Raw genomic sequence first — 144,179 nt, forward strand, 5'->3', positions numbered from 1 at the left:
TTCCCTTCATCTTCCTTTTCTCTGTGTTCTCCCTCCTCTTCTTCTGAGTCCACTCCAGGATCTGTGTCCTTTACCTCTGTCTCTTCTGGTTTTCTTGTTGGGTTGTTTGTTTTATTTTGTTGGGTATTTTTGGTCTTCTTATTTTTATTAGAAGTGTCTTGATGTTGGTCTTCTTCCTCTGGGTTGGTCATCTGTTGTTTCTTTGATTTCTTATTTTTATTCTCTTCCTTCTTGTTCTCATTATTTTCTATGTTTTCCTCTTGCTGTTGTGTTGTAGTTGTCATTTTCAGCTGTGGAGATCGACTCCTCAGCTGGTCCCCCCTCCTGTCAGTGTTATTTTTGTCTTGCGCATCGCGCATGCGTGAGGATTCGCGCATACGTGGTTGCGCACTTTTGTTTGGCTCCGTGAGCCATCTTTGTAGTCCTGAGTTCGGGGTTTCCACTGACCTCAGGGAGCAGGCTTCTCTCTCCATGGCGGGCTTCCTCGTACCGGTAAGGCCTTCACCTTCCTCTTCCAACGTCCTTCCTTCTTTTCTTCCCGTTGTTTTTGATTTTTCTTTCTTTGCTGCCATTTTCTCCACACTTTCACTTTCAATTTGTTATGGTTTCTGTGTTAGTAACTTTGTTTTTTCTCTACCTTTTTTTTAACTTTTCTGGAGAGGGCTGGTATTTTCTTACCGGTCACTACTCCATCACGTGACTTCCTCCTGTCTGAGCCCCTATTCAAGGAATAACCAGAAGCTGAAAATCTCAGAATTCAGAGAGTGGTTGGCTGAGGGAGGAATCCAGACCAACAATGAATTGTTAATTGGATATAAAATTTAATACTTTTGTTGCTGGGGACTCCTTCCCCCAGCCTGCAGTGTCTGAATTCTGAGCCTTTCTGAGATTTCCTGCTTCATTCCACTTATTCCTTGGAGAAGGGCTCAGGCCCTTTATGGACGCTGAAAAGAATGGCTGAGCATTTCGGTGTGTTTTTACGGGAGGTGGGGTAGACGGGGAGAGGTACTTCATCCCTGGTTTTTGCTCTTCAACCAGATCCAGCTGTGCCTTGCAGGTGAAGCTAACATTGGGTTTGGGGGTACTGTTGGTTTCACAGTTGATTTATTTATCAGAATCAGAATTTATCGTCATGGACAAGTCATGAAATGTGTTGTTTTGAGGAAACATCTTCATAGTGCAAACATTCACGTCATAACCATCATATGACATTACTGTAAAAAATAACAGTGCATGAAAAGTAAGGCAGGTTCTTTGGTTCATTGAGCATTCAGAAATTTGATGGCGGTGGGGAAAAAGCTGACCTTGTGCCATTGAGTACACATCTTTAGGCTCCTGTACCTTTTCCCTGATGGTAGCAGAGTGAAGAAGGTGGTGGGGGGGTCTTTGAGGATAGAGGCTGCTCTCTTAAGACACGGCCTCGTGTCGATGTTCTCAATGGAGTCTGGTGGCCATGATATTGCAGGCCGAGTTAACAACCCTCTGGAGTTTATTCTTGCCCTGAGCGTCACCACCTCTGTACCAGACAGTGATGCAACCTGCCAGAATGCTGTCCACGGTACACTTGTAGAAGTTATTGAGAGTCTTTGGTAACGTACCGAATCTCCTCAAACACCTCACGAAGTATACCCACTGGTGAGCCTTCTTCGTGATTGCATCGACATGGAAAACAAACACCATAATGAAATCTTGCTCCTTCTGGAGTCTTACCCGAGGTTAACAGTACAGGGAAAGGTAAAAAGAGGTTAGGACTTTATTCCCTGGAGCATAGAAGAATGAGAGATTTGATAGAGGTTTACAAAATTAGGAGGGGGATAGACAGAGTATATGTTGGTAGGCTTTTTCCACCTAGGGTAGGTGAGATACAAACCAGAGGACATAGGTTAAGGTGGAAAGTAGAGAAGTTTAGGGGGAACATTAGGGGTAATTTCTTCATGCAGAATGGTGAGAGTGTGGTACGAGCTGCCAACTGAAATGATGAATATGGGCTTATTTTTTAAGAAAAATTTGGACAGGTACATGGATGAGAGAGGTATTCTGCTTTCAAGACAACAGAGGAGGAGAATATTATATTTTGTACACGACACTCTGTCCAAATAACAGGATGATATCACTCTACTTCAACCAGCATTGCACCTGATCTCCAGGATTTCAGTGCCTGATGCAAGGAGGTCAACAAGAAAATCTGACAATGCTGGGGATGAATGTAGTCAACAAGAATGTTGGAGAACTCCCCAGGTCACGCAGCATCCAAATGGAGTTAAAAGCACCTGACGTTTCGGGCCTGAACCCTTCGTCAGAAGACTAATTACTTTTGGGGACTGTAGAAAGATACTATCATAGATTCAAAGCCGTATGGCAAAGAAAAAGGCCATTCAGCCCATCATGTCCACGCCAACCAGCAACTATCCATTTACATTAATCCCATTTCTTTTGCGCTGCATGTTCTCATCAACTTGCCCAAGATTCTACGACTCACCCAAAAATTAGGTGCCGTTTATAATGGCCAAATCGTCCAACCAACCCGCCCATCATTGGGATGACGGAAGAAACTGGAGCACACGGGGGAAACCCACCAGAGGGGAAACATGCAAATTCCACACAGGCAGCCCCAGAGGTCCAATTTGAACCTCGGTCTCTGGAGACAACATCTCCACCGGCAGTACCACTGGATTGCCCTAAAATGTCATCCAATTTCTCCAGCAGCTGCCTTGTGTCTTAAACCAGCCATTCTCAATGGGGGTCATACAGAACACCCTCTCCTCCTCTTGCCCCCGGGGGGCCACAGACTGAAATCATAAAATATATTTTTTCTTTTCTATGTAGTCAGTAGGAGAGAAGTACAGAAGGAACCAACTACCAACTAAATAACTGCTTCACAGGAAGGGGGCCATAGCCATTGAGCAGAGCCCTAAGGAGCCCATAGCCAAAAAAAAAGGTTGAGAATGGCTGACCTAAACTCTTTAATCCTCCTCAGTTCTCACTTTTATTTGAGAAACCTCTTTAAATGCTGCCTCCTTGCCTTGTGTGTGGGACCCAATGAGCAGCAGTGAAGTTTCCTGGTTAAAAGCATGAAAATACAAGTTGCTGTTATTTTTTGTATCTTGAGTTTTTGCTTTACATATATATATATATATATATATATATTTGGTGCAGGAACTACTGAGGGTTTTACCACCACATGCAGCTATTTCTTGTACTGTGTTTTTTGTGACTCTGTGTGTGTGTGTGTGTGTGTGTGTGTGTGTGTGTGTGTGTGTGTGTGTGTGTGTGTGTGTGTGTGTGTGTGTGAGATAGACTGTGAGTGTGTGTGAGAGAGATAGACTGTGTGCCTGTGATAGACTGAGTGTGTGTGTGTGTGTGTGTGTGTGTGTGTGTGTGTGTGTGTGTGTGTGTGTGTGTGTGTGTGTGTGAGATAGACTGTGAGTGTGTGTGAGAGAGATAGACTGTGTGCCTGTGATAGACTGAGTGTGTGTGTGTGTGTGTGTGTGTGTGTGTGTGTGTGTGTGTGTGTGTGTGTGTGTGTGTGTGTGTATACATACACATACTCCAACCAGGGTCACCAAAGATTGTTTAGTGTGTAATGTCACAACAGATTAAGTCACAGGTCATGTGTGCATGCCATCACAAGCGCAGCCTGTTGCCACCTCTATGACACTGCCTTTCCTACTCTTCACTGGCTTTATGGTTAGTGTATCAATGGAATGAACATTGGAGAGCGCACAAAAAGCATTTATCCAGTGTTTTAGAGCAGCTATACTTAACGGGGGCCACAGAATGAAATTATATATTTTTTTTTATGTCGATGATAGGAGAGAAACCAACTAAACCTGCCTGCTTCAGAGGGAAAGAGGCCCATAAATGTTGAACAGAGCTCTAAAGGGGCCACAGCCAAAAAAAAGGTTGAGAATGGCTGTTTCAGAGCCTTTCTTTGGATTTCCCCCTCTTGGATTCTGCTCAGAAATTTGAAATTTAAACCTACAGCAGAGTAACGGGCCCGTTCGGTCCACTAGCCCGCGCTGTCCAATTACACCCAACTGACAAAAACCCCCTACGTTCTGAAGGGTGGAAGGAAACCGGACCATGTGGAGGAAACCCACACAGACACGGGGAGAATGTGAAAACTCCTTACAGAAAGCACGGGATTGGAACCCACATCCTGATCACTGGCGCTGTAAAAGCGTTGCGCTAACCATATTTGGAGCAGATTCCTTCCTAACCCTGTTGGATAATCTTCCGGATAACACCAAATTTTACTGTCACTCCACAGAGAGTTGTGGGTGCCTCGAATGAATGTGATGGAGGTTGGTACAATCACAGCATTTAAGAGACTCTCCGACAGGCCCTTGGATGAAAGAACTCGTGGGCTGAAGGGCTGTAATTTTTCTATGTAACATCACACTCTGTCCAGGTGCGTCACACCATCCCACAGGGACTACTCTGCCCAAGGCCTCAAGAAACTGTGGTGAACAGCTTCAAACCCCAACCCTGATCACTGTTGCTGTAACAGCTACACTAACTGTATTGCTGTTTATGGGACCCCCTTTCCTGTGAAGCAGTCAAGTTTTAGTTTCGTCTGTACTTCTCTCCTACCGACTACATTGAAGGCAAAAAATGTTAATGTTACGGGAGATGAAAATAAAGCAGGATTTTTACTTAAATTTGCTGTGGCCCCCAGGATGGGTGGCCGTGGGGCGTAGAGAATGGATGTTTTAAAGCATTTAATTCCACTGACCATTTTCAACCGCTAGACTTGCAGTAGTTATCCACCTTTTTCTTTCCACTCACATCCCACCTTAAGTAATCCCTAAGCCACATGTGCTCTGTGAATAGTAAGGGATTGCTTAAGGTGGGAAGGGAAGGTTGAGAACCACTGTTCTAGACCCAATTGTTACTGAAATATTTTGCTTGAGAAAAATTGTCATTGGTCCATTTCCTTTACAGTTCTGAAACCGTGCACATGACGAATCAATTAAAACAGTGGTTTTCAAACTTTTTGTTTCCACCCACATCCTGCCTTAAGCAACGCCTTACTAATCACAGAGCACCGATGGCCTAGGGATTACTTAAAGTGGGATGTGAGTGGAAAGAAAATGGTTGAGAACCACTGGGCTAGAGGATCAAACAGCAACAAGAAGGCCTTCAGCTCTAAACCTGAATAGACCCAACGCATGTTCCTTTCCCTTCAAAGACCTTATCCAATTTGTCAAGAATTGCTACAACCCAACAAAGAGAGGGGATGTCCATTGTTGCCAGAACTTAGGGCCTTGAGAACTGAAGGCCTGGCTGTTGGTAATGAAGAGATTAAAATGGGTGCAAGATCTCAGAGAGGACTAGAGGCCTGCCAGTCTTGTGGCTGAGAATCTTTGTCATTGGCAATATGTGGGAACCTGTCTTCTGTATCTACCCCAAGGTTATGGATTATTTAACGGACTTTCACTTTAGGACTGCCCCACACCCCCACCCTGCCCATCACCACTCCCTCTGGCTCTGGTGGGATTTGGTTTCTATTTTCTTAGACATACTTTCACATTCCCAATTATTCATCTGCATTAGACGTGGATGTAGCCACAATTGGGGGGGGGGGGGGCAAAGTCAATTCTTGAAGGATGTGGAAGCTTTGGCGCGGATGTCGAAGGGGTTTACCAAGGTGCTGCCTGGATTGGACAGGATGAGCTAAGAGCAGAGGTCAGACAAATGGACTGTTTTCTCTGCTTCATTGGACACGGTGGGGGAGACCTGACAGGTTTATAAAATTATAAGGGATATAGATAGGGGTGGCAGTGAGAATCTCTGTCCCGGGGTAAGAGTGTCAAATACTGGAGGACATTCATTTAAGGTCAGAGGAGGAAAGTCTAAGAGAGATGAGCAGAGCGGGTTCTTGGGGTTCTCTTTCTCGGAGTAGCTTTCCTGGACCTAACACACCAATCCCTATTGTACCAGCCTCCACCGCCATCCCTGGCAATGCATTCCAAGTACCCACTACTCTTCGTATATTAAAAAAATTACCCCTGACCTCTCAGTACAACAAATAACACCATCTACACATTTGGCGACGATACCACAGTAGTGGGTTGTATAAAGGAAGGGGATGAGTCAGTGTACAGGAGGGAGATTGAAAACTTGGCTGAATGGTGCACCACAACAACCTCACACTCAATGTCACAAAAACTAAGGAGCTGATGGTTGACTTCAGGAAAGGAAAGCCAGAGGTGGACGATCCAGTGATCATTGGGGGATCAGAGGTGGAGAGGGTGAGCACATTTACGTTCTTGGGAGTCGCTATCTCGGAGTATCTTTCTTGGACCCAACTCACCAATGGCATCGAGAACAAAGCATGTCAGTGTCTCTACTTCCTCAGGGGTTTACAGAGGTTTGGTATGATATCGAAAACCCTGGAAAATTTATAGAGGTGCCGTCAGAGAGCAGCATCAATCATCAGGGATCCACACCACCCAACACACGCTCTGTTCTCGCTGCTACCATCAGGAAAGAGTTGTCGGTGCCACAAGACTCACACCCACCAGGTTCAGGAACAGCTGCTCCCCCTCCACCATCAGACTCCTCAATGACAAACTCAATCAGGAACTTATTTAAGGATTCTTACTTGTGCACTTTATTGATTTTCTTTTTACTCTCCCTGAATTGCACAGTCAGTTTGTTAACATTTGTTATCTGTTTACAATTCTTTTGTTTGTTTACACTGTGTACAGTTTACTTTTTGCACTACCAATAAGTGGTGATTCTGCCGCGCCCGCAGGAATAAGGAACCTCAGGGCTGTATGTGATGTCATGTATGTACTTTGACATTAAATCTGAAAGTATTTTACACAGAGAGTGGTGGGCGCCTGGAACGAGCTGCCAGGGATCGTGGTGGAGGTAGATGCCATAGCAGTGTTTAAGAGGCTTCCAGATCAGCTATTCTCAATGGGGACCATACATCCCGACCCCCACCCCACCATGGGGACACTACATATTTAAGGGGGGCCACGGACTGAAATCGTGTTTTTTTATATAAAAACACAGCTTTGGAGAAATCAGGCACCTGCCTACATTTTACTCGATGAAGGGCTGAAGCCCAAAACATTGGTTACATCTTTGCTAGATAAATGACACTATTTGGCCTGTGTTTTTACTTCAGCCACGGTGGCTACAGACTTTTGTATTTTACTCAGATTTTTTAAAACATTTTTATGTAGTTGGTAGGAGAGAAGTATGGAAGAAACCATCTAAACCTGACTGCCTCACGGGGAAGATGGCCCATTAAGTAGGGGGCCGTAGCCCTTTAAAAAGGTTGAGAATGACTGGTCTAGATAGACACATGATTATACAGGGAGTACAGGGATATGGATCATGTGCAAACAGCAGGACTTTAGTTTAATTTGGCCATCATGTTTTTCTGCAGGGCTTTTCCTGTTCAGTACTGTTCTATGTTTTATGTTCTATTTTTTTCTTGACCTCTGTGTAGCGCTATCGATCAACCACATTGGACAGAGAGTCATGATTAATAGGCTTTAATCACCTTAAAGTGTCAGCACAGCTTGCATTTTGCTGGTCTGGTTCCAAGGCAGGTACTGAGGGAGGGTTTGGGCATAACCGCCTTTATGGGGATTTCCAATTATTAGAATTCATCCTGTAAAAGCACTGATTTTATTGTCTCTCCTCATGAAGAAAGCACGTCATCACCTCTATTTCTTCAGGAGTTTGCAGAGGTTCGGTATGACATCGGAAACCCTGGAAAATTTCTAGAGATGTGTGGTGGAAAGTGTGCTGACCAGTACAACACAGTCTGGTATGGGGGACACCAACTGCCCCAAGTGCAAAGCCCTGCAAAAGGTAGTGGTCGCAGCCCAGGACATCGCAGGCAAGACCCTCCCCACCATCGAGGACATCTACAGGGAACGCTACTGTCGGAGAGCAGCAGCAATCATCAGGGATCTACACCACCCAGCACATGCTCTGTTCTCACTGCTGCCATCAGGAAAGAGGTGTCAGTGCCACAAGACTCACACCACCAGGTTCAGGGGAACAGCTGCTACCCCTCCACCATTTGATTCCTCAATGACAAACTCAATCGGGGACTCATTTATCGACTCTTACTTGTGTACTTTACTGTTTTATTATTTTTCTCTGTATTGCACAGTCAGTTTTTAAAATTAATTTTAAAATGTTTAAATGAGACATTCAGCACAGTTTTGGCCAACAAACCAGTGCAACCCAGTCACACCCAATTGACCTCCAGCCCCAGTACATTTTGAACACTGGAGGAAACTGGAGTCCCCAGAGGAAACCCACACAGTCAAAGGAGAATGTACAAACTCTTTACAGACAGCACGGGATTCAAATCCTGGGTTACTGACACTGTAAGTGTGTTGCGCTAACTGTGCCATTTGTTTACATTTCTTTATTTGTACATTGAGTACTGGGTTTTTTTTGTACTACCAATAAGTGGTAATTCTGCCTCACCCACAGGAGAAAGAATCTCACGTTGTATATGATGTAATGTATGTACTCCGACAATAAATCTGATATCTGATCTCCAGCATATTAGATTTTACTTTTTTTAAAATTCAGACATACAGCATGGTAACAGGCCCTTTCAGCCCACGAGTCTGTGCCACCGAAATGCACCCAATTAACCTACAACCATGTGTGACGCACTGCTGCAGCAGGAAGCATACACAAACTCGAGAAAGACTGTACAACAGGCTTTATTCAGTTAAAAGTCTCTGCTACAGTGATAGCTGTACTGGTGACTTCCGTGTGACTGGCTCAGGATAGGCTGGCTCAGGATTATATCCTGGGCAATTGATTGACAGCCAGGCAGGTGGAGTTAGGTGTATTCAGGTTGGCTGATGGACAGTCGGCCAGGTGTCGTCTGTCCTCCGGTGATCTTCCTGCAGGAACAGAGATTGCCCCCTGCTGTAGGCTAGAGGTGTATCACCACACCCTGTACATTTTGAATGGTGGGAGGAAACCAGAGCCCCTGGGGAAAACCCATGCAGACACGGGGAGAATGTACAAACTCCTTCCAGACAGTGCCGGGCTTAAATCCTGGTCCCGATCACTGGCTCTGTAAAGGTGTTGCGCCACCCGTGCTGCCCTTGTATATCGTGCTCTCTTTCTCACCCATCCTCACTTTCCCCTTGTTTATTGCTAACTTTTTCCAGTATTTATGTAAGGGCAACCAGCTGAAATAATCCCCATTTGTCCCTCTACAGACGCTGCCTGATCTGCTGAGTATTTTAAGCATCTTCTACTTTGGTAACACTTACAGTTTTCCCAGAGTTCATTTCTCCAAAGAAGTGTTCTTGCACATTAGGCACCAGTGAAATGCAGGGAAACATGTGCCTCATGCTGCACCAGAGCCCAGCACCCGCTGGTTTTCTTGTTTAACGGCCCGCACCTAATATCCGCAGTAAACCGCTAATTACCAGATCTGTTGTTTCCTGATCTTGAGTGAGGTAAGATCATCAGGTGGGTAACAGCAAAATGAAAGCACAGAGATGCTGGAGGAACTCAGCCACTCTCACAGCATCCGTGGGAGGCAAAGATCTATGACTGACATTTCAGGCCTGAGCCCTTTCTCGCAGTGTGGTTAGCTCAAAGAGGGGCTCGGGCCCGAAATGTTGGTGATAGATCTTTACCTCCTACAGGTGCTGTGAGACCAGCTGAGTTCATCCAGCATCTCAATGCTTTTACTACAATCACAGTTCTGCTTCACTGGACAGCAGTAAATTAATTCCACGAGATAAAAGTAAAACACAAAAGTCTGCAGTCACCATGGTTGAAATAACAACGTGGCGCTGGAGAAACTTAGCAGGTCAAACAGTGTCCTTTATGTAGCAAAGATAGACGCATGTGGTGCGGTGCAGTGCAAACAAACAGACCCAAACAGCAAAAGGCAGTGCTGCAGGCTTTAATTAGTTTAAAACTGGCACACCAGGTTCTGTATCCTTTCTGGCTCCGTGTGCTCTGCTCCTCCCCAAGGGCCGACGTGAGCCTTTATGTGGGGCTGGTGATTGGCAGGGAGTAGGTGGAGCCAATCTCCCTGCAGGAGGCGGTGTGGGAGTGCGGACAGGCCTCAGGCAGTCACCGACAGTCCAGTGGTTGTATCACCACACCACATAACCAATATTTTGAGCCTGAATCCTTCACCGAGGTACGGATAATATGTAGGCAGGCTCCCTAACAAAATGGTCAGGGTAGAGGGCCAGGGAGAAGAGCACGGACCCACAGACAGGAGATAACAGGTGGATAAGGGAGGGAGGGCACACCAGCAAACAGGGGAGGGGGGAACGGCTCTGTGAAGGGGGTGGAGAGCTGGAAGAAAGGAGACAGGGGGAAGGAGAAGAAATAGAATCTTTGACATCCACAGTCTGAGATCTAATCCAAAAAATGGAATCTCCAATTCTCCCTCAATAACATGTTTGAAGATTCCGTTCTCATGATGCACAGAATGGGACTTTACCCCACAAATGTATTGACTGAGAACGAGCATGCAACCTCATTGACACCAGCCAACACCGTTTCTTTAAAAAAAATCCCACAAGGCCAATGCAGCCAAGTGCTTTCAAGGATGGCAAGAGACATCATGCACTGGTGTCATTAGTGGGGTGCAGACCACACTGGGTGACACCCTCAGAGGGGGTGACACCAAAATGACTGTCTATAAAATTTTTGTGCAGTGTTTTAGCAGAAATATATTATTCTTTATAAAAACATCCCTGTAGCTCATTAGAACAACAAAAACATTTTCCGTAAGCCCGGCTCACATATATCAATGTACCTACAAGGCTAAAACTCGATGCTCATTTACTTTTTGAACTTTCCAACATGCTCTGGCCAGAGCTGTCTTTATTCCCCAATGACAAGGACCCTTCCAATCATGTAATTTCATCTGCACGCACTGCAACCACGTGCTGTTGTTTTTGTCGCTGCTGGTGTTTTTGCAGTCACTGCTTTTGTCAAATGTTCTGGTGTTTTAGTATTTGTAAATACATTTAGTCTGTGCGTGTCACTGTAATTTTGCTTGTCGTTTATCTCACTACTAGTGCTGTTGCATTCAGTGATCTATGGGAATTACAATTTATGGGTAAAATTAAACATTACTAAGGATTCTGGATGGTCTGGTACGGGAGGAGGTCCATGGTGGGGGGGGGCGGGGGGAACACCACAAGTTACCGCACCGGGTGACACCAACTCTCATGACAGTCGTGCAGAGTTTCTCACTCTCCTTTACCGCTCAACTGTCTCACCAATGGCAGTGTCACTTTAAGGGAAGTTTCCCTTCCTGTGGGAGGGGAAATTGGAAACATTAGCTACACTCGTACCAGCAGACCGTGCAGTGACGGAGAGACTGCAGCTTCAAGCTAACCAGCGGACACTTAGGTATCCAAGGAAAACGTCTTCAAAATGATGAAGAAGCAGTTCAACCGGATGCTACAGCTTGCCAACCACACCTCAGGCAGGTAGGACCATCACGCGTTTTGTTTTTAAATCTCTTCCTCAATGTTTTCTTTCTCTCGATTTAGGAAGTTAAAATGCTCAACTGCAGCAAAGCTCTCTCGTTACAATAAAGAGCAGGGAGTTTCTCCTGTCAGGTAGTAAATGCTTGTGAGGATAAAATGCCTGACTGCACGCAGCTGGAGGTGAGATGATGCAAGAGAGTGGAGGCATGAGTCTTTCTTCCAACCTTAATGAACTTTAATGCACCCTCATAACGCAGGAATGTGTTCTCTCTTCCCCTGGTTCCCCCACCGCCCCCCACCCCCCACCCCACTCTCTACAACAGTCTTGATAAACAGCTACATTGTGGTTAAGACAATGCTGCTGAGTGCCTTGACACTGACAAACTGAAAGTTAAAGACCTTGGCCTCTTACATAGTGTGGCCACAATGGCAGGGCAGAGATTGGATCATCAGGAGTACTCACTTTAGCCTAGAAGAGTTAGACTGAAACCCGCCAGGACAGGTGGGGAAGATTATACAAACTTGGAAAATACTTATCAAGACTGTGCTCAATCGCTTTGACTGTTGGATTCAGAGGGTCTTATCAACTGTGCTTAGCTGTGGGAGGCGGGATGGACAACTAATGCAGGCTGCCCCGGCAAAAGCTACATCCTGGGAACAAATGAGTGAAAGCAAAATGCCCCAAGTCATTTCCGCAAGTCACGAATCAGCAGAGCTGGGGGAATCTCAGCCCCTCGACTCGCTGGGTGATAATGCAGAAAGCATCGCGCCCCCTTCCCCACCCAACAAAGTCTGCTTAATTGGCCCCATTGCCATTTCCTCCAGTCACCAGCCCACGGAGTCATCCTCCTCCAGACCTGTCCATCAGCACCTCCCACCATCTCTACAATCAAGAAGGACAAAGTCAGTTTATTTATTTAGTGAAAGCCCATTCTGGCCATGCCGCCCAATTATCGTACCACCCTCCGTATGTTTTGGAGGATGGGATAAAACTGGAGCTCGTGGGGAAAACCCACTCTGTCATGCGGAGAACATGCAAGCCCCTTACAGACTGCGCCAGATTTGAAGCTGGGTCCTGGCCCTGTAACAGCATTGGGAGCATCACTTTTCCCTCCCAGGACTCCTGGAGAACCCCCTCCAAGACCACGGGGACTTGCAGATAGTTAGCTTATCAAGGGTCCATACCGTGATGAAGGGCTCAAGGCCGAAACGTTAGTCATGTATCTTTACCTACCTTTGCTCAGTGCTTGACCTGCTGAGTTTCTCCGGCATTGTGTTTCTACTACGGAGAGTTACTGAGTTTTGCATTGCTGCTGGGTCGAGTCCCAGGTCTCCCAACTAAGCAGTGGTTCAAGAAGGTGGCTCCACCACCGCATTTTTCAAGAGGTAATTAGCAAGGGGACAGTAAATGCAGGTCTTTTCAATGATGCCCAGATGCTAAATTTGCAAAAAAGAAATGTTCCATCATGTTGTCCATGTGCAGCTTGAGTCTGCCATACAGAGATTTGTGGCACACCTAATAATAAAAGTTAAGCCACCATTCTCCATGGCTGGTCCTTCCTCCGACTCCCAGCCTTAACATACATGTGTAAGTGATAAAGGAGCAGAAGTAGGCCGATCAGCCCATTGAACCTGCTCGACCATTTTTATCATGAGCTGATCCAGTCCCCACTCCCCGGCCTTTTCCCTGTAACCCTTGATGCCTGGACTAATCAAATCCCTGTCAATCGCTGCTTTAAAGACACCCAACCACCTCACTTGCACAGGTGTGTGTGTATGGTGTGCGTGTGTGCGTGCGCGTGCGTACATGGTGTGCATGCGTGCATGTGTGTGTGCGCGTGTGCATGTGCGTGAGTGTGCTTGCCTGAGTGTGCATGCATATTGGGACAGTTTGAATTTAAAGAATCCTTGTTTAAAATGAAAACTATGGAATAATTGGTGCACTCGTGCTGAATGATGTATCCCAGAATCTTTTGGATGCAGATTTTGAGAGAGTCCGACTTTCTATATGGTTTACGTGAGTTCTTAATGCTTACGTTAGCTGTTTTCATGAAATGGTCTTGGTTCTTTAGGACTATAGCTGGAGCTATCTCTTCGCTGTGAGGTTGAGGAAGTCTGAGCTCATTTTCAAGGAAGTATAAAGTTAATGTCAGTCTCTCTGACACAGAAAAGTTCTCTTCACCACCAGTCCAGCCAAGATTTATCACAGAAGTAAATGCCTTGCTTGTTATCACATCTCCATTTGTGGGAACTCGCTGTGGACTTGGGGGCCTGCTGTCTTCTCCATTACCACAGAGATCTCACTTCAGAAGCACTTCACTGATTGTGAAACTATTCCAGGAACCCTGAAAGCTCTGGTGAAATTGAATGTTTTCTTTCTTCCTATTTTAGCAGACCAGCCTTTACCACGTACGACTACATTAAAAATGATCTGGGAGTGTAGGTTAATTGGCTGTAGATTGGGTCCTGGCCCTGTAACAGTATTGGGAGCATCACTTTTCCCTCCCAGGACTCCTGGAGAACCCCCTCCAAGGCTCATGGGCTGAAATAGCCTGTAACTGTGCTGTATGTCTGATGCACGATCAATTGCACAAACGCTGAAGTTACCGGAACTGAAGGCTTTTATTAGTAAGAGATGGCCAACATCCCTCGTGTTGGTCACTCACACAGACCCGGACTCGAACTGGGGGCAGGAATGTGGCATGACAGCCTTTATGGGGGAGAAAGTGGAGGAGTCACGAGATGGCCAGTGAGAACAGGATCAACCAGAAAAGGTCATGTCATTTACATAAGCAATAATGGTTTACCACATTCACCTCCTCTTTTTAAAAAGAACTCCCGGGGGGGAGGGGGGGTGCGCGGTGTGGTGCAGTCTGCCGACCTCATAAGTTCAGTCTATCCAGTGGTCTCTTTTGGCGTTGTGACTGGTGCGTCCCCTTCTGGGCGTCCGGGTGGCTCTAGCTGATCCATCTCGGTTGGCCCAGCTGGGGTATTCGGTTGAGCCGGGAGGATGGATATGTGTGTGTGTTGGCAGTCAGGTTCGCAGGGATGGTGGGGGTAGGGAAATGAGGCCCTGGAGAGCTGGGGGGGGGGTGTACCTGTCAGCTGATTGGGGGAGTGGCCAGATGTTCCTGTGTGTGCCAGGTCCTGGATGAATACTGTGTCCTCGCATCCGTCCAGGAATCCCACATAGATGTTCTGTGGGTTAGCATGGAGCAGCTGGACCCTCTTGACCAGAGGGTCTGACATATGGGTCCTCACATGCCTGCGGAGTAGGACAGGCCCAGGAACATCAGCCAAGAGGGGAAGGTAGTTCCCGGCACCGATCTCTTGGGGAATATAAAGAGACCTTCATGAGGTGGCCAAACACAGGAGCAACTGGATAGCATTAAGGACCTCTGGGAGGACCGTCTGCCAGTGGGGGACGGGGAGTCCCTTGGACTTTAAGGCCAGTAGTACTGCCTTCCAGACCGTGCCATTCTCCTGCTCTACCTGGCCATTCCCTTTGGGGTTATAACTGGTGGTCTGCCTAGAGGCGATGCCCTTGGACAGCAAATATTGTTGCAGCACGTCGCTCAGGAAGGACGAAGTCCTGTCACTTTGGACGTAGTAGGGGTATCCAAAAATTGTTCAGAAACTTTATGACGGTAGCTGCAGTCATGTTCGGGCAAGGGATGCCAAAGGGGAACCGCGAGTGCTCATCGATGATAGTGATGAAGTAGGGGTCCTTTGAAGTCCACACTCAGACATTCAAAGGGGTGAGTTGCATTGATCAGGTGTGACCAGTTGGGCTGATAAAAACGCAGTTTGCGCTCTGCGCAGACCCGGAAAATTTTGGTCAGTGATCTGATGTCCTCAATGAAGTAGGGGAGATTGCGGGCCTTGAGGAAATAAGGAAAACAGGTGATCCCTGGAAGGCAGAGGCCATCGTGCAATGCCTGCATCTGGTCCATCTGCACACTGGCACGTCCCCCGATACAGGGCATCCAAGGGCTTGTTGAGCTTACCGGGCCAGTACAGTATGTCATAATTATAGGTGGAGAGCTTGATTCTCCACCTCAGGATTTTATAATTTTCAATTTTACCCCACTGCTGATTATTAAACATGAAGGCGACTTCCCGAGGGTCAGTCAGCCGGGTAAAATGCTTACCAGCGAGATAATGTCTCCAGAGCCGTACTGCTTCAACGATAGCCTGGGCCTCTTTCTCGATGGAGGAGAGCTGGATCTCAGGGCCCTGGAGGATGTGTGATAAAAACGCCACGGCCCTGCCCACCTGGTTAAGTGTGATGGCCAGGGCAAAGTCCGATGCATTGCTCTCCACCTGGAATGGGGTGGACTCATCCACTGTGTGCATCGTGGCCTTTGCGTTGTTGGCTTTGATACAGTCGAATGTCTTGCGGGCTTGTGCTGACAGGGGGAATTTGGTGGCCCCAATGAGGGGGTCGAGCCTTCTCCGCATAACTGGGGACCCACTGAGTGTAATAAGAGGAAAAACCCCAGGCACCTTTTCAGGGCCTTGAGGCAGCGAAAGTTCTAACGGGGCACATGCGCTCAGGGTTGGGGCTGATTACTCAGTTCTCCATAACACAGCCATGTAGAGCCAGGCAACATGTGCTGAAGACATCAGGTTGAGGCGTTTTGTCATGTGTAGGAATTTTTGGAAGTTCCTATCACGGTCCTGCTGATCATGGCCACAGATGGTGATGTTGACGAGGTATGGGAAAGTGGCCCACAGTCCGTGTTCATTCACCATCTGATCCATCTCCCTTTGAAAGACCGACACCCCATTCGTGACCCCAGAAGGGACTCTCAGGAAATGGTACAGTTGGCCATCTGCCGCGAAGGCGGTGTACTGGCGGTCTTCGGGGCGGATGAGTAGCTGGTGGTATGCAGACTTAAGGTCTATGGTGCGATCTGGTTCACCATGTGGGGCAAGGAGTATGCATCCAGCCGGGTGAACCTGTTGATGGTCTGGGAGTAATCTATGACCATCCGGTATTTCTCCCCACTCTTCACCACCATTACCTGGGCTCTCCATGGGCTCATACCCTATTCTATTACTTCCCTCAGCAAGGAGGCATCTCATCTCTGACTTAATAAATGCCCTGTCCCTGGAGCTATATTGGTGACTTTTAGTGGCGACGAGCTTACAGTCAGGGTGAGATTGGAAAATAGGAGTGAGGGGAGATCTGGACTGTGGAGAGGCCACATGTTGGACGCGGTGATTGGGTTTGGGTCTGCTGGTCGGTGTGTAGTGAGGGGGGGTGGGTGGTTTAAAAACTGCTCTATACAGACCGTGAGGGGAGGGTGGGGCCTGTCGTACTCCTTGGTGACGCTCTTCAAGTTACACTGGAAGTCTAATCCCAGTAGGATGGGTGTGCAGAGCTGTGGCAGTGCGAGGAGTGTAATGTTATGGTAAACCGTGCCCTGGACAGTCAGTGTTACTGTACAACTGCCACGAACTTCTGCTGAGTGGTACTGAGACACTAAAGAGACATTGACTTGCGGGCTTCATCCCGAGAGAGTAGTGCAGTACAGTGTCTGGCTGAATGAAGCTCTCAGTGCTTCCATTGTCAAATAGGCACAGCACATTAACGAGTCAATTAGGGACGATTAAAACAGTGGTTTTCAAATCTTTTTTTTCTACTCACATCCCACCTCAAGTAATCACAGAGCACCGATGGCATAGGGACTACTTAAAGTGGTACGTGAGTGGAAAGAAAATGTTTGAAAACCCCTGACTTAGCCCCTTTCATAAAAGTTTAACTATTTCCGGAAGACACCCGTTGCACCCTTCACCAGTACCACTGCCCACTTCCAGAACGCTCAAGTGTTCCCCACACAGAATATTCCTGAATATATTCTGATGGAAAGCTCCCCGAGCGTTTGCTGCTTTCAGTTTCTGTGGCCTTCTCCCTCAGGGATTCAACGAGCTCCTGAAGCAAAAGTCAAAAGTCGCCTAGGCCAGTCTGTGGCTCTCAGGAAATGTGATGCTGACATGAGTGCAACCTCTCTGGAATACCGTGTACAATTTTGGGCACGTTATTTGAGAAAAGACGCGTTGGCATCAAAGAAGATTTACTAGAAAAGGGTTAGCATCTGAAGAACGATTGTCGATGTGACCGCTGCTGTACAAATAATTCTGATGCAAAGTCCATAGACTGTACAGCAGGCTTTAATGAACTTAAACTTGTACACACCAGGCTCAGTATCTTTGCTGGCTCCACTTGTCTGACTCTCCAAAGGGGCCAGCTGAAGTCTTTATACGGGCCGGTGATTGGTAGCCGACAGGTGGGGCCAGCCTCCCAGGTTGCCTACCTGCAGGTTCAGTGGTTGCCCCCCTGCAGTAGGCCAGTGCGGCCAGTGTAGTGGTTGCATCACCACAGTCGTCTCTTGGACTGTATTCATTGGAATACAGGATGAGGGAGGAACCTCATAGAGACATTTCAAATGCTGAAAGGCCTGGACAGAGTAGATGAGGCAAGAACGTTTCCCAGGACAGGGAAGATGAGGACAAGAGGCCTCAACTTCAGGATATAACTGTGTCAATTTAAAAGAGAGATGCGGAATAATTTCTTAGGTAGGAGGGCCGTGAGTCTGTGGAACTTGATGAAGCGAGGTCGTTGGGTGTACTTAAGGCAGAGATGGACAGTTATCTGATTAGTCAGAGTATCAAGGGTTATGGGGAGTGGGGTTGAGTGGAAAGGATGGATCAGCTCATGATTAGAATGGTAGAGGCAGCTCCTATATCTCGTGAACACAAGTCATCTCTTCTCAAAGGGCAGCTGAACATCAGGATCCCAACTCTCTCTATACCAGATGCATTTGCCTCTATGAAGTTGCACCGTGGCCTGCTCCCTAGATTTTAATCACAATCGATCTCCATTGTGGTTTTAGAGAGAGAAAAATCTCTCTGGTGTAAAATTTATGCAATGTTATGGTGTAAAATCGGCAAACTATTAACAAATCTAAATGAAGTGTGGGCTTATTTCCTTTTGAGGCTCTCCACCATTCTAACATCCCTGCAGCGTAGAGCACAGAACAGCTCTTCACCCAAATGCAGCAAGTTTAGCGTAGTGATTAACGCCATGCTCCCGACACCAAGAGCAACCCGGTTAGTGCAGCGGTTAGCACAGCGCTATTAAAATGCCAGTGACCCAGGCTTGAACCCACTGCTTTCTGTGAGGAGTTTGTACATCCTCCTTGTGTCCTCGTGGGTTTCTTCTGGGTCTTCCTGTTTCCTCCCACCCTCCAAAAGCATACGGGGCCTGTCGGTTCATTGGAGTATTTGGGTGCCGCAGGCTCATGGTTGCAATGCTGTGTCTCCAATAAAAAAAAATTCAAAGATCACCAATGTTTTTCCTCATTGAAAGGAAAAATTGGATAGGTATATGGATGTGGGAGCGAAATGGTGGATTATAGGCAAGGTGCAAGTTGGTGGATCGAGAGGAGGGTACATGGTTCAGTGCAGACGAGTAGGGCCGGGATGGCCTCTTTCTGTGCTGTGATTATATATGAGAGTGAGGACGTGCAAACTCCACACACAAAGCACCAGAGGCTAGGACTGAACCTGGTTTGCTGGAGATTTGAGGCTGCAACTCTACTACCTACACCACTTTGCTGGCTAGAGAATTCAATCCTGCATGTGGAGAGCAGGGTGAGAAATTGGATCACTTTGTGATCATTTAATAGTTGGAAATAGGCTGTGTTGTCTAGGGTGGAGCGACGCTTCTTGACTATCTCGGAGGATCTTTCTTGGACCAAACACATTAATGGCATCGTGAAGAAAGCACATCAGCGCGTCTTCTTCCTCAGGAGTTTGCGGAGTTTGATATGACACTAGAAACCCTGCCAAATTTGTGGTGTGGTGGAAAGTGTGCTGACCGGCTGCATCACGGTCTGGTATGGGAACACCAATAGCCCTGACCATAAAGGCCTCCAAAAGGTAGTGGACACAGCCCAGGACATCACAGGCCAAACTCTTCCCCACTATTGAGCACATCTACCCGGAACACTGCCATTGGAGAGCAGCAGCAATCATCAAGGATCCACCCCACACTGTGGTCGCCCTCCACCATCAGACTCCTCAACAACAAACTCAATCAGGGACTCATTTAAGGACCCTTACTTGAGCAAAGTAAAAACACAAAATGCTGGAGAAAATCAGCAGGTCAAACCGTGTCCTTTAAGTAGCAAAGATAAAAATACATAACTGATATTTCAGGCTTCAGGTGTCTACAGATTTACCTCTTACCTGTGCACTTTATTGATTTTCTTTTTTATTCTCTCTATTGCACAGTTTGTTTACATTCATTATCTGCTTCATTTCTTTATTTGTTTACATTTACGCTGTGTACAGTTTATTTTTTGCACTACCGGTTAATGGTAATTCTGCCGCACCCACAGGAAAAGGGAACCTCAGGGTTGTGTGTGATGCCATGTGTGTGATGCCATGTGTGTGATGCCATGTGTGTATTCTGACAATAAATCTGACTGTTGTTGGAGTTCCACTCAACCAGGCAAGAGGAGAGTGTCCCATCACACTCCTGATCTGCCTCTTGTAGATACTGGAGATATTTTGGGATGTTACAGGGATAGTCACTCAGTACAACCTCTGTGTTTACATTGCTGGGCTGCGGGAATTTCTGGTCATTGACGTTGATACTGAGAGAGGTGATAATGGTCATTAATTTTTTTAAATTTAGACATATGATGCAATACCAGGACATTTCAACCCAAGAGTCCGTGCTGCCCAATTTACACCCAACTAACCTACAACCCCCCCCCCCCAGTAAGTTTTTGGAGGGTGGGAGAAAACTGGAGCCCCCAGGGAAAACCCACGCAGACACAGGAAAAACATACAAACTCCTTACAGACAGCGTGGGATTCGAATCCCAGCCCTGATCGCTAGAGCTGTAAAGGCGTTGCCACGCCAACCCTGCTGCCAGTCTAAGTTTTAAGGTTAACTTTGTCCAAAAATACCTCATACTGTATGAAGGGTTCTTCTATGAACAGACTCAGATTTCAGATTTATTGTCAGAGTACACAGTGCAGAGGAGAGTGAAGACAACGGAGACAATCCTTGGGGGCTCCCTTCCTTGCATGAAGGACATCGACAACACACGATGCCCCCAGAAAGAAATAAACCTTGAAGGACTCCACACACCCCTCACGTAAACTGTTCTCCCTTCTGCCGTCTGGTAGGAGGGATCGTAGCACTCAGGCTCTTACATCCAGATTGAGCAACAGATTTTTCATGCAAGCCATCAGTTTCCTGAATTCCCAGAACAGATGTGGACAATGTACTGTGGACTGTTAATGTATACGTCTTAAAATTATGATATTTTAATGTGTTTGACTTCTATTCTAACTTATATTTATGTAAATATGCTTCATGATCCTGAAGAAACACTACCTCATCTTTACCGACCGAGCATGGGATTAACGATAAATAAAGGTGACTTGACATACAGGACATGACATATGTTACGAGCCCAGAAGACCCCAAAACCCAGCAGCAATAGATATTCGCCAAGACAAATGGTCACTTGAACAAAAGTTGCTTTTAATTATCTTTAAACATGAAAATAGAAAAAAACTTTAACTTATCACTATTGACATAACTAACCTAACTTAACCCCCTTCTAATTCTAAGTGCACATGTGTGTAATGTGTGTGTAAGTTCAGAAAAGTTCTTTGGTTCACAGTCCAATCTCACTTCTCATTCCTCCAAGTTCACTGGTTGCAAGCAATTCTTATACTGTGCACAGAATTTAACATTTATAAAGGTCGCCAGGCTTTGGTGCTCGAAAGGTAAATGATTACAGCTCAGGAAGGTTCTTGTTGGTTTTCAGAGAGAGAGATTTGTTGTTCCAGGACATCCACAACTGATTCCTTTTTAATCAGCCACTCCATTGTCCTGCTGATGAAACTTGCCCCATCAGGGTTCTCCAGATGATAACCTCTTTCTTTCAGGTCACCACAGAGTGCCTTTTTGTTTCTCTTGTTCCAAGTGACAGCCAGTCCTCTCCTCTTGTATGAACCACAAGGGCTTTGGCCAGACTGAACAAAGCACTTACAAACCTGTCTTCCAAATGGGGCTTTCCACAAGCTTGCCAACTTGAACTCTTCCAGTCCCAGATGTTGTTACTGGCTGTAACATTGTAGAAGTGATCGATCTCTCTCTCACTCACTTGAAGCCTGTTTGACTCTCTCTGCTTGCAAAACTACATGACCCTCTTAGAACAGCAAGTTATCTTCCAGACAGAAGGTGGCTCTGGCAAGATCTTTCATCTCTTACCTTTTTGTAAAGAACAATCCATTAGTGAAGTCTCCTGGGCACTCTCCAAAGCTCTTGTAAAGACTGTTGGCCCCAACATGTCTAGCATGGGGCAGAACTCCAGTATTTTAAATAAGATCTGTTTTAAAGTGTTTGTATGTTACCTTCTCTAACAAACCTTTGCCAATTTATCTCCCAAAAACACATCTATATACTTTGTCAACCTGAGATTCCTTTTCCTGGAAGTGTGGTAATGCGTTATTTCTAACATAATGAAGGGAGGAAAGTTTAGGGGAGATATCAGGAGTAAGTTTTTTTTTACACAGAAAGTTGTGGGTGCCTGGAATGCCTCACCAGGGGTGGAACATTAGGGGCATTTAAGAGACTCAGACAGGGACATGAAAGAAAAATAGAGGGTTACGGGGTAGGTAGAGCTTTGTTTTTATGTAGAAATATATAGGTCGGCACAACATTGAGAGCCAAAGGGTCTGTGCTGTGCTGTACTGTTCTATGATCTATTCATTCAGCCATGGAAAGAGCAAACAGGGATACACTGAAAAGGAAGATCAGTTCACTCCAAGCAAGGGCAGCATGAAGTCGCTGTTATGGGGGTCGTTCAGGAGCCTGATGATTCAAATATACATCATTTTAAACTTTCTCCCCAATGGGAAGAGTGAGAAGAGATGCGTCCGGGGTCGTTCAATGTGTTGGCTGCCTTTTCCAGGCAGTGGGAGATGTCAATGGTGTCCAAGGAGGGGAGGAAAATTCTGAGCTGCATTCACCACCTTCTGCAGTTTCTTCTGATCTGGAGGGGATTCCTGTCCCACGTTGGGATGCACCCAGCAAGTAAACATGCCCCACTTCTGACTTTAAGATGGAGGGAAGCCCATTGGTGTACCAATCAAAGATGGGTGGGTCTCAGCACTGCTCTAAGGAACATCTGCAATAACTCTTGGGGCTGAGATGATGTTCCTCCAACAATCTCCAACTATTGAATATAAGAAAGAGGAGCAGGAGTTGGCCATCCGGCCCATTGAGCCTGCTCTGCCATTCAGTTAGATCACGGCTGATCTGATGATCGGCTCATCTCCACCGACCTGCCTTTCCCCTACTATGTATAAATATCTACCCAACCTTGTCTTAAGTCGATTTCCTGAGTTCACCTCCACTGCTTCAATGGGCAGTGAATTCTATAGATTCCCCACCCTCTGGGAAAAGCAGTTCCTCCTCATCTCCATCCTAAATCTACCCCCCTGAATCTTGAGGCTATCTCCCCTAGTTCTAGACTCCCCCACCAATGGAAACAGCTTACCTACCTCTATCTTATTTACGCCTCTCATAATATATTTCTATAAGATCTTCTCTCATTCTTCTAAATTCCAGCAAGTACAGTCCCTGTGGACTCGATCTCTCTTTATAGGCTATGAATGATGTGAGGTGAATCAATAAGATCAAGAGGGACCTAGGTAGGGTGGACAGTCAGGGGCGATATAATAGCAAATACCAAAGAACATCTGTTTAAGGTGAGGAGAGGAAGGTTTAGGGGGAGACATCAGAGATAGGTTATTTTTATACACAGTGTGCGCCTGCTTGCATTGCTGGTGGTGGAGGCTGGTACAATAAAAGACCTTTAGGTGGGCATATAAGTAAAATAGAGGGTTATGGGTGTGAGGTCGGGAAGGATTAGCTTGCTGCGGAGGAATAGCATCGTGGGCCGAAGGCATTGCACTGTGCTGCTGTGGTTTGCGTTCTATGCCAAAAGATGAACTCGTTTTCGGATGGCCTCAAGCAGTTCAGGATGTCAACACAACCTTCAGGGGTATTTAGGGAAGTGAAGTGAACATATGTCCACATTAAGCTCCCGCCCACCAGAAATGAATTTTTTAATTAATTAGGTGGCTAATTTTGTCTTTTTTTCCCTCTGCTTTCTCTCCAGAAGTGAGAATTCACTGCTTCTCAGCGAAGATCTCATCCAGGTAAGGTGCTGCTACTAAAGTGGTCGATCTGTGTAATGGGTTTCCAATAAGAAGATCAAAATTCAAGATTCCTTTGTTGTCAGAAAGTGTACAGGTACACAATCCTTTCTCCAGACCCCTTGGGGGATGGTGTGTTCCAAATTTCGGATTTTTCCGGATTTCAGAACAAAAGCTAGCTGCCCCAGTTTTAAGCCCACCCGAATTGTGCTGCCGTATCCACCCCCACCCCCCTTCCAGTCGCACTGCCATCTCCCCCCCCTCGCCCGTTTGAGTCGCGTGCCGTCTCTCACCCCATCCCACCTCCCACCCCCCACGCCGGTTTTTGGAGCTTTTTGGATTTTAGATGTCTGGATAAAGGATTATGTACCTGTAATATAACATGATATTGCCTTGGGCCTATGTAAGGCAGACAAGGAGTTGCCATTTGTGATACCCAGTGCCACTTACAGTAAGAGAGAAAGAGAAGCAAAAGAGGGTCCCTTCAGAGTCACTGAGTGTACATGGATTCACCTCCAGCATTTCCCACAGTCTTTGCAGTCGCACCGACTCCTGTTCGAACCATCGGCAAACCTGACCTCCACATCCAAACCTCCAACACCATCAAGGAGCCTTTAGGGCCCAAGGCCCTTCTTGCCCTCAGCGCCTCTTGCATCCCGGCTCCGAGACCTGGTTCCCAAGAGCCAGTCTCCAGCAGGTGCAGGATGTGTGGGGCCCCCACCCCCACTGACTGTGTCACCCGCGGCCTGCGTGGGTCCTTCAGCTGCTGAGCCCCTCGCTAGTCCACTGCCATGGTCACCGTCTCCTCTGCTTCTCCTTATTAATGGGATGGGGGGAGGGGGGTGGTGTTCTCCCCGTTTCTGGTGCCCTGGTACTCCATGAAGTCTGCAATCCCTCGCCACCATTGCCAAGCACAGGTGGTGCCATCTTGGGCACAGGCTTCATTGTGGCAGGATTGTACTTATCGACACCATCAGCTCCTTTAACAGGCCGCTTGAAGTCTATACAGATTTTCCGGCATTAAGACCGGCAGTTAAACCCTGATGGGAGTTGGAGAACATAGTGCCTCTGAATTCCTTGCACTAGAAGCAAGGATCATCCTACTTCTCCTTCACCAAACCTTTCCCATCCATCAAAAAACACAGGTTTCAACTTTCCTGCTCCTCTTCATTATCTTCGGACACTCAGGCTTTCTTCAATGAATTGTTATCATCATGGTTTCCATGCCATTGGAAGTAGCTAGTTGGTTTGTGAAGAATCATACCATTCTTGGAGTGCCCATTAAACAAATACCCCCTGCAGGCGTCTTCGCTCGGTGGGCCAGTCAATCTTCCTCGTGTCTTTCGGCGATCAGGAATGCAGAAGATCTTTCAAAGTCAAGATTGGGCTCATGAGCCACCTGAGAGCCCAAAAAGAGTGAAGGCCGTCATCCTCGACCTCAAGAGATAGCCACATCGACTATGGTCAAGTGAGCCATAAGCTGTAACAGTTTCGTGTTGTGCACTTAGGGCACTACCAGTAATTACAGAGACAAGCTGAGGGAATGGTAGGCTTTAATACACAGAAGAACCTTGCTGGCCCGGATCCCAGGATAGGAATGGCAGCAAGGGAAAGGTGGCTCGACTTTTATGGTCCAGGGCCACGCGGGAGGAGTCATAGGGTATGAGTCATCCATGGGCGGGCCATCTCCATATATACAACTGACTATAACTATATACAATGGAGGAAACACATCCCCATAGTGCACTTTAGCCTCATTGGTAAAAACTGCATCTGGGTTTGAGGTGCTGAGAGGTGACGCACTCTGGTGAGGTATTGAATTCTCACTCAGACTGAGGATGTACTCTCACATTACAAAATTCTGTAAATGCTGCGATTGTAGTAAAAACACAAAAATTCTAGATGAACTCAACCAGTCTCACACATCCATAGAAGGTAAAGATATATACTGTATTTGATGGTATATAAGACACACCCCCCCCCCCCCCCCATTTCAGCAGGGAAAATTAAGAATTGTTTTTAGTGTATTTACGGATAAACAATTAATGTTATTTAAGCATATAGCATTACAAAATTTGGACTAAGACAAGAGGAAAAATCTTTTTAATAATAATCCTGCTGTAATTTACCAGAGAAAACAAAAGCAGTTTAGCTGTAGTAGAATTGCCGCTGACGGTCCCCGCGCTGGCCCCGCTGTCCCGCTCTCTCCCAAGTAGGGAGCGGGACGGTGGGATCAGTGTGGGGACTGGTGGGAGACTGTCGTGGGGGGGAATAGGGCAGAGGGATCTGTGTGGGGACTGGTGGGAGACTGTCGTGGGGGGAAATAGGGCAGAGGGATCTGTGTGGGGACTGGTAGGGGACTCTCCGGGGGTGGGAAATAGGGCAGAGGGATCTGTGTGGGGACTGGTAGGGGACTCTCCGGGGGTGGGAAATAGGGCAGAGGGATCTGTGTGGGGACTGGTGGGGGACTCTCCGGGGGTGGGGAGCGGGACTGTAGCATGAATAAAAGCTCTCATGACTGGAGGGAGAACAAACGCTTTTATTAGCTTATAGGGTCTTCAGAAGGGTTCTGGGATTAGGCGGGAAACCAGGGTAACACGTGACCATATGGGGGCGGAGCTGTGAGGCGGGGCCAGCCATCAGCACAACCCCACTATTAGCGAATCCCAGTTCATTGCATTCACCCCTTCCTGTAGAATTTAGGGTCTATGAATGGAGATAGAGAACATGAGTTCAGAAAAAAAAGTTGAAAAATAGAGTTATTTACAAATTTACAGATTTAAGTGGTCTGGGGGTCTGGAGATCCTGGTGGAGCTCCTTAGCATTGGGGGGTATTGGGCAACCTGGTCCCCTTGTGAGGGAGTAGAGGTGGGCTGGGTCTCCAGCTCAACGATGGAGGGGGGTGCACTTTCCTCCTGAACTGGATCCCCCGAAGCCCTGACTGGGGGTGGCGAGAATGAGATCACTTGAAGCAATGGACCCTCTGTTCCGGTGGGTCCTCCCTGCATCCGGGTACTCCACATGGGGATATGTGGGCTTGGCGTGGAGCAGTTTTACCCTTTTCACCAGGGGATCGGTCTTATTTCTCATCATGTTCTTCCTGAGAAGGACTGGACCAGGAGTGGTGATCCAGGTTTGGAGTGAAGATCCCGATGCCGACCTTCTTTCGAAATTGAATAGGAACTTGTGCGGAGTAGCGTTGGCCGTGGTACATAGTAGCGACCAGATGGAATGGAATATCATAGGGAGGACTTCCTGCCAGCATGAGTCTGGATGTCCTTTTGACTTCAGTGCCAGTTTGACAGCCTTCCAGACCATGGCGTTCTTCTTTTCAACCTGCCCGTTCTCCCAGGGGTTGTAGCTAGTCGTCCTGCTGGACATGATGTCCCTCACCAGCATGTACTGACGCAGTTCGTCACTCATAAAGGATGAGCCCCGGTCATTATGAATATAGCTGGGATAGCCGAACAGGGTGTAAATGGAGTCTAGGGCCTTCATGACAGACAAAGTGGACGTGTCTGGACATGGATTGGTGAACGGGAATCAGGAGTACTCATCAATGCAGAAGGTGTTCCCAATTGTGGAGGGGAGGTCCCTTAAAATCGACACTGAGCTGTTCGAAGGTCACACTTTTATTCTGACACAGGAAGTGGACTCAACAACACCGGACTCTACAATTCATCAAGTATATACAAGTAAAATTCACAGAATTTCCCCCCCCCTTCAAACGACAGATGTACTATACAACGTTGTTGAATACACATAGAATGCGAGTGGGATGCAAGGAATATGTGATAATTGGAAGGATATATCTTTAGGTTGTATTTTTTCACAGTTCGTGAGTCTATGAAGCCCATGTCAATTAGGCATTTAGTGGAATGTCCGTTTACCTTCACAGTCACCATGGAGTTTCTGAGCTGGTGAGGTCTGTCTTGATCTAGGACCATCGAGGTTAGATTCCCGGAGACGCCATACTCCTCACTCGAGTGGCCCCCCCCATCTTCCTGGGTTTCCCTGCATGGGTAAGATGGCGTTGACCTCGTGCTGCCCTTCTTCTTCCTCCGACGATGGTGGCACCAAGTTTGAATTTGATTTATGGCAAGATGGCCACCGAGCCTTTTTGTGCCGTTTCCTCACTGCCACCCTCCATCAGCAAGTAATGCAGCAAGTGGGCTCAGGTGAATTCAGGGGTGACAGCTTGGGGCTGGAATCGGATCCGGGAGCGGTGCAGGCCGTGGACTTCCCCAGGCTTCCACTTGCATGACAAACCCTCGCCCAATGTCTTTTCTTGCCACAGCTGGCACACACTGACTCTTTAGCCGGGCAATGAGATCGGGGATGCTGGCTCTTGCCGCAGGAAAAGCACTCCCTGGCACGGGAAGTGGCAGCCATTAGGGTTGGGGTAGTGGGAGTAGCCAGTCCTTGGAAGGGGGTCACCTGGGTGAGCGAGCTCGCTGTCTTCGAGGTCATTGTTCTCGAGCTTGTAGTGTTCCAGCGATTTGGCCAGTTCAAGGTGACTAGCCAGGTCCTTCTTTCTCGACTTGAGCAGTCGCTGCCTCATGCACCTCGAGTGGACTCCCACGACTAGAGTGTCGCGGATCTGTTCTTCCTCATGAACGCGGCCTGTAGCTGCTTCATACCTGCATTCTTTAGCAAGCATCCACAGATCCAGTAGGTAGCCATCGATGGTCTCTCCTGGTCGTTGGCAACGAAGAGCAAGCTGGTGCCTTGCTAGGACCTCGTTCTGCAACTTCAGATACCGAGCCTTCAATGCCTCAGTAGCAGCATCGTACATAGAGCAGTCCCTGATGACTGCATACCCTTTCATTCCTACTCTCAAAATGAGTGCGGACCTCCTGAGTTCATCGATGTGGAATTCGTCTCTGGTTGCATTCAGGTAGACCTGGAAGCAGTCTGGCCAGTATGTGAACTCCTCAGCTGCGTTGAGAGATAGAGGGTCTATCAGTAGCATACCAGGCTTGAGTAATGCTTCCTTTGTTAGGGAATGAGCTAATAAAATTGTATCGTGAATAAAAGTTCACACAACTGGAGGGAGAACAAATGCTTTTATTAGCTCATAACTAACGGTAGGGTCTCACAGTAGTCTTCAGAAAGATTCTGGGTTTATGCGGGAAACCAGGGTTATATGTGAGCAGATGGGGGTGGAGCCAGCCATCAGCCCAACCCCCTAGCAGTGAATCCCAGTTCACTGCAGGGACCAGTGCGAGGACTGACAGCAGACCACCAGGAGAGTATCCCAACCGACCGTCACCAGCCCCCATACTAATCCCACAGCCCCGCCCCTCTCCGACAGCTCATTATCAGCCCCCAATGATGGCGGTGGATGCACGTGAGCCTCGCTGCGACGATGATCACTGGTGACGATAGTCACCATTATCATCCTTTAATTACAACTTTACATACAAGACCTGGGAGATATTTTTGAGCCATTTTTGGGGGGTAAAAAGTGGGTCTTATATGCCATCAAATGCAGTAACATGTTTTGGGCCTGAGCTCTTCTTCAAGGTATAAGCAGTTAGGTGTCAGAATAAAGAGGCTTGGGGAGGAGGGTACAAAAAGCAAAGGGGAGAGAGAAGAGAGCACAGGCCAACATGCCAAAGGTGGATGAGATGACAAGCAAGGAAAAGGAGAAGGTACCTCTGTGAATGCAAAGCAAGAGGACAGGAGAGACAAGGATGGGGAAGGGGAGCAATGGCAGGGATGGGGAGGAGTGAGGATGGGCCATCAGAAACCGGAGGTCAATGTAAATGCTATCCAGTTGGAAGGTGCCCAGAGAGTGTTGTTCCTCCAATTTACGAGTGGTCTCAGTCTTGCAGTGCACAAGACCATGGACGGACATGTAGGAATGGGATTGGGGCAGGGAATTGAAATGGGTGGCCACTGGGAGATCCACGCTAGAGCAGGCGAAGTGATCTCCCAGCCTGCGCCCAGTCACTCCGCTGAGGAGGAGGCCACATTGGGACCACTGGATGACCCCCGCAGATTCACAAGTGAAGTCTTGCTTCTCCTGGAAGGACTACTGGGGGCCCCGAATTGGGGCAAGGGAGGAGGTGCAGGCGCAAGCGCAAATTTAATGTCATCTGATTGCACAAGGGCAGCCCAATGAAACAACGTTCTCCAGGCCTTGGTGCAAAATACGCAGACACACAACCAGGCGTACAGATGGACAATACACATGCAGGAGAAAGATGCATGTGTAAAAGTAAAAAAATAAATACCATTGAGTAAATGTTGGATTCTTGGATGTAGCATTGGAAGTGTCGCATTTCCTGCGGTCACAGGGAGCCAAGGGACCACATCCAACCTTAAGTAACCCCTATGCCATTGATCCTCTGTGATTAGCAAGGGATGTGAATGGGAAGGGAAGGTTGAGAACCACTGCTCTAGACCCAATTGTTATTGAAATATTTTGCTAGAGAAAAATTGTCATTGGCCCATTTCCTTTAGAGTTCTGAAACTGTGCACATAACGAGTCAATGAGGGACGATTAAAACACCCACATCCCACCTTAAGCAATCCCTTACTAATCACAGAGCACCGATGGCGTAGGGCTTACTTAAAGTGGGATGTGAGTTTAGTGGGGCAGTTTGGAAACCACTTCACGAAAGTCTGCAGACATAGTAGTTAGTTAATGCTGGAGAAACCCAGCAGGTCAGATAGTGCACTTTATACAGCAAAGATAAAGATACATCACCAACGTTTTAGGACCATAGGAACATAGGAAGTAGGAACAGGAGTAGGCCAAAAATGGCCCATCGAGCCTGCTCCGCCATTCAATACGATCATGGCTGATCTAATTTATGACCTAACTCCACCTACCTGCCTTCTCCCCATATCCCCTAATTCCTCTATCATGTAAAAATTTATCTAACCAAATTTTAAATATGTTTAATGAAGCAGCCTCAACCAATTCCCGGGTTAGAGAATTCCAAACATTCCCTACTCTCTGGGAAAAACTATTTTTCCTCATCTCTGTCTTAAATCTACTCCCCCGAATCTTGAGACTGTGTCCTCTTGTTTTAGTTTCCCTGGCCAGCTCAAAAAACCTTCCTACATCTATCCTATCCATACCCTTCATAATCCTATATGTTTATATAAGATCTCCTCTCATTCTTCTGAACTCGAGCGAATACAATCCTAGACTATTTAATCTTTCATCATAAGTCAACCCCTTCATCCCAGGGATCAACCTAGTAAACCTCCTCTGGACCGTCTCCAAAGCCAGTATATCCTTCCTCAAATATGGAGACCAGAACTGGACACAGTACTCCAGGTGCGGTCTCACCAGTACCTTATACAGTTGCAACACTACCTCCCTACTCCTGAATTCAATTCCTCTAGCGATGAAGGCCAACATTCCATTTGCCTTCTTAATAACCTGCTGCACCTGCAACCTAACTTTTTGCGATTCATGCACAAGCACTCCCAAGTCCCTCCGCACAACAGCATGCTGTAGTTTTTCACCCTTTAAATAATATTCAGCTCTTTTATTTTTCTTGCCAAAGTGGATAACCTCACACTTACTAACATTGTACTCCATCTGCCAGACCTTTGCCCACTCATCCAGCTTAACTATATCCCTCTGCAGACTCTCCACATCCTCATTACAATTACAACATACTTGGTAGAGCTCCTCCAACATTTTGTTCGTTCACCTCCCTACATTTCGCTCATTCCTTGATGAAAGGCTCAAGCCCGAAATGTTGGTGATGTATCTTTATCTTTTCTCCATGTTTGACCTGCTGAGTTTCTCCAGCATTGTGTTTTAACCAAGGGGGGCAATGGGCGGGAAGGGAGGACTGGTCGAGGGAGTCACGTAAGACGAAGAGGAGAAGGTGTCCCCGGCAGTGGGATCATGTAGTAGGGTGACAGAAATTGTGATATGCTGGATGCGGACACTGGTGGGGAGGCAGGTGAGGACAAGGCAGGGAGAGGAGGAGGGCCAGGCCAGACGTGTAGGTAATAGAGGATATGCGGGTGAGGACTGAGTTGATGGTAGTAGAGGGGAAGCCACATTTTTTCAAAGAAGTTCAATGGTGGTGAAGGCTGTGGTGTCCTGGACTGTGCCCATTAGCTTTTGGAGGGCTTTATACTTTGTGTCCCCATACCAGGCCATGATGCAGCTGGTCATAGATGCTTTAGATGCTGTCCCTAAATTGATGTTAATATCTGCCCTTATGCTACATTGGACAGATCAGAGGCTTAGAATTCCTTGACCTGAACCTGAATGTTTCTTCCATTCCGGCCTTGGCTTTGCCCTGTTGCTATGACAGCATGACTTCCCAGTTAAAGCAGTGAGTTGATCTCACATCTCCATTTTTGTCTCCATCTGTGTTCAGTTTGAGAACAGGATTGAACCAGCCAGGAAGGCCACGTACAACACCCACAAGAAGCTGCAGGCTTGTCTCCAGGGTCAACAGGGGTCCGATCTTGAGAGACGCTTGGTGAGTAAAAGGAACTCCCCCTCCCCCACCCCAGCACGTTACTGACACACCTCCAAGCGTTCGAGTGGCTGACTCGCTCAGTCGAATTTAGTCCGCTGTTTGTAGCTCAGACGCTCGAGGGGAACTGAGAGGAAGATCCTGAGAGGGCTGGTCCTCCAGTATCTAGAAGGGTCCTCAAGTCAGACCATTTGAGGATGGACGACGAGAAATTTCTTCACATAGAGCTGTGGTTTTCACACTTTCTCTTTCCACTCACATCCCACCTTAAGTAATACCTTGCTAATCACAGAGCACCTATGGCATGGGGATTACTTAAGGTGGGATGTGAGTGGGAAGAAAAGGTTTAGAAACCACCGACTTAGATGATTACCACCATTTTTTCTAGTTCAAGTATATTTGTGAACGGAAAATTCAGACATAAAGTACATGGACTGTACAAACAGGTTTTAATCTGCTTAAACTTGTACACACAAGGTCTTTGTACCTTCCTGGCTCCATGTACTCAACTGACTACCAAAGGGGCTGTCTTGAGTCTTTATGCAGGCCGGTGATTGACAGCGAGTAGGTAGGGCCGGCCTCCCAGGTATAGTGATTGCCCCCGGTAGTAGGCCGGTAGGTATGTAGCCAGTGTAGTGGTTGTATCACCGCAATATTCTTTATCCTAGAGAGTGCACACTCAGTCACTTTAGTCCTCAGGTGTTGGTGGAGCTTTGTTATGACATCGAAAACTTTGGCAAATTTCTACAGGGTGTGGTGGTAAATGTGCTGACCGGCTGCACCATGGTGTGGAGACACCAATACCCCCGAGTGTAAAAGCCCTGAAAAAGCTAGTCGACCCAGTCCAGGACATCACAGGCAAAACTCTCCCCACATCAACAGAATCTCCAGGGAATATTGCAGCAGCGATCATCAAGGACCCACACCACCCAGCACACGCTGCTGCCATCAGGAAAGAGGTATCGGGGCTGCAAGACTCACACCACCAGGTTCAGGAACAGCTGCTCCCCCTCCACTATTAGACTCCTCAACCACAAACTCAATCATGGACTCACTGAGGACTCTACACATTTATTATTGGGTATTAATTTTCTATATTGCACAGTTCTTTCTTTGTTTACATTTGTCACTTTTGTATTTTGCACAACCGATAAGTAGAAATTCCACCTGGCCCACAGGGAAACGAATCTCGGGGTTGTATGCGATATCATGTTCGTTCTCTGACAATAAATCTGAACTTTGAACAATTGCAATGCTTTAAAGAATGTTTGGAGGAATTTCTTTAGCCAGATAGTCGTGAATCTGTGGGATTTCTTGACACAGGTGATGGCGGACGCCAGCTCACTGGGTCTATTTAAGGCAGAGATTGATAGGTTCTTGATTAGCCAGGACATCAAAGTGGGGACAAAGCTGGGCAGTGGGGCTGAGTGGGAGAATGGCTCAGCTCGTGATTAAAAGGTGATGGGCTAAATAGCCTACTTCTGCTCCTATGTCTCATGGTCTGAAGATAGAAGGCAACATTCCCCTGTCCTGGAGTTCTATACCCATGAAACCTGCAGGGTTAGTTTGGGTCCATCTGTGCCTTGTAGTCAGAGAGCAAAAGGCACGAGTACAATAGAAAGTGCCAGACAGGCAGTGTACCTGTGAGCGATGGAGGGAGAGAGTGGGGGTAGGAGAGTGCGACAGGTAATTATATCCCCAAGTTCACCTCTGCTCTATTCTTCTGCTGGACTCATCCTCTCTGTGGAAGAAAGTAAGGTGATTCAAACCTCAGGGTTCAGCCAGACTTTACTTGGAGCCTCACGACCAAGATGAGAGAGATCAATACATATTACAAGAGGTACCGGTATGTACCATATAAGCACTCAGGAAATAGAAGCTGCTGTGCACCAAATGTAGTAAGGGAATAAGGAAAATATGACTCCCTTCTGCTTGCTCCATAATTCAAAAAAATCATGACCAATCTCCCAGTGTTAACCCTGCATTCTTGCCTGATCTCTACTTCCAAAGACCTAGAAATCCCAGACACAACCATATTCAATGACTACAGTTCAAATTTATTTTCATGGAATGTACATGACATCACATACAACCCTGAGATTCCTTTTTCTGTGAGCCAGGGGAATTTCTACTTATCGGTAACTGTAAGCTGTGCTCAAGAAGAAAGGTACATCGACAAGAGATAGAAATGTAAACAAACAGAAAGATAAACATTCAGTAATAAATAATGAGCAAAGAAAGAGTCCTTAAATTAGTCTCTGATTGAGTTTGGTTTTTCAGAGAATGATGGTTGAAGGTTAGCAACCGTTCCCACTTCTAGGGCTTGTCTACCCAGTGTGTGAAGCCTGGATTTGGCAGACTGTGTGGACAAAACCATCACTGGTTCAACAGGCAGAAAGGCGATTCTCAGCAATGTGTCGTGAAGCGCTAAGAGGGCAGAGTGAGACACTCACAGAACACTGCATCCTGACCTGTCTCCAGCCATCTTGACTATGACTTGCCACTGGGTCCAGATAGGCCAGGGCGAGAGATTGAGGCTGACAACCTGCACAATTCTCCCTCACTTTAATCCAAGCCAAGCGCAAGTCATGATTTCAAAGAAACCACGGTCATCTTTGACTATGACGGAAGAACAACAACAACGTTTTCCTTTGAAGTTCCCTCTTGTACCACATCTCTCCCTTCCCTGGGCCCGTGACCATTCACCTTAACAAGGTTTTATAAACCTCTATATGGTTACTCCTCAGGTTCCTACATACCATTGGTGTGGGGGGGGGGGGGGGGGGTTCCCAGCCCACCTTGCCTCTTCTTCTCATTCTACTTAATCAATGATAGCATGTAAGAGAGATTAGGAAAATTAGAGAAAAGTGATTGATGAGATTGTTGTGAGCTAGCATAGGTTTGACAGTCTGAATGGTCTCTTACATTACAAAGAATAGTTTTTAAATCCTCACAAATGTGAAGAGAAATAATTGTCTAAATTATAACATATTTTTCACCTCGTAATTTATTGAACTCCCCCCCCCCACCTTGTCTTTTTGCTCATCTCAACTCCAGGCGACGGGAAACCTCTTTATAAAGAGGTTGGAATAGACTGTTGTTGGATATATTCAAGGCTAAGATTAATAATGTACATATGCGTGTAATAGTCGATTCTGAATACAAGTCAACCCCCTATTTTTGGCGCTGGTCACTCACCCATTGGAGCTTCCGACGTTCTGACCGCCATGTCTCACCTAGGCACCATTTACCTGCCCTCTGGAGCCCCCAGTGTCTCGACCGTGGACTCTCGCCTAAACCCCATCTGCCCTCCCATCCATGCTCCCTAAGCCCTGACTGTGGATTCTCACTTCGTCCCTGGCCACCCACCCATCTGAGCTCCTGATGCCCCGAAAGTGGACTTACCACCCAATCCCGGGCCGCCCACCCTCCAGAACTCCCAACCACATGGTTTCCTCCAGGGGCTCCAGATTCCTCCCACCATTCGAAACATACCTAGGAAGTAGGTTAATTGGGTGTAAATTGGGCTGCATGGACTTGTGCACCTAAATGGCATGTTACTGTGCTGTATGTCTAAATTTTTTTTTAATTAAATTTAAAATTAAAATCAACTCACCCTCCCATTTCAAGTGGTGGCCCCTTATCTTTAACCCTCCCTCTAACTACCAAGTCAAGTCCAGTTTATTGTCATCTGATTGCACAAGTACAACACAACGAAACAGCGTTCTCCTGTCCTCGGTGCAAAACACGCAGACACACAACCAGACATAACACACATGCAGACAAACAATACACATGCAGGACAAGTCTTCACAAATACAAATAAATAAATAAATAAATGTTGTCTCCTGAATACGAGAGTCAGGGGCAGAGACAAATAAAATTTGAGCAGAGACGTAGGGGAATGACATAATTGAGAATGGCGGGTTCCGAGGAGTCCATGGGATTGAGCGATACAAATGGTGTGAGAGTGTGGGAGAATTCAGATTTCAATTTGTTGTCAGAGTACCTACATGGCATCACCTGCAACCCTGAGGTTCTGTTTTCCCGTGGGCCCGGAAGAATTACCACTAATTGGTAGTGCAAAGAAAATCTACATAGCGTAAACATGTAAACAAACAAAGACCTGTAAACAGATAACAGATAACTGACTGGGCAATACAGAGAGAACAAAAAAAATCAATAAAGTGCACAAGGAAGAGTCCTTAAGTCCCTGATTGAGTTTGTTGTTGAGGGGTCTGATGGTGGAGGGGGAGCAGCTGTTCCTGAACCTGGGGGTGTGAGTCTTGTGGCACCGATACCTCTTTCCTGATGGCAGCAGTGAGAGCACAGCGTGTGCTGGGTGGTGTGGGCCTTTGATGATTGCTGCTGCTCTCCGACGGCAGTGTTCCCTGTAGATGTTCTCAATGGTGGGGAGGGTTTTTTGCCTGTGATCTCCTGGGCTGTGTCCACTACATCTCTGTAGAAATCTGGGGGAAGTTAATGAAAATGTAGGGGAGAATAAGTCAGGATAGGGGTAGGATTAGTGTAAAAATGAATTTGTTTGGTGGTCTCCCTGTTGCTATTACTCACTGTTGAGGCGTGCTCGCCTCAGTTGCTCCTGAGGTCTTAACTCTTTGCCTCTTGATGACCCACCCTGCCTTCTATTTACCTGCTCTCCTCCTCAACCAGTTTCACCGCTGCATTAATTGTTTGTCTTATTTTTCTGCAGAGAAAGATGCCCCTGATGGCCTTGTCACAGACCATGGGGGATAATTGTCGAGAGCTGGACACTGAGTCCTATATTCGGTAAGTCCAAAGCTGTCTGCTAAGGTTGGGGAAACATGCACTTGGCCAACACAATGAGACCAGGATGCACTTGCGTCACACAGGGGGAATGCGGGCTGCACCGGGTGACACCATCAGAGGGGGAGATGCCAAAATGACTGTCTATAAAATTTTTGTGTAGTGTTTCAGCAGAAATTTATTATTTTTTATTTAAAAATCCTCGTAGTTAATCATAACAGCAAAATCATTTTTCGTAAGCCCAGCTCACACATATCAATATACCTACAAGGCTAAAACATGATGTTAATTTACTTTTTGAACCTTCTAAATCACTCCGGTCAGAGATGTCGTTATTACCCAATGATAATGATGCTTCAAACCACATGGTTTCATCTGCATGATCCATCAGCAAGCGCTGTTGTTTTTGTTGCTGCTGGGGTTTTAATAGTCATTGTGCATACGATATCGTAGTTTAAAGGTGTAATTTTAATTTTGCTCATTGTTTATCTCGCTACAGTCACCGTTACATTCAGCGATCTACGGGAATTACGATTTACGAGTAACATTTGTACAATTCCATCTGGTCTGGTGCGGGAGGAGGTCCATGAGAGGGGAGGGGTGTAACACCATGTGTTACCACACTGGGTGACACCAACCCTAGTGACGCCACTGCTGGGATGCCTGGGTTTGCAGGGTGACTGGGATGGGGAATAGTCTCAGGTGGCACGGTCAGCGCGACACTGTTACAGCGCCAGTGTCCTGAGTTCGAATCCGGTGCTGTCTGGAAGGAGTTTGTGTATTCTCCCCCTGTCTGTGTGGGTTTCCTTCGGGGGCTCCAATTCCAAAGACGTCCAGGAGTTTGAAAGTTCATTGGTCACATAGGTGTAATTCGGCAGCGTGGGCTCGTGGGCCTGTTACTGTGCTGCATGTCTCAATTAAAATTAAGATCAGAGGCTAGAAATGCATCCTCAGACCATCAGGGCTTAACATACGAACCACCACATCAAATATATGTCATTATTGTGGGTGGCACAGTTCGTATAGTGGTTAGCACAATGCTATTACAAATAAATCCTGCGCTGTAAGGAGTTTGCATGTTCTCCCCATGCCTGTGTGGGTTTCATCTGGGTGCTCTGGTTTCCTCCCATCTGGGGATTGTAGATTAATTGGTGTATTCGGGAGGTACGGGCTCGTGGGCTGGAAAGCCTATTACCGTATGGTCAATTGAAAATTTAATTATCAACCCAAGAATCATTTTCTCCCTTGAATATAACTTTTACAAGGTAAAGAGTGCAAAGATCTTTAAATTTGTCCAGGTATCTTCGTGTAGAGACTCAACACATCGAGGCGGCTGGCTCAGAGTTACAGGCTAATCTGAGAACTGATGGTCAATGTTAGAACGTGTACGGTCATGCACTTGAGTACACATTAAAAAAAAACGGGCAGACTATTTCCTAACTGGAGAGAAAATTGAAAATTCCCAGATGTGAAGGGAGTCCTCAGGTAGGTTGAGGCAGTGGTGAAGAAGGCAAATGCGATGCTGGCATTCATTTCAAGAGGAATAGAATATAAGAGCAGAGATGTTACATTGACGTTTTGTAAGGCACTGGTGAGACCTCACCTGGAGTATTGCGAGCAGTTTTGGGCTCCTCACGTTGGAGAGGGTTCAGAGGAGGCTCACAAGGATGATTCCGGGAATGAAAGGCTTATCATATGAGGAACGTTTGACAACTCTTGGCCTGTATTTGTTGGAATTTAGGAGAATGAGGGGAATATCTCATTGAAATACTTCAAATGTTGAAAGGCATGGACAGAGTAGATGTAGAAAGATTGATTCTCTTGGTGGGAGTGTCTAGGACAAGAGGGCATGACATCAGGATTGAAGGGCATCCATTTAGGACAGAGGTGTTCTAAATGAAGAAATTCTTCAGCCAGTGGTGTGGTGACTCTGTGGAATTTGTTGCCACAGGCGGTTGTGGAGAGGTCATTGGGTTTTTTTAAGGCAGAGATTGATAGATTCTTAATTAGCCAGGGCATCAAAGGTTATGGGGAAAAAGCCGGGCAGTGGGGCTAAGTGGGAGAATGGATCAGCTCATACTTGAATGAGGGGGGTAGGCTCAATGGGCTGAATGGCCTATTTTGGCTCCTATGGTCATATCTGTCAGTGGTTGAAATGGAGACTACTCTTCCTGAAGGAGAAAGGGTTTAGGGAAGATCATGTTCCCCTCTTAATCGACTCCTACACAATATCTTTCTTTCTTTGGCTTGGCTTCGCGGACGAAGATTTATGGAGGGGGTAAAAAGTCCACGTCAGCTGCAGGCTCGTTTGTGGCTGACCAGTCCGATGCGGGACAGGCAGACACGATTGCAGCGGTTGCAAGGGAAAATTGGTTGGTTGGGGTTGGGTGTTGGGTTTTTCCTCCTTTGCCTTTTGTCAGTGAGGTGGGCTCTGCGGTCTTCTTCAAAGGAGGCTGCTGCCCGCCAAACTGTGAGGCGCCAAGATGCACGGTTTGAGGCGTTATCAGCCCACTGGCGGTGGTCAATGTGGCAGGCACCAAGAGATTTCTTTAGGCAGTCCTTGTACCTTTTCTTTGGTGCACCTCTGTCACGGTGGCCAGTGGAGAGCTCGCCATATAATACGATCTTGGGAAGGCGATGGTCCTCCATTCTGGAGACGTGACCCATCCAGCGCAGCTGGATCTTCAGCAGCGTGGACTCGATGCTGTCGACCTCTGCCATCTCGAGTACCTCGACGTTAGGGGTGTGAGCGCTCCAATGGATGTTGAGGATGGAGCGGAGACAACGCTGGTGGAAGCGTTCTAGGAGCCGTAGGTGGTGCCGGTAGAGGACCCATGATTCGGAGCCGAACAGGAGTGTGGGTATGACAACGGCTCTGTATACGCTTATCTTTGTGAGGTTTTTCAGTTGGTTGTTTTTCCAGACTCTTTTGTGTAGTCTTCCAAAGGCGCTATTTGCCTTGGCGAGTCTGTTGTCTATCTCATTGTCGATCCTTGCATCTGATGAAATGGTGCAGCCGAGATAGGTAAACTGGTTGACCGTTTTGAGTTTTGTGTGCCCGATGGAGATGTGGGGGGGCTGGTAGTCATGGTGGGGAGCTGGCTGATGGAGGACCTCAGTTTTCTTCAGGCTGACTTCCAGGCCAAACATTTTGGCAGTTTCCGCAAAGCAGGACGTCAAGCGCTGAAGAGCTGGCTCTGAATGGGCAACTAAAGCGGCATCATCTGCAAAGAGTAGTTCACGGACAAGTTTCTCTTGTGTCTTGGTGTGAGCTTGCAGGCGCCTCAGATTGAAGAGACTGCCATCCGTGCGGTACCGGATGTAAACAGCGTCTTCATTGTTGGGGTCTTTCATGGCTTGGTTTAACCACACAATTAGGGATGGATAAATAAGTCCATAATAGCTCACTGATGCATGCACAGAGGAAATAGTATGCATAGATGGTTTGGATAAGTTAAAGGAAGTTAGATCGGATTTACGGGTGAAAGTACAGATCTGAGTTAATGGTGACTCAAGTGTCTCTCTTGGGGCCCAGATGCATATTTTGGGACAGTTTTCAGTCCTAGACAAATAAAAATTTTCTGTCCATCGCTGTATTTCAACACAAATTTGCTGCCTTGCTTACCAATGACGTTACCTTGGATATGGTGCTTTGGGAAATATTTGCCCAGGCTGGGGTGGGGGGTGTTGGCTGAGTGGAATAGCTGCCTTGCCGCTCTGGTGGCCGAAGGCTGCCCGTGTGGAGTTTGCACATGACCCCCCCCCCCCCCCGGTGATCGTGTGCGTTTCCTCCCAAAGCTCCAGTTTCCTCCCACCTCCCAAAAGTGTGGAGGATGTTCAATGGATGGGCCACTGTAAACTGCCGCTGTGACTGGTCGAAGGTTGGGAGAATAAAATGCGATTAAGATAGTTCATCTGTGCTGAGCTTTCCCTGTCAAGCTTAATAATATTTTCTTTCCATTATTCACAATTTCAAATACAGAATGTTTCCACTTATTTGAAAACCACAAAATTTTGAAAGTTGAAAAAAAACAATCTTTTCTTAAATTTATGCATTGACTTTATTTTGCAAGTAAAGAATCACCTCGTTTTTTTGGTATGTATTAAATATTATTTTATGCTTGAAAACACTTCTGTTGTTTTTTTTTGTGGTTTAACCCCTAATACAATTATTCTGGGCTGCTTAAAGCAATTTCTCAGTTATCTGAAAAATCCGGTTAACCGAGAAACATCCGGTCCCAAGCATTTTGGGTAATCAAGAATGTACAAAGGAAATGTCTTTTTACAATCTTAATTTCTCTACGTACATTTCATTCCTGTACTTTGTAGTGTTAATTATACATGCAGCACAAAGGAAAATAGAGGGTTACGTGTGTGATGTTGGGAAGATTTAGTTTGTTGAGTAGGTTTATATAGTTCAGCGCAATATCGTGGGCTGCAGGGCACTGTGTTGGAATGTTATTAGTCACAGAGGGTTCATTTGTTCAGCTGCCTCAACCTGTGAATAGGTTCTCCTGAGTTAAGGCTCCTGGACCCAATGCTCCTCAACTTATGATGGGGTTCTGTTCCAGCAAATCCATCATAATTTGGAAAAAAAATGGCAAGTCAAAAATGAATACCACACTTTTTAAACCTTCATTTCGAATACCTTTATTCCACATTGAAAAATAACCATTAACGTACACAGCTGAAAGCACACTGGGCATGAAGAATGTTTGAAGCGTTGAACCGAAATGAATTGCTGGATGAGCGAATAGTGTGCCGCATATTGCAAGGGTGGGAACAGATTGGAATTCCAAATTGCACGTACGGGTTCAACCCCTCATAACTTTGAAAAATCATAAGTTGGACCATCGTTAGTAGGGGAGCACTTGCCCACCACCTGCACTCTATGTTTAGTGGCCATTTACAGGAGCACTGAACTTGCCGTGCACAGCCCAATGTGTGCCTTGTTTGTCCCTTGTCTTGTTGGAGACCAAACTCGTGGCTCATTTTACATCTTCCTTCTGCAGGAAAATGTTGGAGGTGTGCTGCTATGTCGAGGGTGCTTTGGCAAAGGTACGCATTGAACATGAGATTCAGCTGGAGAAAGAAGTCCTGGACCCCCTCTTTAAGCTCTCTGAGGTGAGGAAAGCATTGACTATCATGGCGACTGGAACAGGCCAGAGGCTGAGTCAAAGTGAAACAGGGAAATCTGCACTGTGTTTGTAGTTAAAAACTCACCGAAATGCTGGAAGAACTCAGCCAGTCTTTTCAGCGTCCAGAGGCAGTAAAAATACATTACCAACATTTTGGGCCTGAGTCAAGTCACGTTGATTGTCACCTGATTGCACAAGTACAACCCGATAAATTGTGTTCTCCGGTCCTCGGTGTAAAAACACGCAGTCACAAAGCCAGACATAACGCACGTACACAGACAAACATATGCAGGACAAGAATTTATATATCCAAATAAATACATAAATATTGTTTGTTCATATGAGAGCCTCGGATGGTTAGTGTGAGCAGTTCTTTTGGTCGTTCAGTGTCCTCACTGCCCGGATTCCATACCTATCTTATCATCAGTCAGAAGTAAAACATAAAAATCTGTAGACACCGTGGTTGAAGTAAAAACACAATGTTGGAGAAACTAAGCTGGTTAAACAGTGTCCTTTATGTAGCAAAGATAAAAAATATATAACCAACTTTTTGGGCTTGAGCCCTTGATGAAGGTGGTTCTATTCTCAGACAAAGTGCATTGAGCACATCCCAATTCCCAGAGGGGTAATCCCAATATTCCATGCAATTTACCCTCTATGACATATGCCTATTGATTCTTTTTGCTGTTAACCTGCCCTGAGAAGTTATTTACAATGTCCAGTTAACTACTTAGGGAGTTGGAAGGAAACTAGAGTGTCTGGAAAAAACCGAGTTGACAGAGAGAACATGCAAACTCCACATGGACAGCATTTCAGGACAGGATCGAACCCCTGGAGCTAAAAAGTAGAGCAGCTGGAAGGGCCTGCACCCAAGATGGCGGCGCCTGTGATCGGCGGCAGCCAAGAGGTGTTGCAGACTCTGGGGAAATGGAACACTGGTGCAGGGCACCCAAAAACAGGGAGACCACACCTTGTGGGAGAAGGAGCAGCAGAGGAGATGGTGACTACAGCAGTGGACCTGTGAGGGCATTCTGCAGCTGAGGAATACACAGGTGGCAGGCCACTGGTGAATCGAGGCGAGGAACCTACACAGGGTGCGGGCCGCTGGAGACCACGGTCAAGGGACTCACACCGAGACTGGCATGAAGGCGTACCAGGTATCGGAACCAGGATGCGCTAAAGGGTTCCTAGTCGTGGCGGAGGTTTGGATCCAGAGCTCAGGTTTAGGTTGAAGGCTGCGGGGGCACTGGAAGCAAATCCATTGATACTCAGTGACTCTGGGGGGGAGGCATTCTCTTTTGCTTTTCTTTTTCTGACTGTAAGAGGTGCTTCAGGCAACCTCTACTGATAGCGAATCTCTCTGCCTTACAGCAGGCAAAAGACAAGTTTGTTTAATATGACGCTGTTTATTACATGACAATAAATTGAACGTGCTCCTCTTGCCCAGCTCACTGATGTTTTAACAACACTCACAAAGCCCAACACCATCTAGGACAATGATGGCCTTCCAAGCCCCCAGGAACCAGCCTCAACACTGGCTGCTTCCATCTCCAGCACGCCATGCCCTCCTACCATTATTGCCACAGAAGCCGAAGGAAATTAGGCATGACCTCAATGTTTCTTACCAAGTGAGATGTGAGGAGCAAGTTCGGGGGGGTCCGAGAAGCACTGAGTCTGAACACAAGGTGATTGCAACAAAAGGTCACCACAGGCACGCTCACTCACACGCATGCACACACACTCGCACACATGCACACACAACACATGCACACTCACTCATGTCTACGCACATGGACACACACACTCACGCGTACACACACACCTGTGCACTCATGCGCGTGCGCACACACTCAAACGTGCACACACATACAAACACATGCACTCGCACGCACGTGCACTTGCACACATGCACACACAGATACACATGCACTCGCACGCACTTGCACATATGCATGCATACTTCCACACACACGCATGCACACATGGAAATGCACGTGCACATGTCATTGACCCATTTCCTTTGGAGTTCTGAAACCGTCCACACAATGAGTCAATTAGGGACGAGTAAAATGTTGTTTTTCAAACTTTTTCTTTCCACCCACATCCCACCTTAAGCAATCTATTCGTCCCACATTGTACTGAGATGAGTGGTGTGTGGTCACTGGGAGTGGAATGACTGTTGACGCTGTACTGAGAGAAGTGGTGTGTGGTCACTATGAGAGTGGAGTGTCTGTGGATGTTGTACCGAGACCATGGTGACCTGGTGGTGATCAACACAGCTTCCAGTGGGAAATCATTCTGTGTGACCAGCCCAGGCCTGAGGAGGGAGAGGGGGGGCGGTGTGGAGAACAGGCTATCTTCAGAGCGACAAAGACAAAGTTCTGCACACATACAGAACCCGCTGGAAACTATGCTGGAGGCAAGGCAACTTCCTGCCACGCTCAAGCAGGGTGCAAACCTCAGCTCCCTGATGGAAGTAAAACTATGTCTGAAATGCTGCAGGGAACCCATGATTGTTTGTCTGTGGTGAGTAACAACTGTTCATATCTGTGTACCAGCAACTTCTGAATCCCAGGAGGCAAAAACTACAACCTGTGTTTGCATAGCACCTTTAACAAGGTAAACCATCCCACAGGAGCTTTGTCAAGCACCGGAGGGGCTGATCAGGCAGATCTCGCTGAACGAGTTAATCTGCACATGTTGAGGTCGAATGCAATACACAAACATGCTGGAGAAACTCAGCAGGTCATGCAACACCATTGGAGGTAAAGGGTCAAGGGTCTGGACACACAGGTAGCCCCCTGAATAAAAAGGTGGAGGAGGGGGAGGAGTAGAAGAGCAGAGGGAGGAAAGGGCAGGGGGAGGAGTACAGGCTCTCTCGAACTGCATGACCTCGACAACTTTTCCTTTGGGCATCCTTGGCTGCCTGAGGTATTCCCTTCGCCTCATCTGGCCCTCCTCCACCTTACAGTCACAGAGCAGAATGGAAGCAGGCTCTTCAGCCCAACATCCATACTGACCACGCCGCCAATCTGCAGCCAGGAGGAGGCGGGGTGCCACATACCTACGGAGTGTGAGTGGTCGCAGCCTCAAGTTCTAGCCGCGCTTCATTCCCCGCGTCCCTGACCTTTGGTCACCCGGCAAGGAGGGAGGGGGATCTCCTGGTTGGTTTACTCCAGGGTCTGGTCGAGTTGGCCATTCATGGGGTCGGGCAGTCGAGGGTTCAGCTCAGGCTGACTGTGTGCCCAAATGCTGGGGTTACATCCCTGAAGAAGGAGCATGTAGTGTCCACAGGTATGATGGGGGATTTCTGGAACCAGTGGGCATCACAGGGTTCAAGTGTGTTCCAGACGGTACGACCATATCATAATATGAACATGAAAATGCAATAAAACCCCTGGTAACTAGCACCTACAGAGATTGGGAGATGCCAGATAAGCGAATTTTCTGGTTGTTTGAGACTGTTGCGTATGACTGGAGACTAACTACTCGGGGACACCAATTTTAACTTTCTTGTTTTATACCTATTTGTTTTGAGCAGTTTTTTGCTGGTTGCTTGAGAATTCCAGATTACAGAGGTTTTACTGTTGCATCATCAAGTTTGCAGACAACACGACAGACATTGGCCTCATCAGCAACAACGATAAGTCGCAGAGAAGAGGTGGAAAATCTCGTGAAGGGGTGTGAGAGCAACAACCTGAGTCTCAACTTGGAGATGATCGTGGACTTCAGGAGGACCAGGAACGACCACCCTCCACTACACAACAACAACAACTCTGTAGTGGAGAGAAGGGAGAGCACCAAGTTCCTTGAAGTTCACTTAACTAGCGACCTATCGCGGACACTCAACATCTCCTCACTTGTCAGGAAGGTGCAACAGCGACTGCACTTCCTGAGAAGACTGAAGCCGGCAAGGCAACCGGCCACCATCATGGCAACCTTCTACAGGAGCTCTGTCTAGAACGTCCTGGCTGGCTGCATCACAGTGTGGATATGGTTGCTGCAGAGAAATGGATCGGAGGTCAATCCACAGGACTATGAGTGGCAGAGAGGATCATTGGATCTCCCTCCCCCCTACTAGGATCGATGTCTGAAGAGGGTGTACAAAATCACTGAGGACCCCGTCCACCCCACACACAGCATTTTTCAGCTGCTCCCATTGGGGAAGAGATACAGGAGGATCAGAGCCAGCACCACCAGGCTGAGGAACAGCTTCTTCCCACAGGCAATGAGAATGCTGAACGACCAAAGGAACTGCTCACACTGACCATCCGAGACTTTCATATTCATGAAACAATACTTATTTATTTGTATATTAGGAATACTTGTCCTGCATGTGTATTGTTTGTCCATATGTGTGTTACGTCTGGTTGTGTGTCTGCATGTTTTGTACTGAGGACCAGAGAACACTGTTCCATCGGGTAACTGGATGACAATACTCTTGACTTTAATAAAGGAAAATAAAATTGCCCATCTGAGCTAGCCCCATTTGCCTAATCATGGCCTGTCTATTCAATACTTCCCATGCCATAAATCTCTGCAACTTAACATGTTTCTCGCTCTCTCTCTCTCTTCCAGTGGTGACAAACGGTCTTTGAGCTAAAACAGTGTTGTTGGGGACCGGTGGGGTGGATGGGAAAATGGGTTGGGCCATGACTGGAACTACTCAGAGACCCAAACTAACGCTGCTCTCTCTTTAAAAACAGGAGGAACTTCCAAACATTCTCAGGCACAAAAAGCAGCTCGCCAAACTGACACTGGACTGGACAGCAACAAAGAACCGGTAAGATTACATTGCTTTCCAGCTTATACCCAATACTCAGGGACTTCTCGTGATTGGTATATCGGTACCTCTATCCCAGCCCAGCTCACACCTTCCAAGAAATGCACCCTCTTTATTCAAACCCCACCCCCCCACACACTGTCATCTTTCTCCCTTTCCCTATCCTCCATCTCTTTTCTTCCAGCTCTGCATTCACAGAGACACCACCCCCCTCCCCCCCCCCTGAACAATTCTCACTGTGACAGAGTATATAGATATGTTTTGGGGAGATAAATTTGGAAAGGTTTGCTAGAGCAGGTCACATATAAACATTTCAAAACAGATCTTATTTGAAATACTGGAGCTCTGCCCCGTGGTAGACATATCAGCTCCACAGCTTTTCAATAGCTTTGAGAGTGCTCAAGAGACTTCACTAATGGATTGTTGTTTGCAAAAGGCAACAGATGAAAGATCTCGCTGGAGCCGCTGCTGCCTGGAGGAAACCTTGCTGTTGTAAGAGGGTCATGTGGTTTCACAAGCAGAGAGAGTCAAACAGGCTTTCTCTCAGAGAGAGAGAGAGAGAGAGAGAGAGAGAGAGAGAGAGATACAGAGATCACTGGACAGTGTTATAGCCAGCAGAAGTAGCTGGGACTGGAACAGGACAAGCTGACAAGCCTGTTTGGAAGACAGCTTGGTCAAAGCCATTGTGCCCCCCCCACCCACCTTTATTTATTCAGGCATCTTCCCACATTCTGTTCGTGCATTAATGAAGAGCTCAGGCCTGAAACATCGGTTATATACTTTTGTCTCCTTTGGGTGCTGCGAAACCTGCTGAGTTCCAGCAGTGTTTTTGTGTATTTACTACAATCTCAGCATCTGTGGACCTTCTGGTTTCACTCCTCTCTTGATATATGCCACCTTGTATTGATCTGACCTCCTTGTACATGCACATGTGCATGCACGCACACGCACATATATTATGTGTGCGCACACATGCGTACACACACAGACATGCACTCACAGACACGCACTTGCATACACAGACACACACACACACGCTGACACACATGCACCCACATGTACACACACAGACATGCACTCATTCGCACACAGACACACACACACACACACACACACACACACACACACACACACACACACACACAATGTGCACACGCTCACGGACACATGTGCACGCACACAGACATACAGACACACATGCACTCACACACGCAAACACAGATACACATACACAGAGACACACACACGCACACACACACACACACACACACACACACACACACACACACACACACACACACACACACACACACAAATACACACACAGGGCAGAGGGAGAAGTTGTTTCACTTCCCCATTTAATCCAATCACTATTTACACATTTATCAAGATTATTGCAGTGGGATTGAGGAAGGGAATGACCAATGGTAAATCCCTCATAACTTTTTGATATTAATGAATTCTCAAGGTCAATCCCAGGCTTGCAGAGGTTATTTTTAACACTGTCATATGCTGGACCATGAGTACCATCTCGCACCCAGCCTCAAACGGCTTGTGATCACCCTCTCGTCCCCAGGTTGAGCCAAGCCACAAAGTCGGTCCACACAGGAGCTCCTGCTCAGTCTGCCACGGCCAAGGTGGACCTTCTCAAAGAAGAGGTGGAAGAGATGTGGAGAAAAGTCGAACTGTCAAAGGTCAGAGTCAAAAAGCAAACAAAAAAACAACCCTGCAGATACTGGAAATGAGAGATAAAAGCAGAAAATAGTCAGGGCAAAAATATTTGGCTGCCCATTGCTCTCCACGGCTGCCGCCAGACCTGCAGAGATCCTCCAGCACTCGATGTGACACTGCCACTTTCCTCGCTGATCAGATCTCATTGCTGGGGATTTTGTTCAATGAATTAAGACTGGAATTTTATGGGGATTGTTAGATGCCGGACAAGGGTATTTTCCGGTTGCTTGAGACTTCCAATGCCCAGCTAATACACCTGCATTAAGAATAACAGTTTAAAACTTAAAAAAAAAAATTTAATAAAAAAGAATAACAGTTTAAAAGACAAAAATACCTACACTGAACAAACTTGACTCGCATGAATGCATAAACCTTATCGAATCTTAATTGATTTTCAGTCACATTCTTTGAAAACATTTAACCGTCGCTGCATCTGCAGGTTCCTCCCCCTGCGCGGAGCCTCCCGAAAGACGAACAATAACATCACAATAAGATCATTAACCCACCCCCCACCCAAAGTTTACAGATAAAGCTTCTGACCCGGGGTGATAAGCAGGGAGAAGGAGACACTTTAAGAGAGTCACCCCAATGGTGAGCGACATCATCCCGGGCGACGCCATTGCCGCTGCACACTTTATTCAAACAGCTGCTACGAGCGAAGCCCGACCGAGGCTCTCCGCTGGCTGAATATTTGCTCCCATCTTCAACAAAGGTTGATGTGTTACCTCAAAGAACATTTACTTTTACTATTTTAAACTTGCGTATTTTTACCTATGATATAATTTTTATTCATTTTGATTTTTAAATTTATTTTCCTCAAATTTTTTTGTGGTTATTTGAATTCCGGATACCAGGGGTTTTACTGTACAGAACATTACTCCATTCGGGGGAAAAGCCAGACATCCTGAAGTTCACTGGGATGTCAACACTGGTTCACTGGGAACCTTTATTGAAAGCAGGAATCTCCAAATTAACCCTGCAATTAATGGAGTTCCATAAATCACAATTTGATTCGTTATTCCTCTTCATAGGGGATTTAGGCACATGGCAGGCCAGCAACGACCAGGCACCTCGAAGAGTTAAAGATGAAAGAGGGCTTGATTAGTGCCACATTGTTTCAACACTAACAACCCAGCTCGAATCTGCCACTGTCTGCACAGAGTTTGTCTGTTCTCCCCACGTCTGTGTGGGTTTTCTCCAGGTGCTCCAGTTTCCTCCCACCCTCCAAAGAATACAGGGTTTGTAGATTAATTTGGGTGTAATTGTACGGCACGGGTTTAAATGGCCAGAATCAGCTTCTATCGTCTTGTATATTAAATTTAGCAAATAAATTACCGAGCAGCTCAGGCAACAACAGCGGAGAGCAAAAAAAAATGTTTCAGTGATGGAAGGTCATTAGCCTGAGACGGTTTTCTACCCATAGGTGCAACCTGACCTGTTGAGTGTTTGCAGCGTTTTCTGTTTACATTTTGGGTTCCCCTAACTTACTCGACGTCCTGCAACTCCCCACCTGACCATGGCACGGTCAGCGCAGCGCCATTACAGAGCCGGCGACCGGATCTACCGCTGTCCGCGAAGAGTTTGCCCCTTCTCCCCGCGTCTGCGTGGGGATTTCCCCGGGGGTCTCCCACCTTTCGAAACGTACCGGGGGGGGGGGGGAGGGCATGGGCTCATGGCCAGAAGGGCCTGTGACCATGCTGTAGGTCTAAATTTCAATTAAATTTAAATTTAGTATTTGCAGAATTAATCAGTGGATGGTAATAACCAGAATCCTTGACATCAATTTCTTTCACCTCTCTTCAGGATGAATATGCCGCTGATCTGTATCATTTTGCCAGCAAGGAGGAGGAATATTCCAATTACTTTTATTCAGTAAGCTGCGTAATATATTTCAGACAAAGTTGGATAGGTTTTTACACAGTAGGGAGAATTAAGGGACTTGGGGAAAAGGCAGGGAGGTGAGATGAGCCGATCCTCCTCGAATGGCACAGCGGGCTCGACGGGCTAGAAGGCCGACTCCTGCTCCTATTTCTTATCAGGCACAGGTTGGGAAAGCTTTGCCCCTTCACCTTGAATGTCACTGGGTGTATTTAAGACAGAGATGGACAGGTTCTTGATGAGCCAGGGCATCGAAGGTTAAGAGGAGAAGGCCGGGCGGCAGGGCTGGGTGGATCAGGTCATGATTGAATGGCGGAGTCGACTCAATGCACTGAATGGCCTATTTCTGCGCTAATGTCTTATAATGTTTAGTGATTCAGAGAGAGTAGGCAGTTGACAGGATAAATTGGAGAATGCTGTGAGAAAGGCCCGGTCCTGAAACTGGTCCTTACTCCAAATCCAGTTCTTTACTTTCTACAACTCTCAGCCTTGGTTGCTATAGTCATCCACTGTCCCCTCCCGACCCTAGAATACTGAGGGTCATGGGAGGGGATCTTTCCATCATTTATTCCATCGATAATGAATGGTCCACGGAACAAAAGTGGTTTTTAAGGCTAAGCTCCTAGATGTTGCTCTTGTATAAGATAGAACAGAGTAGGTATGATGGTACGATTGAAGTAGCAGTTAGTACAACACCTTTACAGCGCTAGCGATCAGGACCGGAGTTCGAATCGCACACTGTCTGTAAGGAGTTTGTATGTTTTCCTCTTGGGTTTTCCCCAGGGGCTCCAGTTTCCTCCCAAAGTACCAAGGGTGTAAGATAATGTGGTGTAAATTGGGCAGCATGGACTCGTAGGCCGAAATGGCCTGTTACCGAGCAGAATGTCTACATTAAAAGTTGTCTCCTATGGTATGGAATTCAAAGACAAGAGGGCACAACTTCAGGACTGAAGGGCACAGAGAGCAAAGTTGCATAGGGATTTCTTCAGCCAGAGGGGGTGGTGAGTCTGTAGAATTTGGTGCCACGGGCAGTTGTGGAGGCCAGATCATTGGGTGCATTTAAGGCAGAGATTGGCAGGTTCTTGATTAGCCAGAGCATCAAAAGTTATGGGGAGAAAGCCGGACAGAGTGGGGAAAATGAGTCTATGTCTTATAGTTCTGTTTCTCCTACCACCACTCACCTTTAACCTATGTCCTATGGTATTTGCTATTGTCACCCAGGGTAAAAGGTGGTGGCCGTCCACCCAGGCGGTGGGGTCAAGTGACGAAATGGATCAGCTCATGATCAAATGGTGGGGCAGACTCGATGGGCTGAATGGCCTATTGCGGCTCTTATATCTTATGGTCTTATGAAAGAGGGCATCCAAGGATAAAGGGATTGAACTCGGTACAAGCTTGTTAGCGGTAAACGTGAAAGACCACCACGAGGTTTGAACGTAAGACACTGAAACAGAGGTCATGCAGGGCACAGGACCAACTCCGTCATTCGAGGGCATTCCTTCCATGGAGGAGGGGTGGAGCGACTACGCTCCAGGCGAATGGAAGCCGGAGCATATTTCAACAGTCCATTCACCTTCAGAATTTACTTTTATGGAGGTAAGTGGTGCGATGGAAAGACGGTCAAATCTGTCTTCACATTCGCCATTTTTTCCTCTATAAAAGGGCCTGGAGACTCGCACAACATTTCAGGAGGGGCTGGATGGGCACTTGAATCATAAAGACATAAAAGGCTTCAGACCTCAGTCTAGCTCCTCACCCCCTTTTAACAGAGAGCTACCCTCTCCCTCTATCATGTACATAAAAATCTACAGCCCTGTACAGGCCCTGCGGCCCACAGTGTTGGTCCAAGCTAATTACCTACTCTACCAACTGCCTAGAATTTCCCCGCTGCATCACCCTCCATTGTTCTCAGCTTCATCTACCTATCTTTCCACTTTTTTAAGTATTTCTATTGTTTAATAGAAAAACACCCTTTATACATGATCTTCTAATTAATAACATAATTCATAATAGGCCCAAGCCAGTTGGGGTTCACAAAGGGAAGATCCTGCTTGACCAGCCTATTGGAATGTTTTGAGGAAATCTCAAGTAGGGTGGACAAGGGAGAGGCTGTGGATCTTGTGCATTTGGATTTTCAAAAGGCCTTCGATAGGTTCCGCATAAGAGGCTGCTTTAATAAGATGAAATCCCATGGAATTACAGGGAAGATATTAGATGAGGTGGAGCATTGACTGATAAAGGGTGGGAATAAAGGGATCCTTTTCTGGTTGGGTTGCCTGTTACAGGTGGTGTCCGCAGGGGTCGGTGTTGGGGCCGCTTCTTTTTATAATGTATATTGATGATTTAGATTGTGGATTAAATGATTTTGTGGCAAGGTTTGCAGATGACACCAAGATAGGTGGTGGAACACGAAGTGTAGAAGTCGAAAATAAACGGTCGGATTATTATTTGGATGGGGAGAAAATTCAAACCTCAGTAGTACAAAGGGACTTGTGAGTCCTCGTGCAGGATAACCTGAAGGTTGACTGCCAGGTTGGATTGGTGGTAAATGTTGGCATTCGCTTCAAAGGGTATTGTGTAAAAGAATAAAAGGGTGTTTATGGGGCATTGGTGAGACCTCATTTGGAGAACTGTGTGCAGTTTTGGGCCCCGTATCTTATAAAGAATATAGTAAGATTGGAGAGGGTACAGAGGAGGTTTACCAGAATGATTCCAGGAATGAGAAGGATAACATATGAGGAATGTTTAGCAACTCTTGGACCCTATTGTTTAGAATATAGAAGAATGAGAGGGGATCTCATAGAAACATTTCAAATAATGAATGGATTGGACAGAGTAGATGTAAATAAGATGCTTCCCCTATTGGGTGATTCCTGGACAAGAGGGCAGAGTCATAGAAATAAAAAGTATTAATTTACAACAGAGATGAGGAGAAATTTCTGTAGCCAAAGGGAAGTGGATTTGTGGAATTTGTTGCCACATACAGTTGTGGAGGCCGGATCATTGGGAGAATTTAAAGGGGAAATTGATAGGTATCTAGGTATCATGGGATATGTGGACAAGACCGGAACTTGGAACTAGGATGGACAAGCCTACCAATGGCTCAGTGGCAGGAAGGTTAATCTAATTACAACACCAATGGCCCAAGGTCAAGTACAGGCAGGCTAGACAGTACGGCCCAGCTAATTTACATGGCAGCCAACGGCAAGGTGTGCACTAATGGATGGGGCGGAACTAAACCTTGATTGGCAGCAGGTGTGTCTTCTGACTAGGTGGGGGGGGGGGGGCAATGCTGTCACATGACAGCTGCAACCCTTCCCAATACAATATCAATAATCCACAGTTAAACCCATCTTTACCCAGTTTATCACTACTAATAAAACAAAAGGAAAGAGAAATAATCCAACCCCTTCCTCTAAACAAGGTTAACCTGTATGGATATGAATCGAACAATTACCTTCAGATATCAGACCGAGAGTCTTCGGAACATCCATCCACCTTGAATCTTCACGTTGTGATAATAATCCACGTACCTATCTAACAGATCTTATCAAACCTGCCTCCAACACTTGCCAGCAGCACATTCCACTCTCTGTGTGAAGAACTTACCTCTTACAAACCCCCCACCCCCACCACCCCACCCCATACTTACTCTCCAGCACCTTAAAACTATGCCTCCTCGGGTTAACCACTTCAGCCCCGGTGGGGGGGGAGCCTCTATCCATCCACATGATCAATGCCTCTCGTCATCTTGTACCCCCATTGCTCCAGGGAGAAAAGACCAAGTTCACTCAACCTACCCTCATAAGGCATGCACTCTAATCCCGGCAGCATCCTTGCAAATCTCATCTACTCCCCCTCTATAGCATCCAAATTTTCCCTGTAGAACTGAATACAATATTCCAAGTGGGATCTAACTAAGATCTTGGAGAGCTGCAACATTACCTCATGGCCAACAAATCTTCGTACCAACTTATCAGTGTCTTCTTCTCGTTTATCCTTCCACCTATATCCAACCTATCACCTCTTATGCACCTCCCACTGATCCTTCCTCCCTCCTCTCTCCTCTCTATCACTTCTTCATTCAGGCACCTGTGATTGTACCTGACGGAGGGTCCAGGCCGGAAATGTTAGCTTACCCTTTACTTCCCATGGATGCTGCGTGACCTGCTGAGTTTCTCCAGCAACGACTGCGCTCGACCCCAGCATTGGCAGACTTTCACGCTTACATTTTTGAATTTTGTTACCCAATTCTGGCCAATTACACTCAAATTAACCTACAGCCCCATACGTTTTGAAGAATGGGCGGAAACCAGAGCACCCGGGGAAAACCTGCGCAGACACGAGGAGAGCGCACAAACTCCTTTTGGACTCAGACCCTCTCCCGAGTGGCAAGCACTCTCACCGATTGCTATCGAATCAAGGAAAGGGTGTGATATATTGGTGTGGGGAGATGATCAGTTAAGGGGCTCAGTATCCGATAACCTTGTCGTGCTCTCCACCACTATTGGCGGCACCTTCGGCTGCCAAGCTCTGTCATTCGCTCCTGTCCCCTTACCTCTATCCTCAGGAGCCCTTTCAAACCTGCCTCTTAACAACATGGTGTAAAACACGAATGTTTGCAGATCAAAGTAAAAACACGTAGATGGAGCAACTCAGCAGGTCGAAAAGCACACTTTAGACAGCAAAGAACCAGATGCCTGCCTACCTTTTGCTCACACCCTGATGAAAGGCTCAAGCCTGAGATGTTGGTTAAATATCTTTACCTTTGCTACATAAGGGACATTGTCTTGCTGTGTTTCTCCGGCGTTGTTATTTTACCCTCAAACAACTGTTATAAGAGTTCCCGAGAGCCTTGGTGGGCCCTCCTGAGAAGCTTTCTGGGACTAATGATGCTATATGATGGAATATTGCTGCAGTTACGTTCTAGAGAAGAGACTGTTGATGGAACTTTATTTATTTTGATTTTAAAGTTGTTGGAAGCACAGGCAGATTATCACAGGAAATCACTGAGTGCTCTCGATGCAGTGCTACCAACTCTGAAGAAGACCAGCCCCAACACGTCAGGTCAGTGATGTCAGTATCCCTGTGGCCTGGTAACAATCTCTCCTCTGCCTGATGAAGACATTTTCATTGCTTATCTTCATCCACTTTCTCTCTCTCTCTCACACACACACACACACACACACACACACACACACACACACACTCACACACACACTAATGCACACACATACAGATACACACACACACACACACACACTAATGCACACACATACAGATACATACACACACACACACACACACACTAATGCACACACATACAGATACATACACACACACACACACACACTAATGCACACACATACAGATACATACACACTCACGCACATGCACAGAAACTCGTACATTTTGTTACAAACCGCACGTAACGAGCAGCAACAGACAATGACCCAGTCAGTGTTTAATTTTAAAACACTAATTTTATTTTTTACTCTTAACCTATAGTCTTAACTTTTAAATTATCCTTAAATTATCCTAAATCTATTCCCAACTATGAGCAGGTGTCTAGTGTGTGTGTGTGTGTGTGTGTGTGTGTGTGTGTGTGTGTGTGTGTGTGTGTGTGTGTGTGTGTGTGTGTGTGTGTGTGTGTGTGTGTGTGTGTGTGTGTGTGTGTGTGTGTGTGTGTGTGTGTGTGTGTGTGTGTCATTGATATACCCCAACTACAGTCCAGGCCAAAAATCTAGAAAGTTACTTCAAAGTTCAGTCTTTTAAATTCAGTGTTGAAGTGTAGACCTTTGAGATTTGATGCCCAGAATTAACGCTGAACTGATGGGGAGACTGGAGTTGCGGCTACTACAGTCTCACGAATTCTCCTTGCGGTGCCTTTGAAGAAATGTCCATCCACACGAGCTGTGGTCACAACACTCCTGACCTTTTGTAGGTGAGACTCGAACTGGCCGGCCTCCACGAAGCTTCCAACACCCCGGCACCGGTCTCTCCAAGTTACTTTACTGCTAGTCACACTTAAAATGATCAATCGACTGAAAAGGCCCAGTCATTCCCAGAGCCGGCTTTGCTCTGAATTCCACAAAATAGTTGGACACAAGAGTTGCTTCAAAAAACTGCTTCCTCTTCAGCAGCCAGAATGGTTCCCCCTTTACAAAATCACATTGTGTTTTCAAATCTATCAAATTCTGGAACAGATTGGGACAAACCTTCCCTCAGTTCTTCCAATGTATCAAATTATCACTGGGCTGTGACTCGTGCTTGTGTGAAGTGTTAAATGTTAACTGGCCATATACTATCCCTTACAGCAGTGGTTCCCAACCTTTTTCTTTCCACTCACCTACCACTTTAAGTAATCCCTATACCATTAGTGCTCTGTGATTAGTAAGGGATTGCTTAAGGTGGGATGTGCATGGGAAGGAAAGGTTAAGAATTACTGCTCTCGATCCAATTGTTACTGAAATATTTGGCTTGAGAAAAATTGTAATTGGCCCATTTCCTTTGGAGTTCTGAAACTGTGCACATAATGAGTCAATTAGGTACGATTACAACAGTGGTTTTCAACCTTTTTCTTTCCACCCACATCTCACCTTAAAAAATCCCTTACTAATCACAGAGCACTGATGGTATAGGGAATTCTTAAAGTGGTATGTGAGTGGAAAGAAAAAGGTTGAGAACCACTGCCTTACAGTGATAATCTCATTTTACTAAAGCAAGAGCTCATAATAGTTATGTTCACTCAAACACACACCAGGCACACACCCACAGTCACCCACATACCCACCCATCCACACGTACACCCACACGCACTCACACAAGCACCAACACACAGAAACACATATACCTACATAAGCGCACACATTCTCACACTCACAGACACCTTCAGGTAAACACAGAAACACGGACACACGCACATACAGATTCATTCCTTCATAACCAATGACTTTCATTCCATTGCATGTACCCATATACAAGTACCTTTAGAACCATAGAACATTACAGCATAGGAACAGGCCTCATGCACTACCAAACCGAGACCACCTGCAAATTGGAGGAGCAACACCTAATTTGGGCATTCTCCAACCAGATGGCGTTAACATCGACTTCTCTGACATCTGTTAACAACCCACCCCCCAACCCTGAGTCTCGCTCCCTCCCCATCCCTCTTTCTCCTTCCCTCCAGCTCCCCATGCCTTTCCCTTTCCATTTAGAGAGCTCCCCTTATCACTTCTCAGTGTATGTAAGTGAGATGACCCATATCACGCTCAAATGGGGCAGCACGGTTAGCGCACCGTGGTTACGGCACCCGCGGCTGGTGTTCCAATCCAGGACAATCAGTCAGTAGTTTGAATGTTCTCTCTCTGTATCTGCGTAGATTTCGTCCGGGGGGGGTGGGGGGGTGGTGCTCCAGTTCCCTTACACCTTTCAAAAATGTACTGGGGGTTACAGGTCAATTGGATGTAGTTGGACAGCACAGTCTCGTGGGCTGAAAAGGCCTGTGACTGTGCTGTATGTCTAAATTAAAAATATCCACCTATGACCACTCGTTTATGGGCCTGTGCTGCTCCCTCTCCTTCCCCCCCCACGCCAATTTGTTCAGGAGCCTGCCTACATTTTGCTCATTTCAGGCTCAGGCCCAAAATGTTGGTTATAAATCTTTGCCATGATTTGCTGAGTGTCTGCAGTCTTGATTAACATGTTAATGGTGGTTCCCCCCCCCCCCCCCACCATCTCCCGCCCTTCATTCTCTACCTGTTTGCTGTGGAAAGGAATCACTCCAAAGAACCCTGCCTTTGGATGTCCCCTGGAGAAGCACCTGGAGAACCTCGGGCGAGATATTGCCCTTCCCATTGAGGCTTGTGTCATGATGCTTCTCGAGAAAGGAATGAAAGAAGAGGTAAGATGAGGGTAAGGGGGCTGAGCGGGGTAAGTGAAAGAGTGAAGGGGACGCAAGAGGTGGGGTAAGTGAGGGGCTGAGAGGGGAGAAAGAAGAGAGAGAGAAGACAGAGAGAAGACACTTTCATGTGGCCAGAATACCTGACTGTCTTCTTTCTTTGGCTTGGCTTCGCGGACGAAGATTTATGGAGGGGGTAAATGTCCACGTCAGCTGCAGGCTCGTTTGTGGCTGACAAGTCCAATGCGGGACAGGCAGACACAGTTGCAGCGGTTGCAGGGGAAAATTGGTTGGTTGGGGTTGGGTGTTGGTTTTTTCCTCCTTTGTCTTTTGTCAGTGAGGTGGGCTCTGCGGTCTTCTTCAAAGGAGGTTGTTGCCCGCCGAACTGTGAGGCGCCAAGATGCACGGTTTGAGGCGATATCAGCCCACTGGCGGTGGTCAATGTGGCAGGCACCAAGAGATTTCTTTATGCAGTCCTTGTACCTCTTCTTTGGTGCACCTCTGTCACGGTGGCCAGTGGAGAGCTCGCCATATAACACGATCTTGGGAAGGCGATGGTCCTCCATTCTGGAGACGTGACCCACCCAGCGCAGCTGGATCTTCAGCAGCGTGGACTCGATGCTGTCGGCCTCTGCCATCTCGAGTACTTTGACGTTAGGGATGAAGGCGCTCCAATGAATGTTGAGGATGGAGTGGAGACAACGCTGGTGGAAGCGTTCTAGGAGCCGTAGGTGATGCCGGTAGAGGACCCATGATTCGGATCCGAACAGGAGTGTGAGTATGACAACGGCTCTGTATACGCTTATCTTTGTGAGGTTTTTCAGTTGGTTGAAGTTCCTCAACATGGTTATCCAACTGCACGAACACCAACAAGGTCAGGTCAGATACAGCAATGAGCTCTCTGAACCCTTCTCCATTAACAATGGCGTGAAGCAAGGCTGTGTTCTCGCACCAACCCTCTTTTCAATCTTCTTCAGCCTGATGCTGAACCAAGCCATGAAAGACCTCAACAATGAAGACGCTGTTTACATCCGGTACCGCACGGATGGCAGTCTCTTCAATCTGAGGCGCCTGCAAGCTCACACCAAGACACAAGAGAAACTTGTCCGTGAACTACTCTTTGCAAACGATGCCGCTTTAGTTGCCCATTCAGAGCCAGCTCTTCAGCGCTTGACGTCCTGTTTTGCGGAAACTGCCAAAATGTTTGGCCTGGAAGTCAGCCTGAAGAAAACTGAGGTCCTCCATCAGCCAGCTCCCCACCATGACTACCAGCACCCCCACATCTCCATCGGGCACACAAAACTCAAAACAGTCAACCAGTTTATCTATCTCGGCTGTACCATTTCATCAGATGCAAGGATCGACAACAAGATAGACAACAGACTCACCAAGGCAAATAGCGCCTTTGGAAGACTATACCTGACTGTAAAGCTGCCTATTCTACCCCAATGGACACCTGAAAGTGGAGGACCCAGCCAGGAGGAGCACTTACCTAAACCTCCTCCTGTAGGTATAATCTCCGGCTCTGAGAATCCCCCCGTTGCAGCTGAAAGCAGCAGCGGGACTACAGCTGCGGTCCACAGGAGCCAGTGTTCACTCGGACGCGGCTCTCCTCCAGCTAGCACATTCAGGTGGCAGAAAGGCGTCTTCTTCGCAGCCACCTGAACATCCCAGCTGCACTCCCCCAGCCACATCTGCTGGAGCATTATCTGCATCCGAGCATCTGAAAGCGGCTAGAAAGAGAAGAGAAATTAGAGAAAATAGAGATTTCTGCAGAAGCTGGCCATTACAGAAACGTGGCTCCAGCACTCCAGTCTGGATTCGACCATCCAGTGAGCAATAGGTTTTGATTGTTTAAGTGATTGTTGTGCACTGTGTATTGTGTACTTTTGTGCATGCACTGTGGTCTGGAGAAATGCTGTTTCATCAGGTTGTATATATTGTTACGAGTTCAGTGAACCCCATATACCAGCAGCAATAGAAATGCATCAAAGCAATGGTTCCTTAAAATTAGTCTAATTCTCAGAATATAGAACAAGAAGATTGTAGGGCACTCTCAGTAACCACCGAGACTAGGCTGAGGGAACGATAGGCGTTAATGTACAGAAGAACCTTGTTGGCCCAGATCTGGGCATAGGAAAGGAGGGAAGGGAGTGTGGCTCAACTTTTATGACCTAGGACCACAGGGGAGGAGTCATAGGGTATGGGTCATCAGTGGGCGGGCCAGCTCCATATATTCAGTAGTCAACCATAACAATATACAATGGAGGAAACATATCCCCACAAAGATCAACACTTTAAGTTATTTACACTATCCCTTCCCCCCACCCCCCCCCCACCCCGCCCCACAACCTAATCTAAGTGCAAGTGTGTGTGTGTGATGTGTTTTCAAGGAAGTCCTTTTTACTGGCCAATCTTCCACTGTCCACGTTTCCAAGGCTACAGTTTCCAGTCATCTTCAATCCTGTGCACAGAATCAAACAATCATTACATTCAAGCGAACTCCAGGCAGGAGCATTGTGGGGGGGATTGCAGAGAGATGGATGTTGCTTGTTGGACACCCCAAACAGGAGCGTCTTCCAGAAGAAACTTGTCTATTTTCCGGGTTCTTCTCACAGAGTTCTTCTCCTCTTCGCCACACACTGGGAAGACTAGCCGCCGCTCCTGATTTCCACAGAGAGTACACTCGGGCTAATATCGGAACACTGCCCAGTCTTGTAAAAGAAAGCCTTTTCAGCAGTTCCTCTTCTCTCTCTCTCTCTCTCTCTCTTTCTCTCTCTCTCTCTCGTTCTCTCTCTCTCTCTTTCTCTCTCATTCTCTCTCTCTCTCTCTTTCTCTCTCTCTCTCTCGTTCTCTCTCTCTTTCTTTCTCTCTCTCTCTCGTTCTCTCCTTCTCTCTTTCTCTCTCTGTCTCTCGTTCTCTCTCTCTTTCTCTCTCTCTCTCGCTCTCTCTCTCTCTCTCGTTCTCTCTCTCGTTCTCTCTCTCTCTCTCGTTCTCTCTCTCTCTCTCTTTCTCTCTCTCTCTCTCTCTCATTCACTCTCTCGTTCTCTCTCTCGTTCTCTGCCCCTCCCCTCCTGATGTTCCAGGCACTTTTTTTTTGGTTTCAGTTTTCAGGCTTTGCAAAAAAACACATGGCCCCAAGACTCTGCAAACATTTTAGTTTCTGGGGTGTGCTTGCAGATGTTGCTAAAGTCCAGAACCTTCTGTTTGCACCTGCACTCGAACTTTGCAAGACATGTGGGCTGCCTGTAAAATGCGTGCAATCTAACAGCTCACCCACTTCTAATCCTTTCTTTTTTTCTTTGGCTTGGCTTCGCGGACGAAGATTTATGGAGGGGGTAAATGTCCACGTCAGCTGCAGGCTCGTTTGTGGCTGACAAGTCCGATGCGGGACAGGCAGACACGGTTGCAGCGGTTGCAGGGGAAAATTGGTTCTTTAATCCTTTAATATATATTTAATTAACCCAATGTGTCAGATGATAATAAACTGGAACCATAGGTCAATCCACAGAACCATAACAGCAGCAGAAGTTCACTGGAGTCAACCTTCACCAACCCATCCCCCACCCCGCCTCACCCCATCGACATGATCTACCAGGATCATTGTCTAAAGAGGGTTCACAAAATCACTGAGGGCCCCTTCCACGCCCGCACATGGCATCTTTCAGCTGTTCCCATCGGGAAAGAGATACAGGAGGATCGGAGCCAGCACCACCAGGCAGAGGAACAGCTTCTTCCCATGGGCTGTGAGAATGCTGAACGACCAAAGGAACTGCTCACACTGACCCTCCAAGACCCTCATATTCACAAAACAATGGTGTAGGCCACTCTTTTCTTTGGCTTGGCTTCGCGGACGAAGATTTAAGGAGGGGTATGTCCACGTCTGCTGCAGGCTCGTTGGTGACTGACAAGTCTGATGCGGGACAGGCAGGCACGGTTGCAGCGGTTGCAAGGGAAAATTGGTTGGTTGGGGTTGGGTGTTGGGTTTTTCCTCCTTTGTCTTTTGTCAGTGAGGTGGGCTCTGTGATCTTCTTCAAAGGAAGTTGCTGCCCGCCGAACTGCCAAGATGCATGGTGGGAGGCGATATCAGCCCACTGGCGGTAGTCAATGTGGCAGGCACCAAGAGACTTCTTTAAGCAATCCTTGTACCTCTTCTTTGGTGCATCTCTGTCTTGGTGGTCAGTGGAGAGCTCGCCATAGAACACGATCTTGGGAAGGCGATGGTCCTCCATTCTGGAGACGTGACCACTACCAGTAACCATACAGACTAGGCTGAGGGAAAGATAGGCTTTAATATACAGAAGAACCTTGCTGGCCTGGATCCAGGTATAGGAATGGCAGGAAAGGAGAGGTGGCTCGACCTTTATAGCCCAGGACCACTGGGGAGGAATCATAGGGTATGAGTCATCAGTGGGTGGGCCAGATCCATATATACAATAGTCAACCATAACTATATACAATGGAGGAAACACATCCCCACAAATGCTTATTTATTTATTTGTTTGTCTAGATGTGTATTGTTCGTCTGTATGTGTGTCTGCGTGTTTTGCACCGGAGAATGCTGTGTCGTTGGGTTGTACTTGTGCAATCAGATGACAATAAACTTGACTATTACAGTATTTTGGCCATTCTAGTCTGTGCCAAAATATTATTCTGCCTTGTGTCACTGACCTGCATCTAGACCAAAGCCCTACATGCCGCTCCCATTCAGGTACCTGCCCAATTTTTTCCAAAATGTTTAAAAAAAATAAGCCTGTCCATTTCAGCTGGCAGCTCATTCCAAACTCCCACCACTCTCTGTGTAATTTAGGATAAGTGTTCCCTCACATCAAGAAAAAGCGAGGAATTATTTTATAGAACCCAAAAGGAGATAGTGAATTGTTTCCAGATTTCTAATGTACTCTTAGTATTCTTGCCTTTTACCCTTTATCAAGATACTCCAATAATTTATCCAAAAGTCATTTTTGTTTCTTAGCTGGTGTTAACAAAGCAGGCTTTCTTAATAGTTTCTCCGCTCCATCAGACAACAGAGGGAGATAGCTTCTGACAGAACGAGGTGCTGGCTAACAAGACAAGTGAAATGGGATAGATCTTCGCGAAGGCCGTGCTTAATTCTGATTGGCCACTGAAAGTGACATTTGTCACTTGACTTTCCGAGGGGAAGTGGCACTTGCCAAGCAAGTCATTTGTGACCAGCACATTCCGCCTCGTTCACAGTGCTGGCCCGGCCTGAGGTGCAGGAGTATCAGATCCAGAACCACCATGGTCAGGATCAGAATTTATTGACATTAACATGCCGTGACATTCCAGCATCACGGGGCAAACATTTGTATGAATCACCTCACAGAATAAATAAAACTAGTGCTAGAAAGCCAAAGTAAGGTGGTTTCTGTGGTTCATTGATCGTTCAGGAATCCGATGGCAGCGGGGAAGAACCTGTCCTTGTGCCATCTTCAGGCTCCTGTACATAGAAACATAGAAACATAGAAGATAGGAGCAGGAGTAGGTCATTCGACCCTTCAAGCCTGCTCCGCCATTCAACGAGATCATGGCTGATCTTAAAGTTCAGTACCCCGTCCCCGCCTCGTCTCCATAACCTTTAATACCCTTATACTGAAGAAATAGATCTAATTCCCTCTTAAATATATTTGATGAACCTGCCTCTACTGCCCTCTGTGGCAATGAATTCCACAGATTCACCACCCTCTGGGTCAAGAAATTCCTCCTCATCTCGGTCCTAAATGGTTTGCCTATTATCCTCAAACCATGGCCCCGGGTCCTGGATTTTCCCATCACTGGAAACATCCCTTCTGCATCCATTCTGTCCAGTCCTGCCAGAATTTTATGTCTCTATGAGAGATCCCCTTTTCCCCGGTGGTAGTAGAGTGAAGAGGACATGGCCTGTGCGGTGGGGGTCCTCGAGGATAGAAGCTGCTTTCTTGAGACACCACCTCTTGTGGATGTCCTCAATGGAGTGAAAACGGGTGCCCATGATGTCGCAGGCCGAATTAACAACTCTGGAGTTTAATCTTGTCCTGAGTGTTGGCACCTCCGTACCAGACAGGGTGAGAAACAGCTTTTTCCCACGGACAGTGAGACTACTGAACGACCAAAGGAACTGCTCAAAATAACCCTCTGATATTCTACTATTTATTTTATTTTTATATGTGTATACTTACTGTCTATGTATTGTTTTTGTGTATGTGTGTTATGTCCGGAAGTGTGTCTGCATGTTTTTGTACCAAGGACCAGAGAACGCTGTTTCGTCAGGTTGTAACTGTACAAATCGGATGATAATAAACTTGAAGTCTTAAACCAATGCTGCTCCACTTGCTGTAGGGCTTGTTCAGGCTGGCAGCTGCGGCATCTGTTCTAAAGCGCCTCAAATCGGCTCTGGACAGCGGTTCCTTCGACCCCCAAGAGTTCAACTCAGACTCGCACGCTGTAGCAGGTAGGATGTTTCTCCATGTGGTCGGCCGGTGTGTCTACGGTGTGCGTTGCCATCAACTCTTCTTAGCCATGGTGGACCGGGACCGGGAGTGTTTGGGGAGAGAGCACAAGAGATGCTGTGCTCTGGGTCTTAACCCACACTGCACTGGCATCGGGACTGCTTGATGGGATAGCGCAGCCATTGTCAACCTTTCCTTTTCTGACTCTGGCCCCCTGAGGACTCTGCTCAAGGTTTAGGGGCCCCATTCCCTGTGAAGCAGTCAAGTTTAGATGGTTTCTTCGGTACTTCTTAGTCTCGGACAAATTAGGAGAACGGGCAGAGGAGCAGCAAAAAAAAAATGCAATGTCAGAAAGTGCACGGTCATGAACTTTGGTCGGAAAAATACGCGGGCAGGCTATTTTTTTAAAAGCAAAGAAAATTGAAAATCCCCAGATGCAAAGGGACCTGAGAGTCCTCGTTCAGGATGGCCTGAAGGGAAACTTGCAGGTTGAGATGATGAAGAAGTCAAATGCGATGCTGGCATTCATTTCAAGAGGAATGGAATATAAGAGCAGGGATGTGATGTTGAGGCACTGGTGAGGCCTCACTTGGAGTATTGTGAGCAGTTTTGGGCTCCTTGTTGAAGAAAAGATGTGCTGCCATTGGAGAGACAGTTCAAAAGAGGTTCACAAGGGTGATTCCGGGAATGACAGGGTTATCATATGAGGAGCATTTGACAGCTCTTGGTCAGTACTCATTGACAGTTGGAAGAATGAGGGGGAAATCATTTTGAATGTTGAAAGGCATGGACAGAGTAGATGGAGAAAGGTTGTTTCCCACGGTGGGAGAGTCTAGGACACAAGGGCACAGCTTCAGGATTGAAGGGCGTCCACTTAGAACAGAGATGCGGAGGAATTTATTTAAACAAATCTGTGGAATTAGTTGCTACAAGCAGTTGTGGAGGCCAGATCATTGGATGTATTTAAGGCAGAGATTGATTAGCCAGTGCATCAATGGTTATGGGGAGAAGGCCAGGCAGTGGGGCTGAGTGAGGAAATCGATTAGCTCATGATTAAATGGCAGGAAAGACTTGACGAGCTGAATGGCCTATTTCTGCTCCTCTTTTGATTTTATTCCTTTTCTACTACTGACTACATCAAACACATTAAAATTATTTTATGATATTAGTCCCCCCATCTTAAGTGTGATGTCCTGTTCCCCCCCCACCCACCCTACTCCCTGAGGGAATTGAGAATGGCTGGGTCGAGGTGGGGTCTTGCCAAAGTCTCTGCCTCTTTACAGAAGTCTGACCTTGTGATTTTCACAGCCACCGCCTCCCATTGATCCCAGTTCCATCCCAACCTCAGGCACTGCCTGTGTGGAGTTTGCACATTCTGCCCATGACTGCACGGGCTTTCCTCCGGGTGCAAAGACGTGTAGATTAATTGGCCTTGTGGGCATGGGAACGATAGAATCTGGGGACGGTGGGGGCCACTGATGAGGGGGAACAAGGGTGGGGGGGGGAGATAAAATAGGCTCAGCGAGGCGGTGTAGAAAAGTGTATTGAGGACTGGGCTAAAGGGGGCCTGAATCCCTTATTTAACCTTCCACTTAGATATTATAAGGTACAACTAAAATATTAAAATATTTAAGATATTATATTTGTCAAAGAAAGAGACTGGTGTTTAAAATTAGAATAAAATCACACAAGAAATGCTGGACTCAGCCAGTCTCGCAGCTTCCATAGGAGGTAAAGACCGACCGAATTCTTCCAGCATTTGCTAAAGTGGTTCTCAATCTTTTTCTTGCCACTCACATCCCACTTTAAGTAATCCCTACGCCATCGGTGCTCTGTGATTAATAAGGGATGTGAGTGGGAAGGGAAGGTTCAGAATCACTGCTCTAGACCCAATTGTGACAGAAATATTTTGCTTGAGAAAAATTGTCATTGTCCCATTCCCTTCGGAGTTCTGAAACCGTGCACATAAAGAGTCAATGAGGGATGATTAAAACAGTGGCTTTTCTTTCCACCCTCGTCCCATCTTAAGCAACCCCTTACTCATCACAGAGCACCCGATGGCATAGGGATTACTTCAAGTGGGATGTGAGCGGAAAGACATAGGTTGAGAACCTCTGATTCACTGTGTGTGTTTTTTTACTACAATCTCGGCATCTGCAGATTTTTGTGTTTCACTTTAAAACGAGAATGCACAGAATTCTGTGGCAGGTGATTTGTTTTGCTGTGGGATAAATCTTTGACCCCTCTCTCCAACAGGTGCCCTGAAGTCTTACCTACGGGAACTACCTCAGCCTCTCATGACATTTGACCTTTACGATGAATGGTTCCAAGTGGTCAGGTACCTTGTTCCTTGGGGTTTCCATGAAAATCCCGCAGCGACCTTTACGTAGAAAATATAAAGATACATAGCCAACATTTTGGCATTGAACCCTTCATCAAAGTCTAAGTAAAAAAGGTAGGCAGGCGTCTGAATAAAATTGTGGAGGGGGGCAGGCCCAGAGGGAGGATATAGGTGGGAGGGAACAAGAAAAAGGCTGAGGAAATCAGGACAGGAGGGATGACTCTGTGAATGGAGTTAGAAGGGGGTGGTGAAGCTGGATGAAAGGATCGGGAAGAGGGGCCTAACAGAAATCAGAGGTTGATGTTAATGCCATCCAGTTGGAGAGTGTCAAGTTGGAATATTAGGTGTTGCTCCTCCAGTCCACGGGTGGCCTTGGTGTGGACGAGCCCACGGACAGACATGTCGCTGCGGGAGAGGGGCATGGAATTGTAATGGGGTGGTCACTGCTGTGGACAGAGCTGAGGTGCTCGACGGACCGATCTCCCAGTCTGTGTTCCAGTCTCTCCGATGTAGAGGAGACTGCAACCGGAACACTGGATGCAGTAGATGACCCACCACCCGCAGATTGACAAGTGAAGTGTCGCTTCATCTGGGGCCCGGAAGGGTGGTGAGGGTGGAGGTATCACAGAGGTAGGTTCCAAAGAGTGGGAAGTGAGGAGTGGATGAGGGAGTGGTCCCTGAGGAAAGTAGGAAGGAGAGGAAAGGAGCAGGTATGTCTGGTGGTGGGATCACCTCGTAGCTGATGGAAATTGGCCCATTGGCACTGCATTTCCAGGCACCCACCACTCTCTGAGTCAAGAAAACTGCCTCCCTTAAACTCTTGCCCACTCACCTCAAACAGATCTCTTCTGGTACTTGTTATTGTTGTCCCAGGAAAAATCAGTGGCTGAATCAAAGTTTAGGAAAAAAAGCAGTTGAACATAAGATCAGGGCTGCACTGTTAGCGTATCGGTTAGCACCACGCGATTACAGCGCCAGTGACCAGGGTTTCAATCCAACGCTGTCTTTAAGGAGTTTCTACATTTTCCCCTTGTCTGCAAGGGTTTCCTCCGGGTGCTCCGGTTTCCTCCCACCATTCAAGACATACCAGGGGGGGGGGGGGTGGGGGGGGAGCAGTTGTTGGTCAACTGGATGTAATTGGGCGACACGGTCTTGTGGGCTGAAAGGCTGTATGTTTAAACAAATTATGCAGAGAAGGAGAAATTTCTCTCGTGTATAAGCATTAGAGCTCACGCTAACTCTTCTGACCCCTCCAGTGAGAAAGATGTTCCGAAGCAGATCGAGCAGCTGCAAGACGTGTGTGCCAAGCTGCCTGTGGAATTCTACCAGAACTTACGGTAATGCCGCACAGGAGAATGGGAGGTCGGGGCAGCGAGGGAGGGGATGCTGCTACTTGCGTGGACAGTGACCCAGCCAATACTCAGCTAAACAATTACAATTTACATCTTTTTACACTAATTACACTCATTTACACCAACCTTGCCTTTAATCCCACTGCTGGCACTGGTACAATGGGGACATTTAAAAGACTTCCAGATTTGATGTAAGAAATAATAGAGGGTTATGGGTGTGAGTTAGGGAAAGATTATCATTGGGGAGTAGGTTTACATAGGCTGGAACAACATTGGGAGCTGAAGGGCCTGTACTGTGCTTGGATGGTTCTACATTCATAAAGTGCCCAGTGGGGTACAGACATTAAACTTGATATCAGATGAGTGGGTTTAAAGTGAGAGGGGCAGACACGCAAGGTTCTTGATATTATGCTGGACGTCACGGTCTGCTATGGGGACGCCACTCACCCTGAGTGGAAACCCCTGTAAAGGGTAGTGGACACAGCCCAGGACATCACCTTCCCCACCATCGAGTACATCTACGGGGAACACTACCGTCGGAGACCAGCAGCAATCATCAAAGACCCACACCACCCAGCATACACTCTGTTCTCACTGCTGCCATCAAGAAAGAGGTATCGGTGCCACAAGATTTGCACCACCAGATTCAGGAACAGCTGCTCCCCCTCCACCATCAGACTCCTCAACAACAAACTCAATCACAGACTCATTTAAGGACTCTTATTTTTGCCCATTAATTATTTTTTCTCTCTGTATTGCAGTTTGTTTCCATTTCTCTATTAGTTACATCTGTACATTTCTTCTTGAGTACATTTTTTTGCACTACAAATTAGTGGTAATTCTGCCGTGCCCACAGGAAAAAGAATCTCAGGGGTATATTTGATGTGATGTAGGTACTCTGACAATAAATCTGAACTTTGAACTTTAAACGTCTGACTCATCATGTACAAGAGAAATAAAGGCCTTTCGACCCTCCGAATCCATGCTGACCAACAATCATCTATTTACTTTAATCCATTCTCCTCAAATTCTTACCAACCCCCACCACCCCACCAAACCCCCTACCAGTCTGGATGCAATACACCTGGGGGCAATTTACGGCAGCCTATTAACCTACCAACCCACACATCTTTGGGACTTGGGAGGGAACCGAGACACCCAGGGGCAGGGGGGAGAGGTGAGCGTGCAAACTCCATGTGGGCAGTGCCCGGGGTCATGGCCGTGCCCAGATCTCCAGCGCTGGGAAGGCAGCAGGTCAATACAACACTTGACTGCACTACCTTCCTGTCAGTCAGAGCCCCACTCGCCAGGCAGAGGGACAGATAGGGGTGTGTGAGTAGGAAATCCCTCCTGCCCCCACTACTCGGATCCAAAGGGCCACTGTAAGCTGGGCACATGTCGCCTCCATCCTCCCTCACCATAACAGCACAGCTTTCAGCTGGATTGTGATGCAGACACAAGGAGTACATACACACTCCTTACAGATTCGAACCCGGGTGACTGGCACTGTAACAGCGTTGCACTCTCGACTACGATAAGCACCCCTTGTCATGCTAACCGCACTGCTGCTTTGGTTTGCAGGTAGCAAATCGTTACATTTTTTTTACTCCAGGTATCTCATTAAGTTTTTGGCAAAGTTAGCAGAATACCAGGAAGTGAACAAAATGACACCCAGCAATATCGCCATCGTGCTGGGACCCAATCTCCTTTGGCCGAAAAATGAAGGGTAAGTCATAGGTCAGGAGGGAGGTCACCTATTTATTTGCCTATTTATGTCCCTTCTCCATGGATGGTCACCTTGCCGTGGCGGAGAAGCTTGTGTGGTCCTGTGATTTCCCCGAGAGCAATGCCATCTGGAGCCATGCTCCTGGTAGGGTCACCCCAAGGTCGAGGGTGAGGTCCTCGATCCAACCAAGATCTCCATAGGTGGAACAGATGGACGAAGTCACTCAGCGGCTGTGGGGTGAAGGCCGCAACAAATCCATCAGCTCCCACCATCGGGGTTTCCACGCTATTGGAACTAGTTGGTCGATTGGTGAGGTATCGTGTGCTTCTTGGAGCACCACATCAAGCACACATTAAACAAACACACGCACAGGCATCTTTGCTCAGTGGAAAATGGAACAAAAGTCATCATTCTCGACCTCGAAGGATAGCCTCAACGATTTTCTTCCACAGTTTGCTCCAGTTATAACCATTCTTAGCCTTAGAAACATAGAACAGTGAGTACAGTTCGTGGCCCGAGTGTCCACCTTAGTGGTGCTGATGCCACGTGTAAATCTGTAGATGGGCTATTAAAGTTAAAATGGTCAGAACATGCAGAAATGGTCAATTATTGGTTTCTGTGCCGAGGGGTTAAGACAGAGGTAATTTCACCAAAATTGAGTATAAACAATGTTCAAAAAAAAACTTGCAAAATAAAATTCTGGGTAGAAAATAAGAACAGGAGAACAGAACAAAAAAGGGACCAGGCCATCTCCAACATTCCCCCCACACCCCTCAAATACAAAAATGGCAGCGACATCTAATGTTGAAACTATGAAGTGCAGTGTTCATACAGTGGTGGAGACTGTGTTCAAACGGGCCACTTATCAATGGGCCACAGGTCGCAGTTGGCCCAGGGACTGTAGTTTGGCCACCCCCGTTCTTGAGTCACACAGCGTGGGAACAGGCCCAACTTAGTGAAGCCTGAAAGTCTGCAGATTGTAGTAAAAACGCGCCGAAATGCTGGAGGAACCCAGCCGGTCTTTCAGCGTCCAGAGGAGACAAACATATTGAATTTAATATTTTTTAAACTTAGACTTGCAGCCCAGTAACAGGCCCTTCCGACTATGAGCCCATGTTGCCCAATTATGCTGAATTGACCTTCAGCCCCCATATGTTTTGAACAGTGGGAGGAAACTGGAGACCCTGCCTTCATTTTGTCCACACCTTGATGAAGGGCTCGAGCCCCAAACATCGTGATGTATCTGTATCTTTGCTACATAAAGTCCACTGTTTGACCTGCTGATTTTCACCAGCATTGTGTTTTTACGAGGCAGAATACTAGTTCATCACAGATTAGATGGGCCAAAGGGCCTGTTTCTGTGCTTTGGTGTTCGATGATCGTAACACTTCTATTACATGAAAATCTACATCAAAGTATAGGCCATTCAGCCCTCAATGTGGTGCAAACCCAATAACCTACTCCACCAACGGCCTAGAATTTCCCCTCTGCACAAGCCTCCATTCTTCTCTGTTTATGTAAAGTAAATACCCCTTCCTCCCCCCCCCACCCCACCCAGTATACAACACCTATGGGGATTGGGAGATGCCGGATACGTGAGCTTTGCATGGATTGGTGAACTAACGGCAAGGTGCATCAATTCAAACCTGTATTTATTACCAATTTATTTTCCGTGATTTTATTTTTTTCTGGTTGCTTGAGGCTTGAATTCCGTATAACAGGGTCTTTACTGCTTCTCTCTATCAACTCTAGGCTTCTGGGTATACATGTGAATATGAAGGGGATGGAGGGAGGAGAGCAAGTAGCAGAGTTTTAGCTTGATTTGGACAATGTGTGCAGCACAGACACATGGGCCAAAGGGTCTGCTCCCTGTGCCGTGCTATGCGGCCACTTGCAGGAGCTTCCGGTGTCCAATTGAACTGCTGCATTTCCAATTGCGCACAACGCTCCTCGCTCGCTGTGAGGTGCGTGGGAATATCCCAGAGCTCTGTAGAAATGCAAACCTCTGGCCCGCCAAAACACATGGCCTTTGATCTTTTCCAGGAAGCTGTCGATGATGGACATGGCATCAGCATCTTCAGTTCAAGTGGTGTCGGTCATCGAGCCCATCATACAAAACGCAGACAGCATCTTCCCGGAAGGTGAAACCTCCTCGCCGCAGATACCCCCCCGTCGCCTTTAATTCCCCCTCGTGTTACCTCCCCCTGAGCTTTCAGTGGATGTTACGTGTCCCCGTCCCCCTCCTTCCTCACCCCCTCTTTGGGCACTGGACATAAGCTGGACAAGAACCTCTTCTGCATTGTGAGAAGGTGGTGAGGGTCATTACATGAGGAAAGTTTGACAGCCCCTGGCCTGTAATCGTTGGAATTTAGGAGAACAAATGTTTCTCTCATTTCAAATGTTGAAAGGTATGGACAGAGTAAATGTAGAAGGGTTGTTTCCCACGGTGGGAGAGTCTCGGACAAGAGGGAGTCCAATTAGAACAGAGATGCAGAGGAATTTCTTTAGCCAGAGAGTGATGAACCTCTGGAATTTGCTGCTGGAGCCAGCTGTGGAGGCCAGGACATTGGGCGTATTTATGGCAGAAATTGATAGGTCAGTGCATCAAAGGTAAGGGGAGTGGGGCTGTGTGGGAGGATGGATCAGATCATGATAGAATGGCAGAGCAGACTCAATGGGCTGATTGGTCGACTTCTGCTCCTGTATCTAGAACCCAGCCATCAGAGATGGTAGCCCGGACTGATCTAACGTGGTTCCACAAGCGTGTTTGCTGATGGCATTTGGAACGGGGCCAAGCAGAAGTGGTTTCTGTCACTGGTCTGAAGTCAGGCCATCAGCTGTCATCTCAGCCATCACCCCAGCTGAGAAGCTTCTCCGTGTCTTTAAGACCTCTGCAGCCACAGGATGCGATGCGGTCAGGGCCCCGTAGAGAGGAGGCCATCGGCACTTGCAGTGGGCTCTGGTGGAGGTCGTCAGGAATTGCAGGGTGCACGTCAGCATTCACAGTTGGTTCCGTAGAGTGTGTCAGTACCCCCACGGGAATGTTCAGGGAATGCTGGGGACCAGCTCGCAGGAACCGGGATTCAAGAGGGTGCTGAGGGCAAGGAGGGCTTCCAAAGAGACTCAGGCGCTGAAGGCAGCCTGTTCGTGTCGGTAGTTCGGATCTGGGATTGAGCCCGAGTGCGTGCAGCTGTGGAGGTAGCAAGAATGTGGGAGGCGAATCCACGGACACTCAGTGACTATGAAGGGACTCTATTTTTCTCTCAAATGTTAGGGGCGCTGGGTAGCGTTCACAGCAACTCTGCAAAGGTTGATCACGTCTATTTCATTTTTATGTTTTATTACGTGACAATAAAGGAGATCTTTGAATCTTGAATGTGCTCGAATGTGCAGATGACAGCAAACTAGGTGGTAGGATGGGTGGTGCTGAGGGTACGCAAAGGCTGCAGAGAGACAGATAGATCAGGAGAATGGACAAAGGGGGGGCAGATGAAATACAATGTTGGGAAGTGTACGGTCATGTACTTTGGTGGAAGAAATAGACAGGCGGATTATTATTTAGATGGGGAAAAAATTCAAAAATCTGGGGTACAAAGGGATTGGGAGTCATCGCGCAGGATCCCCTAAAGCACACATGTCAAACTCTGGCCCGCGGGCCAAATATTTGGCCCGCAAGATCATTTCAAAACTGTATTAGAGGTGGCCCGCCCTGCAGCGAGAGCCGATGCTGTTTTTTGGTAATGTCACCCCCACCATCCTCCCCCTTCATTGCACATCCTTCCCCATTGTAACACGAGAAATTGTAACACGAGAAGTCTGTCGATGTCATCAGCCGGCAAGCCAGTTGGAAGGCTCCCCGCACATCTCCCACCTGTCGAGCGGTGCGGCAGATTGGCGAGCGCCTGTGATTTCCTGTCGGCGCGATGGGCATGGCAGGCTGCGCACGGCCCCCGGGCAGCGCAAGCCCCGTGCGACTGGCACCGGACGGCCCTTCCACAGCACGAGCGCACTTCTCCTGGTCACCACGGCCTTCAGCACTTGCACCCACGCGGACCCCAGGGACGGCTGGTTCGGCCCTGCACGTGAAGAGAGAGATGGTGGCTGTCCACAAAGGCTGATCGGCAGCGCGCTGGGCCTGAGTGGGTGGGTAAGCAGGGGTAGGCAGAGGGTGTAGGTGAGGAGTAATGGGCAGGGGAAGTTATGGTGGTGCGAGGGGCAGTTAGAGGGAGGGATGAGTAGAAGGAGGGGTGGATAGGGAAGAGGTAAAAGGGGAGGGGCAGGGCAAGTAGGGGAGGGGTGATTAGAGGGTGAGAGACAGGTAGAGGGAGGAACAGGTTGAGGGGAGAGGCAGTAGAGGGGCGTGTATAGGATGGGGTGGGTAGAGGCAGAGCGAGTGGAGTGAGGGGTGAGTAGAGGTTGGGTAAAGGACTGGTCAGGTAAAGGGATGGTGGGTCGAGGGTGAATAGAGGCCTAGAGCCTGAGGAGTGAGCAGGAAATGCTGAGTCCCGATGCAGGCCAAAATGGACACAGCCTGTGAATGCTGACTACATCTCCACAGGGACCAAATATGTTTCCCTCAGGTCAAACAAAGGCTGAACCTGAGCTACCTACTCCTGACCTGTAACATTATCCTCCTAAAGTTATATCCTAAAGTTTAAAATTACATATGTTGAAAGAAGAGAAAACATGCAGATGTTGTTGAAAATTTTCAATAAATATTAGTCCAAGTTTTTAATTTTGGCCCTCCGTGAATTTGAGTTTGACACCCCTGCCCTAAAGGTTGACCTCCTGGTTGAGTCAGTGGTGAAGAAGGTGAACGCAATGTCGGCGTTCATTTCTAAAGGAACGGCTTGCAAGAGCAGGGATGTGATGTTGAGACTCTATAGGGCAAGAGGTTCAAAGACTAAATGTTCAAGTACAGTTTTGGACACCCTATTTGAGAAAGGATGTGCTGGTGTTGGAGCGCATTCAGAGATGATTCACTAGAACGATACCAAGAATGAAAGGGTCATTTGTCGGCTCGTAGACGGTACTCGGAGTACAGAAGGATGGGGGGAGGGGACCTCATAAAGGCATTTTGAATGCTGAAAGGTCTTGGCAGAATAGGTATGGCAAGGCTGTTACCCATGGTAGGGGAGTCTAGGCCAAGAGGGCCCATCTTCATGATAAAAGGGCATCAATCTAAAACAGAGACGTGGAAATTTTTCTTTAGCCAGAGGGATGTGAGTCTGTGGAACTTGTTGCCACAGGCGGCTGTGGAAGCGAGATGTTTGGGTGTATTTAAGGCAGAGACTGACAGGTTTTTGATGAGTCAGGGCATCAAGGGTTATGGGGAGTGGGAGGATGGATCAGCTCATGATTAGAATGGCGGAGCCAACTCGATGGGCCAATTTGCCTACTTCTGCTCCTACATCTTGTGAAACACACAGCATTGAGACTGGGTTCCATGAGAGTGTGGCAGTCAATTTAATGGGGCCATGCCTGTAATTACAGAAATTCCCCAGGAAGGTGTCAGAGGTCACAAGAAGGTCCTCCGGAGATTGCCCATACAAATGAAAACCTCTGGAAGTTGGGTAGAAATAAGCCTCCAGTTCCCAACAAGTGTTCACAAAATGCTTGTGTTTTCACAGATCTGGATTTCAATGTGTCGGGAATGTTTGGACCGAGTTCTTTGTATTCAACTTACAATGCTCCAAACAAAGACAGTGATTCGACAGATTCAGCACCATCTGCCCCTCCCCCTGTGAGAGAGGTCACCGCAGCGAAGGAAGGGTAGGTTTTGATTTCAGATTTATTGTCTGATTACGTACATGGGCGGCATGGTTAGCGCAGAGGTTACAGTACCAGTAACCAGGACCAGTGCTGTCTGAAAGGAGTTGGTACAGTCTCCCCATGTCTATGTGGGTTTTTCCCGGGGGCTCCGGTTTCTTCCCACTGTTTGAAACATACCGGAGTCATAGATTAATTGGGTGTAATTTGGTGGCACGAGCTCATGGGATGAAATGGCCTGTTACCGTGTTGTATGTCTAAAACAAAAAATGGCATCACATACATCCCCGGGCCTATTTTTTGCCGTGGGCAAGCCAGAATTACCACTTATTGGTAGAGTAAAAAACAACTGTTCACAACGTACACATGTAAACAGATAAAGAAATGTAAACAAACTGCAATACAGAGAGAAAAAAAACATTCAATGAAGTGCACAAGTTAGAGTCCTTAAATGAGTCTCTGATTGAGTCTGTCATTGAAGAGTCTGATGGTGGAGGGTGAGCAGCTGTTCCTGGCCCTGGCGGTGCGAGTCTTGTGGCACCGACACCTCTCTCCTGATGGCAGCTGCGAGAACAGAGCATGTGCGGAGTGGTATGGATCCTTGATCATCGCTGTTGCCCTCCCCGTAGATATGCTCGATGGTGGGGAGGGTTTTGCCTGTTATGTCCTGGGCTGTGCCCACTACCTTTTGCAGGCCTTCACACTCAGGGGTTTTGGTGTCCCCATACCAGACCGTGATGCAATCGGTCAGCACACATTCCACCACACCTCTGAAGAACTTTGCCAAGGTTTCTGGCATCCGCAAACTCCGCAAACATGGTTTACTTTGGTCAATTTAAACTGCAAACTTCTAAATTTAATTGCTATCTATGCCTTCAGCTGCCTGAACCCCTAAACTTCCAAATTTAAGTCCCACTTCTCTTCAAAATACATAGAGATATTCAGGCATGGTAACAGGCCCTTTTGGCCCACGAGCCCATTCCACCCAATTACACCAAATTGACCTTCAACCCCAGACCAACACTCCTTAGAAGCTTTCTCGCTGGTTGAATTGAAAGCTGGAGGAACTCAGTGGGTCAGGCAGCATCCGCGGAGAGAAATAGTCTGTCAATGTTTCGGGGCGGGACCCTTTCGTCGAGACTTTTATCAGGTGGCACAGTTAGTGTAGCGGTCAGCCCAATGCTATTACAGTGCCAGCGACCACGATTCGAATCCCACTCTATCTGTAAGGAGATTGTACGTTCTCTCACGGTCTGCTAGGGTTTGCTCCGGTTTCCTTCAACCATTCAAAATCGTACAGGGATTGTCGGTGAATTGGGGTATATGGCTGGCACTGGCTTGTGAGCAGGACAGGCCTATTACCATGCTGTATGTCTAAATTTAAAGTTAAAATTAAAATGCTCAAGACTGGTTGAGTCCCTCCCAAGTCTCTTTGTTCATTCAAGGCTTTTATTTATTTTAATAATTCAGCATATTAGAAGGCCCTTCTGTTCCCTGAAGTATTGCTGCCCAATACACCCAATCGTTGTCTGCAGAGGGCACGCAAAATCATTGAGGACCTCTTCCACCCCGCACACAGCATCTTTCAGCTGCTCCCCTCAGGAAAGAGATACAGGAGGATCAGAGCCAGCACCACCAGGCTGATGAACAGCTTCTTCCCACAGGCAATGAGAATGCTGAATGACCAAAGGAGCCGCTCACACTGACTGTCTGAGACTCTCATATTCACGAAACAATATTTACTTGTCCTGCATGTGTGTTGTTTGTCTGTATGTGTGTGGTGTCTGCGTGGTTTTGCACCGAGGACCTGTTCGTCAGGTTGTACTTGTGCAATCAGATGGCAATAAACTTGACTTAACCAACCAAGGTCACATGTTTTTGGAACATGGAAGTAAACTGGATCAAACCCCAGGCAGGTCGCGGGCAGAACATACAGACTCCTCACAGAGAGTGGCAGATTCCATTCCAGTGCCCGCAGTTTCCTTGTTTGCTTTGCCCGAGTTGTTGGTTGGTTAAAGAAGGCAAAAGTAAAAGAGGTGGGCAACAGAAGAGATTCAAAGACGTCTTAAAATCCAACATGAAGAAATGTAACCTCTATAATTGGGAAACCAATGCCAGGGAACTCTGGAAAATCATCATCCGAGAAGAAACAGCCACGTTCAAACCCAACAGATGTGTGGAGCGAGAAGAGAAGTAAGTGGAAAGAGAGGCAGCCACAACCCAAAGCCCAATCTGAAATGCCCTGTCCTGAAAGTGGAAGGACTTTCAAAGCCAAGATTGGACTCGTAAGCCCATAAGTAGATCAGTGGAACAAAGGCCATCGTCCTTGGCCTCGAGCTTCGGTGTCAAATTCAGTCTAGTAATGATTTTGGAGTGCATCTTGAAGGGTTGTGTAAAGGAGCAATGCAGGCCTACATTCGGAGGAAGAGATGTTTGGGTGGCACGATTAGTGTAGTGGTTAGCGCAGCGCCTTTACACCACCCGCGATCAGGACCCGCACTGTCTTTAAGGAGTTTGCACATTCTTTTAATAATATTTTTATTGATTTGGTAGAGAGAAATATTACATGCTATACATTGTTTACTTATTAGACACATAACTTTATATAAATCAATACAGAATATGAATCATAACTAATTTATACATCGTCAAACACAACGCTCAAATAAATTCCCTTATGAAAACTTCACCTCATATTCTAATATTACCAACACATTCATTGTAGGTTATTTAATTGAACGGATCTCTTGTACTTAAAAAGAAAAATAGAAAAAAAAGAAGACCCCCCCCACCCAACCCCGATCTAATCCTGCCCCTCCCATTAAACACAGTCACCAGCAAATAATGTGTAAAGAATCGAGTCTCCCCCCCCCCCACCCGACCCACCCACCAAGCATCCTCGCCTGTGTATTCAAATTGTGATCGTAGTCCACGAGTGGGCCCAATATCCTGTCAAATCCAATCTTGATCTCTTTAGGGTGATATCTAACGTCCTGTGCCTCTACGAGTCAGTGCTAAACTATCTTTCCATTTCATCCAAATTGCGCGTCTGCCCTTCAATTAAGTAATTATTTTTTGAGAATTCTCCTCTGGAGAATAACCAAACAAAGCGATAAAAGGTCACGGTTCCAACCTAATCCTAAGAATCTCTGATAATGTTTGGAAAAGTTGTTCCCGAAATTCTTCTAGTTTTGGGCATTCCCAAAACATTGGAATCAGAGAGACCTCAAAGATTTTGCATTTATCACATGGTGGGTCAACGTCAGAATAAAAACGAGATGGTTTAACTTTGGACGTGTGCGTTCTTTGTCCCACTTTAAACTGTAATAAACAACATCGTGCACAGAATGAAGTTTTATTAATCAGATCAAGCATGATATCCCAGCCTTCGTCTGGTATTGATACATTTAAATCTCATTGGAGTTTGTACGTTCTACCCGTGTCTGTGTAGGTATTTTTTCCCCCGGGGGCTCCGGTTTCCTCCCACCGTTCGGAATGTACTTGGGGTGTAGGTTAATTGGGTCATGGGCCGAAATGGCCTGTTACCATGCTAAAAATTAAATAGCACAAGAGAATGAATTTGATTCGAAGATTGACCTGTGTAAACGTGCATCCAATTCTGCTTCTGTGGACAGGTGTTTGGGAGAAGAACAGCCCTCCATTCCTCCACCATCGCCACCCTCGATCATGGAAGAGGGCCCCAACAAAGTGGCAGGCCATTCCAAACAGACCCCATCCAACCAGGCTGATGTCACCACCAGTCACACTCCTAACAACTGGACAAAGAAAGGTTAGTGATGAAAGGCACGGTTAGTGCAGCGGTAAGCATAATGCTGTTGTAGCACCAGTGAGACCTGGGTTTGAATCTACCGCTGTCTGTATGTTGACCCCATGTCCACGTGGGCTTCCTCCAGGTGCTCCCATGTTCCAAAGATGTATGGGGTTAGTAGGTTAACATGGCCACAGGGGTGTACTTAGGTGGCACGGGCTCGTGGGCCATCGGGGCCTGTTACGGTGTTCTATCACTAGATTTTTTTTTTAAACATCGACTATTACAGTACAGTACAGGCCCTTCAGTCCATAGTGTTTTGCAGACCGATGTAAACTTACTCCACAAAAATCTAACCCTTCCCTACTCACACCCATAACCTATTTTTATTGCATCCGTGTGCCTAAATATGAGGCTTTTGGATGCCCCTATTGAACCAGCTCACACACGTATGCACACATGCACATGCACACACACACACACACACACACACACACACACACACACACACACACACGTACACACAAATACACAAACATGCACATATACACACACCAAACATATGTACATACGCACAAATGCATGTGCGTGTGCACATATGCAAACACATACAAGCGCACATACACATACATACACACACATATACACATTCTCACATACACACACACAAATATACATATGTACACACACAAACACGTGCATGCACACAAACATAAATACGTGTGTGCATTCATACACATATACACACACACACATGCACACACACACAGAGAAACACACACAAACATACGTACACACAAATACACAAGCATGCATGCACACATACACACACCAAACATATGTACATACACACAAACGCATGTGCCTGCATACACATATGCAATAAACACACAAGCGCACATATACACATGCATAACACACATTCACACATGCACAAACACACACAAATATACATATACACACACACAAACACATGCATGCACACAAACATAAACGCACGTGTGTGCACATCCATATATACACATGCACGCACTTATACACACACACACACACACACACACACACACACACACACACACACACTCTACAATTGTTGACTGTCCTTTCCTACCCATGAATACAGTTTGACCTGTTGAGGTCCTAGCCCGATCCCTTGCCTGTTCCAGATTCCAGTGTCTGCACCCTTGGTGTTTCTTGTTAAACTAATGGTGTTTTCTTCCTCCCTTGCAGTGAAGAAGCCTGTTCCTACCAGGCCAGCCTTCCCTCCACCCCAACATCCGAAATCCAGCCTGCCCTTGGCCTCCAAGCCGACGTGTGCCTCCCTGACCCTCGCATCCGAGGACAGGCCCATCACCCGCAGAGCCACCACCGGCCCACTTCGAGTGCCCGCTGTCCCCCCACCTCCTGTCCCAGCCCCTCGCACCCACCTCCGTTCTGCCAGCCTCGAGTTGCCCAGCTCCGAAATAGCCAAACTCCAGGACTCCAGTCAGGGTGAGACCAAACGGACGCTGGTGGCCTTGGTGAAGCAGACCCTTCCAGAAACTCCACCCACCCAGCTCCGCAACTCGCAGGTCAGCTGGGACAAGCAGCCGCAGGTCCTGCCCCGAGCTCGGCTTCACTCAGCCAGTAAAGCGATGGTTTCCAGCGGGAACCCAGAAGTGAACAGATCTTCCTGCGGAGAGAAAAATGGTACGTGCCAGGACCACTTTCAGGAGGGCTAGCAGCAGGTGGAGGAAAGGAGTGGCACTGGGATAAAAAGAGTGCTGGAGAAACTCAGCAGGTCACTCAGCATGGGGGAGGGAGGAATAACTCGGATGCCATTAATATCAACTTCTCCGATTTCTGCCAGCCCACTCCTCATTCTCCCTCCCTTCCCCACCCCTCTCTTCTTTCCTCTAGCTCTCCACACCCTTCCCACTCCATCCATAGAGCCGTTCCCCCATTTGCTGGTGTGCCCTCCCTCCCTTATCCACCTGTTACCTCCTGTCTTTGGGACCATGCTCCTCCCCACTATTTTGTTCGAGTGTCTGTCTACATTTTGTTCACACCTTTGATGAAGGGATCAAGCTGAAAATGTTGGTGATGTATCTTTACCTTTGCAAAAACTCGGCCAATCTCACAGGGTCCAGAGAAGGTAAATTACCGATGTTTTGGGCCTGAGCCCTTCTTCAAGATGTGAGCAACAAGGGGACCACCAACTGTCTACATTAACATCGACTTCTCCGGTTTCCATTCGCCCCCCACCTCCTGTTCTCCCCTTCTCCTTTCCCTCTTTCTCCTTCCCTCCAGCTCTGCATTCACAGAGCCACCCCCTCCTCCGATCAATTCTCTCCTACCCTCCTAACCATGTCCAATCATTACTTTTGGTCTGTTGGCCCTGCCTTTGCCTTGAGGAATGGCTCAGGCCCGAAACATCGGGTGATCTATCTTGACCTGCTATGGGTGCTGCGAGACTGGCTGAGTCCCTCCGGCATTTACTCCCGTCACACCGTCTGCAGACTTCTGTGTTTCACCCTCTTCCTTTGCAGCTTTGCAAATTCACGCGCCTGCCTGCTTTTCGCTCATACCTTGAAGGAGGGCTCAGGCCTGAAACAATTATGGGCACTGTGTGACCTGCTGAGTTTCTCAGGCATTTCTGTGGGTTTTTTTTTTAACCACGGGAGATTGTGTTTAGCCCGAGAGTCAAACATTCAGTGTTAATGCAAGGTGGCAATCCTCCACACGTACACATGATGAAAATGTGCAACTCTCTGCCCCCCCGCCCCAAAACCTTTGCAACTGCAAATATATTGTTTTTAGACAAATTAATAATCGCCACACCAATGCACATTGAAACAACCTTCACTCTTGATAGGCTCTATCAATAACCACAGGGTCATGGACTGAGGAACGATAGGCTTTAATACACACAAGACTTTGGCTGGCCCGGATCCAGGTACAGGAATGCCTGAAAAGGGGGAGGTAGCTCGACCTTTATGGCCAGGGCAGAAGGGGAGGAGACTTGTGGATGAATCAATAGTGGGTGGGCCAGCCTCATCTGTACAGCAGCCGGTAGGGACTATACAGTGGACGAAAACATATCAGTACAACTCTATTGACAAGAGGGAGACTGAACCACAGGTTCATTTGACTCACTGAGTCCCTCTGCTGCTAAGGCAATGTGCAGCAGCTCATATTAACTCCTAAACAACATACACAAACAGTTTCTTTTGCCCTGCCCTGCAAAGAGTCACAAACTAGAAAGAGAAGCAAAGGAGTCTCCCTTCAGTAGTGCTGAGAGGCCGTGGATCGCACTGCCTGCATCGATGCCCGGTGTCCCCGACCCCACTGTCACCCCTACACCTGCGGTTCAGCAGTGAACCTGAGCACTAGGCCCTGAATTGGATCGGGCCCATCACCTCGCGCCCCCCTCCCCCATCATCCTGAATCTGCAAATCGTTTGGAAACCCGTGGTGTTTCGGGAGCTATGCTTGACACCACACCTGCACATGGGTCCTGGAGCCGGTTCCAGGTTCCCTACGGCCACGTTCAAGATTCAATTTATTGTCATTGTTACATTATATGAAATTGCCTTTTGCCTTCTGTAAGATTCACCATCGGCAGGTTTGCCTGAAGCACCTCTTACAGTCAGAGAGAGAGAGAGAAGCGAAAGAGAATCGTGTTCCCCACCCCCCCCCCCCCACCCCGACCACGAGTCACCGAATGTCCATAGATTCACCTCCAGCACTTCCACAGCCTCACAGTGTCCAGTCCAAACCATCGGCGAACCGAGCTCCAGATCTGAACCCTTGACGCGGTCAGGAACCTTTCAGCGCCTTCAGCAACCCCTCTCCTCCCGGTTCAGATACCCGGTACCCCTTTGGCCAGTTGCGAGCCAGTCTCCAACAGCCCGCAGCAAGTTCCCCCAACAGTGGCCTACAGCAGGCCCCAGCCTCCATGGGTTCCTCACCTCGAGTCAACAGCAGCCCACAGGGTCTTTCCACCACAGACCCCCCCTCCCCCCACTGGTCTGCCGCCGTGGTCACCGCCCCATGGGCCAACTCCTCTGCTTCTCCTTCTCAGACTGGGGAGAGGGAGGGGGGTGATCTCCCCATTTTCTGGTACCCTGTTCCCGTCCTCTGCCTCCCTGGAGTCTGCAACCACTCGTGGCTACTGCCTATCATAGGCACCGCCATCTTGGGCACAGACTCCGCAGCTCGGTGTCTGCTCTCTTCACAGTGCTCCACCCTAATGACCTCGCAGTACCTGTACACGCGCAGGGCACCCTTGCAGGTGCGGAAGCTGCAGCGCAATTGCAGTGGGAGTAGGACAGCCGGTAGCAGCAGCTGTCTACAAATCACAAAGTCTGCAGACGTGGGTTTTCCAACTTTTTCTTCCCATCCAAATCCCACCTTAAGCATCCCTTACTAATCACAGACCACTGATGGCATAGGGAATACTTAAAGTGGGATGTGAGTAGAAAGAAAGAGGTTGAGAACCACTGATCTGCAATGATATTCTTTGTCTTTTTGGAATGTTACTGAAAATAAAGTAAAATGCTCTGTTCCCTTGCAGGTCCCAAGGAAGGCCCCACAGAGGAGAAACCCTGATTACCCTTTTAATTCCAAAAAAAAACCAATGATTGGACATAACTGGAGAGCGAGCTACGTGAGATTGAGGAAGACCTGTCTATTTGATTGGCTGGAGATGCGACCAAACGATTCGGCCAGATCCCGCCTTTCCAGGACTGGGGAGAGCCCACAAAGTCAGACGACCTGAAGCGAGGAGTGATGTGACTGGCATATCCGGCAAAGCACATGGAGCCGCTCACCAGACAGGGGAAAAGCGTTCCGGCCCGCACTTAACGTCCTGTGCCCTGGAGGGGTGATGGAGCTAGGGGGGAGTTCCCAGCACTTAGCTGGTCCCAACCAGGGAGCTCATTCACAACTTCAAGACATTTCCATATATGAGCTGTTTTGAAGGGTCATCAAAGAACGCATCCAATTTGCCACAATAAGGTGCCAACCAATCAGATGATATAAAGGCACACGGGGGCTATGTATTTTAATTAATTTTTCATTTTTTTTTAACTTAGACATACAGCGCGGTAACAGGCTCTTCCAGCCCACAAGCCCGTGCCACCCAATTACACCCAATTAACCTACAACTCCCAGTATGTTTTGAAGGGTTGGTGGAAACCGGAGCCCCTGGAGGAAACCCATGCAGACATGGGGAGAACATACAAACTCCTTACAGACAGCTCGGGATTCAAACCCCGATCCCAATCGCTGGCGCTGTAACAGCGCTGAGTCCAGAACACTGGTCTGTTTTTTCCAGAGGATCCAGCGGCTCAATTTGACTTTTTTTTTTCAGACATACAGCACAGTAACAGTCCCTTCTGGCCCCCTAGACCGTGCCTCCAAATTACACCCAATTAACCTACAATCCCCATACGTTTCAAACAGTGGGAGGAAACCGGAGCACCCGGAGGAAACTCACGCAGACACGGGGAGAACGTACAAACTCCTTACAGACAACGTGGGATTCGAACCCCGATCCCTGTCGCTGGCGCTGTAGCAGCATTGCGCTAACCATTGCGGTAACTATTCCGCTCCATGAGAAGAAGCAGATGAGGTTCCTAAAAAGCAATAGTTTTCTTTCCAGTTACCTGAGGCAATGCCTATGCCATAGGTGCTCTGTGACTAGGAAGGAATGACTTTGTGGGGGAGAAAAGGTTGAGAATCACAGCTCTAGTTACTGAGATATTTTGCTTGAGAAAATTTGTCATTGGCCCATTTACTTTGGAGTTCTGAAACCCTGCACAAAACAAGTCAATTAGGGACGATTCTTTCCACCCACAAACCACCTTAAGTAATCCCTTACTAATCACTGAGCATCTAGGGGATAGGGAATACTTAAGGTGGATTGTGAGTGGAAAGAAAACGTTTGAAAACCACTGCTGTAAAGAATCCACCAATTCATGTGAATTCCTGGCCTGTGGTGGTTCAGGGTGGTTCAGGGATAACCAGGTTGTCACAAAGCATCTCAGATGTGTGCGACCGCAGTACAGGGCAATCGAGCACGGGCTGCAAAATGCCCCACCCCAGCCAAGCCTGCTCCCACCTCGTCGAGCCAGGCCCCTGTCTGGCCTCTTCAACCGCCCAGCTGGAGCCCTCCATTCTTGGCCCTCATCGACCACCTGAAACTCCATCAGAATCAGCGGGGATGAAATCCACAGCCTCCTAGCACGGGGAGGAGAGGAGAGCCCACCTGGTGCCTTGCCAGATCAAGGCAGTGGGACACTGGGCCCACTAGCCCAGATCGCTCTGTAGGGAGCGATTGAGCTTCAGGTGAAGGACCACTCTAGCCTCTCAATCTCATTCAGCACTCATCTCAAAATTCCCCTGGCCCAGATCGTTCAACTTAAATTGTCTATATTTTTGTACAAATAGCTCACTTTATCTCAGTGTAAATACTATATTGAAAGAGCCTGTATGTAATTTAAATATGCCTGGTGTCATGGTCATCAAAATAAATCCTGTTTTTTGACTAGCAAATCATTTATCATAGAACAGAAGAACTTTATAATAATGAGGAGTCCATTCAGTCCATTTAGTTCATACTAGCCACTGAAGGACTCCGAGGCCTGATTCCACCTCCTGGCTGATGATTATCGGCGCACAAGATCCAGGAGTTCTCCTTTGCCACGCAGTGAATTCAGATCTCCAGTGCAATCTGGGTGAAAACAATTCTCCTCAGTGCCTCCCTATTCCTTGACAAGGATTTTAAATATATGGTTTTAATTTTAGAGATACAGACCCACTCTGCCCATGTTTTCCAAACTCATCAACTGACCTCCAAACCTGAAGGGTGGGAGGAAACCGGAGCATCTGGAGGGTACGGGGGGAGAACAGTGGCGGATTAGGAGCCAAGTCGCTGGCGCTGTAACTGTTTTTGCACTAACTGTGCCACCTTTCTTTTGCGTGTGGTAACCGGGGATGTTGGTGGTCTTCTTCGACAATCAATCACACACAGTGAGCTGCTGGCAAGACTCAGCAGGTCAGGAAGCATCCGCGGGGAGAAATGGTCCGTCAACGTTTCGGGTTGGGAACCCCCCCATCTATCGAGACAACAGAGGGAAGGAGACTGTGAATCCCTTTACGCCACAGAAACACTGACGGATCTGACTTGTTAAATCTCAGTTATATTGTGATTACTGCCCCCTAATGATTCCTTTCTCGTCACCTTCCTCAGGTGCATTACACCACACCCACAAGCTGCTCAAAAAACCCATCTTGTAGGCTTTCTACAAATTCTCTCTCTTGACCTGGTTTTCAAAGTTTGCTTGCATGTTAAAATTCCCCATAACTACCATAACATTGCCTTTTTGACACACCTTTTCTGCTGTTGAAAATTGTTGTCCACATCCAGGCTACTGTTTAGAGGTCTGTGTTTAACAGCTAACAGTGTCCATTTCTACACTTCTGATCTTATCTCACCTCTTTCTAATGATTTAATGTTACTCCTTACCAACAGGACCACCCCCTCTGCTTACCTGCCTTTCCTTTCGATTCACTGTGTATCCTTGGACATTCAGCTCCCAGTGACACCCACCCTTTAGCCATGACAACACCATACCTGCCTGCACTACAGGGTCATCTACTTCATTTGTGTGCATTTAAATACAAAATCTTTAGTCCTTTATTTGTTACGTTTGACTCTACATCCTTGTTGCATTGGAACACATTCCAGTGGCTGCAATATTGTCCTACCAGCCGTACCTACATGTGTACCAACCGGTTTCTTCAATTCATGAATCTAGTCTGAAGCCCACTCAACAGCACGACTAAACCCCTCTGCCAGGATATTGGTCTCCCCTCTAGTGCAAGTGCAACTTGCCCCATTTGCAAAAATTGCCCCTTCCCCAAAAAAAGGTTCCAGTGATCATCGAACTTGAAACCCTGCTCCCTTCCCCCGTCTCCCCACCCCTCCCCATGTCCCCCCAACCCTACCACCCCCTCCCCCAAACCTACCACCCCCTCTCCATGACCCCTTTCCCCACCTTCACCCCCTTCCCCTCCCATGCCCCTTCCCCCAACCCTACCACCCCCTCCCCATGCCCCCTTCCACTACCCCCTCCCCATGACCCCTTTCCCCACCCTCACCCCCTTCCCCACCATGCCCCCTTCCCACACCTCCCCCACCTCCCCCACCCCTCCCCATGCCTCCTCCCCCCACCCCCAGCACCACCCCCTCCCCATGCCCCCTTTCACCACCCTCACCCCCTTCCCCATCCCCTCCCCATGCCCCTTACCCCAAACCTCACCCCACCACCCCTTCCCCCAACCTTGGCCCCCATCGCCCCTTCCCCAACCTCGCCCCCACCACCCCCTCCCCATTCCCCCTTCCTCCCAAACTCGCCCCATCACGCCTTCGACCCTCTCCCCGACTCCTTCCACTGCCCCTTGCCCCCACTCTCCCCACTGCCCCCCCTTCCCATCTAACCCACCCCCTCTCCCCAACCCCTCTCACCCCCCCCCCAGGGCCCAATGGAGAGGCCAATCGGGGCGGAAATGAAAGCCTCCCTGCCCCACGATGGCCAAGCATGCTGAACGATCAAACGAACTATCCATCCGAGACTCTCATATTCTCAAAACAATATTTATTTATTTGTATATATGAATTCTTATCGTGCATATGCATTGTTTGTTTGTATGTGAGTTATGTCTAGTTGTGTACCTGCGTGCTTTGCACCGAGGGCCGGAGAACGGTGTTTCGTCGGGTTGTACTTGTGCAATCAGAGGACAGTAAACTTAACTTGAACTATATCATCTGTTTGTATATTTACAGTCGGATGATAATAAACTTGAACCTATTTCATTTCCACATAGATGCTGCCTGAATATTTCCAGCGTTGTTTTTATGTTAGATTTCAAGGTAATGAGGATTTTTTTTCACCTTTTTCTTTATGAGCCTAAATGGTAATTTGCAATTGCCCATTTACTTGCCACCATATCTCTAGACTTTTGATGCCAGATTAAATATACTTGAAGACATCCTTTTAGGAGAGAATGAAGCAAGAATGTTTAAATGATGCTCAGCCCACGAAATCTGCAAATTATTTTCAATCCTCTCCCAATCAACTCCAACGTTTGTCCCAAATTCATGCACTCAAGAAAGTTGGATTCTGGAGGAGGTTCATCTTAGTGAACCACTGCTATTAGTAAGTGTAACATGAAATACGCTGTGATTGTAGTAAAAACACACAGAAATGCTGGAGGAACTCGGCCACTTTCACGGTATCATTAGGAGGTAAAGATATATTACCAATGTTTTGGGCCCGAGCCGATCTTCAAGGAATAAGCAAAGAACAAGAAGGTGTCAGAATAAAGACTGAAGACTGGCTGAGGGTGGAGGCCAAACCAACAGAAGGTTGGATATGAGAGGTGAGAATTGAATTTTGCTCTGTCGGAAGAGAGAGAGAGAGAGAGAGAGAGAGAGAGAGAGAGAGAGAGAGAGAGAGAGAGAGAAAGAAAGAGAGCTGGGGTCGGAGAAGTCGTTATTAATGCTATCCAGTTGGAGGGTGCCCAGATGGAAGATGAGGTGTTGTTCCTCCAATTTACAGTTGGTCTCAGTCTGGCAGTACACGAGACCATGGATTGACATGTCAGCAAGGGAATGGGATGGAGAATTAAACTGGGTGGTCACTGGAGATCCTCGCTATTGTAGCAGACAAAGCCAAGATGCTCAACGAAGTGATCTCCCAGTCTGCGCCCAGTCTCTCCGATGTAGATGAGACCATAGTGGGGGCACCAAACTCCCTGCAGAATCACAAGTGAGGTGTTGCTTCCCTTGGAAGGACTGTTTGGGGCCCGTGCGTGGTGGTGTGGGCGCAAGCATCTCCTGGCGGTCACGGGGGAAGGTGGCGAGGGGGCAATTGGTCCCTGCGGAAGGCGGTAGAAGTGGTGGGATCATGTAGTCAATGGCGGAGGAGGATGGGTTGGATGTGGTAGGGGAGGACGAGGTGACAGGGGCCAGGGCAATGGAAGAGGTGAGGGTGAGTTGAAAGTGGAGGGGAAGCCACGTGGTTTGAAGCTGGCCAGGACATTGACAGGGTCACCGTACCACGTGGTCAGCAACCCCTCAGCAGCGATTGGTTGACAGGGATCTATCAATCAAGCAGCTCCCGCTCACTCCACTGGACAACACGCGGGGAGGCGGTTCCGGATGCTGCTCGCTGTCGCCGATTGGGCGCCAGTGGAGGAATGACGTAAGCGGCGCCGCGATAGGCTGAGTGGGCCGTCAGTCAGAGTGTTGAGCGGAAGTGTCATCACCCGGTGGTGGCGGCCGATTGTGAAGCGGGGAGAGAGTAGCTGTCGGGCCGCGGCCGAGCGCCGAGATGCCGCGGGGAGGTGAGCGTCAGCCGGCACGCCAGGCCACCGTGAGGCGGGGAGGCTTTCATCCGCGTCCCGATCGGCCTCTCCATTGGGACCCAAGCCAGGGAGCTGGGCCCTGGGGAAGGGGAGGGGAGGGGAGAGGGGAGGGGAGAGGAGGGGAGAGGAGAGGGGAGAGGAGGGGGGAGGGGGAGGGGAGAGGAGGGGGGAGGGGAGAGGAGGGGGGGGAGGGGAGGAGAGGGGAGGAGGAGAGGAGAGGGGAGAGGAGAGGAGAGGAGGGGGAGGGGAGAGGAGAGGAGAGGGGAGAGGAGGGGGGAGGGGAGAGGAGGGGGGGGAGAGGGGCGAGGAGAGGGGGAGGGGAGAGGAGAGGAGGAGGGGGGAGGTTTAGATTGGAGAAGGGGAGCGTGGGGCAGTGGAGGGAGTCGAAAGAGAGGGGGTCGAGGGTGAGGTGGGGGGTGAGGTTGGGAAGAAGGAGGGCATGGGGAGGGGGTGAGGGAGAGGGAAGGAGCATGGGGTGGGGAGGGGGTGAGGGTGGGGAGGTGGTGGGGGCATGGGGAGAGGTGGTGGGGGCATGGGGAGAGGTGGTGGGGGCATGGGGAGAGGTGGTGGGGGCATGGGGAGAGGTGGTGGGTGATTGGGAAGGGGGGAAGGGGCAGAGGGGGTGGGGGAAGGAAGGGGGAGGGGAGGGGCATGGGGTGAGGCTGGAGGAAGGGGGCAGAGGTGGTGGGGAGGTAGGGGAAGGTGGCGAAGGGAGGAGGAAGGGTTGGTGGGGTAGGAGGTGAAATGGGGCTGCATGGGAGGGGGAGAAGAGTGAGGGGGAGGGAGGATGGTGGGGAAGAGAGAAAGGGGTGTGTGCATGAGAAAAAGACCAAGTTTGTCCCATTTTCCTCCTTTTGTCTTAATCCCCTTTGCCCTTCCTGTCTATGGTCCAAACGTCTGGTGAACATTCCCATTGCCAAGCTTCGACTCCTTCCTCTCGCAGCTTATTCTATATATCCTGTTGTCTCCTTTGGTCTCTTTTAAATCTTCTCCCCTTAAATCCATTCCCTCTAGTTCTAGATTTCCTTGCCTGGAAAAAACTTCTTTGAATCTTCACCTTGTCTATTCCCCTCGTGATTTCTTATTCCTCTCTAGCAGGTCTCCCTTAGCCTCCTAGGGAGAAAAGTCCCAGCCTCTCCTTGTAAATCAAACATTCCTATCCTGGCATCATGCTCGTGAATCTTCATTCTCTGTTCCAGCTTAACGATGTTCTTCCTTTAGCTGCTTAACCTAAACTGCGCTCGATACAGGTAAACCCTGTTTTACGTGATTAGTTCGTCCCAATTTTTACTTGCGTAAGACAAATTCGTGTTGTGATTAATAGAATCAATGGTAATAATTTGTGTCGTTTAAATTAATTGCTTTTCTTTTCCTTTTAATATCAATGTCAGATTCTTTTCCACATTTTCTTCTATCTGTATTTAGTAGGAGGCACATCCTGAGTCTGATGGTCATTTGTGCTTATTTTATGTAGGGCTGTTCACACTATCTACTTGTAACTCGAGTTTTCCAGAAATTTCCTGAGCGATCTCGCAGTAACTGAATAATTACATGCGTAAAACAGGAAATGGTCACAGTTTCCCAAATCGCGGTAACTGAATTTCACGTTCCTCACGTTGATTGAAGTGGCATATGGCGGGGTTTGCCAGCACTCCAAATGCACACTCACCGTCTTGTGCAGTTGTACATGGTGTTACTGTACTCTGAAGGAGAGAAGTGTGAGAGAACCTCATAGAACTTCTTTTGGAGCGGGAGCAAACTTCAGCTGCTTTCAGGTGCATTCTCCGCCAAGAATGCGCCTGCAAAAGCAGATGCAGAGCTTTGGAATCGTCGTTCAGGTGGCAGCCCTGAAAGCGCTGAGCTGGCCACCTGAAAGGGACAGCTGCTTGGGAGGTGCCTTGGAGCGCACTCCAGCTCCTGTTCTCTGTAGCTGTACTCCTGCTGCATTCAGGTGCCGGGGGGGGGGATTTCAGTGCTCTGGCGATGATCCCTCCCGGAGGAGGGTTAGAAAGTGCGCCTCCTGCTCTTTCAGGTGGGTACCCCAAGAGACTCATAGGGGTAGAATATGCAGCTTTACATTGGGGTATTCTGACCACCTGAAAGAACCTTTTGATGCATCACTTCACGCAAGGTTGCAGTGAGCAGTAACCTTGAGAAACAAAGCTCCCTCCAACGGGATCTACCGCCAAGCCCCTTCTCCCTCCCCTCTCTGCTTTACGGCAGGATCGCGCTCTCCCCACCTCTTCCCTTCTCACCAGTTGCCAGAGGTGCTACACTTGTTCCCACAACTCCTCTGTCACCTCCACTCTGGCCCCCACGTTGTCCTTCCGAGTGAAACAACACTTAACCCTGTGAATCTACTGCGTCTGGGTGCTCCACTACATTAGGGAAACTGGATATCAGCCCTTTTCTTTCTGCCCGCACCAGTTTCAGCAACTTCCTGCTACCACCTGTAAACTGGAGGACCAACACTGAATATTCCATCTGAGCCCATACCTGGATGGGATTAACATTTACTAGTCTTCTCCTCATCACTCTCCCTCTCTTCATTCTTCTGTCTTTCCCCCAGCTCTCCACCCCCTTCCTCTCCATTCACAGAGCCAACCATTTGCCAACGGTGTGTGCCCTCCCTCTTATCCACGTTATCGCCTGCCTTTGGGACTGTGCCCCTTCCCCACCATTTTGTTCAGGGGCCTGCCGACATTTTGCTTTTACCTGGATGAAGGGCTGAAGCCTGAAACGTTGGCTCTGTATCTTTATCTTTGCTCTGTAAAGGGCATGGTTTGACCTGCTGAATTTCTCCCACATTGTTTTTTACTACAATCAGGTTGTCTGCAAACTTTAGTGGGTTTTACTACCTCAGCTCCTTTCTCTTCCACCAGTATCCACCTATCGCCCTACAACCTGTGCTCCTTTCACCCCCTCCACTCTTGATTCAGTCAGTTGTCTGATTTTTTTGGTGGGGTGAAGAGCTAAAAGGCTAAAGCTATCAACAGCCTTTTGCTTTCCATGGCTATTGCATGACCTGCTGAGTTCCTCCAGGTCACTGTGTGTATTGTACTAGTTCCCCAGCATGTGCAGACTCTTGCGTTTACCTCCATGTACAGTTATTAAGGGATTGTGAATGCATAAAAGGACTTGGGTGTCACAGTTAAGTCAATTGGGTGTAATTGGGCAGCGGGGACCCTTGGGACAAAAGGACCTGTTGCTGTGATGTATGTCTAAAATTTAAAAATTAAAAAGATGTTTCCATTCATTGCGAGAGGTTTTGAGGAAAGAAATATAGTGTTTATTGTTGTATCTCGTGTTGCTGAGAACCCTGTATTTTGTACCCAAAAGAATACATTTGCCACTGGACCTGATTGTGTTCACTTGAGGGAACCATGCAAATTTCTGATGTGCTAGATATGAGAAAGGAAGAGTGGAGGACATGATCTGATGATCAGATTTTTGAAGTTATAGAGAATGTGCTTGGTGGAAATGTCTTTATAGAGGAAAATTAAATGGAGGGGGGGGGGGTTGTACCTGTGAAGTTGCTTTTAAAATTTCTAACATTTGAATGGATTGAACATTTCTGCCCCACCAATTGACAACAAGGTAAGATTTCTCCTTTCCTTCCCCTGGCTGGGTTCACTGCTGATCTGTGGGCGGTACCACATATGGTTCATTTTACAAGGATCCTGGCTAATTTGCTTCACTGTTAGCCCAAGGACAGCTGATCTCATTTTCTTGTTATTTTCCCTAGCTTTTCTGAATTGAGTCTTGGGACAAAAATACCAACTTGAATTGGTTCCTTCAAAGGTTAAAGAACGCTACGGCGAGCATCTTGATTGGCATTCAGTGAGAGGTTTGAGACTAGCTGTTTAGGGCGAGAATCTCAAAGGCGTTGAAATCTCTACCCTTGGTGGCTGTGGAGGCACAGTCATTGCTCACTCAAAACTGATCGAGATTTAATTTTTTTTACCCGTCCATTAACCCAGAAGCCCTGTATGTTTTTAAACTTCTGGCTATGAAAAGAATTGAGAAATATGGAGACAAATTCTGAAAAAGGTGCAGACACAGAATTTAAATGCCCCATACAGCAGTCTGTATATTAGTGAGAATTTATTTCCCATGCCAGGCATTAAAAGCGCAGCGAGCAATGCTGATATCTTTTGACACATTTGTCTCGATGCATTCTGCACAATATCTAAGATAGTGATTTTATTTTTGCTTGCATTCTGTTCCAGCCTTTTGGAAATGACATTTTTGCATTGTTGCCTTTATGCTTCATTCTTTAGCTTTCCCATTTAGTGCATGGAGGGCAGACAAGCTTTCCCATTTAGTGCATGGAGGGCAGACAAGCTTTCCCATTTAGTGCATGGAGGGCAGAAAAGCTTTCCCATTTAATGCATGGAGGGCAGACAAGCTTTCCCATTTAATGCATGGAGGGCAGACAAGCTTTCCCATTTAGTGCATGGAGGGCAGACAAGCTTTCCCATTTAGTGCATGGAGGGCAGACAAGCTTTCCCATTTAGTGCATGGAGGGCAGACAAGCTTTCCCATTTAGTGCATGGCGGGCAGACAAGCTTTCCCATTTAGTGCATGGAGGGCAGACAAGCTTTCCCATTTAGTGCATGGAGGGCAGACAAGCTTTCCCATTTAGTGCATGGAGGGCAGACAAGCTTTCCCATTTGGTGCATGGAGGGCAGACAAGCTTTCCCATTTAGTGCATGGAGGGCAGACAAGCTTTCCCATTTAGTGCATGGAGGGCAGACAAGCTTTCCCATTTAGTGCATGGAGGGCAGACAAGCTTTCCCATTTAGTGCATGGAGGGCAGACAAGCTTTCCCATTTAGTGCATGGAGGGCAGACAAGCTTTCCCATTTAGTGCATGGAGGGCAGACAAGCTTTCCCATTTAGTGCATGGAGGGCAGAAAAGCTTTCCCGTTTAGTGCATGGAGGGCAGACAAGCTTTCCCATTTAATGCATGGAGGGCAGACAAGCTTTCCCATTTAGTGCATGGAGGGCAGACAAGCTTTCCCATTTAGTGCATGGAGGGCAGACAAACTTTCCCATTTAGTGCATGGAGGGCAGACAAGCTTTCCCATTTAGTGCATGGCGGGCAGACAAGCTTTCCCATTTAGTGCATGGAGGGCAGACAAGCTTTCCCATTTAGTGCATGGAGGGCAGACAAGCTTTCCCATTTAGTGCATGGAGGGCAGACAAGCTTTCCCATTTGGTGCATGGAGGGCAGACAAGCTTTCCCATTTAGTGCATGGAGGGCAGACAAGCTTTCCCATTTAGTGCATGGAGGGCAGACAAGCTTTCCCATTTAGTGCATGGAGGGCAGACAAGCTTTCCCATTTAGTGCATGGAGGGCAGACAAGCTTTCCCATTTAGTGCATGGAGGGCAGAAAAGCTTTCCCATTTAGTGCATGGAGGGCAGACAAGCTTTCCCATTTAATGCATGGAGGGCAGACAAGCTTTCCCATTTAATGCATGGAGGGCAGACAAGCTTTCCCATTTAGTGCATGGAGGGCAGACAAGCTTTCCCATTTAGTGCATGGAGGGCAGAAAAGCTTTCCCATTTAGTGCATGGAGGGCAGAAAAGCTTTCCCATTTAGTGCATGGAGGGCAGACAAGCTTTCCCATTTAATGCATGGAGGGCAGACAAGCTTTCCCATTTAGTGCATGGAGGGCAGACAAGCTTTCCCATTTAGTGCATGGAGGGCAGACAAGCTTTCCCATTTAGTGCATGGAGGGCAGACAAGCTTTCCCATTTAGTGCATGGAGGGCAGACAAGCTTTCCCATTTAGTGCATGGAGGGCAGACAAGCTTTCCCATTTAGTGCATGGAGGGCAGACAAGCTTTCCCATTTAGTGCATGGAGGGCAGACAAGCTTTCCCATTTAGTGCATGGAGGGCAGAAAAGCTTTCCCATTTAGTGCATGGAGGGCAGACAAGCTTTCCCATTTAGTGCATGGAGGGCAGACAAGCTTTCCCATTTAGTGTATGGAGGGCAGACAAGCTTTCCCATTTAGTGTATGGAGGGCAGACAAGCTTTCCCATTTAGTGTATGGAGGGCAGACAAGCTTTCCCATTTAGTGCATGGAGGGCAGACAAGCTTTCCCATTTAGTGCATGGAGGGCAGACAAGCTTTCCCATTTAGTGCATGGAGGGCAGACAAGCTTTCCCATTTAATGTATGGAGGGCAGACAAGCTTTCCCATTTAATGTATGGAGGGCAGACAAGCTTTCCCATTTAATGTATGGAGGGCAGACAAGCTTTCCCATTTAATGTATGGAGGGCAGACAAGCTTTCCCATTTAATGTATGGAGGGCAGACAAGCTTTCCCATTTAATGTATGGAGGGCAGACAAGCTTTCCCATTTAATGTATGGAGGGCAGACAACATTTTTTTGAGTCATCGGTGCTGAAGCCATTGTCATCCACATTGTTCTTGTATCGTTTTAATTCCATCTTGATTACCATTGTTTCCACATTCCTATCAGATCAGTTGTAAGACATCAAAGTCCGCAGACACTGATTGAAGTAAAATTCAATGCTGGAGAAAACTCAGCATGTCAAATAGTGTACTTTATATACCAAAGATAAAGATACATAACCAACGTTTCGGGCTTGAGCGCTTCAAGGCAAGTCAGAAGTAAAACGCAGAAGTCTGCAGACACTGGTTCAATTTCTTTTTAAAATGCTGGATTGAGGTACCTTAATGAAAGTCTCAAGTCTGAAATGTTGATGTATCTTTATCTTTGCTATATAAAGTACACTTGTTGACCTATCAGATTTTTTTGTTTTCTCCCTTTTCAAAATTTCATCAAAGCAATGTTCAAGCTTCCATATCACACATTAGCAGTCTTGAGTGGTCATTTTCTGCAATTCCTTTTGACCAGTCTTTTTTGGCTACGCCCCCACCCCTCTTAGGATTCTGCTCAATGTTTATAGGCTCCCCCCCTTCCCTATGAGGCAATCAGATTTGGTTGATTTCCTCCATGTTTCTCTCCAACCGACTTCATTAAAAATGTTTTACGATTTCAGTTCGTGGTCCCCCTTAAATGTTCTGTGGCCCTCACAGGCCCCTGATGAGAATGGCTGCTTTTGACCTTCACAGATTTGAGGCTGTGACCTCCATTTCTTCCTCCTCACACCCCAGCCAATAATGGTATACCAGTATAATCTTGTTAAATGGACTTTCTTAAATAGGGTTGGGTTTCGGGTTCCATATGGACCAGAACACATTAAAGACACGTTCTCATGAATCCCAAAATAGCCAAATCCACAATAAACATTAGATTTTGAATTGAATGAGACCTGTGTTTAAATAAGTGAGAGTAAAACATGAAAGTCTGCAGGTACAGTGATTGAAGTAAAAACACAATACTGGATAACCTCAGCTGGTCAAGCAGTGTATTTTGTGAAGGGAAGATAAAAATACATAACCAATGTTTCGGGCTTGAGCCCTTCATCAAGGTATGGACAAAATGTAGACAGGCACGCAAACTAAATGGTGGGGGGGAAAGCATGGTTTCACAGCCAGGAGGTAATGGGTGGATAAGGGAGGGAAGGCACACCAGCAAGCGGGGGGAGGGGGGATGGCTCTGTGAATGGAGAGGGAAGGGGGTGGTGAGCTAGAGGAATGGAGAAGAGAGGGAGAATGGGGAGTCGGGGAGCAGAAACTGGAGAAGTCGATCTTAATGCCATCTGGTTGAAGTGTCCAGACAGAAAATCAAGTGTTGTTCCTCCAATGTATGGGTGGTCTTGGTGAAATAGCTTGAGACCATGGATAGACGCATCATCATGTCACGGAATTGAAGTGGTTGGCCACTGGGAGATCCCTGTCATTGATGCGGACGGAACAAATGAGGTCAAACAGTGTACATAGCAAAGATAAAGATTCAAAACCAATGTTTTGAGTTTGAGCCCTTCAAGGTATGAACAAAATAGGCAGGCAACCGAACAAAATGGTTGCGGGGGGGGAGGAGAGAGAGAGAGATAATATGGGACTTTATATTAAAGTAAAACTTTCAATAGAGCAACCAAGTACGAGGCAAAGGAGAGAATTAGGATATAAAAATGAAAAGTATTCAACAGAATGAAACTGTTGCTAAAGTTGAGATGTTATCTCCTGGACCACGAATTTGTTTTCGTGTCTGGTTGGAGGTTTTGGCTGCCAAACTGCTTCATCTCCACAGAAGGGTTTCAGGCAGGATGAGATCATGAGATAAATTGGGCTTTTGAGTTCACTGTCCAGAGGTTTGCTTTCCACGGGCATTCACACTGTGCCATCAAGGTTAGAATCCCTTGTTACGTCCTGACCCGGAAATAAAAGAGGAGGCATATCTTCAACAGTAGAGAAGCCATCTGGGCTACTATGTCTGCTACTGGAAATAGTGAGGTGAAGCAGAACGTAATGAATGGAGAGGAGTTTATAAAATCGTGAGGGGCATGGATAAAGTGAATGGTGAGTATTTTTCCTAGGATAGATATTTCTAGAACTTGAAATATGTGGGGATATATTTAAGTGTGGTCTGAGGGACCACACTTTCAAGTAGTCTGGAGTGCGCGGTCAGAGAAAACTAGAAGTGGGTGTAATTTTTGACGTTTCGGATACAATGAAGCCCCCTGGTATCTGGCACCTATGGGGATTGATAGATGCCAGATGAGTGTATTTTCTGGTTAACATGCTTTTTACAGCGTCTAACTCACCTGCATTAAGAATAAGCAATTTAAAAGACAAAAAATACGGTATTACTTACACTGAACAAAAACTTCACTTGCATGAATGTATAAACTGTACTTCATTTTCAGTCGCATTCTTTGGAAAAAATTTAACTGTCGCTGCATCTGCAGGTACCTTCCTTTCTGTGGATAGAATGAATAGGTTCACATTTTTTTTGTATCGTTTGATGATTCTGTAGAGTATCCTAATGTTTTACATTGTTGAAACATGGATGATACTGTGGTGAAGCACGAATGCCCGTCGCATTCACAATGTTGAATTATTTAAATGCCTCGGGTTACTGAAAGTGTGGCAGAAGATGTGGCCAAATCTTGGCTTGTTTCCAGAAGAGGGAAGCCTTTATTGCTGTTTGAGTGAATGTTGAGCACTTGTCCCACTCGTTTGGAAACTTCTGGTGTTAAGCCCTGAAAACCCCCTCACTTGGAATCTTCCTGACATGCCATCCATCCAAGCAACTAGATGAAGATCGAATAAAAACATTTTTCCCCTTCACTTTTCTAGGTAAACGAGGTCACAAGGGAAGGGCGAAGCAATTTACAAACCCAGATGAGATCGATGCTCAGATGAAAGCTGAGAAGGAAAAGGCAAGTGAAGATGGATATTAACTTTCCTTTCTCATGTCGTCACAACTCGTCCATGGTGCATTTTTAACCTGGGGTGGCACGCTTGGCGTGGCGGTTAGCACCACGCCTTTATAGCGTCAGCAATCGGGACTGGACTGGTGTTTTTAAGGAGTTCGTACATTCTCCCTGTGTCTGCATGAGTTTTCTCAGGGGGCTCCAGTTTCCTCCCACTGTTCAAAATGTACCTGGGGAATAGGTTAATGGGGTGCAAGGACTCGTGGGCTGAAATGACATACATACACACTGTGCTGTAGGACTTAAAAATTAAGCAAACAAACAATAAAATGACTGGATGGCATCAACTTTGACTTCTTTGGTCCTCATCTATCCCCTATTTCTCCAGCTCTCTCTCTTACCTCTCTCCTCCCTTCCAGCTTTGCATTCAGAGCCAACCCTCCCCTGATCAATTCTCATGAGTATATCAGAACACGTGGCAAATTAAGTGTAACCGAAGGCCGCCAAGTTTTCAACAAATAAGTAGCAAGAGTTTTGGGAATCTTAGGATGGGAAGTTTGTGTACATTCAAAGCTTCCTGTAGCTAGATTGTGGAGGAGCACATCAGAAATACTTGTGGTGGAGAAGTGGTATTGAATTCCAAGTGGAGGACAAGGCTCTGGTACAGTAAGTTGAGGTCGGGAATTGATGTGTGATCCATTGAGTTTGATACGGGTCTTTTTTTTCTGGGACCTGGTTTCAAATCTACTCCAGATATTTGAAACAAAACTTCCCTTTTTCTGGATTCCACTGGGAAGTACAGTGGAAAGTCTCCCTGTTTTGGGTGCCTGCTCTGTATAGAGAGTTATAGTCAAAAATCCCTGTTATCTGGAATTAAAGTAACCAACATAAAAAAAGATTAAAAAAAAAATACAGACGTTTAAAATTGGCACCCCTCACACTCAGCTTGCCAATCATGCAACATGCATTCTCGAGCAACTGGCAAATACATTTATCCAATGCCTACCAATCCCCATAGGTGTCGGATACTGTAGTTTTGAATTTGGAGTTGATGCACCTTTAATTGGCACAAGGAAACATGCTGATGGACCTGACCAGGAAGTGTTTTGACCGTTCTGTTTACTTTTAATGAATTTCTAGTCCTACATTTGATGGTTGAGAAACTGGGTACTGAAAAAGCTACTTGTATTCTTTCAATAAATTCTGGTTTTGATCACATTTGAATGAGTATGGCTTTGCACCCTGGTGTTAGAAAATTTTGGTTTTAAGACGACTGTATTCGGAAACCAAAGGTATTTTTGTGGATGTACCTGAATGATTTTAATTAACTGAGATAATGAGTTTATCTTTTAAAATCCTAGGCCAAAGACCTGCCTGAAAATGCAGACGATGCTAATGACGACACTGATACTGACGACAGCAGTGAAGATGACTCTGAGGTGGGTACCCTTGGTTATGGAAATCCCAATGGGGTTTTTTTTCCTCTCTGCTCTACAGAATAGAAGTGTAGATAGTAAATGCGCGTAGGCTTTTTCTTCTGAGGTTGAGTGAGATGCAAACTAGAGGATGTGGGCAAGGAGTGAAGGGGGAGAGGTTTAAGGAGACCTTTGCATTGAGCGGTGGGAGTGTGGAACGAGCTGCCAGCTGAAGTGGCGAATGCAGGCTCAATTTTAACATTTAAGGGAAAATGATGACCAGTTCATGGATGCGAGGAGTGTGGACTGGGTGCAGGTCAGTGGGGTGAGGCAGAATAATAGCTTGGTGCAGATGAGATGGGCTGAATGGCCTGTTCTGTGCTGTAATGTTTTATTGGAGATGAAATTTATTAAAGGCTTTGCTTAAAATGTTCCTTGCAATAGGCCTCATCAGATATATTTGCCTTTGCTTCAAAACTGTTATTCCTGGAGATTACTTGCATTGGTCTATCCAGACAAAAAACACCCTATCCAGATTCTGTTTGGTTTTAATTTGTGCCTCCCAACATTTATTTCCCAAGTATTTTGACTCAACTGATTTATTTCCAGCAAGGGAATTAGAAACGGGTGTGCTTTCTCCGTTTTCCCGTTTCTAATGCTAAATTTAAATTAAATTTAGACATACAGCATGGTAGCAGGTCATTTTGGCCCATAAGCCTTGTCGCTTAATTTACACCCAATTAACCTGCACGCCCGGTACATTTCAAATGGTGGGAGGAAAACGGAGCCCCCGGGGAAAACCCATGCAGATGCAGGGAGACTGTACAAACTCCTTACAGAGAGCACTGGATTTGAACCCCAGTCCCGATCGCTGGCGCTGTAAAGGCGTTGTACTAACTGCTCTGCCAGCCATGCCCACGAAGGGTTTTGGGGTTCATTGACCAGATAGGGACTATTTCTCTTGTTGGTATCCTGCGTACAATCCAAGTTCTCCTGAGTGTGCCCTTTAGTTGTCGAGTGGCTCAGATATTTTCCTATTATGGCCCTTCCTATCAGGTATCCTTTGAACAAATTGGTTTAATTTGAGGGCTCCTTATGGACATTGGCAGTCCTCCCCAAGATGCCATTCCTACTTCATGTGATGAAAGCTGGGAAAGATGTTTGCATTTCCTAGTTTCTTGTTCATTATTTTCAAAACTTGCTAAAAATCTGTCCAGCCACTGAAGTACTTTTTATAACAGTCAATTTGAGTTTTGGAAGCTCCTGCAAATAGAAGTGTGATAGATGACCAGTTAATGTTGATCGATGCGTGTGTACTAGGAGTGGAGAAAACTTCCCCTACTTTTTGAAATACACAGTAAAACCCCTGTATCTGGAATTCAAGCAACTGGCAAAAAAAAAATTAAAAAATTAAAATAAATGGTAAAAATACGCATGTTTAAAATTGTAAATGTTCTCTGAAGTAACACATGAACCTTTGGTGAAGATGGGAGCCAGTATTCAGCCAGCGGAGGGAGAGTTGGTCAGGCTTTGCTCGTAGCAGCTGTTTGAATAAAGTTGTGTGAACGGCATCGCCCAGGATGAAGAACTGGTTGATGCTGCTCGCTGTTGGGGCAACTTTCTTAATGTGTCTCCTTATCCCCGCTTGGTAAGAGGTCTGTAAACTTGTGGGGGTGGGGGGATTAATTATTTATAATGCTATTTCTTTCGGGCGGTTCTGTGAAGGGGGTGGAACTGGCAGATGCAGCGACGGTTAAATGTTTTTTTAAAAAGTTACTAAAAATCAAGTAACATGCTTTTAAGCTTTATATTCTTATAAGTGAAGTTTGTTCAGTGTAAGTACACCTTTAAACTATTTGCTTAGGTGTATTGATTAGACATTGTCAGAGAAATTCTCAAGCAATCAGAAGATGCCCCTATCTGGTTTCTACCAATCCCCATAGGTGCTGGGGATTGTACTGTAACTACATGGGATCTTCCATCTTTGGCTTGGCTTCGCGGACGAAGATTTATGGAGGGGGTAAAAAGTCCACGTCAGCTGCAGGCTCGTTTGTGGCTGACAAGTCCGATGCGGGACAGGCAGACACGATTGCAGCGGTTGCAAGGGAAAATTGGTTGGTTGGGGTTGGGTGTTGGGTTTTTCCTCCTTTGCCTTTTGTCAGTGAGGTGGGCTCTGCGGTCTTCTTCAAAGGAGGTTGCTGCCCGCCAAACTGTGAGGCGCCAAGATGCACGGTTTGAGGCGTTATCAGCCCACTGGCGGTGGTCAATGTGGCAGGCACCAAGAGATTTCTTGGATCTTCCATATTGACAAGCTAAAGCCTCAATGCCCTCTTAACATCTGATCGATGAGCCTAGTACCTCCAGTGTTCAATACTGGACTGGGACAGGAGCTTCTGTTCTTTTTTCTTGCATGCAAATTGAGGAGTGGGACTTGAGCCTTGAAATTTCTGACTCTTGACGTAAGAACGTGAGCATTCAGGCCAAAGGAAATTGTGCAAATAGAAGATGGGTGCCTGTCAAAAACCAGTGAGCCATTTAGATCAGCCATTCTCAATGGGGATGTCCCCCTCCCCACCAGGGCCCAAGGCACGATGGACTGAAATTGTAAAAGATTTTTTTAAATGTACCAACTAAACATGGCTGCTTTAAACTTAAAGCAGAGTTCTTTTTAAAATGTTTTTATTGAGTTTAAGATGTAAATCCTGCATACAAAGTTTTCTAATAAAACAGATAATAGGTCATCTACATATCATAAATTAATATGAATGTAAATCGAAAACCTATCCATATTTGCTTGTATAACAATCTTTCTTTTAAAAGTAATTCTGGATAGAGAATAAGTAAGAGGATATTAGACAATCCCTTGATCGGAAAAAAGGGTAAATTCTGTCTAATGGTATAATCTATGACAACCATATTAAACCCATATATAACAAGTTAATCTTTTTTAAAGGTAAAAAGGAAAAAAAAACTAAAATTAAATCGAATCTAACCCCTCCCTCTAATCAAAAAGGATGTCAATGTTGTCCAAAGGGGGCCAGGGTCAAATAAAGGTTGAGAGTGGCTGAATTGGATGATGACTGATATCTGAATAGACCAATGCGGGGCAAGTAATCTCCAGGGTTAATATTGTACACCTTAAATATCCAAACTCATTCCAAGTTTCACACACCACTTGTACTCTACACAGTTTCAACCATCCCAGCCATGTTTATGTAGCTCCCCTTCAAGTGCATCTGCTTTCGCTGTCAATCAGCTGCCCATCGAAGCGCTTCACATTCTATTTTGGTGTGTAATTTAATTAATACCTACTAGAGCATTGGATGGCAAGCTGGAGCCCTACAGTTGTTCCTGTGTCTGTTAGAGTTGGCTTGTAATTCCACTTGCTGTCACAAAATCTTCTTCTAATTCTTGAAGGGAGTTATTATTTGTATAAACATCCAAAGGAAAGTGTGTGTTAATATTAAAGGGCAGGAAATATTGGCTGTTCTTGACCTCTGCTTCTTATAATTGTCTCAGTAGATTTGATTAAAAACTGATAAAGATCTGGATTTGTTTTCACTTTCAGCCCAAGAAGAAAGGCGTGGAAGGCCTAATAGAAATTGAGAACCCGAACAGGATAGTACAGAAAAATAAGAAAATAACTGAGGTGGAACTCAACCCACGTAACCGCGAGCTCTCCAGGCGAGAAAGGTGAGACACAGAAGGTGTAAAGTCTGCAGATGCTGAGGTCGAGTGCAATGCACAAATGTGCTGGGGAAGCTCAGTAGGTCAGAATTTGTAATGAACGTGTCATGAAAATTGTTGTTTTGCAGTGCATCTCGAAAATAAATAGTGCAAGAAAATAGGAGCCTGAGGTAGCATCTGTAGTTCATTGTCCATTCAGAAATCTGACAGAGGGAAAGAAGCTGTCCTTGTGCCGCTGAGTGCTCATCTTAAGGCTCATGTACCCTTTTCCCAATGATAGCAACGTGAAGAGGGCATGGCCTGGGTGGTGGGTTTCCTTGAGTATACAAGCAGCTTTCTTAAGACACCACCTCTTGAGAATGTCCATGATGGAGTGAAGACAGGACCCAGTGATGTCGCTGGCTGAGTTAAGAATTTATTTTTCCTGTCGTGTGGCAGTGGTGTCTCCATACCACACAGTGATGCAACCAGACAAGATGCTCTCCGCAGTACACCTGTAGACATTTGAGTCTTCTAGTGACATATCAAACCTCCTCAAGAAGTATAGCCACTGGTGAGCCTTTTTCATGATTGGATCAACATGGAGGCCCCAGGATAGATCCTTAGAGATGTTGACACCCAGGAATTTGAAGTTCTGATCCCTCGATGAGGACTTGATCGTGCATTCCTGATTCCCTTGTCAAGTCCACAATCACTTCCTTTTTTTGCTAACGTTGAGTGAATGTTGTGACACCACTCAACTAGCTGATCTGTCTCCCTAATGGACACAAGAACATAAGAAATAGGAGTCGTCCATCTGGCCCGTTGAGCCTGCTCTGCCATTCAATGGGTTCATGGCTGATCTGATGATAGATTCATCCCCACCTACCTCCCTTTTCCCCATATTCCTTAAATTCCCTTACTATGTAAAAATCAACCCAACCTTGTCTTAAATATATTCATTGAGGTCGCCTCCACTGCTTCAATGGGCAATGAATTCCGGATACACCACCCTCTGAGAAAAGCAGTTCCTCTTCATCTCTGTCCTAAATCGACTACCCTGAATTTTGAGGCTATGTCCCCTAGTTCTGGTCTCTCCCACCAAAGGGAACAACTTGCGTATAATTTTCATAATTTTGTTTCTACATTTCCCTATCATTCTTCTAAATTCTAGTGAGTACCAAATGACTCAATCACTCCTCATAGACTAACCCCTTCGTCTTTGGATTCAACCTGGTGAACCTCCTCCTCACCGCCTCCAAAGCCAGTACATCCTTCCTCAAGCAAGAAGGCCAGGACTGCACGTAGTACCCCAGATGCAGCCTCACCAGTACCTTATACAGTTGCAGCATAACCTCCCTGCTCCTAAATTCAATCCCTCTAGCAATGAATGCCATTTGTCTTGATAGCCAGCTGCACCAGCAGACCAGCCTTCTGCGATTCATGCACAAGCACTCCCAAGTCCTTCTGCACAGCAGCAGGCTGCAATTTTGCCATTTAAATAGTATTCTGATCTTCCATTTTTCCTTCCAAAGTGGATAACCTCACATTTGCCATGTACTTCATCTGCCAGGACTCTTGCCCACTCACAACCTGTCTATATCTCTGCAGATTCTCCATTTCCTCTGCACCATTCGCTTTTCCACTTAATTTAGTGCCATCAGCAAATTTAGATACACTACACTGATTGTCAATGAATCTCTTCCAGATTGTTTATATGCATTGCCAACCAGAAAAACATCCCTCTACCCCAACTCTGTTTTCTATTGGTTAACCAATCCCCTATCCACGCGAATACATCACCCCAACTCTACGCATCTTTCTGTATAATTCTTTTATGTGGCACATTATCAAATGCCGTCTGGAAATCCAGATAAACAATGTCCATCTGCACCCCTCTTCAGTGCTCCTTATATCATCAGATCTCAGAAAAATTGTCAAACAGGGCCTCCTTTTGCTGAATTCATGCTGTGTCTGCCTGATGGATCTATTTTGCTGCCCCAGATTCCTCACTATTTGTTCTTTAATTCATTCATTTTCCCAACTACAGATGTTAAAATAACTGGCCTAACGTTCCCTGCCTTTTGCCTATATTTTCTTTTGAATAGCGGCGTGACATTTGCCGTCTTCCAATCCATTGGGGCCTGCCCAGAGAATTTTGGTATATTATCAAAGTCTCGCCTATGACTTCTGCCATTTCTTTCAGTACTGTGTGATGCATTCTATCAGGACATAGGGACTTATCTATCAAGCTTTCTGAGTACTATCTCTCTGGTGGTAGCTATGACATCCAGGTCCTCGCCTCCCATCGCATCCACAATATGCTCAACGTTTCCTCTACAATGAGGACTGACACAAAATAGTCATTGAAAAACAAGGGACCAACCTTCACTTTAGTCATCTTTTTGTGCTTTATATAATTATAAAAATTTTTTTTGTCTTTTTATAATTTGTGCTAATTTTTTTCTCACCTTCCCTCTCCTTATTGCTCACTTCATGGTTCTTTGTTGCTTTTTAAAGTTTTCCCAATCTTCTAGTCTTCCATGGCTCTTGGCAACTTAGTACACATTAGCTTTTAGTTTGACGCCTTTTCCTTAGTTATCCAGAGCTTCCTCATGGCTGTGTGATTCTGCCGACTACCATGGTGTAATCGGCAAATTTGTAGATAGCATTTGAATTGTTCCTGGCCACACGTTCATGGGTGTAGAGTGAGTGGAGCAATGGGCTAAGTATCAGTGAGGAGGAGATGTTGTTTCCGATTCGTACTGACTGGTCTGCCGATGAGGAAGTCAAGGATTCATTTGCGGGATTTAGTGGCGGGGGGGGGGGGGGGGGGCAGGTTTTGGAGCTTGTTGACCAGCACTCAGTTAATGATGGAGTTGAAGGCTGAGCTGTTGTCGATGGAGACAAAGCTTGGGCCCTTCATCCTTTACTACTTGTGGATGCTGAGTGACCTGCACATTTGGGTATTGCACAGAGAGAGGGAGAGCGCACCTCTACTGTCATGTTTAAAGCTTGGATTTGACTCGCTGAGCAACCCATTTTCCTTCAACATGAATGTACATCGTGTACCCACTAAAAACAATGTTCAACACCAATACCTGTGTGCCTAATGACTGGATGAACTAGACTGTTGTTTGATCCCTAACTCTCATAGTTTTTGTTCCAAAACTATTGTAGTCCTCTACTCTTTGCCTGACCTAGCCTGCAACTGAGGTGCTGTTTTACACTGGTATTTATACACTGGTATTTATGGGAGTTCCTGACCACCCATGTTTTTCTAAAAATTTGGCATCAAAAATTGCCTGTATTTTATTAGATACCAAGTTTGTACTCTCTGATCTTGACTACCATTGCAAATCACGTAGTCGTTTTGCTGTGTCTAGTATTTTTTTTTCTTTCCACTTACTGCCGCCCTGACTTTTCAGATGTCTTCACACCTGGCTGACACGAGCTCGATTCAACATTTTATTTGTTCCCATGAAGCAGTTTGGGGCATTTGCTTTGTTAAATATGTTAATGCAGCTTTCTTTTTTTTTAAAAACGCAACCATGTCTAGAAGGAAATGTATTTTTATTACATTTTAATTTTGAGATGCGGTGTAGTGACAGGCCCTTCTGACCCACGAACTCGTGCTGCCCAAGTAAACCCATGTGACAATTAACCTACTAACCCTGTATATCTTTGGAATGTGGAAGGAACCTGGAGCACTCAGGAAATTCACAGAGACATCAGAATGCGTATAATCTCTTTACATACAGCGCCAGATTCAAGCATGGAGTTGATGGCATTGTAATAGCAGTGTGCCAACTGCTCCACCAGTGGTTCTCCACCTTTTGCTTTCCATTCACATCCCACTTGATTAGTAAAGTATTTCTTAAGGTGGGATGTGAGTTGGAAGGGAAGGGTGAGAATTATTGCTCTAGACCCAACTGTTACTGAAATATTTTGCTTGAGAAAAATTGTCATTGACCCATTTCCTTTGGAGTTATGAAAACTGTGCACGAAACTAGTCAATTAGGTATGATTAAAACAATCCCTTAATAATCACAGAGCACCTATGGCATAGGGATTACTTAAAGTGGTATGTGAGTGAAAAGAAAAAGGTTGAGAACCTCTAGGCTACACTAACTGTGTTTATTCAATCACTTCTTTAAGACCAGCATTTAAAATGTGACACTGTTAAAACTCGATTTAACACAGACCTTGTTTAATTTGCATTGGCTTCTACTCATTTGCCCTGAAACGTGCGCGCCTCAGGGAAGAGATCGAGAAGCAGCAGGCACGAGAGCGGTATATGAAACTCCACCTCGAGGGGAAGACCGAGCAGGCGCGGGCTGACCTGGCGCGTCTTGCCATCATCCGTAAGCAGCGGGAAGATGCAGCTAAGAAGCGCGAAAGCGAGAAAAAAGGTTAGCGATGGGATTGAGCCATGGCTGAATCCTGTTCAATTTTCGAAGCTCTGATCACTGCCGTTTCTTAATTCTTTCCATCTACCTCTTCAAAACATAATCCTGAAGATCATTGCGTGACCTCCAAGTGTAAGCTAGGTCAGAGGTGCAAACTGGTGTCCGGTGTCTAAACAAATGATTGGACAAAATTTAAATATAGACATACAGCAGAGTAACGGGCCCTTTCGGCCCACGAGCCCTTGCTGCCCAATTGATACTGGGAGGAAACTCGCTCAGATTCAGGAATAACATGCCAACTCCTTACAGATAGCGCCAGATTTGAACCTGGGATGCTGTAACAGTGTTGTGCTAACTGTGCCACCGAGTTGGCTTGTTTGCACTCTTGGTTCCTGAATTTTGATCCATGAATCATGGACCTAGTAAGCCTAAAGGGACTGGGAAATAAACAAGTTTCAAAGGGAGCACAGGAACTGGGGCTCTCATGAGTGGGAAGGGAGAGGGGTCCCTGGTATATTAATACAGGTACACAATCCTTTATCCGGACATCTAAAATCCGGAATTTTTTTCCTGGTGCTGCAACAGCGAAGGGAGAGAGAGAGATACAGAAGCGCAACTAGGTTGGGGGGGGTGGGGGGGGAGAGACAGCACCACGACTTGGGTGGGCAAGGGGGAAGGAGACGGCAGCACGACTTGGGTGGGTGGGGAGGGAGGAGTGAGAGACGGCAATGCGACTCAGGCAGGCGAGGGGGGAGGGAGACGGCAGCGTGACTCAGGCGGGGTGGAGGACAGGGACAGCAGCGCAACTGGAAGGAGATGGATACGGCAGCACAATTCGGGCAGCTAGCTTTGGTTCTGAAATCCGAAATTCGGAACACACTCTCCCCCAAGGGTTCTGGGTAAAGGATTGTGTCCCTGTTGGAGAATGGGAATGAGCCAAATTGAAATTTTGAAAATTGGACAGCAGATGAGAGGCTTAAAGAATTGTTCACCATGCGCGATAACTCTTTGCTTTCCTTCTGCAGTGAAAGATGCAAAGGCCTAGCACCACGACTTCCCAACAAAATTGTCTGGTAACCTGGAAGGGACGTTCAGGCCATCTGCTCTTGCACAACTCGTCTCCCCACCACCACCCAACGCAAACAACAAAACAAAAAGAAAAACTACTCCTCGCCTCATCACACGCCTCGCCTGTATCTGGCGCACAGCCTGAGGGAGGTTCTGCGTTATCAATTTTTACTCTTCCAACCACCAAGAATAAACTGGTGTCTTTAAATCCAGCTGTGGATTCTCAGAAGCACCTTTCAGCGTTGTGTGCTTGAAGACTGAAAAGACGTGAATGTTTAAAAGTGTGCCGTGGTCTGCTGGCACTAGACATGGGTTCCAGTAGGGAATGTGCATATGGTTGCCCAGATATTGCTCAGTATAGCTGCAGGCCCCATGCGTGTTCCAGGGGTAAATAGTCCTCTTGTCTTGTTTGACCTGTTTAACAATTCATAACAATCGACTGTATATTCCAGGATTATATTTTGTTGGGGACAAATGTTTAGAATGGGTGGGGTGGAGGCAGACTGGGGGGTGGGGGTGGAATGCACATGAGGACAATTAAGTTGTATAGAGGATGACATAAAATGGCAACTCTCACTTCTGTTGCAGAAGCCAAGGGAATGTTGCTTTATTGCAAAGTATAAGTTGCTCTAGGTGACTGTAATCTGTATTAATTTCCTTGTTTCACCATTTCTTCAGACCCACTTGCTTTTATTTCCCCCTACTATCATGGTTTGCCTACCATACATTTTTGAGAGCTTTGGTTAATGGTGCTGCAAGCTGATGATAAAATCACCCAGCCAGGAAAGATCAGTATCTTGTATAAATCTAAGATTACCATCAGACCGTTAGGCTCTTCCCTTGGATGGTTAGAAATGTGCATTAAACTTAAGTCACAACCACCTTGTATACTTTTTTGGTATGCTTGCTTTCAATTGCAGCTTTGTCCATAGGAGTCGGTGTGTGAGAGAAGCAAATCGCAGTGGTTAATTCTGATGGAAAGCCGAAGTAGAAACCACTTACACATTCCCAGGTTGCGTCTCTACCACTGGTCTGTGTTGGTGGGGTTGAGGCGGAGGAATAGGAGATAGGATTGTAGCAGGGGAAAAAAATAGATATTTTCCTCCTGATTGGCACTGCTTGATGGCTTTGGAGAATGTAACTATGCCCTGGATGAGTTGAAAGTTGGCTTTTTGCTCTTTCCTCCCCCCCAACCCCTTTCAACCAGTGCATTGGCCCAGTCAGACCCACAGGTTTGTGCTAAGATGGCTGTGCTCAGGAGTCCATTGCTTTTACTTGGAACATTGTTTTGGTCCATGCTGTGGGCGCGCATTGCTGGTCCATGCTGTGGGCGCGCGCGCGTTGCTGGCCTGACTGAGGCTTCCTTTCGTTTTACTTCAGATGGGTTGGGATTGTCAAGGTTTGGAAAAGAGATACAAATGTCAGGAGCCATTTAAACGAAACCTGATTTCCCTCATTCAGACCTTGGCTCAACCTTTGCCTTTCCAGCATCTTTTATAACTTTAATGGCTTTGGCGACTCATCAATAAGGTTCCCAATAGCATCTGTCTGCATTAACCCTTTGGATGCTGGCCATTTTTAACCTTTCATAATACATACTCTGGGCTGGATCCTTGTGTAAACTGCAGTTTGAAAGGGTAAAAATCAGTCTGAATCTGCTGGTGGGTATAAAACCACTCCTGGAAAACAGGGACATGGAGTATATGTGCTCGTTTGTATTCCCTGAAAACTGGAACACAGCACCCAAAATGTTAAACTACTAAACCAGGTAAGTAAGGCAGAACCTGCTGGTTCGCTCGACTAATATTCAAGAGCAAAATAGTATCTCCCTTCCCAGGTTACTGTTTTGTACAGAAATGCCCAAATATTAATGTCTCTTTCTGCCCTGTGTTTTAAGCTCCTCACCCACCCCCGCCCCTGAAAACAATTTGCAGTCCTATTGAAATTGGTAGATGTCAGCTAATGGTTCACAATATATTCCCATTCACTGGTCTTAGAGGCATTGTGGTTTTGGGAGGAGGGGGTCCTCGTCCAATCAACAGGGCTGGCAGTGCAGTGAATGGTGTGCAGCTTCAGCTCCGAGGGCAGTGGGGATTTTTCAATCTGTGTCTTCCTCCTGCTCTCTGGTGTTTGTGGTCCCGACCCAGCCACACCCAGCTTCCCTGTACTTCCAACGTAAGCAGATTCACTCCCATCTGCCCGACTGCAGGCAAGAAAACCAGTGAACTTTGCCCCTGCCCTCTGTCAACCACTGGCTGCGTGGGCATGCAGTGGCTGTCATCAACCTGTCTTGCTACGCTGCTGCAAGTTTGCCCCTGAATGTGATTGGAGCATGAACTTTGCACAAGTTGTAAACTCGTCCTTTCTGGCTTATTTGGGTGAGACATGCTTTCTGAAATCCTGTGATAACTTTGCCCACTGTTTCCAAGAGAATCTGGATTACTTTCCATCAAAAATGTGCTTTGTTTCTGATTTGGATTGAGGCTCGTAGACAAGACTATATTGGGACAAAATTTCAACAGGATCTCAACTTTGGTCTGGTCATCAGGGAGCCATTGAACCAGGTCTGGGTTATTGTTCGAGGTTTCCATCCACTTCAGCTGATGCTTTGAACTTCACCAGTTGTTTTCACTTTTGTGCAACTAGCCACTCTCCAAGGTTTACATCTTGAGATTGTATCTGAACATTGAAGGGTTACTGTGGGCTGGAACCTGGTTTGCAATGGCCTTAAGCTCTTCTGTGCAGACCCTCAAATTTGTGCCAGGTTTCGGTTTAATTCAAGTGAAGATGCTTCCATTGATTTGCAGTGGATGGTTTAATATGTTTGCCCACTTTGTCCATCAGTTGTCCTCTCCATCTGGGTGTCCTGCAGGCCTGTAACCAGTCTAGAGATTTTCACGGAGCAACTTCAGCTGTTTAGATTAAGGCAGTACCGCAAGGTTCTGTTAGCAAGCATCCAGATTTCAACTCCAGCAATCTTGCAAGAAGTCATAATCACAGGGTTTAAAGAGTGCTTTTTTAAAATTTAAATCGAAATAAAATCTTGAAATTGCAACTTGTCTCGTTTTATTTTAACTGGAACTTCCCTGTAATTCATTCATTAACTTTGCTTTTCCATTTGGAATGCTAGCAATGCCCATGGTTTTCCCTGCATGGCTTTTCCCCTTGTTTCTGCCTGTCGTAGCCACAAGATGGCTGGGCACTTTGTAGATTGCTATTGGCGAGCGGCTGTTCAGTGGTTCAACGAATGAGCACGAGGGCATTGGCAGTGTTGAGCTAGTGTTGCATCATCAGTACACTGTCAAATGTGCCAGCCCTGTCAGGTGGGAAGTAAAGGGTGCCATCGGCACGCTTGAATAGTGGGGCAAAAGTATTTGTGATATTGAGGGCCTCGTGTGCTGGCTAGTCTATATTGCTTGCATATGTAATTTGCTTTTGTTAGATCTTGCTGCATATAAAAGGACTGCAATTTACTTGCATGCCCTACTTTGAAAAACATTTTTAGGACGATTATGACACACAAGGTACCTACTTGAACTTAACAATTCCCTCTTAAAACAAACGCCCAAGCACAATTCTCCATAATGTTACTTTGAGTGGCTTGGCTTGGTTTCATTTTTCTGAGATGTTAAAGGTGGGAAAAAGGAAAAACAATATATAAAAAGAGAACATTCTCCCTATTTTAATAAATCATTTCATTGTCCTCTTGTAGTTGAGCCATGTATATAGTTGAAGACGACGTTCTGCTGATCTGGAATAAAAACGTTCAAAGTAGCTGGGTATTTCAGCACAAATCTCTAACTTTTATCATATAAAGCCTTAACCAGACTGAACTCTTCCCTTCAAAAGAGCTTGACTCAGATCTAGATTTTAAAAAAAGATCTCATCATCCTCATAATTCAAAGGTCCACGTCCTTTAGCTCATCTCATTGCCAAACCAAGTATCTACTCTCTAGCTTGATAATTTAAAAATCTGATCAATATAGACCAAGGTCTTTGATTCGGTCCTGGTTTTGGTCGGAGAGCTCTGTGGGCTCTCAAATCAGAATTTTCTCTTTGAATTTTTCTCATCCGAATATTTGCGGTATCCAATCTTGTAAAAAAATGAATGACATCTTGGCCTCCTTTATCTTCAGGCATTCCAATAACTTTAAGATTATTCCTTCCACTATAATTTTACAAGATAACCACCTTCTCCAACAATTTTTCATTCATTGAAATCAAAGCAGTCACAGTGTCCTCATTAACGTCTGTTCTTTCCACAATGCATTGAACTTCTTCACGGTATCCTAAATTCTTTCTTCTAATTTATCAAGCCTTTGTGAAACATTTATCGATTTGGTTAGATCAAATTTAACTTGTATTTCTCCAGTTTAAAAATGTTAAATTATTCTCCATTACATTCGCAAGATTATCAATTTTAGCCTCAATTGTATCCATTTTTTTTCTTACAAAACTTTGCCTTGCCTTTGAATTCTGTGGTTGTATCTTCGACTTCACCTGTAGAATTATCTTCCATACCAGGTAAGCTGCTGCTTCCTTCCTGTAGATCTGGAGCGCTGGACTGGCCCTTTAAGAGGGGTGAAGATTTTTTCCCCTTTAATTTTTTTCTTCACTAGTGCTCATGCGCACCTCCTCGCGCCCGCGCAGGGATGAAATAACGTTCGGGACAGTGCCATCTTTGCGGAAAGCTGTGGGGATGGCTCCGTGATCGAGTCCAAGAGGAACTCCCAATGGCCGGCTTCGTTGAAGAGGTAGGCCCAGATTCTTTTCTCTGTTCACGTTTTTCTTTGGGTGGAGTTTTTTTTTCATTTTTCGGTGACTTTATAATTAAAGTTGTCAAAGGACTTTAAACCAACTTTAATGATAAAAACGTAACACATTTTTAGTTAAGATCCCCGGGAGTCGTAAGGGAGCGCTGCATTCCCCACTGCATCACATGACCTCTCCGCCGCGCCCCCCCCCCCCCAACCGGGTGCTTGTCCTTGACCATTTCCCATTGACATCAGGTCATCTCAGCAAGTGAGAAGCTGGGGTCCAGATCCAAATTCAAATAATTTTGTTCCCAGCAATGAAGTTGCCTGGCTACTTCTGAATGCCCACAGAACTGCCATTTTGCTTGCCTGCTCGTTGCTAGGGATAGTTTGGGGATCTGCTCACGACTGCTTTGAAGCACTTGCTGCAAAATGGCCAAAGCAACAGACGTGCATTTGTACTGAATATGGGCAAAGATTGAGGCCAAGTACATCTGAATGTCATGGAACTCCTGTGTGTTGTATCTTATCGCTGCAGTGGTGACCGTATTTCACAGCATCCTCTCTCATTTTGCATGAAAGTCTTAAGTAATTAGAAATGTGGTCGATTTACAGAATCCCCATGCGTAGGCAAATTGCCTCCGTCGGCAATAATAAACATGTCTTCAGTTGCATTTTATCTCTTGCCACTTGATTGCTCATATTCTCTGACAAGATCCGAACTGCATTCTTTAAGCCACTGGTTCTCAACCTTTTTCTATCCACTCACATGCCACAGGTAATCCTTTACTAACCACAGAGCACCAATGCCATAGGTGCTTTGTGGTTAGAAAGGGATTACTTAAGGTGGGGGGGAAGGTTGAGAACCACTGCTCTAAGCTATTTTATTTTAATACAGTCAAACCTTGTTAGAACGCGATTTGTTAATCTGTGGAATCGCTTATAGCGCGAGTGTCTGTAGACCCCCAAACTGCTAAGGGACGATGTCAATCAGCCAGCGGACCCCTCCTCCCTGCTGCCTGATGGCCCCGCTGCCCGACGGCCCCCCTCCCCGGCGGCCCCCCTCCCCGGCGGCCCCCCCTCCCCGGCGGCCCGGCGGCCGCCCTCCCCCGGCGGCCCGGCGGCCCGGCGGCCCCCCGGCCCGGCGGCCCCCCTCCCCGGCGGCCCGGCGGCCCCCCTCCCCGGCGGCCCGGCGGCCCCCCTCCCCGGCGGCCCGGCGGCCCCCCTGCCCGGCGGCCCCCCTCCCCGGCGGCCCGGCGGCCCCCCTCCCCGGCGGCCCGGCGGCCCCCCTCCCCGGCGGCCCGGCGGCCCCCCTCCCCGGCGGCCCGGCGGCCCCCCTCCCCGGCGGCCCGGCGGCCCCCCCTCCCCGGCGGCCCGGCGGCCCCCCTCCCCGGCGGCCCGGCGGCCCCCCTCCCCGGCGGCCCGGCGGCCCCCCTCCCCGGCGGCCCGGCGGCCCCCCTCCCCGGCGGCCCGGCGGCCCCCCTCCCCGGCGGCCCGGCGGCCCCCCTCCCCGGCGGCCCGGCGGCCCCCCTCCCCGGCGGCCCGGCGGCCCCCCTCCCCGGCGGCCCGGCGGCCCCCCTCCCCGCCGGCCCGGCGGCCCCCCTCCCCCGCCGGCCCGGCGGCCCCCCTCCCCGGCGGCCCGGCGGCCCCCCTCCCCGGCGGCCCGGCGGCCCCCCTCCCCGCCGGCCCGGCGGCCCCCCTCCCCGCCGGCCCGGCGGCCCCCCCTCCCCGCCGGCCCGGCGGCCCCCCTCCCCGCCGGCCCGGCGGCCCCCCTCCCCGGCGGCCCGGCGGCCCCCCTCCCCGGCGGCCCGGCGGCCCCCCCTCCCCGGCGGCCCGGCGGCCCCCCTCCCCGGCGGCCCGGCGGCCCCCCTCCCCGGCGGCCCGGCGGCCCCCCTCCCCGGCGGCCCGGCGGCCCCCCTCCCCGGCGGCCCGGCGGCCCCCCTCCCCGGCGGCCCGGCGGCCCCCCTCCCCCGGCGGCCCGGCGGCCCCCCCTCCCCGGCGGCCCGGCGGCCCCCCTCCCCGGCGGCCCGGCGGCCCCCCCTCCCCGGCGGCCCGGCGGCCCCCCTCCCCGGCGGCCCGGCGGCCCCCCTCCCCGGCGGCCCGGCGGCCCCCCTCCCCGGCGGCCCGGCGGCCCCCCCTCCCCGGCGGCCCGGCGGCCCCCCTCCCCGGCGGCCCGGCGGCCCCCCTCCCCGGCGGCCCGGCGGCCCCCCTCCCCGGCGGCCCGGCGGCCCGGCGGCGGCCCCCCTCCCCGGCGGCCCGGCGGCCCGGCGGCGGCCCCCCCTCCCCGGCGGCCCGGCGGCGGCCCGGCGGCGGCCCCCCTCCCCGGCGGCCCGGCGGCGGCCCGGCGGCGGCCCCCCCTCCCCGGCGGCCCGGCGGCGGCCCCCCTCCCCGGCGGCCCGGCGGCGGCCCGGCGGCGGCCCCCCCTCCCCGGCGGCCCGGCGGCGGCCCGGCGGCGGCCCCCCTCCCCGGCGGCCCGGCGGCGGCCCCCCTCCCCGGCGGCCCGGCGGCGGCCCGGCGGCCCCCCTCCCCGGCGGCCCGGCGGCGGCCCGGCGGCCCCCCCTCCCCGGCGGCCCGGCGGCGGCCCGGCGGCCCCCCTCCCCGGCGGCCCGGCGGCCCCGCTGCCCCTGAATCTGTTCCACGACTCGGCTGTAACGTGGTATGAAATCTTGGACCCAGCTACCACGTTCTAACGAGGTTTTACTGTTCAAAGGTGCAAAAGCTAGTGGACAAAGTAGAAGCTTGTCTAAAATCTCGCTGGGCTCGTGATCGACTGAGCTGGTGGATGGGAAATGGAGTTTAATTCCGACTAGTGAGATTTTGCATTTTAAGGCAGGACTTGCACAGTACAAGGCAGGGCCAGAAACCTGAAAGTACTGGTGATAGTCACCGGCACTTAGTTCCCTGAAAGTGACACCACAGTTAATTCAAAGGTATTTGGCACGCTTGCCTTCATCCCTTGGGGCACTGAATGCAAGAGTTGGGACTTCAGTCAGGCCGCATTTGAAATGTGCAGATCTGGTTTCCTTTTCACAAGAAAGGGGTCATCATTCTGGGTAAGTTGCAAAAGCAATTCACAAGCATGTTTCAGATACTGGAGGGCTTGAGTTATAAGGAGAGCCTGGATTCACTGGGATTTTTTTCCGCTGGGTAAATTTACAAAGTCATGGACTGCAATACTGATTTACTTTTTTCAAATTACATTTTGTTTGCACTTGTGTCTTTTAAACTGTTTATTCTTAATGCAGGTGTATTAGTTAGGCATTATAAGAGTTTGATCAGGCATCTGGAAAATTTGCTTACCTGGCATCCATGATCCCCATGGGGGCTGGATACTCTGTTTTTGTACATTGCTTTAGCGTACAATCCTGCAGAACTGAAACTGCTCTTTCGGGCCACGCCTGCACCCACCTAAAGCTCGGTTCCGCCAATCCCACTTTGCATCGTGCATCCCTGGGTAAATTCACAGTTGTCAGTTTGCCCATCAGTATGTCTTTACATATGGGAGGAAAGAGTGTTGGTGGGAAACCCACAAGATCACGGAGAACCTGCAAGTTCCGCACTCCGTCAAAGATCAGGATCTAACCTGGGTTGGCGCTGGGTGGCAATTTTACTCAGCTGCACCACAGGTTATCATAGCCTGCTGTGGGAGCTCAGTGCATCTCCTACATCATAGCAGTCACTCCACTTTAAACGTGCTTCATTAAAGCATGCTAACACAGAGCACAAAACATCCCCATAAAAATTCAACAGTCCGGATGTAATTGTTCCTGATGAACAATTTCCTGTATTCTGTTTGCGGAGGGGGTAAAATAGGCAGAAATGGTTAACAACAGAGCACAGAAGCAGGCCCTTTGGCCCATCTGTCTATGCCAATCAATTCTGCCTTGCCCCAATGACCTGCCACTGGTTGGCTAAAGTTTTGTGGAAGTATCTGTGGCCTTTTCATGTTCTAAAAGCAATCTGCTGAATGAACTCAGGAGGTCGAGCACCCTATTCGCAACTCCCCAAAGAACACCAATACTCATTCGTCGCCACTATTCAGGGCCCCAAATAATACTTTCAAGAAAATTAGGTGTTACTTCCTACAATTTACAGGTGGTCATGGTTTTGACAGGGCATGAGGCCATGGACGGACCTGTCAGTGCAGGAGTAGGTCACAGTTGAAATGGTTGCCCACAGGGAGACCCCTGTCACTGATGCGAACAGAGCGAGGGTGCTCTGCGAAGCGATCTCCCCTTCTGCACCTGGTCTCTCCAATGTAGAGAAGGCTGCCATGGGAGCACCGGATGCAGTCGATCACTCCCGCAGATTCACAAGTGTTGGTTCACTTGGAAGGACTTCTGGACCCCCAAATGGTGATGAGGAAGGAGGTGTGAGTGCAAGTGTGGCACTTCCTGAGGTCATGGTGGAAGAGGCCGAGGGGATCATATGAGGTGGGAAGCGATTAGTGGAGTCACGGAGGGAGTGTTCTCTACGGAAGGCGGAGAGGAGAGGGTAAGTTGTTGTAGGTGAGGAAATTCCAGAGGATAGTTGTTGGAAACAGAGGCTGGGGGGGAAGGGGGTTGCGGTAGTTGAAGACGAGAGGAAACCTTTTTGTTGTGTCTGGGGGCCAGGACAGATGAGCAGAAAATACAGGAGATGTGGGCAAGGGGTGAGTTGATGGTGGTGGAGGGGAAGCCACATTAGTGGAAGGAGAAGGACATCTCGGGATGATGTGGAATGGAAGACCCCATCTTGGGAGCAGTTTCCATGAAGACAAAAGAATTGAAGGAAAGGTGAAGACTGGGTGTGAAGAAATGTAGATGAGGTGGTGGTGGGAATGGAAGCTAAGATTCCGTCTAGGCACTCTCTAACCAGACGGTATTTACATAGTGAATCACAAAAGTTTGCAGACGCTCTGATTCTAGTAAAAACATAGAAATGCTGGAAGAACTTCTTCAAGGAAAGGGCTTAGGCCTACAACGTCAGTGATTTAATTCACAATCTAATCTCACTTCTTATCCCTCCAAGTTCATCAGTATCAGGCAATTTTTGTACTGTGCACAGAATTCAATATTTATGAATTTTCACCAGGCTCTGGTGCTTAAAGTTAAATGGTTACTGCTCAGGAAGGTTCTTGTGGTTTCAAAGAGAAATTTGTTGCTTGTTGGACACCTCCCCCTCTCCACCCCCCCCCCCCCCCCCCACCCGCAGTCAGTCACTTCAGTGTCTTGTTGAAGAAAATTTCCCCATTCTTACAGGTTACCTCTTGTTTCCCTTATTTCAGGACAAACACTCCAGCCAGCCATTTCCTCTTGCAAGGACTACAAGGGTTTTGAACAGGCTGATCTCAGAACTAACCCATCTTCAAAATGGGGTTTTCAAATAGGTGCCAGCCTCAATTGCTACTGTAGAACTGATCTCTCGCCCTCACCCTCACCCCCTAAACTAAGACTCCAAACCCAATCTTTGAAAGATCTTTATCAGCACTTGAGCCCGCACTTTTCATTTGCACCTGCTTTTGAAGTTCTTTCCCAAACCAGGTCCATTGCCTTTGCAAAAATCACTGGTACCTGAATGTCTTGCTTCAACAAAACTCTTGCATTTTAAATGATATGTGTTTTGTTACTCTGTGAACCCCAACAATCTTTCTCTTTTAAATAAATATTTATATATAATAAAATATAGCCCGTGACAGTATCGTCCTTTCTCCTAAAATTGTGCTCTGCCCCTTCAATGCAGAGAAGAGGTGGAAAATCTCATGTTGTGCTGTGACAGTAACAACCTGAGTCTCAACATGGACAAGATGGTCATGGACTTCAGGAGGACCAAGAATGACCACCTTCCACTACACAGCAACAACTCTGTAGTGGAGAGTTCCTTGGAGTTCACTTAACCAGTGACCTATCATGGACACTCAACAACTTCTCACTTGTCAGGAAGACAACAGTCACTGCACTTCCTGAGAAGACTGAAACTGGCAAGGTTACCGGCCCCCAATGTATAAACCTTCTACAGGAGGTCTATCGAGAGCATCCTGGCCGGCTGCAGATAAATGGATCGGAGGTCATCCGCAGGACCATATGAGTGAAAGAGAGGATCCACGGTCTCCCTCCTGTTCATCGTCATGATCTACTGGGATCGTTGTCTGAAGAGGGCGCACAAAATCACTGAGGACCCCGTCCACCCTGCACACAGCATCTTTCAGCTGCTCCGTCGGGAAAGAGATACAGGAGGATCAGAGCCAGCACCACCAGGCTGAGAAACAGCTTCTTCCCATTGGCAGTGAGAACGCTGAACGACCAAAGGAACTGCTCACACCAACTCTCCAAGACTCCCATATTCGTGAAACAATATTTATTTATTCTCATTTATGAATACTTGCACTGCATAGGTATTGTTTGATTATATGTGTGTCTTATCTGGTTGTGTGCCTGCGTGCTTTGCACCGAGGACCAGAGAGCGCTGTTTCATCGGGTTGAACAATCAGACGACAATAATCTTGATAGCTCCTCCAAATGATGGCTTTTTTAATGCACGAAATTCCTGTAAGACGCAGTGTCTTGTGTCTCCTTAAAGTGGCACCAGATGGTGCTGTGGGTTCAGAGATAATCTCCACGTGAGGCAGCATCCCTGGAAGCACACACCCCCCTTGCCGCTGGGAAGATTGTGGATATTGTCGTGGTATTTGCACACGGTGGCTTTTTGTGCCCTCAAGCGTTTGAGTGTTGAAATGAACTGAAGTTGTACTGGAGTTTTATCTACTGTTGAGCGTTGTGAGGCACCTGTCACTAGTGCAGATCCCGGATAAGGCTGCTCTGAAAGGTTCAACCGCCCGATCCTTATGCCGGCGGATCCTTACAGGCTTTAGACGGCTTTGTTGAAAGGTGTTGACGGGCGTTTGCAATTGAAATGTGCTCGACATAGGCCATGAAGGGTTGCAGACTCTGGGGAGCAGTGGACCGACGCAGGGCATCAGGAATAGAGGTAACTCCATAAGATGTAGGAGCAGAAATGGGCTATTCAGCCCATCAAGTCTTCCCTGTCATTTAATCATTTCCCTACTCTGGCCCACTCCCTGTAACCATTGATGCCTTGGCTAATCCAAAACATATAAATCCCTGCCTTAAATGAACCCAATGACCTGGCCTCCACAACCGCCTGTGGCGACAAATTTCACCACCCTCTGGCTGGATCTCTGTTCTCAGAGGACGCCCTTCAATCCTGAAGTTGTGCCCTCTTGTCCTAGACTCTCCCAATGTGGGAAACAACCTCTCTACATCTACTTTGTCCACGCCTTTCAACATTCAATGAGATCCCCTCTTCCACCCCCCCCCCCACCAACCATTCTCCGAAATTTCAATGAGTCCAGGCCAAGAGCTGTCAAACGCTGGTAACCCTTTCATTCCCAGAATCATTCTGGTGAACCTCCTCTGAACCATTTCCATCGTCAGCTCATCTTTTCTTAAATGGGGACCTAAAACTGCTCACAATGAGGTCTCACCCCTGTTGAGAAGAAGAAACGTGGGAGGCGACCCTTCAGGTCGGCAGCAGGGGGCCAGCGAGGTGCTCAGCGGCTGAGGGCCACCTCAGGGGGACCAGGCGTCAGAGCTGGGATTCGACAGAGCACTGAGGGGAAGAAGGGCTTCTGAAAGGCCTCGGGAGCTGAAGGCTTCCTGATCGTGTCGGAGGTTTGAATCTGGACCTCTGGTGGCCGAGGTTTTGAGGCTGCGGGAGAGCTGGGCGGGGGTGGGGGGGGGGGGGCACGAATCCACGGACACTCAGTGTCTCTGAAGGGGCTCTCTTTTGCCTCTCTCCGATTGTTAGGGACGCCAGGCAATGCTCCTGGTGACTCTTAGTTTGCCTTACAGCAGAGAAAAGTTAAATTATATCATGCATATTACATTAAGGTATTATTTAGCAATCAAAGGAAATGCAAGGAATGTCAGCTTTGCTGGCTGTCAGCAGTTAATTAAAAACCACACAGCAAATGCTGGAGGAACTCAGCCGGTCTCACAGCATCCATAGAGGTAGAGCTATATCACCGCCGTTTCAGGCCTGAGCCCTTCTTCAAGGTCGAAGCAAAGAAACAGGAAGGAGTCCGAATAAAGACTGAGGGAGAAAACGGGGTGGTGGGGGGGGGGGGAGGAAGAAGGGGAGGGGTAAGAATCCAGACCAGCAGATAAAAAGTGTTAATTGGATATGATAAGAGGGGAGGTGAGAATTGATTTTTTTTCTCTGTGAAAGGGGGAAAGAAAAGAATGGAACGAGAGGAAAGGGAGAGGGGGTTCAAAGATGGGGGAGGGCTTTAACGATGTCAAGGGTGAAGTCTATGTCAATGCTGTCAGATGGGAGGGTGCCCAGTCGGAAGATGAGGTGATACTCCTCTGATTTGGTCTCACTTTGGCAGACAAGGGAATGGGACGGGGAACTGAAATGGGTGGCTGCTTGGAGATCCCCACAGACACAGAATTCAGCGTCCGTCCTTATTTACCCTTGAAGACTGTGACGAGCTGCCTATTTGAACTGCTGCTCGTTCAAGTCGATGATTAAAGAGATGTACTCTTGATTTGAAATCTGTCTTGGCTGGGCACCTCCTGTCAAACTCTCCGATCTCTGCACAGCACTAATTTGTAATGTTTGCCATATTGCCCACTGCCAATGCACCTCCTTTTTAACTTGCACTTTAAAGCCTTCCACAGGGTTCACTTCCAGGCACCGCTCAATAGGAAGACTGCAGTGGCCCTTGGAGGGCACGTGGCATGTGACTTACCAGACTGTTGAATAGATTCCAAAGGTTAAATCTAGTAATTCAGTGATTATATTCCCTGAACACTCTTTCCAAAGTAATTGCACTGATTAAGGAGCTGGGAACCAGAAGTCTTGATCTTAAAAAAAAATAAAGCTAATCTTTCAGAGCAGTGGTTCTCAACCTTTTTCGTTCCAATCACATACCACTTGAAGTATTCCCTATGCAATAGGTGGTCTGTGATTAGTAAGGGATTGCTTTCCACTCTGGAAGGAAAATTGGAAGATCAAAGTATTAGTTAACTGGCAAGCGATTGCTGTGTGCAGGAGGACTTGGGAGAGCTTGTGCATGAATCGCAAAAGGTTGGTTTGCAGGTGCAGCAGGATGTCAAGAAGGCAAATTGATTGAATTTAGGATCAGGGAGGTTATCCTGCAGCTGTACAAGGTCCTGGTGAGGCCGCCTCTGGAGAACTGTGTGCAGCTCTGGTCTTACTTGAGAAAGGACATACTGGCTTTGCCCTAGACCCAATTGTTACTGAAATATTTTGCTTGAGAAAAATTGACATGGCCCATTTCCTTTAGAGTTCTGAAACTGTGCACAACGAGTCAATTAGGGACGATTAAAACAGGTTTTCAACCTTTTTCTTTTCACTCACATCACTCCTTAAGCAATCCCTTACTAATCACAGAACACCGATGACACAGTGATTACTTAAAGTGGGATGTGAGTGGAAGGAAAGTTTGAAAACCACTGATTTAGATGGACTAGTTTCAGTGACGGGACAGTCCGTAACCTGTGGGCAGAGGTTTAGAAATCAGAATTAATAAAAGGATATTTTGAAACACATGATCCTGACTGACCCACAGTTTTTCCAACTCTCCGATTCCTTTTGGAGATTCCAACATCTTTAGCCTCTTGTTTTGATATTTTAAACTACCTTTGCGATTTTGTCAAATACTTGAAAGGAAAATTACCTTGAGTATGGTGGGCTTTTTTTAGGGCGGCTTGGTTAGTGTAGTGGTTAATGCCACGCTATTACAGCACTAGGTATCGGGGTTTGAATCTGTAAGGAGCTTGTACGTTCTCCCTGTGTCCTCTGGGGTCTCCCACCTTCCACCCTCCAAAACATTGTAGTTAATTTAGGTGCAATTGGGCGGCACAGGTTTAAAGGGCCGGAATCGGTTTCTACTGTGCTGTGAATAAAGTTTAACTTTTTTAATTAATTCAATTGCTCTGTTGAAGAGTGCTGTAGGACTCCACAAAATAAGTACTGAGCATGATCCATAAACCTGCGTGATCTTCTCAAAAGGGGTATTGCAACAACTTGTTCAACTGTAACGTAACCTCCCAAGGTCTACACTCAATGATCTGACGAGTGTTTTTTGACTCTCCTCTTTCGATATCTATCACCTCAAATAATTCCAATAATTACCTCCTTTCCCCCCCCCCCCCTTCCCGCCACTCCAAACCTTTGGCAGAAGAAATTTTTATCCACTTTCGTTTTAAATGACTGGCGCCTTATCGTTGAAATGCGTCCTTCTGTTTGCAGCTCTCCCACCAGTGAAAACACCAGTGCAAATCGTGTACCTCTGGATCTTCTGGGTTTGAAGAAGTTTGCTCTTCATTCTTCTGAACTTCAAGGGCTACAAACATGAGGTGATTCATCAGTTTTAAGTGTCTTGTCTTGGGTTAAGAAACAGCAGGAGGAACGTGGGCAAACCTGTGGCCTTTCCCGGGAAGTGCGGACTTGGTGGAAGCTATCATTCTGGCAAGGTTTCTGTCCCTGAGATGGTAAGGATGTTCTGTTGGCGCATCCCATCCTGGATGCACACTCTACCATTGATCCCGCATCTCACATCCTGGATGACCAGTTTGAGCCTGGTATCGAAGGTCTTCTGCAGGTATTTGTACAGCAGGGGCACGGCACAGGTGCTCAGGTAGGCCAGCAGCTCGCAGGAGCCCCTCAAGAAGTGAGTGCGGTTGGCCAGGAGGCTGCTGCCCTCAGCCCTGGTGACAAAGTGGGCAGTGCTTGCCAGCAGTGTCAGATGGTAGGGCAGCCAGAGGCCGAACTGCACCAGGACTGTGGCCAAAAGGAGTCTCTGGACCGAAGGCCCAAGCCGGCTGGCTTGCGTCCGCCACGGTGGCTGGAGCTTGCGCCAGATCAGGCAGAGGGCGCAGCCCACTCCCGCAGCGGGGACCAGGAACCCAGTGAAGAACATGATGGCGTCGCCCAGCTCCTTGGCCTGGAGCTGGGAGCAGTCGCGGTCTTGGTCAGAGATCTTGCTGCAGATGTAGAAGAGGAGGGAGGAGAAGCTTGCCAGTGTGGCACCTCCCCAGACGAAACTGCAAACGAGCTTGGTTTTGTAGACACTGGACATGTAGGTGCGGGGCAAGGCCTGCTCGATGAAGCAGTCCAGGCTGAGTAATGTGGCAGAGTAGATGCTCACGAGGGCCGCCACATTGAAGAGGATGAAGGAGCCCATGCACACTTCCTGGCCGAAGGCCCATACTGGCCACAGGAGATGGTCGGGTCCGAGAAGCTGGAGCAAGGCAACAAGGTTAAGGATCAGGCCAGCCAGTGCCATGTTGGTGAAGTAGACATCAGACATGTTGATGGACACTTTGTGGCGAAGGTTGACTATGAGGACCAGGCCATTGAAGACAAGGCCCAGGGGGAAGCAGACGATGAGGTAGGCCACAGAGGCAAAGGATAGGATCATGCCAACATCCTGGCAGAGGCCATCTCCACAGAGCGTGGCATTGGGGCCAAAGTTAGCCTGAATGCAGCTCCACATCGTAAGGGTGATCAAGGCTGGACTGGTCAGGAAGGCGAGGCTTGCGGCTTCATAACATAGTGGCGAAGAAAGGGAACCTTGTAGAGGAGGAAGCAGCTGCCATCTTCATCTGCGGGCAAGATTAACAGACATCATTTGCTGATTTTGTTGTTAAAGTCTTGCTCTTCCAGAGTCGCAGCAACAGGCCTTTCTGACCATCCTGTCTATGCCAACCACTATCTAGACCAGAGGTGGCCAAAAACTTCTCAGTTGCAGGCCACATACACTTGTTTGGGGTGGAACGGTTAGCTTAGCGGTTAGCTCAACTCTGTTATGACCGTAAGGAGTTTGCACATTCTCCCCCTGTCTGCCTGGGTTTTCTCCAGGGGCTCTGGTTTCCCCACCCCCCCCCACTTCAAAACGTACTGGGGAATGTAGGGTAATTGGGTGGCACAGGTTCGTGGGCCAAAAGGGCCTGTTACCATGCATATGACAAAATTTAAATTAAAAAATTATACAATTGTCAGGAGTCACAGGCCAAACAATATTAAGCCCGACAGTTTTCAACCTGTTACACTGCACGATAAATGGTGTTTTGAGACCAGAAAACACCTGGGCCATCGAAAATTCATTTTCTATCAAAATAACTATACTGAACAGTTTAACTGTTGACATTACAGTAGTTTACTGATGAACTCACATATTACAGTAGATATTTCTAAATCTGCTGCTCTAATTTAAAATTCTTTAAAATTTTCATTCAAAAATCAGTGCAAAGTAAAAATCTGGGTGCAAAATAAGAACAGGAGAAAAGATCAAGAAGGGGACCGGGCCATCTCCAACATTCCTCCACAACTCTCAGTGAGTACAGTTCGTGGCCCAAGTGTCCACCTTAGTGATGACGGTGCCACGTGTAAATCAGCGGGTGGGCTATTAAAGTTAACAGATCCCTCGCATATCCAACAAACACACTTCCTCTTTGGAAAAACTATTCAAATCCCCCGCCCGCCCCCCCCCCCCCCCGTATCTGAAATTTTTGAATATTCCCTTGCTATTTTCCATCTTTTCTGTTCCACCTTGTTTTATCAACTGAGCTAAACGTTTTAATCGATGAGTAACTTTTCAGGGGTCGGCCGAGTAATTGTTCAGAATGGCAGCGACATCTAGCGTTGAAAGCAAAAAATGCAATGTACATCCAGTGCAATTTACGGTTAGAGACTGTTTTGATGGGCCATATTCCATTTTGTTTTTAAAATTCACCCCTGGCCACTTAAAAAATGGGCAACGAGCCACAGTTGTTGTCCTGTTGCTTGACCGCCCCCTGATCTAGACTAATTCCCTCTACCAACACGATCGAAGTGCCTCTAAGATTCAGATATTCAAACTTTCATCTAAATCCTCCTTAAGTGTGAGGGTCTCTGCCTCCATATCTTCCTGCTTTCCCCAGGCAGTAGATTCCAGATTCCAACTGCACTCTGGGTGTAAAGAGTCTTCCTCAAGATCCCCATGGACCCTCTTACCTCTGTACCATCAGCCCATGCCCTCTTTTTACCACGAGGAAACATTTAAGGACATGAGAAATAGGAGCAGGAGTTGGCCGTCCGGCCCGTTGAGCCTGTTCCACCTTTTAATGAGATCATGGCTGATCTGATGACTGGATCATCTCCACCTCCCTGCCTTTTCCCCATATCCCTTAATTCCCCTACAATGTAAAAATCTACCCAACCTTAAATATATTAACTGAGGTTGCCTCCAATGGGCAGTGAATTCCACAGATTCCCCACCCTCTGGGAATAGCAGTTCCTTCTTATCCTCATCCCTGAATCTTGAGTCTACGACCCCTAGTTCTGGTCTCCCCCACTACTTGCCTACTGCTGTCTTATGTATGCCATTCATAATTTTATGTTCTTATGAGATCCCCTCTCAGTCTTCTAAATTCCAGTGAGTACATTACCTGATGAATCAATATCTCCTCAAAGGCCAACCCCCTCATCTCTGGAATTTCATACCATCTACTCAATCCACATACTTCATAATTGTGTATTCCTCATGTATCTAAGTGACAGTTCATGGCTCATGCTCAAGTATGACAGTAAAACCTCTGGTATCCAGCACTTATGGGGGGGTTGGTAATGCCAGATAAGTGCATCTTCCGGTTGCTTGAGACTTACTCTTTGTGGTGGTACATCACTGGCCAACTGCAGGGGGAAACCTCTGTACCTGCAGAAGAGCATGGGACAAGACAACACCTGACTGGCTGTCAATCAGCTGACCTGAATGGACCAAGCCCCACCCAGTCGGCTGTCAATCACCCTCCGGGATATAAGCCTGAGACAGCCCTTCAAAGATACTCTGAGTTCATAGCAGCAGATCTCACAGCTGGCTCTGTGGAGTTTTACTTTGAATAAAGCCTGTTTTACAGTCTTCTGGTTTTGTGTGTTTGCTTCTGACTGACAGCGTACCACACTCTTAGAATGCCTAACTAATATACTCCTTTAAACAGTTTAAAAGAGAAAAATACCACACTGTACCTACACTGAACAAACTTCATCTGCATGAATATATAAACCTTAAAGCATTTTACTTAATTTTCTTTGAAAATATTTAACTGCCGCTGCAACTGCAGGTTCCTCATCCTCCATGGAGCCTCCCAAAAGACTATCAAAAAGATAATTAAATTACCCCCCAACCCCCAAGTTTACAGATAAAGCTTCTGACCGGGGCAACTCATACTAAGCAGGGATAAGGAGACACTTTAAGAGAGTCACCCCAACGGCAAGCAATGTCAACCAGCTCTTAATCCTGGGTGCCGCCATTTTATTCAAGCACAACTTTATTCAAACAGCTGCTGCGAACAAAGCCCAACCAAGGCACTCCGCTGGCTGAATATTTGCTCCCATCTTCACCAAAGGTTCATGTGTTACTTCAGTGAACATTTACTTTTAAGATGCTAAACATGCGTATATTTTACCTGTTATTTTATTCTTATTTATTTTAATTTTTTTCATTTACTTTCCTTTTTTTTTTGCTGATTGCTTGAATTCCAGACACAAGGGGTTTTTACTGTATTTTCAAAATATTATCAGGACTTTTCTGTCCAAAACCCTTTCAAGCCATTGAGTTCCCGATCTGCCACTTCCACTGGCTGAAAACTTCCCTCATCTCCCCTGCAAAGGGCTAGAATGAGATTGACAGGCAGAACACCCTCCTTCAGGTGTAAAGATTCAACGAGTGGCCGAGTTGGTCAAGGTAGGGTGCTCATTGTTGAGCATTAATCCTGCATAGAACATAGAAATCTACAACACAATACAGGTGCTTCGGCCCACACTGGTGTGCTGACCTAATAACCTACTCAAACAACTACCCAGAATTTCCCTACTGCATAACCCTTCATTTTTCTCACCTCCATGTACCTAATAACTAATCCTATTGTCCCTGCCTCCAGCACCATTGCTGGCAAAGCACCCATCTCTCTAGTGGAAAAACTTACCTCTTAATTGCCCCTGTACCTTAAAACTGTGCCCTTCGTGTTAGCCATTTCAGTCCGTGGGGACTGTCACGGTTACTCTTTCAAAGCTCACAGACAAAGGTAGGCTGCATGGGGCCAAAAAAAAACAAAAGAATGAATTAATTTTTCACAGAAACAAACAAATAGCTAGAAAATAGCCACTGCTTCTTATCCCCCTTTCTTGGCAGCGAGATGCGTTGCTGCGAATCACTTGTGCCTTTCAATGGGCCATTTTGATTTTCCCCTCACATCCTCCAGGAGTGGCAGTGGCCAACATTCCCTTCCCATTCCCATGTTCGCAAAACAAAGGGTGCATCTGGAGCCAGCCTCGGGGCTCTGTCTGCCGCAAGACCATGGACCTCACAGTGGCCACCCATTTCAATCTCCCCCATCCCATCCCTTTCCCTTGCCAGCATGTCTGCTTGTGGTCTTGTGCACTGCCAGACTGAGGCCGCCCGCAAATTGGAGGAGCAGCACTTTCCCACGGGGTGCCCTCCAACCGGGCGGCATTAATGTTGACTTCTCCAGTTCCAATTAAATGACCCCCCACCATTTTTTTCTTTTCCCCAGCTCTCTCTCTTCCCTTTTCCCTCTGTCTTCCTTTATAGAGCCAAAATCAATTCTCACTTTTCCTCTCACCACATCCAATGAGCACCTTTTGTTAGTCCGAACTCCTCCCCTGGCTAGTCTTCAGTCTTTGTCCTAATGCCTTCCTTTTATTTTTGCTTATACCTGGAAGAAGGGCTCAGGCCCAAAACGCCGGCAATATATCTTGACCTCCTATGAATGCTGCGAGACCGGCTGAGTTCCTCCAGCTTTTACTGTGTGTTACTACATCTTGAGGCAACTCCAGCAACACCACAACCCATCAGCTGGACTAGACCAAGACCCGGAGGCTTTCAAGAAGGGCCATCTCACAATGGATCCACTTTGTGATCTTCGATTGCTTTTAGCGCAAGACTATTACAGCGCTCGAATCTGGTGCTGCCTGTAAGGAAGTAAAACATAAAACTGCAGATACTGTGGGTGAACTAAAACTACAAATGCTGGAGAAACTCAACGGGTCGAACAGTGTCACAAAGATAAAGATACAGAACCAAACGTTTCGGGCTTGAGCCTTTCATCAAGGAATGGAAACTGTCAGCAGGCCTCTGAACAAAAGAGTTGTGGGGAGGGGTGGTCGCAAAGGCAGGAGGTGATGGGTCGAGAAGGAAGGGAGGGGACAGCAGTGAGCAAGGGGAGGAGGGGTGGCTGGGTGAAGGGAGTGGGAAGAGCAAAGCAAGTTAGCGGAAACCAGAGAATGTTGATGCCATCTGGCTGGAGAGTTGCCCAGACGGAAAATCATGTGTTGTTCCTCCGATTTATGGGTGGTCTTGGTGGGACAGTACACGAGGCTGCGGACAGGCATGCGATTGTGGAGGTGTGATGCAGAACAGAAATGGTTGGCTGCTGCGAGGTCTCTGTCGCTGGAATCAGAGCGAGAGAGAAGGTGGTCCTCAAGCGACTTAGAGAGTGCCTGCATCCTTTCTCTGTTCTATAAGTGTTTGATGAGACAGTGGTAGCGGGAACTTGTCTCTGGGTCTAACTCCAATCTCCTTACCCCGCCAATGTTTGAAGACTTTGTATCTAACTGCAAAAGGTTTGATGGAAAAAAAAAGTAGAGTGAGCTTTATCCTACAATCCCTAACCTTGTGATGGGACACTGGGAGCTTTCTACAGTAAAGCCCCCTGGTAACCGGCACCAATGGGGATTAGTAGGTGCCGGATAAATGAATCTTCCGGTTGTTTGAAACTGCGTGATTGGCAAACTACTGATGAGGCAGCCAATTTTAAACCCGTATTGTTTTACCTATTTATTTTCTACATCTTTTTTCACCTGTTACTTGAATTTTGGAAACAGGGGTTTAACTGTATATCCAATCCATCTGTCCCTGCTTGTGTAATGGTTAACAACAACATTAATTGGCTCCCGTTGGATTACAAATAATGTTTTCTTGTGACTTTGAAGGAGGCCACTCTGCCCATTGAGTCAAATCTAACCCACAGATCAATCCCATTCCACCAATCTATTCTCCCCACATTCTCGCCAATTGCCCCCCAGAAAGAGTCACCCACCTGCAGACTGGAAGGCCATTTCAATTAATTTTTAATTTTAATTTAGAGATACAAGGGCCGTGGAGCCTGTGCCACCCAATCGACCTGCAAACCCTGTAGGATTTTGGAGAGTGGGAGGAAACTATCACCTCTTCAAGTCAGGTGGAGAGCACGCAAGCTCCACTCCATTTGGATGCCTCACCGCTCCAGAGGCCCCTCTGTGCTGACCAAACTTCTAACCCATCCAATGATGTCTGGGAGCAGTCTGTTAACATGTTACAATGCCAATAGTCAATGAATCCACTCCCTTGATCAGTCTGCTTGATATTAAGAATAGGAGTGGGCCAGCCAGCCCGTCAATGAGATCATGGCTCATATCCACCTACCTGCCTTTTCCTCCCATCTCTTAATTCCCCTTAAATCTATCCAACTGGCCTTAAATATATTTACTGAGGTCGCCTCGACTGTTTTAATGGGCAGCGAATTTGACAGGTTCCCCACCCTCTGGGAGAAGCAGTTCCTCCTCATCTCTGTCCTACCCCAAATCTTGAGGCTACATCCCCTGGTTCTGGTCTCCCCCACCAATGGAAACAACTTACCTACCTCTATCTTATCTACTCCTTTCAAAAATTTGTATGTTTCTATCCCTGTAGAGCTCGTCGAAAGAACCAAAGACTTGTTGATCCAAACCAAGGCTTTTATTAGCAAAAGACAGGAGATCTTCACAGGTGGCCGACCTGTCCGGAATGATCCGACCTGGCTAGGGACACAACCCTTTAAGGCCCAGACAGTAGGCGTGGCTTAGCTCTCAGCCAATCGCTGTAAGCACAGTCTAGATACTGTAACTATATACACTATATACATTGGTGATAGATCTGTACTATCTCAATCCCCTCTCATTCTTCTAAATTCCTGCAAGTACAGTCCCTGTTGACTCAATCTCTCCTCGTAAGACAACCCCCTCATCCCTGAAATCTACTTGCAGTGTCTCCAAAGCCAGTACCCCCTTCCTCAAGTAAGGAGACCAGAACTGCACGCAGCACCCCAGAGGCAGCCTCACCTTGTACGGTTGCAGCATAACCTCCCTGCTCCTAAATTCAGTCCCTCATTCTACCAAAATGCTTATTATTATGGAAATAAATTCAGCCTGTTCAATCACCGAGCTCAGCCCAGCTCATCGTGATAAATTAGCATCAAGACGAGGTGATAGTTGTCGACATAACGTGCCGGTCTCCCAGGCTCAGCTGAGAGAACCGCAGAGCTCTGCAGAGTTTGGAACACGGTTATGCAGGGGTGGCACCTGCTCGAATTAGCATTGCAGACAGATGGACCAGTGCAGACAAATTACAATGTCCAACCTTGGGGGTGAAGGAGAGGGCAAAGTGTTGTGGCCAAGAGGATAACTCCATGGCCACAGATCTGACATCAAAGGCCAGGATCAGCAGTTGAAGGTTTCAAAACCAGATGCCAGACAGACGTGCATTTCTTTAGCTCCTTTGGCGTCCCGGGTGCTTCACAGCCACCAATGTGGTATATTGTAGCACAGCCTCATTACCCAATCTGTTCGCAGCAAGCTACAGCAGACCACATGATCCAAATATCTTTATCAACAGACATGCTTTTTTTTAAAAATCCTGCAGATGTTGGAAACCTGAAATAAAAACAGGCAGCATGGTTACTATAGCAGTTGGCGTGATGCTGTTACAGCACCAGTGACCAGGGTTCAAATCCCATGCTGTCTGTATGGAGTTTGTACGTTCTCCCCGTGCCTGCGTGGATTTCCCCCGGGAGCTCCGGCTACTTCAAAATGTACCAGGGTTGTAGGTCAATCGGGTGGCACAGGCTCGTGGGCTGGAAGGGCAAGTTACTAATGGCTAAACATTTTTTAAATAATAATTTAATTAAAGGAAGCTCAAAATACAAGCAGGCCATTCGGTCGCTCAAATTTCTACACCTTTCGATGAGGTCGTGACTGATCATCTCCCTCAAAAACATTTCCCTGCTTTATCCTCACGTCTTCTGGGGATGTTGACCTCCAACGTGGGAAAGCTTCAAGGAAATTGCTTGGTTGGAGGGCACCCCGTGGGAAAGTGCTGCTCCTCCAATTTGCGGGCGGCCTCAGTCTGGCAGTGCACAAGACCACGAGCAGACATGCTGGCAAGGGAAAGGGATGGGATGGGGGAGATTGAAATTGGTTCACAGCTGGAAATCTGCCATCCTCACGCCATCTATCCTGCACGTGACCCCAGACACATAGATGGGGATGATCAAGGGTTCATTCAAAGACCAGAAACTGATATCAGTAGCAGGCCATGAATGAGTCCACGGTTCTAAAGCAGCAGAGAAGGCAGGACTGTGGAGGATTAAGCCTGGGCTCCTGATGGAATGGCATTGAGCGCGCCTGCTCCTGTCAGCGTCTGATGCAGGTTCAACAAACCCTCCACCTTGCTGTTCTCCGACCAATCCCGCACAAGCAATGGACGCAGCTCCCACAGCAGCAGAAGAAACGAGGGAAGCAGGCAGGGACATTCCACAACCCCCTCCTCCCCGGCAGGGGAAGAGACATCTGGTCTCCAATGAGACCTATCGTCTTCAGTACTGCATCCGGCGCTCCCTTTGCGGCAAGACCGATTGCAGACTGGGAGATCGCTTCGCTCAGCCCCTCCTCTCCGTCCGCAACAACAGGCAACTTTCCAGTAGCCAACCACTTCAATTCCGAGTCACCCTCCCAAGCTCACACGTCTGTCCATGGGCCTTGTGCCCTATCCCATCCTGACCACCCGCAGATTGGGGGGGGGGGTGCCCTCCATCCAGGTGGCCTTAGCATTGACCTCTCTGCTTTCCATTAAACCTGCTCACCTTTTCTTTCCCCTTCCCCTTTTCCTGTCTTTCCAGTCTCCCCCCACCCCCACCATTGCTGCTGTCCCCTCCCTCCTCCACCTTTTGTTCGGATGTCTGCCGGCATTCCCTCGTACCCAAGCCCGAAATGTCGGTAATGTATCTTTATCTTTACTACATAAAGGACACTTTTTAACCCGCTGGGTTTCTCCAGCATTTTGTGGTTTTACTTCAGCTCTGGGCTCTCTGATCTAGGTCCACACACAGGCTTTGTTCCCTATTCCACTTTGGAGTGCATCACAGCCCTTGACAGCACCCACCCAGAGGTTTTATTTCAGGCACACGTTCTCATTCCATAGCGTTCCGCAGAAACTCATTTCCCTTTGTTTTATTTGATGAATTCTGAGGCGCCAGACAGGGGGCATATTCCAAAAATTAACCTTCCACACTGCAGTAAAATAAGAAGTGCACCTGTGCAACGTACCTACCGTTAAGGATGCGGGTCTTGCTGTGATGTCAGGTGAATGATAATAACCTCCCAGCTGTTCTGTGTGGACGCGCGCATGTGTCGCTTTTAAATTGCCCATTGGTCTGCTCCTCCAGGAGGAAGCACAATTCAGTGGTGCGCTGGTAAATTCTGGCACGGATTCCCAGCCTGAGTCCTCATTCGCAGGCGGCAGCCACACTGGCACCCTCCTCTCCAAGGCAGGGGAGACCCTGACGCGAGGGGCATATTTACAGGGAGCCAGGATGCACAACCTTTTTTGCGGCAAGCTGACTGGTGTTTGTGAACCTGAATTCTGTGACAAAGGCAGTACTAACAGCCAAGTGGTTTCCGCTTCACTGGCTTGCTGGCGGGGGATAACTCTTTAGTGGCATAGCTGCTCCCTTCTTGTCAATATGACCTCTTCAAGTTCATTATCCTCCGACTCGCAGTGCCCACAATACACAGCACATGATATGCATAAAGACATCATGTAAAATGAAAATAAGGTTGGAAATAAAGTACAAAAGCCTGCAGACCATATCACAACTACAGTACAGAAATAAGCCATCTCGGCCCCTCTAATCCACTCCGATTTAAGTAAAACTCCCTTCAGGGAGCACCTACCTGCTCCCTGTCCATAACCCTCCTACCCCCTCACATCCATGCACTCATCCAACCTCCTCTTAAATGACAAAATCGACCACCTCTTCCAGAAGGACATTCCACTCAGCCACCACTCTGAGTGAAGAAACTTCCTCTCACGTTACTTCTAAACTTTTGCCCCCAACCCTTAACTCATGATCCTTCATTCCAATCTCCCCTACCCTCAAGGGGAAGAGCCTATTCATATCTACTCTATCTATCCCCCTCATAATTTTAAATACCTCTATCAAATCCCCCTCAACTTTCTTTGCTCCAATGAATAAATTCCCAGTCTACTCAATCTTTCTCCGTATTCTAGATACTGCAATCCAGGCAACATTTTAGTAAATCTCTGCACCCTCTCTACCTTCCTATAATTTGGGGACCTGAACTGCACACAGTATTCAAAACTTGTCCTTGAAAAGTCTCAACATCACCTCCCAGCTCCTATATTCTATGCTGTGATTTATAAAGGCCAGCGTAACAAAAGCCTCCTTCACCATGAACATCGTGACTGAAGTAAAAACACGGGAAACTCAGCAGGTCAAACAGTGTCCTTTCTACATCACCAACGTTCTGGGCTTGAGCCCTTCATCGAGGTGTGGGAAAATGTCAGCAGGCGTCCAAACAAAAGATTGGGGGGTGGGGGAGATGTAGTTGCAGAGGTGGAGAAGGGAGGGAGGGTGGCAGCGGTTGGCTCAACACTGTTACAGTGGCAGCGACAGGGGTTCGAATCCCGCGCTGTCTGTAAGGAGTTTGTACGTTCTCCCCGTGTCTACATGGGTTTCCTCCGGGTGCTCTGGTTTCAAAATGGACGGAGGGTCAGGATCAAGACTGCCAGGCTGGGAAATAGTTTGAAAGTCTGCAGACGCTACGATTATAGAAAAAACACGCTGAAATGCTGAAGGAACTCGGCCGGTCTTTTCAGCGTCTGCAGGAGACAACAATATATTGCCGATGTTTCGGGCCTGAGCCCTTCTTCAAGGACTAAGACAGAGGCAGGAAGTCTCAGAATTCAGACACTGCTGAATGGGGAGAGGTGTTCATTGGATATGATAAGGGACAAGGTAAGAATTGATCATGTTTGAGCATAAGAAGACGGAATGGAGAGACAGAGGTAGGTGATGGGGGGCGACGGGGGAAGAAGGGGGGAGTTTGGGAAGGATTGGGGGTAACAAAAGCCAGTGAAGTCGATATTAATGCCATCCGGTTGGAGGGCACTCAGTAAGGTGTGGTTCCTCCAGTTTGCAGGTGGTCTCAGTCAGGAGATCATGCAAATATGTTGGCAAGGGAATGGGACGGGGAATTGAAATGGGTGGCCACTGGGAGATCTGCACAACTGCAGCGAGCTGAGCTGAGGTGCTCAACAAAGCGATCTCCCTATCTCCATCCATTCTCTCTGATGTGGAGGAAACCACAACGGGAGCACCAGATGCAGGAGACAGCCACCGCAGATTCGCAAGTGAAGTGTTGTTCCGCTTGGGAGGACTTTTTTGGGGCCCCTAGTGGTGGGGGGGGGGGGGGGGAGAGGAGCTTCTTCCTGCAGACTGTGAGATTTAAATTTAAATTTAGACGTACAGCACGGTAACAGGCCATTTCGGCCCATGAGCCCGTGCCGCCCAATTTACCAACAACCTGTACATTTTGAATGGTTGGAGGAAACTGGAACCCCTGGGGAAAACCAATGCAGACACAAGGAGAATGTCCTTACAGACAACGCAGGATTCAAACCCCGGTCCCGATCACTGGCACTGTAAAGGTGTTAAGCTAACCGCTAAGCCAAACATGCTGCCCATAATTGATGAACAATATCTTTTAACTAAATAAATCATGCCCAGATATTCATATACATAAATAAGTACACTGTGTGTGTATGTGTGTGTGTATATATCACACGGTGTCGAAGGCTTTGGTGAGGTCAACAAAGGTGATGTAGAGTCCTTTGTTTTGTTCTCTGCACTTTTCTTGGAGCTGTCTGAGGGCAAAGACCATGTCAGTAGTTCCTCTGTTTGCGCGAAAGCCGCACTGTGATTCTGGGAGAATATTCTCGGCGACACTAGGTATTATTCTATTTAGTAGAATCCTAGCGAAGATTTTGCCTGCAATGGAGAGCAACGTGATTCCCCTGTAGTTTGAGCAGTCTGATTTCTCGCCTTTGTTTTTGTACAGGGTGATGATGGTGGCATCACAAAGATCCTGAGGCAGTTTTCCTTGGTCCCAACAAAGCTTGAAAAACTCATGCAGTTTGGCATGCAGAGTTTTGCCGCCAGCCTTCCAGACCTCTGGGGGGATTCCATCCATACCTGCTGCTTTGCCACTTTTCAGTTGTTCGATTGCCTTATATGTCTCATCCAGGGTGAGAACCTCATCCAGCTCTAGCCTTAGGGGCTGTTGAGGGAGCTGGAGCAGGGCGGAATCTTGGACTGAGCGGTTGGCACTGAAAAGAGATTGGAAGTGTTCTGACCATCGGTTGAGGATGGAGATCTTGTCACTGAGGAGGACTTTGCCGTCTGAGCTGCGCAGCGGGCTTTTGACTTGGGGTGAGGGGCCGTACACAGCCTTTAGAGCCTACTAGAGCGCATCGGATGTCCCCCAAAGTTCCTCAACATGATTATCCAACTGCACGAAAACCAACAAGGTCGGGTCAGATACAGCAATGAGCTCTCTGAACCCTTCTCCATTAACAATGGCGTGAAGCAAGGCTGTGTTCTCGCACCAACCCTCTTTTCAATCTTCTTCAGCATGATGCTGAACCAAGCCATGAAAGACCCCAACAATGAAGACGCTGTTTACATCCGGTACCGCACGGATGGCAGTCTCTTCAATCTGAGGCGCCTGCAAGCTCACACCAAGACACAAGAGAAACTTGTCCGTGAACTACTCTTTGCAGACGATGCCGCTTTAGTTGCCCATTCAGAGCCAGCTCTTCAGCGCTTGACATCCTGCTTTGCGGAAACTGCCAAAATGTTTGGCCTGGAAGTCAGCCTGAAGAAAACTCCCCACCATGACTACCAGCCACCCCACATCTCCATCGGGCACACAAAACTCAAAACGGTCAACCAGTTTACCTATCTCGGCTGCACCATTTCATCAGATGCAAGGATCGACAATGAGATAGACAACAGACTCGCCAAGGCAAATAGCGCCTTTGGAAGACTACACAAAAGAGTCTGGAAAAACAACCAACTGAAAAACCTCACAAAGATAAGCGTATACAGAGCCGTTGTCATACCCACACTCCTGTTCGGCTCCGAATCATGGGTCCTCTACCGGCACCACCTATGGCTCCTAGAACGCTTCCACCAGCGTTGTCTCCGCTCCATCCTCAACATCCATTGGAGCGCTTTCATGCCTAACGTCGAAGTACTCGAGATGGCAGAGGTCGACAGCATCGAGTCCACGCTGCTGAAGATCCAGCTGCGCTGGATGGGTCACGTCTCCAGAATGGAGGACCATCGCCTTCCCAAGATCGTGTTATATGGCGAGCTCTCCACTGGCCACCGTGACAGAGGTGCACCAAAGAAAAGGTACAAGGACTGCCTGAAGAAATCTCTTGGTGCCTGCCACATTGACCACCGCCAGTGGGCTGATAACGCCTCAAACCGTGCATCTTGGCGCCTCACAGTTTGGCGGGCAGCAACCTCCTTTGAAGAAGACCGCAGAGCCCACCTCACTGACAAAAGGCAAAGGAGGAAAAACCCAACACCCAACCCCAACCAACCAATTTTCCCCTGCAACCGCTGCAACCGTGTCTGCCTGTCCCGCATCGGACTTGTCAGCCACAAACGAGCCTGCAGCTGACGTGGACTTTTTACCCCCTCCATAAATCTTCGTCCGCGAAGCCAAGCCAAAGAAGAAGAAGATATATCACGCACAATATATACAAATATACTTATATTAAGCTATATCTTAATATAGATATGTGAATATTATGTGTTGTGTATGTGTACCACCATGGTCAGAGGAAAGCTGTTTTGTCAGATTCTACGTATATACTCAGATGATAATAAACTTAATTTCTTAAAAATTTAATATAGACATACACCACAGTAAGAGGCCAATTCGGCCCATGAGTCCGTGCCGCCCAATTTACACCCAATTAACTTACAACTCCTGGTACGTTTTGAACGGTGGGTGGAAACCGGAGCCCCTGGAGAAAACCCCTGCAGACACACAGAGAGAACGTCAAACTCCTTACAGACAGTGCGGGATCCAAACCCCAGTCCCGATCGCTGGTGCTGTAAAGGCATTGCGCTAACCACAGCACCAACCGCACTGTTCAAATTGAACTTGAGTTGTGATGTGCATAGATCCTCCGAAATAACCACATACGATCACAGAACTGCAATTCAGGCGTGGCCCCATTATTCCTAACGTGGTGGCATATGAGCACAAACATCATCCCCCACAGTAGGTTACAACAGGATATGGACAGGATGCAGAGTTGGGCGAAAAAGTGGCTGATGGAGTTCAGTCCGGGTAAGTGTGAAATGATGCATTTTGGAAGGATCAGCCTGAAGATTGAGTTCCGACTTAATGGTTGGATACTTAACAGTGTGGAGGAACAGAGGGACCTTGGGGTCCAAATCCATAGAATAGTTAAGGTCTATGGGATGCTGGGCTTCATTACTCGAGGATTGAGTTCAAGAGTTGAGTCATGTCTCAACTCTACAAATCACTGGTGAGACCACACTTAGAGGATTGTGTTCAGTTCAGGAAGGATGTGGAGGCTATGGAGAGGGTGCAGAGGAGACTTACCAGGAGATTGCCACTTCTCTGCCCAATGCTGCATTCTGTCTGTATCCTTTTGTAACTTAAGACAGCAACATTATGAGGCAAGGTTGGTAGAGCTTAGGAGGCAGGGTTGGCACAGTGGTTAGCGCAACGCCAGCAATCGGGTTCATGACTCTCATCCCGCACTGTCTGTAAGGAGTTTGTACATTCTCCTCGTGTCCATGTGGGTTTTCTTGGAGGCTCTGGTTTCCTCCCACCATTTGAAATGTTCCAGGGGTGTAGGTTAATGGAGTATAAATTGCACAGCATGGCCTCATGGGTCGAAATGGCCTGTTACTAAGCTGTATGTCTATATTTTTTGGAAAAATTAAAAGCTGGGACTTTTCTGTTTGGAGCGAAGAAGGATGAGAAATGACTTAAAAGATGATTATGAGAAGCATCAATAAGGTGGACAGCCAGCGCCTTTTTTCCTAGTTTGGGAGTAGCCAACACCAGAGGAGGTCTGAAAAAAGTGAAGGGGTAAAGGTTTAGGGGAGATACCAGGGGTACGTTCTTCCACGCAGAGAGTTGTGGGAGCCTGGAACGCCTCACCAGGGGTGATGGAGGAGGATGGGACAATAGGGACATTTAAGAAACTCTTGGGCAGGCAGACAGATGGAAGAAATATAGAGGGTTATGGGGTAAGGAGGGTTTTTTTTGGTAGGAATATATAGGGCAGCACAACATTGAGGGCTGAAGGGCCTGAGCTGTGCTGTAATGTTCTATGTTCTGTGTTCTAGAGAGAGGTAACAAAGGGGTCCTAAAGAACAGGGTGGGCAGTTGGATAAAGGCCGCCAGCACTGGAACCTGATATGGTGAGGAAGTGACAATGGTGGGATGGGGTGAGGCCAGATGGGAGGAGGGGGGAGAGCACGGGAGAATCCATTGGGGGATCAGGGTGGTACCAAAGAGGAGAGGGAGAAAACAGCCTTGTGGAAGCACTGTTTCTGTGGGAGTGATATCAGAACCAGGAGCAAGAGTCGGCCATCCAGCTGGTCGAGCCTGCTCCACCATTCTATGGCTGATCTGATGATAGACTCATCTCCATCTACCTGCCTTTTCCCCATATTCCTTAATTCTGCTACTATGTAAAACCTTGTCTTAAATATATTTCCCCTCTCCTTCGTGGGGAGTGAATTCCACTGATTCCCCACCCTCTGGGAAAAGCAGTTCCTCCTCGTCTCCATCCTAAATCTTGAGGCTATGTCCCCTGGTTCTAGTCTCCATCACCAATGGAACCAATGTACCCACCTCTATTTTGTCGATACCTTTCATAATTGTACACGTTTCTATAAGATAGGAATTTTTAAGGTGGTTTATATGTGTTTGGACTGTGGCGCTGCCGCCAAACAACGATTTTCGTGACATGATTCTGATTTTAAGGGGAGGATTTGGATCGGCCGGCTTATTCTCACTGGAGTTGCTGCTTGTGCATGGCTTGCCTGGAGAGCTCATGCGAGCTGACCGTGTGAATGTCTCTCACCATCTGACTGGGCGGGATCCTGGTGATTTCACCCCCTCAAGGAGTTTGGCAATGTATTGGGAAGGGCACTGCCCCCCTACCTAGTCGGATCACACATGCTGCCATCAAAGTTTGGTTCCGCCCCACCATTAGTGCACACCTCGCTGTTGGTCTCATGTAAATGTCCTGGACTGCCCTCTCCAGCCTGCCTGTTCTTGAGCTTGGGCCATTGGCTGTTGTAATTAGATTAATCCTCCTGGCACCAAGCCTTTGGCCCCCGGTAAATGATGTGGGCTTGTCCCTCCAGCGCTCATGTGCTCTTTGTTCCCTCTCTCTTTTGCCAGCTTGGGACCACCTTGCTTCACTCCAGGCCTAGAAATGTGGAAGGGTGCTGGAGAAACTGTTGGTACGATGTGCACTGTTTAAAAGGGTTGGAAGCGTTTAATTAGTGTCCCTTTTAGCATAGAGTCAAGGGGTGGTGGAGCATTTTTCCCTGATCATTGTGTGTACCAGTTCATTTTGTGTGTGTGTGTGTGTGCTGCATCAGTTACCATTTTCCCAAACTTGTAAATAAAATCCTTCCCTACATCAAAACGGTGTTCAGAGTCCTTGTCTTGGAAACCTACCCAACCTGTCTCCTTACTTATAATATAGTCAGTCCCTCTCATGACACAAAAAAACGATTCAGAAAGTGGAAAGCAATGATTGCATGGGTGGGTGGGACGATGATGGATTTTGACCCCATCCATGTCGATTACAGATACAACACTATCCAATCCAATCTACAGGTCAAAACGTGGCCAGGATCTCAATTGCATCGTTTATCAATGAGTTCCAAATAGTCAGGGAGAAAGTCCACGAACAATACCGGATATCAGCAGTAAGACAACGAGCGAGCGAGTAAATCAGAGGCAGAAAATGGATATAATGAATTATGATTCTCGACGAGGGAAGACGATGTTTGCTAAGGTAAGGAACATAGAGTGTTTACAATTATAACTGGTTGTTATGCCATAGCTGTTTGTGAAATAAGCTATATTCAAATGAGTTCCAATAGTGGCATTACCCAAATTGTTATAGCCTTCTGTTCAGGATCCATTTGAGTGATTTTGCTTGTGCCGATCGGGGAGGTAGAAGACACCATAGAAATGCACGACTTTCTTTAGTACCGAAGTGCTTGGTGGTGACTGCTGCCCGGCACCTGGCTCTCGAGAGGCTGGTCCCAGCAAAGCTTTGCGTTCCCGGCAGGCTGCTTGAGGTAGAGTGTCAATGTGAATGTCCGTCACCCCTGACGGCATTCTGTGGTCTGGTTATTTAGTTGTTTTGTATCCAGCGCAGCTGGATCTTCAGCAGCGTGGACTCGATGCTGAAAAGTGGCAAAGCAGCAGGTATGGATGGAATCCCCCCAGAAGTCTGGAAGGCTGGCGGCAAAACTCTGCATGCCAAACTGCATGAGTTTTTCAAGCTTTGTTGGGACCAAGGTAAACTGCCTCAGGATCTTCGTGATGCCACCATCATCACCCTGTACAAAAACAAAGGCGAGAAATCAGACTGCTCAAACTACAGGGGAATCACGTTGCTCTCCATTGCAGGCAAAATCTTCGCTAGGATTCTACTAAATAGAATAATACCTAGTGTCGCTGAGAATATTCTCCCAGAATCACAGTGCGGCTTTCGCGCAAACAGAGGAACCACTGACATGGTCTTTGCCCTCAGACAGCTCCAAGAAAAGTGCAGAGAACAAAACAAAGGACTCTACATCACCTTTGTTGACCTCACCAAAGCCTTCGACACCGTGAGCAGGAAAGGGCTTTGGCAAATACTAGAGCGCATCGGATGTCCCCCAAAGTTCCTCAACATGATTATCCAACTGCACGAAAACCAACAAGGTCGGGTCAGATACAGCAATGAGCTCTCTGAACCCTTCTCCATTAACAATGGCGTGAAGCAAGGCTGTGTTCTCGCACCAACCCTCTTTTCAATCTTCTTCAGCATGATGCTGAACCAAGCCATGAAAGACCC

At 47.6% G+C, this 144,179-nt stretch overlaps 4 protein-coding genes across 6 annotated transcripts in view; 3 read left to right on the top strand and 1 right to left on the bottom strand.

Annotated features, from left to right (window-relative positions):
• Positions 1–11,314: 11,314 nt before the first annotated feature.
• On the top strand, positions 11,315–86,347 carry LOC138748398 (SH3 domain-binding protein 1-like). The gene is made up of 19 exons (XM_069908520.1): positions 11,315–11,471; positions 23,689–23,728; positions 32,086–32,190; positions 36,899–36,975; positions 41,985–42,096; positions 46,817–46,893; positions 48,470–48,587; positions 50,428–50,496; positions 55,476–55,569; positions 58,281–58,408; positions 64,745–64,856; positions 67,111–67,192; positions 68,452–68,532; positions 70,160–70,273; positions 72,317–72,414; positions 75,904–76,045; positions 79,678–79,832; positions 81,042–81,500; positions 84,366–86,347. The coding sequence occupies exons 1-19, from the start codon at positions 11,416–11,418 to the stop codon at positions 84,398–84,400; spliced, it is 2,154 nt and encodes a 717-aa protein (XP_069764621.1). The 5' UTR covers positions 11,315–11,415; the 3' UTR covers positions 84,401–86,347.
• Positions 86,348–90,021: 3,674 nt separating this feature from the next.
• On the top strand, positions 90,022–110,977 carry LOC138748400 (28 kDa heat- and acid-stable phosphoprotein-like). Of its 2 annotated transcripts, none has more exons than XM_069908523.1 (6): positions 90,022–90,202; positions 99,462–99,544; positions 100,900–100,977; positions 104,522–104,646; positions 108,880–109,031; positions 110,054–110,977. In XM_069908523.1, the coding sequence occupies exons 1-6, from the start codon at positions 90,190–90,192 to the stop codon at positions 110,071–110,073; spliced, it is 471 nt and encodes a 156-aa protein (XP_069764624.1). In that variant the 5' UTR covers positions 90,022–90,189; the 3' UTR covers positions 110,074–110,977. The 2 variants fall into 2 exon arrangements, with proteins under 2 accessions (XP_069764624.1, XP_069764625.1); XM_069908524.1 differs by lacking the exon at positions 90,022–90,202 and adding an exon at positions 93,399–93,438.
• Positions 110,978–125,339: 14,362 nt separating this feature from the next.
• Positions 125,340–126,374, bottom strand: LOC138748046 (probable G-protein coupled receptor 146). Its single transcript, XM_069907743.1, has one exon. It carries the CDS (start codon positions 126,372–126,374, stop codon positions 125,340–125,342), a length of 1,035 nt encoding a protein of 344 aa, XP_069763844.1.
• A 15,092-nt stretch (positions 126,375–141,466) lies between these two features.
• LOC138748399 (lysoplasmalogenase TMEM86A-like) overlaps positions 141,467–144,179 on the top strand; it is a 7,493-nt gene continuing 4,780 nt past the window's right edge. Inside the window, exons 1-2 of one of the 2 annotated variants that reach the window (XM_069908521.1) lie at positions 141,467–141,510; positions 142,918–143,126. In XM_069908521.1, the coding sequence (XP_069764622.1) occupies positions 143,076–143,126 (51 nt within the window). In that variant the 5' untranslated portion in view covers positions 141,467–141,510; positions 142,918–143,075. The remainder of the gene's footprint in view (positions 141,511–142,917; positions 143,127–144,179) is intronic. The other variant, XM_069908522.1, reaches the window with a different exon arrangement.

This window comes from Narcine bancroftii, chromosome 13 (genome assembly GCF_036971445.1).
Source record: "Narcine bancroftii isolate sNarBan1 chromosome 13, sNarBan1.hap1, whole genome shotgun sequence".
NCBI lineage: Eukaryota > Metazoa > Chordata > Chondrichthyes > Torpediniformes > Narcinidae > Narcine > Narcine bancroftii.

What these genes read in the sequence shown, in the direction of transcription:
- LOC138748398 (XM_069908520.1), top strand. Translation starts at nt 11,416, where the DNA reads ATGATGAAGAAGCAGTTCAACCGGATGCTACAGCTTGCCAACCACACC. An exon ending in AGAAAGGAATGAAAGAAGAG is followed by an intron (nt 58,409 to 64,744) that starts GTAAGATGAGGG and finishes CACTTGCTGTAG; the next exon opens with GGCTTGTTCAGGCTGGCAGC. An exon ending in TTCCTGCGGAGAGAAAAATG is followed by an intron (nt 81,501 to 84,365) that starts GTACGTGCCAGG and finishes GTTCCCTTGCAG; the next exon opens with GTCCCAAGGAAGGCCCCACA.
- LOC138748400 (XM_069908523.1), top strand. An exon ending in TGAAAGCTGAGAAGGAAAAG is followed by an intron (nt 99,545 to 100,899) that starts GCAAGTGAAGAT and finishes TTAAAATCCTAG; the next exon opens with GCCAAAGACCTGCCTGAAAA. An exon ending in GCAGTGAAGATGACTCTGAG is followed by an intron (nt 100,978 to 104,521) that starts GTGGGTACCCTT and finishes TTTCACTTTCAG; the next exon opens with CCCAAGAAGAAAGGCGTGGA.
- LOC138748046 (XM_069907743.1), bottom strand. Translation starts at nt 126,374, where the DNA reads ATGTGGAGCTGCATTCAGGCTAACTTTGGCCCCAATGCCACGCTCTGT.